The following is a 111,153-nucleotide window of genomic DNA, read 5'->3' as shown; positions in this document are numbered from 1 at the left end:
GGTCAGTGGTCACACACTTTATAGCCTCTGTAGGCGGAGATCATTGCGCACACAGAGTCCCTGATGTATCCCTCCATTCCCCCCACAAACCCTGTGTGCCACCCTCCCATCACCTTCTATTTCAGGGACTTCCTGTAAGGCCCCCAATTCCCTCCTTGCAGGGGTTGTGTGTGTACCCCCCTCCCCCATATCAGGGTCCTTTAGTCTTCTACTACCACCAGGGGTTGTTTGTGACCCTGCTCCCCATAGCTGTGTGTGCCCCTATTACTCCCCCCTCCTAGGGTCCCCCTGAGAGGGGCTCTGTGTGCACCCCCTTCTCATCACCTCACCAGAATCCTCCATCTCCCTCCTCCACCCACTCCCATGTCCCCCATTCTCCCCCCATGCCAGGTGCTCTGTCTGCCCCCCTAACCCCCATTCCCACCTGGATTAGCACAGACTTACCAGAGCACCCCCCTCACCGCATCAAGCAGCACAGCCGCCACTCCAACTTCGTGGGTCCTCCGCTGCTCCATGCTCCAGCTGGGCCTCTGACAGCTCTACCCCTTCCAGGGTACCCACCCACCAGACCACAAGCATAAAGAAACCAACTCTTCCCTTTCCTCCAGGATACCTGACCACCAATAGTCTCCCTAGGCCCAGCCATCATGAGCACCCACCCTACACCTGCTCATCCCGCCTGCCTCTTAGCAACAGAGCTGTGCTCGCCTCTCCTCTTTAATACCTCCCTGGTGTTGCAGAGCAGGTTGATTGCATCTCCAGTACCCCATTAACTCTCTCCTGCCTCAGGTGGGGTTTGCATGCCACATCTTTCCTCCATGCTAGGGGGTTCTGTGCACCCCCTCTCCCCATACCAAGGTCCACCATTCTCCCTTCCTCTTTGTTAGGGGCTTGTGTGCGTGCCCCCATTCCCAACTCCCCTCTTCTCCCCCCTGCTCCCATTCTTCTTCTTTCTGTCTGGGAGATAAGTCGTTCACGGTGTCAACATGGTCAGTTCGATTGGGAAGAAGGGCAGAGATAAAATGGAGGTGTTGTAATGCTGGAAGGCATTAACACACGGCCACTCAGCCAGTGGTTCTTGAGCTGCAAGTGGCTCTGTGCAGCACATGATATTAAAACACTGTGATTTAATTATTAACCAATCAGGGATGTTTTAACTATGGTATTAACCAATTGTAGTTGATAAAATCCTTCAGCTTTGCCCCCCTCCCAGGGGCCATGGGGCTTGGGCTTTGGCACCCCTGCCTGGGGCAGCAGAGCTAGGGCAGGCTCAGGTTTCGGTCCCCACTCTTGGGGTCATGTAATTTTTTTTGTAGTCAGGAGGGGGTTGTGATGCCATGAAGTCTGAGAACCCCTGTGATAGATGGTCTCTTACACACCCAACACCTCACACTCAACCATAGTCGGGTTACTCCCAGTCCCAAAGAACCAGTCACTCACCCTAGGTCAAGATCACCCTAGATCTCTCACCTAAGAGAATACTTGTAGCCAATCCTATCATTGTGACATTGCACCCCCTATTCTTGACCGAGATATTATGATATGATTATGACAATCATAATGTATTTTATGCAAGATACATCATGTAAGGTGTCTTTGGAAAGGTTCTGATTTACTGAATATGATTAACCTATTTGTATGCATGTGTCATTTTTGTATCTGAAGTTGGGAATATTGATTGTATCTGTATTTCATGTAGTTATTCCTGGTAAATGCCCACTAGGCAAAAGGCTCTCAGTCTAAATCAGTGGTTTTCAAACTTTTTTTCTGGCAACCTAGTTGAAGAAAATTGTTGATCCCCATGATGCAATGGAGCTGTGGATGAGGTGTTTGGAGGGGCTCAGGACTGGGGCAGAGGTGTGGATGTGAGGGCTGTGGGGTTGGGCTTGGAATGAGGGGTTCAGGGTGTGGGAGGGAGCTCTGGGCTAGGGCAGGGCGGTGAGGTGCAGAAGGGAGTCAGGGCTCTGGGCTGGGGGTGCAGGCTCTGGGCTGGGGCCAGGGATGAGGGGTTTTGGGTGAAGGGGCTTCAGGTTTGGGGGTGGGGCTCAGGGCTGGGGATTGGGGTGCAGGCTTACCTCAGGCAGCTCCCAGTCAGCAGCACAGCCGGGGTGCTAAGGCAGCTTCCTGCCTCTCCTGGCACCGCGGACTGCACAGCACCCCGAAAGCAGCCAGCAGCAGGTCCAGCTCCTAGTTAGAGGCATGCAAGCAGCTCTGCAACGGTTTTGCCTGCAGGCACCATCCCCACCCCAGCTCCCATTGGCCGGGAACCGGAGTGCACAGTCAGTACTCAGGGCGAGGGCAGCGCATGGAGCCCTGTGGCCCCCCTGCCTAGGAGCCGGACCTGCTGCTAGCCGCTTCCAGGGCACAGCATGGTTTCAGAAGAAGGTAGGGACCAGCCTGCCTTAGCCGGGCAGCACCACCAACAGGACAAAAGGGTTCCTGCCCTATGCAAAAGCTATTTAAGGCTGGGGAGTGACATCGTTGTGGTTCTTCATTGATTCCCCACCCAAAGAGACTCTTGGAAACACCTGAGGAACAAGGATTGAATTGGGGGGAAGTGTTGGACCCAGGCTAGAGGGATTTTTAGCTTGTGAATGAAACATCTGGGGTTTCTAAGCTGCAAGCCAGCGCAGCTTGTGCCTTAAGAATCTGCAGACTGCTTGCATCATCGTCATTTAGGGTGAGAATTTGCCATTTGTCTCTGACCTATGTAGTATATTAAGCTTAGTTTGTGTGTTTTGCTTATTTGCTAGGTAATCTGCTTTGATCTGATTGCTATTCCTTATAATCACTTAAAAGTTATCTTTTGTAATTAATAAACTTATTTTTGCTTTATCTAAAACTGGTGTGTGGGAGTCATAACTTGGGGCAGAAAGCTGTGGCATTTCTCTCTCCACATTGAGGGAGAGGGTGAATTTCAGGAGCTTACACTGTCCAGTTTTTTGTGCAGTGCAAGATGGTATAATTTTGGGTTTCCACTCGGGGGGAGCGGGGGGTGCCTTAGGAACAGGGTAGTGCCTTAGCTGTGCCTTCCTATGCAGGAGCTTGTTAAAGAACCTGTGTGTATGTAACTACAGCTGGGTGTGTCCCTACCTGTGTGTGTGCTGGAGTCTGGGAGGGGGCTTGGCAGCAGTACTGTGAGTGGAAACCCAGGCTGGTAGGTCGGGGGCGGGGGGGTTCAGTGGTACCCCAGTTCCAGGCAGGACCCCAGGGGGAACCTGTCACAAAGTGCACCCTAGATCTCTCACCTAAGAGAACACTTGTAGCCAATCCTATCATAAACTAACTAAAGATGTATTAACTAGGAAAAAGAAATGAGTTATTTACAAGGCTAAAGCAGGTAAACACACACACACACACACACTAACTAGTTTTGTGTTCCAAAAGGTGTCAGAAAACTGCTGTAATATGCAGGCTCTATAGATCCTTTAGCCAGGGGTGTGCACAAGGGGTGGGGCAGGCCTTGTCCCCCCAGTAATCTGCAGAGGCCCAGAGCTCCTTCATTCCTGGGGCCACGGCAGGGGCACAGAACATACCTCTCCAAAAGTTGTCACATTTCAATTCCTGTGTTCACCCCTGGGGCAAACACAAGCTAAACAGCCAGGGATCCCTTGCTTATGCTTTGACTGAAGTGCTGCCCTCTCCGGGAAGTCCAAGCAGCATATGGATACAGTTCCTTCTTTCCAGGGATTTTTATTCAAACTGATGGGACGAGGCCTTGTGCACATCTCCTGTTCATAGCTGTTAATTGCTTCTCCACCAGCACAAAGTCTGTCTTTTGATGTTTCACAATGGATCATTTGGTTTCAATGGGCCTTCTTGTGTGTAGGACCTAACACCTTCTGAAAGCAAGCCAGTAACTGAAATAGGGAAGAAGCATTAAATAGTTCCAGAGATTTACAACGCAGACACTTAATATAACCGTATAACATGGGGTACTGATGTTAAGCAAGATTAACATGTGCAGAACCCTACAAGAACTTCAAACATTAAACATATTCTTATAACGCTAATATCTATTTTACCAATACCAACACAGAGGTTAGCCAGACTGGTTTCCAGCTATGCATGTGAGGGTTAGGGACCTTGGCATGAGCTGACATCTGGTCTGTCAATGTCACAAAAACAATGAGAGAAGTAACAAAGCAAGCTTTTAAATGAAAGCTCCTTCCATGTGAGATGTTTTTAATCTGTTGAGTTATGCTTTCATCCATACATCTGTGACCATTTTAAAGTCAGCATGGGTGGGGAGGAGGAAAATCCCAACAGTACCATAAACTCTCCTATGTAGAAGAGAATCAGAAGCATGAAGAATGGGAGGAGGCACCTCAACAAATTGTATCTGCAATCTGTTTGGTTGACACAAGTCCAGCAAGCAAAATCCAGTTGCAATCCAGTACCCAGCCTCCCCTCTGCAATTGTGCCAGCAGCAGGTCGACTTTGGTTAGGAGGGAAATTTCTATCCAGACACTGAAGTTAAATGGAGAAAAAATAAACAAGAGATGTGCACCTCTGCTTTACATTGAAGACAATTAAAACAAAACAGGAAGCTCCTCAACACCATCAGTTGTAATGATCTTTATAGAGCCAACTGTGACAGGTTCCCCTGGGGTGGCACCTGGAACTGGGGTACCACTGAGCCCCCCGACCCATCAGCCTGGGCTCCCTATGCACTGTACTGCTGTGACTAGCCTGCCAAGCCCCCCCACCCCTCCCCTGGACTCCAGCACACATACAAGTAGGGACACACCCAGCTGCAATTACATACACACAGGTTCCTTAACCAGCCCCTGCCTGGGATGGCACAGCTAAGGCACCTCCCAGTTCCTAAGGCATGCACCCCCCTCTGGAGTGTAAACCCAAAATCATACCACCTTGCACTGCACAGAGATCTGTACAGCATAAGCTTATGCAATTTGCCACCTCCCTCAGTGTGGAGAAGGCTATGCAACAGCTTTCTGGCCCAAGTTATGACTCCCACACACTGGTTTTAGACAAAGCAAAAATAAGTTTACTAACTATAAAAGATTGCTATCCCTGATAATCACTTAAAAGCTAACAGATCAAAGCAGATTACCTAGCAAACAAACAAAATACACAAACTAAGTTTACTATACTAATGAGATTGGACACAAGTAGCAAATTCTCATCCTAAATGATGATGCAAGCAGTCTCCACTTGCTTAGAGCTTAAAAACCCCAGGTGTTCCTTTCACAGGCTAAAAATCCCTCTAGCCTGGGTCCAGCACTTCCCAGCAGTTCAGTCTTTGTTTTTCAGGTGTTTCCAGGAGTCTCTTTGGGTGGGGAGTCAGTGAAGAACCATGATTATGTCACTCCCCTGCCTTAAATAGCTTTTGCATAGGATGGGACCCCCTTTGTCTCCAAGCTTGGGTCCCATGCCAGCCGATGGAAAAGCACTGACATTCCAAGATGGAGTCCAGCACCAGATGACTTGATCACATGTTCCTGTAGAGTCACATGGGCAAGTCACATGCCCATGGCTGCTTCGCTTAGTCATAGCAGAGGCTATTACCCTTACTTTAGTTAGAATGTTTACAGGAAAGCCCATTAGATGTAGATGGGTGTCTTCCACAGTCCATCCATAGCCAAGTGTTCCCCTGATGGAACATCCAACTTGCATGGGCCGTTGCCAGCCGGTCATTTAGACTGAGAGCTTTTTGCCTAGTGGGTGTGGCCCAGGAATAACTGCATGAAATATATATACACAGTCAATATTCCTAACTTCAGATACAAAAATGATCCAAGCATACAAATAGGATCAACATATTCAGTAAATCATAACTTTTTCAATTATATCTCACATACCTTATCTTGCATGAAATACATCATGATTATGCCATACTCATAGGGTGACCAGACAGCAAGTATGAAAAATCGGAACGGGGGTGGGGGGTAATAGGAGCCTATATAAGAAAAAGACTTAAAAATCAGGACTGTCCCTATAAAATCAGGACATCTGGTCACCCTACATACTCATATCATAATATTACTATGAAGAATATGGGGTATAATGTCACACCAACTGAACTTCCAGAAATGTGGGATGCTTTGGGAAAGGTGTTGCATGGGAGCAGTCCTTTCACACCCCACAAAAAGAGGTCTCTTCTATGGACACAAGTCCATGACCGTCTCAGATCAGAACTTGCACACAGACTTTTGGGGCCTCAGCAGACCCGGTCCTTCCAACCCTACCCTAAAGATTGGGGCTGTTGGGTGAAAAACAAGATCCATTTCAATTTAGGCTTAAACAGTTTATTTTAGCCTTTATTTTGTATGGCTTAAGACCATGCTGTTGTCACCTGTGACAACAAAGGAATACATGCAAAAGCATGTCAGGCAAGAAAGATCATTGAACAAGTTAATTCTCCTGGGGACAGGGCAACTCTTCAAATCTCTGGTCTTCTCTACTCTCCTGTTGTCCATCACCTATATTTTAATCCCTTGTCCCATAATTTTGCACAGACTCAGTTTACCAAGTTACCTCATCTGTGCACCTATGTACTCTAAACCCCCTAATTAAAACATTCTCGTGCATAAATAGTGACAACTTAATACATTTTTTGCTTATCCTAAGAACAAGCGAATGGCCATACTGGATCAGACCAATGGTCTATTTAGCCCAGTATCCTGTCTTCCGTCAGTGGCTAGTGCCAGATGCTTCTGAGGGAATGAACAGAACAGGGCAGCTATTGAGTGATCCCCCTGCCATCCAGTCCCAGTTTCTGGCCTCCTACTAAAAATTACTTTTTCCTGTCTACTTCTGTCATCTATTCTTCATTGTCAGCCCCACTGGCTTCATCTAGTTTTTATTTTACAGGTCTGTTTTTGTGGCCTTTCGTTTCTTAAAGTGTCTTGTTGGGGGTTATGGGGAGGGGACCTGAAGTTAACAATTCCCTCACAACTCTCCGCTTCACCCTGCTATTTACATGTCCAAGGATTTTTACAGACAAGCCAGTTTCCAGTTTACATAGTCCTTTCTTGACCCACCATCCCTCATCCAGCACCAGGTCTGAAAGCCCAACCCTTATTCCATAAGATAATGTCACTCAGAGGGCAGCAATTGTGCTGTAGGAGCTTCAAGACTCACATGATCTTTAGTGCTTTATTCTATTAAGTGGGACATAGAAATCTGTGTGTCCATTAGGAAATCAGTGTCTGGGACTGATAAATGGAAATATCCCTAAAATCAGAGTGCCCAGGTGGTCTGTTTTTTTTAAACAGCATTGAAACACACCTCAGTGTTGATACATACTTTGCCTTCCCTGACCCAACAGATAAATTCATTTTTTACTTGCTGGGGCTGACAGAGATTGGCCAGGGCCTCATTTGATCTCCAAATAGTTTTTTGAAGTGGGATCATGTTGGTATAGTCAAGCTACAGTGAAAGTTTGGCTCTCTATTGAGGACTCATAAAAGTGCACAACAGCGTGTTTCATATTTTTCTATGATAATTAATACTCCTTAGGGATGAAGGCATTACACTCTGAGGCGCTGTGATAAAGAAATTAAACAGGACAGCTGGCTACCCCCCATGGGACTTTCCCAAGGTAGTGATTTTGGGCTAGAGTGGATCTACCCAAATGCACTGCCAGCCCTTCATCTTTAGTGATGAACTTTTATGTGTCTGCAACACATGCATAGAACTAGATGTCATGTAGTTTTCATAGGCAACTGTCCCAAACTTCTCAGGTTCCCATACTTGCAGTCCCCTGTCTCAGTGGGAGGCCCTCTCTCCACCCCACCATCTTCCATCATTATAACTAAAGCTGATGTCTCCTTTCTTGCCATCACCGGTGCCAACTAATGCTTGTCCATCCTTCTTTAACAACTTCAGAGGGGAAAAGGAAGAAATCAGCAAGTCCTGATCTGTGCTTTACAGAGGACGATAGTGTGTTATTTGTTCTCTTGGGCTCTGTATGTCAAGTTAGGACCCTATATAAAACTTCACTGGGATTAGCCTTCCGTTTATGTCAATGAATTTGGCATGGCTTTCTAGTGACGCCTCTGAGATCGGTTAGGTGTATTAAAGCTCCTTGGGCAGCTAATTTTGCATGGGCAAGGACTGGTTCTGCAAAGGAAGGACAGATCTCCGAGAAAGAAAAAAAAGCCAACCGACCACGAAGGGACTCGAACCCTCAATCTTCTGATCCGAAGTCAGACGCCTTATCCATTAGGCCACGCGGTCACCGTGCTTACATTCCTGGCACACAATAGGAAAGAGCATCCTTGTCACCTGGCTACTTCTCGGAAGGGGTTTTACTCATCACTGCAGACGCTCATACAGCGCGATAGGGCCGCGCCCGGCACACGCAGCTTGACCAGTCACCCACCCAGCGCCCAGCTTTGGCCAGGAGACCAAGGAAGATACTTTTGCCCTGGTGCAGCGTGGGAAGAGGGGAAAATACCCTCAGCACCGTGTGCCTGGTCTGCACGGGCATTCCGGGGGGATGGAGGGGGACAGCTGCCCTTTGTGGTCCCCCCAGTCCGACGCTGCTTTGCTCTTCCTGCCCCACGTGCCAAGAGCATCCTCTGCAGCCGCCATCGCTCCTGGAGAGGGACACAGACCAGCTGCGGGAGCCTAGCCTGCAGCCGCTGCCCCCGGCTCGCTCCCTGCTGCTCTTCGGGGATTTTCCCTTCCCTTCCCAGTCTGTGTCTCCTCCGCCCGGAACAGCAGGACACGTACTCGGGTGCATCCCACCTTCCCCTTGGCCCAGATCCCGCATCACCTCGTGTCCCTCCCTTCCCCGCACATCCCTGGGAGCCCTGGATGGATACCCAAGGCTGGCAGGAGTCCCAGGGCTCAGACCCGGCTGGCCCGTGTCCACGCTCTGCCCCCAGAGCCCAGGAGGTGAGCAGGCATCGGGGTCCCGCAATGGAGAGAGGAGCAGATACAAGTTGTTCCAGCAGCCCTGACCTGGTGTATAGTGGGGGTGCTGAGAGCCACTGAACCAAACTTGAACCCTGTATATCAGAGGTTCTCAAACTGTTGTCCCTGGACCACCAGTGGTCCATGAGCTCTATTCAGGTGGTCTGCGGACAGTTCCCTCTAAGGCGGTTGCACATGAGAGAATGAATGGCCACCCACCTAATTAGTGGAGCCCTGCAGATGTGGCTCCACTAATTAGGTGCCTGGACCCTGGAGAAGACGCACACATGAGGTGGGGGCCTTGGGGGAAATAAGGGGTAAGTGGGAGGGGGAAGTAGGGTGAGAAGAGGGGGTGGGGGGAATTTGGGACGTGCAGGGCTGTGGTGGCCAGAGAAAGAGTTGACTTTCCCCAGCTCCAGGGCTGCAGCTGCAGGGGAGAGACCCCCCCTCCTTCCCAGCCCCAGCTCGGGGAGAACCGTGGTGGGGAAGAGAGGGCACATCCATCGCATTAGAAAGGCAAGACTACTGATATTAAGATATGAGTTGTGTGCTTTTATTTGTAGAACAAAAAAACTTTATTTTTTTAATATAGTGCTTTTATCCAAAGTGCTTTACAATAGTTATCTAACAGTACAAACAACATTTGGAAAGATCATTAAGTGGTCTGCCGAGACCCTCAGCAATTTTCAAGTGGTCTGTGAAAAAAAAAGTTTGAGAACCTCTGCTGTATATGATGAAAACAACTTCAAGCCAGAGGGTGCAGCAGCACCCCTAGTTCCAGCACCTGTGCACGAGGCAACCAGAAGCTGTGAAAGCCAATCCACCCTTTTAGCCCCATGACTTAGAGTTTGTTCACTGCACAGCTGTTGGGGGGGTGCTGGGGCTGCTATTCAACACATGCACCCGCGGAAGTTTGATTCTGCTGGGTGGGCTTTTGCCAGCATCTCTGCTGGGTGAGGTTGCACCATCCTAGCCCCCTAAATTCATGCCTTGGTTGTTACTACACTGACTCCCAGAGGTGGGGGATGGAATCTTGCCCATGATGTTCCGGTTTATGGTGCTCCTGGGACTCTCTCTCCTTTCCAGCAGCGCTCAGTTTAACCATAGCCATGCATGGGCTGTTTGTCTAGTTTCATCTTTCTAAGGCACCCAGGCCATGGGGAGAGCAGAAAAGGCTGGTCCCAGCTCCCCTTGCTTTAGATCAGCCTCTACAGGGGAAGACGCTCCTGGCTGGGCACCTCCTCATCCTGATCCCAGCCCATGGAGGGCTGGCCATCCGGAGAGGGATCAAGCCGTGGAACCCCCGGTGACCTGTACCCCTCCTCTGCTGCAGCTGGGAGGAGTGAGGAAGTTCAGCCTCCAAGATCCAGCTGGGTCAGAGACTTGGGCATTCTGGGGGTGGGGGTCCCCCACTGGGGAGCTTTGCCAGACCTAAGAGAAGTAGGATTTGGCTCCATGGGTTACAAATACCGAGGATTTGGAGGAGTGGGGGCAGAATGCTACAGAGACTGCTCTAGAGCCTGGCTCCACTGTGGCACTTAAACCGCACACACTGTATATTTACATATATACACATATATCCAATTGAACCTCAGACATACAGGCATATGAGTCAGCTGTGTTTGCTAGATAATAAACTAGTGAAGGAGCAGCCGTGTTCAGCATGGAAGGATCTTCCACATCAAACAACAAACCAGAGAATGCAGAGACAGTCAGGGGGACCACGGCAGGCAAGGGAGAGCTTTGCAAAGTCTCGCTAACTACCAGTCTAGCCTCTCTCTCCACAACACCTAAGAGCTCCTCTTCCCACACCTTTTTACTTTTCGACGGGGTGTGTTTTATAAGAAGGATCTGGAGTCATGACCTTGGGGTTCCTAAGCTTTGCATAGCCTGCAAAGCACAGAAGTTGGGGATGCAGGGAATCTGAGGTCAGGAAGGTGGTGCTTGGAGCTGCACCATGTAAAGCAGATCTGGGCAGTTGTGACAGTGCCTTCTATGACATGCCTCCAACGGGCATAGGTTCCATTACCAGCTCTTCCCTCCGGTAACTCTCTGTTGCTTGGAAGCCAAAGAGATTTATAATGGGCTTCCCTAACCAGGACCCTTTGCAGGACCCTCGCCTGCCTCTGGGTGATTTACAGCCCATCCAGCCAACCAGCTCTCTTCCCTCCCACTCCTGGTTTGACAAGAGCTAGCTTCACCCCATTACATCTTCAGTACTTTCACACCCCAGACATTTTGAGGTGCCCCACTTTTCATAGGGCCTCCCCTTTGTTTCCCTTAGTCTCATTAGCATCACATTAGTATCTAGGTAAACATGTTCCCATGGTAACCTGTGGTAAAAGCAGAACTTTACAGTCAGGTGTCCCCTAGTGGTCCAGACTGGTACAGAGCAGCATATTTTCCTGACCATCACCTACTGGCACATTCTTTACCTAATCTGGTAACTTGACTGGCACAGGGTTAGTTTTAGGTCACCTACACATATCATGCCTCCTTAAGCCTGAGGCCTAGCATGGTTAAGCTAAACTCTTATAAGCCTTAGCCTGTAGGCCTTAAATATTACAGCCTTGCTTTACTTATATCCCCAATACACAGTCATCCAGTCCCACCGACAGAAATTCCAGGTCCCAGGGACCCGGGGGGAGGGGGGGATGCGGGACCCAGGGTGGAAGTGACTAATCCGTCACTTCTGGGACCACCCACACCAGCCCGTGGGACACCCCCCTCCCCCAAAGCATGGGGCCTGGAGCAATCTCAAATGCTTAGGTGTCCTGTGGCCCACCTGGGTGATTTAAAAGGGCCCTGGACTCCCGGCTACCACAGCAGTGGCCAGGGGCTTCTGGGTCCTTTTAAATCGCCCAGACCCCTGGGCAACTGCCCCATTTGCCCCCACCCCCATCAGCGGGCCTGTACTCATTACTCTTAACTATTTGTCAATCTCAAACTCCTATGATGCTATCCTACTTGTATCTCTAGCTATACCTACAACCTAAATCTCTTTCTCACACATTGATTACATATGGACTAACAGATGAGTTTGTCATGACAATAGATAACACAGTTAGATGATACGATGAACCAATTGGCTACATAATGCATCGGCCAAATCACCCCTAATGTAACTCCATGGACTTAAATGATTTTGGAGCTGAAACTGTATCCTGCTGTTGCCTCACCAGCTTCTGCCAAAGTCACCCGGGAGCGGGGGGGGGGGGGGTGTCAACCACAACACACATGTAAAAGTTAGAGGAGGGGGTTATTGAAGAAAAGTGACATAAAGGGAAGTGACGAACCCTCACTGGGAATTAGGGCTAGGAAGTTCTAGGGAATGATTTCTAGGTGCTGAAATTGTCTGCTCCCCGCACACAAGGTAAAAGAGCTAAGGGTGGGGTGAATGGGTGAAAGAACTGATGGTTTAGAAAATGGAGAATTTCTACCACAGGGTCACTCACTCCCCCTCTCCTGAGCAGCCTACATGTGAGGACAGGAATGCAGAGAGATAAAAGAGAATCTTAATTGGGCTGTGTAGCCCCAAATGCTGCTCTGTCAGACCAGTGAAAAGCCAGAGTGACTCGATTTCCAGCAAAAACACAGGCAGGTCAGTGGAGTTGCATCAGATTTAAACCTGATGCATAAACATGCACAAGATTTGGGCCTTAAAGGGTGAAAGCTTTTAGCATTACGCGTTGTGAGGCTGAATCCTTCCTTTTTATCTGCATAATTTTTTTGTGAGGATGGGGACTATGGGGTTAAAGCAAATTATTTCTACCATACATCAGATCTATTAACGGTAATTTGACAAGCTGATCCCAAGAGCCACCTGAGTGCATTGCACCATTATCACTGAATTCTTCATTAAAAAAAAAAGCCTTCAATTATATAAGCTTCCTCCCTACACTGATTAATATCAAAGCACCAGCTACACCTCAGCTGATAGCTACTGGCAACTAGCTGTAGCACCAGCTGTACCGTTTGCCTCCTTAGGAAAAGGGAAAAGATGCAGGAAGCATTCTTAGCTATTCTCACTTTGTCTATGGCAACAGGTAAGTTAAATTGTAGTAGGATCAGGGGAAAAACAACCGGATTACCCAGGATGAATTTATATTCTCATACATATAAGAGGAAGATTAAGATGGGCACTCTAGTCCTGCAAGTGTGAAAGGGGACAAAGATCTGGCAGTGGTTTCCTAGAAGCTACAGCCCAATGTCTTTTAATCCTCTGATGCAGTCCCATTCCATAGGCTGGGTGTGTGGTGCATGCTGAGATCCTGCCTGGTATTGCTCTGCAAAAATGAATTTGGACATAACCAGACTTTTATTTTATTTCCACAGGTGCTGTCCCAGAACAGCCCTGTAAGTACGATGACGTTATTCAGTATCTGAATATCTCTTCTGAAAAGCCACCCCCACTACATACTATATCCAAGAAAAATTGGAAAGAGCCATTGGAAGTGAAGATAAAATTTGCACTGATGTCCATTCTCTGTGGTAAGGAAACAAACCTTATTATTTTTTATAGTAGGAAATATTGTGGAGATTGAAAAGTTGAGGTAGCTGATGATTCTAAAGTGAGGAGTGACTCTTCTCTCACTCATACCAGTGCAAATCAGGAGTCACTCCACTATTACTGCCACTGATGTGAAAAGGTAGAACCTGCACCTTAGGTCTTCTTCTCCAGACTTTATGGCTCTGGTTTGAAAGTAGAATCCAGAGCAATGTATGGTTGGAGGTGCCAGGTGTAAAATAGTTTGTCACATCTGCACAAATGAAAAGGTTGTTTAAAATTATTTTAGTGCTCATAAAATGAGCTCTAAAAGATTAAAGTCCAGGGCAAGATTCATTTCTCTAGCAGCCTCCTATCCACTTTTTAATTGGCCTGTTAAGCTGCATTGTGTTGCCAAAGCACTGCAAAGTTGTCCAAGAATACTCAGGAATTTGGCCCTTGATTTGTATTCATCTGAACTTCTCTCTTTTTCTGTTTCTTCCCAAAAAAAAACTCTTAAAAGGGAAACATCTCTGCTTAGCCTGGGTATAGGGAACCCATGTTATTAGCCGGTGGTTACAGCAATGTGGAGTTGGGGGAGTGGGAGGAGAGAGTGAGGAGAGACTTTGTAATTCTTGTTTGGTTTTGCCTTTCTTATATATCAGGGATCAGATTCGGTAGATTCAATTTTCCTGAGCCGTGTTGCAATTTTTCTGCTGCTCTGGATCCTGTCCCAGCACAGATTTACATAGCCAGGTGTATTCTATCAGGCAACTGCTCTTTCCAAACATTGAACTTTACCCTTCCAACCTACGCCTGAGTTTGTAACCAGGGGCGGCTCTACAAATTTGGCCGCCCCAAGCAATCATGCCCGGGAGGCGCCCCCGAGCTGCGGGAGCAGCGGACCTCCCGCGGGCATGACTGCGGAGGGTCCGCTGGTCGCGCGGCTCAGCTGGACCTCCCGCAGCTGCGGACGGTTCGCTGGTCCGGCGGCTCTGGTTGAGCTGCCGCAGTCATGCCTGCGGGAGGTCCAGCCGAGCCGCGGGACCAGCGAACCGTCCGCAGTCATGCCTGCGGCAGGTCCGCTCGTCCCGAGGCTCCGATGGACCTCCCGCAGGCATGACAGGAAAGGGAAAGGGCCGCCCCAGGCGGGTGCTTGCCCCGCTGGGCTCTAGAGCCGCCCCTGTTTGTAACACCAAGAAAAGTACGTTATTGGTCTGCCCTGATTTTCTCATATCTCGGACACCCATCACGCCATCATTGTAAGAAAAACGCTGAATAACCTCTGTTTTTGTACCTATCTTAGTTAATGAAATCATGATAATCACTTTCCCATTTTGTTTCTCTAGACTGAAAAGCTTCAAACTGTCACTGTCTGTTTCTTTGTGGATATGGTAGGAGCCTTTCTCTGTAAAATCAAAGCTATTTTGTTTGTGCTGAGAGTCCAGAAATTGTTTCCATTCTGTGATTTTTTTTTTCCTCTAGGAGTGGGAAAATGTCTTTGTGACTTGGAATCCTCAGGATTTCTGTAACATTTCCAAGCTTAAACTGCCAGTGGATACATTTTGGTCCCCGTATAACATCATTTACGAACAGTAAGACTCTCCCTGGCTGATTTCAACTTGCTTCCGTAAGAGGGATAATTACAAGGGACATGACTGGTGCCACTGAGATCAATGGGCCTAACTCATCTGAGTGAGGATTACTCACATAAGCAAAGGATTTGCAGGACGAATTGCAGGGGGGAGAGGGAGGGGCGGAGGGTAGAACAAACAAACAAACTGATCTCATGACAATAAGAAAATATTCATTAAATAAAACTGTGGTTTTTTTAGCCCCTGAGTGAGGGGGCACTAGTACAGCATGTGCAGGCTATGACAGCATGTGCAGGCTATGACAGACAGGGAAGCCAATCAAAAGGAGACAGACTCCAACTGCATATCTTAGTGGCTCCTGTCACTGTTTATTCTGGAGGTCCAGGAGATGCCCGCTGTACTATGATATTTGGTATTGTCCCTAAATGATTAAATATTATTTGTTAAGAAGCAGCGGTGTGCTCAGCACTGCACAAGACACAAATAAGACATAGGGCCTGATTCTGCTTTCACTTATATGGTGGAAATTCAGCTGAAGTCAATAGTTAGAGGGTGGAAGCAGAGTGAGATCAGAATTAGGCAAGTGGGTCATATGTCCTTGAATGTCTTTCCCGTCTCATCTAGCCTGCTAATGGGGTGCACTACAAGTCTTGGTGTAGATGGGGATTATCAGCCCTTCTCTGCACCCCAGACTCTCTCTGCTTGCGTTCTCTCTTCCCGTCTCTCCTATCTCCTCCCACAGCCTTTTTGTCCTCCCCTGTTTGTTTTAAATCTCTCATCCCTGGGTACTCGCTGTCACTCACCCTCTCTCTTCTGCATCCTGTTGTATGTAGTAAGGTTCACTGACCATTCAAAGTCAGACTAACAGTGAGATTGCAAAAAAATATTGTCTTCGATCTGCAACAAGTGTTTTGTCATTTTACTTTTCTTTGTTTTGGAACATTGGTTCCTTCAGTGTGGATGAAGAGAAATCCCTCAACAGGCCCTATCTGTCCATCACCCACAACGGCATCATTACCATAAGCCAAGAGCACCGTGTCACCATAGCATGCAGCTTGAAGATGCACAAGTTTCCATTTGACACCCAGACATGCAGCATAAGCCTCTTCTCAGACATAGTACACGGTATGTCTATTCTTATTCACTTTTACTACAACCAGACAGGATTTGCTGGTGCTGGCTACTGTCCACAACAAGACAATGGACTAGATGGAAAAGAGGTCTGATCGGCAATTGAATTTTTATGTTTACTACTCAACAGTGTCCATTGTGTTAAAAAAATTACAATGCACGAGGAAAACTGGGCTATAGCATGATCTCCCACTATGGAGTCTCCTATATGTTTATCTCTGGAAGAATCCAGATTCTGCCTCTGCAAAGCCTTTACTCCCAGGAGTTGTCAGCTTGGTCAAATGACTAGTCCCACTGACTGCAATAGGGATTAGTTGAGTTTGCAAGGTCTAGTCCTTGAAATGTGCATGAGTCTCTAGATTAAAAATAGAACTCCAAGGGCTGAAGTTGAGAGGACTACTCACATGACTGAGAAAGGGCTGCAGGATGGGATCCAGGCTTAGAGATTTGAGTTCCAGGGTAGAGATCTAGGGTCTGGACTGCCGCATGCTTTCTTATTTTATCCCCATGGTAGGCGCAGTAATGGAGAGGCAAGACTTACTTTCAAGCATTATCTTTTATTGTTTGCATAGCACAGATGTCCATTTAGCTACAACTATTCCAATAATTCAGTTTCAATTGAAAATCAATTGGTTTCGTTAAACTAAAGGTAACCAATGTTCATGACATTCCTGGAGTTTAAAGCCAGGAGGGATCATTAGATCATCTAGTCTGACCTTCTGTGTCTCACAGGCCATTAAATGTCACCCAGTTACCACTGAATTGAGTCCAATAACGTGTGTTTGGCTAAAGCAGCTCTTCCAGAAAGTCAGCCAGTCTCAATTTGAAGAGGAAACTCTTTGCTAGGAATGCAAGTAGTAAACAGACCCAGTTCACATCCAGGAGTGAAAAATTTCAGGGAAGGGGGCTAGCCATCTCGGTATCGAGACAGATATTTTTCTCAAGAAAATGCTCCATTTGCACAGTTGCCACCATAGTAAGTCTGTGAAGAAGAGGCCCAGATAACAGCTACTCCCAAGTATTTATGGAAGCACAGGAAAGAGACAGCCACTGCCAACTGCTCCTCTAAGTGCTTCATCTAAAGCTCACTTGAGTCAGTGGAAAGACTCCCACTGACTTCATTAGGATTTGGATCAAGGCCATAAGATGGGAGACAGAATTCAACCAGGTATCCAAGACCAATAGAGTTATGAAACTCCTGCTGTCAGCAGACATCTGTTCCCATTTAAGCAGTGACCTGTGGGCTGGATTCTGATCTCATAGTGTTATAACTCTATTGATTCTAGTCATTCCTGGTTTACCCTGGAGTAAGAATCAAGCTCCAAGTACACAACTAGTTCTGTTTTGGGCAAGAGATGTAATTTTCCCACCAAGGGTGGGTGGGTGGGGGATCTTAACCTTCTCTTCCCTCCTTCTGAATACACACCTGAACTGTGGCAGCAGATTTGAACTCTCTGAGAAAGGAACAACCTTTAAACCACCGCGTCTTCACTTTCTTTCCTCAAACAGCAACAGACATTATGTTCCTGCCCAATCAGACAACAGAAGAGGTGAATAAAAACAGCAAAGTTTATCAGTTGACCGACGGAGAATGGAAGTTCACAAACAAACATTATACCAGACAGTCTAGAGAACAATGAGGAATCCTCTAATGGGATCACCTATGAGGTATTGCATCATCAGTGTATTTCGCACACTGTATATTTCATTCATTGATTTATTATTAACACCACCACCCCTCCGCCGAACATCAGCGCTCAGCTACAAACTAAAAACACAACCCAAGCAAAATCTAATCATCATTAAAGAACTAACTCCCACAATTACAAATACACATTCCCCACCAGGCAAAGCACTTTATAAGTATAGGTATTTTAAGAAAAGGTCCAGGGAGATATATATTATTCACTTATGCCCAAGAGTTAATATTCCTACCTCAGCAAGTTTGTGGGAGTCTAAAATCTCAAAACAGAATGATCTGCTAAAAATCAAAGTGACATACCTCTAAACGGAGGTCTCAGAATGTGGCACCTCTGCCTGACCCCTACAGTGTAGATCTGTAGAGCTAAATCAAGAAAGAGCACAAGTGCTCTGTTCTGCAAGGAGTTCATGGGGAAAATAGGCAACTCCCATGTCTAAATGGGAGAACTACAGCAGTCTCACAAATCCAGCAGCACATGTGCCCAAGACAACTCATGGTACCAGTTCCACTGCCGCATTCCTAGCATCTCGCTTCTAACAATGCAGGAGACAAGGACAAAAAGAGGGTGGAACCAAAGCAGCCTACTGTGCAAGCCAGATCATGCTTCAGCAAAATGAGCTTTAACAGTACAGCTCTCATAGGAGCATAGTGGGTCAGACACTGATGCTGGCAAGTCGCTGGATTCCTTTATAGTTGGTAACAAAATAAATTCTTCATGATGGAGCCAGATCCTCCGTAGGTACCAATTGCTATAGCTCCATTGACATCACTGGAGCTGCACTGATTTATACCAGCTGAGGCTGTGGGCTAAGGCGGTTATATCTTCCTTTGAGGTATCTAGTATAGCCCACTCCGAGGCAGCTTTCTGCACTAGATGGAACGTTTTGTCCGCTCCAGTTTGAATGGGTGTGTTCGGGGAGTAGAAGGAAAAAAAACAACCAGAGAGGTAAGGGCATATGTATTCAACAGGCACGTGTGCACGAATATACACACTGAGAATACCAGTAGGAAAATAGCAAGAGTGCATAGAAGAACGTAGGGCTCAACCCAAAATGAGGGCAAAGAGGGCCAGATGAAGTGTCTGGAAGTAGGTGGTAGAATGAGATGGGCAGGTAAGAAAGAGAGTTAGCAGGACAGGTGGAAGAAGGGTCAGACTACGAGAGTAGGGGAACTTGGGGTTAGAGGGTAGAGATCAAGCAGGAAATGAAGGTAAACAAGCAAGGAAAGAAAGCTGGGGTCAGGATGAGGGTGAGTGTTTATGGCTGGCACTTGAAGCTTGGGATGCCCTAAAGCATAGGAAGCCCACTGGGGCCTGTTCCCTCCTTTGAGTTGATAGCTTGGACTCCAACCACAGTTGGAGGAAGAGTCTGTCTCGTCCCATCAAGACCAGCACTAACCCACGCCATTCTGTTATTTCATGTTTGCCCTGTTCCCTCCAGATCTCCATGAAGAGACGACCCATTTTATACGTTTTGAACCTTATCTTCCCATCATGTGCTCTCTACTTATTGGATGTGACTATTTTGTTCAGCAGCAGCTCTTATGAGGACAAGATCAGCTTCCAGCTGTCACTCATCATTGGAGAGTCTGTGTTAGCTCTGATTCTTAAGGACATTATTCCCACTTCTTCTGATGACCCACCTGTAATAGGTACTTGTCTTTATTGAGTAAAACTCACTGTATATTAGACATGCACTGGATGTAAGGAAGAGAGCAGAGTACAAACGTGTCACCTATTCAAAGATAGTAAGAAGAGGAACACTAGTCACTGCAGTAGAGCTGTAATGCTAGAAGTCCCTATTCAGAGCAGTTTCTGGACTTGGGGCACTATATTTCTTCTATTAAGCAGAAGCCCACAGTAGATAGAATTATGGATCTAAAGGAAGTAAGGCAGAGAGTTTATCAATCACATGCTCTTTGTCTTCTTTTGCAGTGATGTTTTTCATAGGTATCTTTGTCCTAATGATTATGGGTGTATTGGAGACCTACCTATTAGTGCAGCTGAAGAAGAAACCCCTACACCCTATACTCAAGGCTACGAAACTGCTGAGATGCCGCAGGCAAGCTAGAACAGCATCCGGAAACCTCCTAAGCAAGCAGGGTTGGTGTTTGGTTACCTACATTTGAATACTCTGTATCTAGTAACAGGGTTCTGTCAGTAGGGAGCCCCTTATCTCTGGAAATCCATCATGCTAGCAGGCTTAGAACCCAAGTCCATTGTGGTTCAGGCCACATTTGATCATAAATTCACACACAGTTAAGACACCTACCCCTCAACATCATTATGGTCATATATTATAGAAATCAAATATATACAGGCAACATATGTATACAAAAGAGCTGCACCTTTGTTATTTATGTAGGCTCAGCTGTAAACCCAGCCCCACGCAGAGTCCAACAACTCTGGCCAGCCCCACAAGCCCATTTAGCGAGAACAGTCCCTGAGATTTTCTGATAGTTTTTATTAAAACTTCATACATTTTTCTACCAAGCAAATAAAGTCAAGTTTAGCATCATGCAGGCCTCTGCTCTTGTCCACAATTTCCCCTAGTGTATATTTACATTTGGCTGCTGTTCTGCCCATTGTAGAAGTTTCGCTGACTGAGACGGCCAGGGGACAAGAGGAGAGGAGGGATTCAAGCCCACTTGGAAAGGGAAATACAGAACTCCCCATGCTTAAGGAAAGAATCAATGCAGAAGGGCAGCAAAGTGGGACCCAGGCAGAGCTACAGGAGTGCGAGTCAGCTCTGCTAGTTCTGGAGAAGGTGCTTTTCTGCAGTCATTTGCTTTTATCACTACTGTTTAGCATCATCATTATTGTACAATGGAGCAGTTAAATGTGGGCCAATTGCCTTTTCTAATACTTGCTTGCCTCAACCTCCTCCCTAACAAGGTTTTCCTGCTTCTTATGCTTGAATTAAGCTGTGCACTGCATGTCTGAATAACAGTGCAAGCTCTGCAGGGCAGGAGCCTTGTTCTTGCATGTGCTTTGTAAAGCAATGTGTACGCCTAGGGCATCCCATCAGCAAATAAGTTACCTGAATAAAATACATTCATGGAGCTAGTGTTCCAGCTGACAGGGAATTACTGGAGTAGGTATAAGTCATCTGAGCTGTACCTCTCAAAAGTGCTGAACTACACATGGAGATCTGGGGGGAACAAAGCAAACATGAAATAGCACAATGGATTAGATTAGTGCTGGTCTTGATGGGATGAGACAGGCTCCTCCAACTGTGATTGGAGTCCAGGCTACCACTATCAACTCAAAGGAGGGAACAGGCCAGGGTGGGCTCCCTACCCTCAACTACAGCCCAGGATTCAAGTTTATAGGAGAATAATCAGCTCCAGAGGAAAAGGTATATTTACCATAGCACAAATCCCAACCAGTTAGTGCCAGTCACAGGACAAGCCACATCCCTCCCTCTACAGTCAGGATGTCCCTCTCCTACCCCCTGCTGAGGCAGCATGGCATAATTGCACACCTACATAATAGTTGCCAAGGCACAAGCGCAACTGGCACATTCAAGCTGTGGGGGAAAAAAACTGCTGTAGGCTTTGCCAGGTTTGTAACCAGATCCAATGAGCGTATCATGGGCAGGCTACAGAGAGATGCTTGCACGTGTAATACAGAAAAGGGCTGAAAGTTAAACTGGGCTGATCATTTGTGTGGCTGGACTGTTATCTCAGTCACCCAAACCACCTTGGGTTTAACCCAGGGGTAGGCAACCTATGGCAGGCGCGCTGAAGCCGGCACACAAGCTGATTTTCAGTGGCACTCACACTGCCTGGGTCCTGGCCACCAGTCCGGGGGGCTCTGCATTTTAATTTAATTTTAAATGAAGCTTCTTAAACATTTTTAAAACCTTATTTACTTTACATACAACAATAGTTTAATTATATATTATAGACTTATAGAAAGAGACCTTCTAAAAACGTTAACATGTATTACTGGCACCGAAACCTTAAATCAGAGTGAATAAATGAAGACTCGGCACAGCACTTCTGAAAGGTTGCCGACCCCTGGGTTAACCTGAACAGCAAGAACAGGGAGAGTATTCTACAAACACTAATCTTGGCATCCTGCTTGGAAGACTCAATCCTGTCCTTCAGGGACTATCCCCACCCTGTAAAGTGCAGAGCCTCCAAAACCAATTGCCTGCTTATTTCAGGGCATTTGTCACCCACTTTAAAAAAAAACAAAAAAACCTCCTAGTGGATTTAATCTTTTGGTTTTGAAACCAAGACGAGACACACTGCTGAAGCCCTGTACAATTACTTTATTTAAAAGATTCTAGAGAATTTGACAGTTACCAGAAACTGCTTTCAGACAGATTTACAGGTCTTCAGTGGGTTTGTGTGGCCAATATGGATACTTCTCCTTGTCCAGTTTCGTTTCAGGAAAGACCTTAATCAAGTCCTCAAATGTCATCTGATCAAATGGAATCATGGTTCTGAACTTCTCAAGCTTGAAGTGGGTGGAGAGACAAGAAAATGTTAAAGTCAGTTGTAAGCAAGAATTCAAACTAAACTAGATGTATAAATAGAAATTAAAACAAGGTTTCATACCAAGCTGCCTTAAACATGAAATTCACAGGGTAGACCCCATCAACCCTACCTGTTTCTCATACTGGACAATACGGGATTTAGAGGCCTGCACATATTCAGCAGCACTCTCAGCCTGCAAGAGAACAAAGGATTTGGTGAGCACATGAATCCTAGATTGTTTCCTGCAGTGAAGCTGTGACTCTCATCCTATTTCACTTTAGCCATGGAAAAGGAGTCACCATTCTCATCTTAAATCTTTCTTAAAGAAATACTGACCTTAAGATAGCATCTGCTTTAAATAAAACAGGTACAAGCTCTTGGGGCTGACAAATTCACTGGCTAAAGACATCAATAATGACCTGAGTAGAACCCCTGGAGTTTATGTTACACCCACCCTCCTCTTTCACACAGAGGAGGAACCCATAGAATAGAAGTCCCGCTATGCAATGCTCCATCTTGACCCCTGCAGTCTCCAAGAACGCCAACTCCACATTAAAAAGGAGTCAGGCCTATTTTATGCAACTTCGGTGCATCCTTTGGGCTGCTGACAAGATGCCAATATGCTCCTCAGTTGATCAGAGTTTGGCTGCCTTTGTCTTATACTAATTTCAAGTTTATTACACCAGAAGAACAAGCAGAACTGCAATCCAGTCCCAGACTCTAAATCCCCAAGTGTGGTCCTGTGTAGGTAGAGAGAACCTATTCTTGCTCAAAAGCTGCCTACATGCACAAACCCAGACTTGCAGCTCCTGTACCTCAGCACAATTACCCACCAGCAGACTTCAAATGGGAATTCTTCTATACCTCTACAAAGATCAAAGAGAAACCACGTGGCAGGGAAGAGTTTTTAAATACTTACAGCTTCCTGTTCCTGGGCATTTATCTTGTCTGTTTGTGTGTCCACAGGCTCAGGAATCTTTAGTGCACTGTACTGTACATTCAAAAAATAAATTCTAAATGTGTTGCCTCTCAATTCTGTTGAAGCTGTGCATGCTCCCAGAGTGAATATTTCCCCAATAGCCAGACTAGTGCTCTTTGGCAGTTGGGAATCAGCAGAGAATAGGGAAGCTCTCACTATATACTCTTTCCTCAGGCCACTTCTACACCTACAGCTGGGAAAACCTGTGCAGGCTGTAAGAGAAAAAGCGTGAGCTTTATGCCACTGGAGGATCCCCCTCCACTAAAATGACCCTTCCTACAGTTAGCTATGCCAGCTTTTGGGCTGCTTTGTGCTAGCAGTGTGATGTAAAGCAGCTGCATACCACAGCATAGGACCTGAGCCAATACCTTCTAATAATCTCTCCTAGCAGCCTGCTAGAGGAAAAGTTCACAGTTCTGTGTTTTGTGCATCAGATATGAGCAGCCGCTTGGATTTCAAAACAGCAGCAACATCTAATTGAGGATGAGAATCTCACCTTTTCAAACTCATCCACCATGCCAGCCTTAGCAACTGCAGTCTTCTAATAAACCCAATCAATAGCCAGAGGCTTTTCTAGCAAGGAGGTCAACCTGTACAGGTGGAGCAGAACAGCTACTTTTAGTTGCCAATATTTTCAGTCTCTTTGCTAATGCAGAAATGGCAATAAAGCAGCCACACAAAATTCTACATGCCTACATTTGCCTTTTTTGGAGTGCGGGGTTGGGGGAGCGGTGGATGGGCAAGTACAATACTCTCAGTTTTTTCACCATGAACACTGGTAGGAGCAGGCAAGGAGAGTTTGTGAATGGGATGGTTTGTTTTCATTACAGTTTTGCAAGGCTGACAAAGGGTTTTAAAAAAAGAAAGATAAACACTAAACCACTTCAAGCCAGGGGGTGCAGCAGCACCCCTAGTTCCAGCGCCTGTGCACCAGGCAACCAGAGGCTCTGAAAGCCAATCTGCCCTTTTAGCCACATGGCTCAGGGTTTGTTCTCCACACAGCTGTTGGGGGTGGGGTCGCTATTCAACACATGCACCCTGGGAGATTTGATTCTGATGAGTGGGTTTTTGCCAGCATCTCTGCTGGGTGAAGGGAACAAAGGTGGATAAACTGCTGCCAGCACTGAGAGACCATGTAACTTTCTTACCAGGAAGATCATTTGTTAACTTCATACAACTTTCAGGCTAGGTGACGTTATTACAGCAAGTGATTGACTATTCGGCTGGCTGACAGTGCTGAAAAGATAAAATGGGGTGGGGGGGTTCAAAACAATCTGAAAGTCATGAAAAATTTCAGTGAATCAAAAAAGTTGATTTCAGATCAAACAAAACATGTTTAACCCAGAACATTTTGTTCCCAAGCGTTTTCAAAGGGATCCATTCACAAGACGGCCATCCTTAGTTCTTAGGGGGCTTACGTGCGATACAGAAGCCCAGGGGTCACTTTCCCTCTGCCAGAGTGCAGCGGCAAGGCTGTCCAATAAGCAGCAAGACCCACTTTGGACAAACTTAAAGACAAAAAAGCCCCAATTTGTTTTGTATAAATCAATCCCAACAACAAGCAATACCTTCCAGCGGGGGACTACGGGGTTAAAGCAAATTATTTCTACCGCAGTATTGGTCCCATAACATCAGATCCATTAACAGTAATTTCATGAGCTAATCCCAAGAGCCAGCTGAGTGCACCATTATCACTGAATTCTTCATAAAAAAAAGCCTTCAATTATATAAGCTTTCTCCCTACACTGATTAATATCAAAGCACCAGCTACACCTCAGCTGATAGCCACTGGCAACTAGCTGTAACATCAGCTGTACCGTTTGCCTCCTTAGGAAAAGGGGAATGACGTGGGAAGCATTCTTAGCTATTCTCACTTTGTCTATGGCAACAGGTAAGTTAAATTGTAGTAGGATCAGGGGAAAAACAACCGGATTACCCATGAGGAATTTATACCCTCATACATGAGGACGGGCACCCTGGTCCTGCCAGTGTGAAAGGGGACAAAGATCTGACAGTGGTTTTCTAGAAGCTACAGCCCAATGTCTTTTAATCCTCTGATGCAGTCCCATTCCATAGGCTGGGTGTGGTGCATGCTGAGATCCTGCCTGGTATTGCTCTGCTAAAATGAATTTGGACATAACCAGACATTCATTTTATTTCCACAGGTGCTGCCCCAGAACAGCCCTGTAAATATGATAACGTTATTCAGTATCTGAATATCTCCTCTGAAAAGCCACCCGCACTACGTACAATACCCAAGGAAAATTGGGACGAGCCATTGAAAGTGGAGATACAATTTATACTGATGTCCATCCTCTCAGTGGTAAGGAAACAAACCTCTTTATGATTTTTTATAGTTGGAAATATTGTGGAGATTGAAAAGTTGAGGCAGCTGATGATTCTAAAGTGAGTGAGTGACTCTTCTCGCACTCATACCAGCGCAAATCAGGAGTCACTCCACTATTACTGCCACTGATGTGAATGGGTAGAACCTGCACCTTAGGTCTTCTCCAGACTTTATGGCTCTGGTTTGAAAGTAGAATCCAGAGCAATGTATGGTTGGAGGTGCCAGGTGTAAAATAGTTTGTCACATCTGCACAAATGAGAGGATTGTTTAAAATTGCTTTAGTGCTCATCACATGTTGAACAGGTGTCACAATAAAATAAACTCTAAAAGATGAAAGTCCAGGGCAAGATTCATTTCTCTAGCAGCCTCCTATCCACTTTTTAATTGGCCTGTTAAGCTGCATTGTGTTGCCAAAGCACTGCAAAGTTGTCCAAGAATACTCAGGAATTTGGCCCTTGATTTGTATTCATCTGAATTTCTCTCTTTTTCTGTTTCCTCCAAAAAAAAGCCTCTTACAAGGGAAACACCTCTGCTTAGCCTGGGTAAAGGGGACCAACGATATTAGATAGTGTTACAGCACAGTGGAGTTGGGGGGAGAGTGAGGAGACACTTGGTCATTCTTGTTTGGTTTTGCCCTCCTTATACATCAGGAATCAGATTCTGTAGACTCGATTTTCCTGAGCCATGTTGCAATTTTTCTCCCATTCTGCTGCTCTGGATCCTGTCCCAGCACAGATTTACATAGCCAGGTGGATTCTATCAGGCAACTCTGTTTTCTAAACATTGCTAAACTGATATTCTATGACTCTGTGAACCTTACCCTTCCATTCTACTCATCAGTTTGTATGACCAAGAAAAGTATGTTATTGGCCTGACCTGATTTTCTCATATGTCTGACACCCATCACGCCATCATTGTAATAAAAACGCTGAACAGCCTCAAAGTTCTGTACCTATCTTAGTAAATGAAACCATGATAATCACTTTCCCATTTTGTTTCTCTAGACTGAAAAGTTACAAACTGTCACTGTCTATTTCTTAGTGGGCATGGTAAGAGCTTTTCTCAATAAAATCAAAGCTATTGCCTGTGTGCTGTGAGTCCAGAAATTGTTTCCATTCTGTGATTTTTCTTGCCTCTAGAAGTGGAAAGATGTCTTTGTGACTTGGAATCCTCAGGATTTCTGTAACATTTCCAAACTTGGTCTGCCAGTGGATACATTTTGGTCCCCATATATCGGCATTTATGAACAGTAAGACTCTCCTTGGCTGATTTCAACTTACTTCTGAAAGAGGAACAATTACAAGGGACATGATGGGAGCCACTGAAATCAATGGGACTAACTCCTCTGAGTGGGGATTACTCCATAAGCAAAGATTTTGCAGGATGAATTGGGGGAGGGGGACGGAATAGCTAAGAATCAATTAACTGATCTCATGACAATAAGAAAACATTCATTAAATGAAATGAGTTTTTTCAGTCCCTGAGTGAGGGGGCACAAGTAGAGCATGTGCAGGCTATGGGAAAACTATCTGACAGGCAGGGAAGCCAATCAAAAGGAGACAGACTCCAACAGTATATCTTAGAACAGGGGTCGGCAACCTTTCAGAAGTGGTGTTCCAAGTCTTCATTTATTCACTCTGATTTAAGGTTCCATGTGCCAGTAATACATTTTAACGTTTTTAGAAGGTCTCTCTCTATAAATCTATATTATATAACTAAACTATTGTATGTAAAGTAAATAAGGTTTTTAAAATGTTTTAGAAGCTTCATTTAAAATTAAAATAAAATGCAGATTTTATCAGGTTAGTGTGATCCTTGCCCTTGCTGAGTTTTACAATGTCCCCAAGCCGGCAGCAGGCTGAGTGGGGCCAGTGGCTGGGACCCCAGCTGGCAGGGGGATGGCAGATGGAAGCCCAGGCCGGCACCAGAGTGCCACTGAAAATCAACTTGTGTGTCACCTTTGGCACATGTGCCATAGGTTGCTGACCCCTGTCTTAGAAGTTCCTGTCACTCTTTATTCTGGAGGTCCAGGAGATGCCCGCTGTACCGTGATATTTGGTATTGTCCCTCAATGGTTATTTATTCATGATTATTTGTTAAGTAGCAACAGCATGCTCAGCACTGCACAAGACACAGATAAAGACATAAGGCCTGATTCTGCTCTCACTTACATGGTGGAAATCAAGAATAATTCAGCTGAAGTCAATAGTTAGAGGGTGGAAGCAGTGCGGGATCAGAATTAGGCCAACAGTCCCTGGTCCAATGGGGCAAGTGGTTCATATGTCCTTGAATGTCTCTCCTGTCTCATCTAGCATGCGAATGGGGTGCATTACAAGTCTTGGTGTAGATGGGGATTATCAGCCCTTCTCTGTGCCCCAGACTCTCTCTGCTTGTGTTCTCTCCTCCCGTCTCTCCTATCTCCTCCCACAGCCTTTTTGTCCTCCCGTTTGTTTTAAATCTCTCATCCCTGGTTATTCGCTGTCACTCACCCTCTCTCTTCTGTTTCCTGTTCTATTAAGTAGGGTTTACTGACCATTCAAAGTCAGACTAACAGTGAGTTTGCAAATAAAATATTGTCTTTGATCTGCAACAAGTATTTTGTCATTTTACTTTTCATTGTTGTTGAATCATTGATTCCTTCAGAGTGGATGAAGAGAAATCGCTCAACAGGCCCCTTCTGTCCATCACTCACAATGGCATCATTAGCACAACCCAACAGCACCAGGTCACCATAACATGCAACTTGAAGATGCACAAGTTTCCATTTGACACCCAGACGTGCAACATAAGCCTCTTCTCATTTAGTCATCCAGGTATGTCCATTCTTATTCACGTTTACTACAACTAGTCTGGATTGGCTGGTCCTGGCCAATGTCCCCAACTAGTCAATGGACTAGATGGATCAGAGGTCTGATCTGCCATTGAATTTTTATGTTCACTACTCAACAGTGTCCATTGTGTTAAAAAAATTACAATGCAAGAGGAAAACTGGGCTATGGCATGATCTCCCACTATGGAGTCTCCTATATCTCTGAAAGAATCCAGGATCTGCCTCTGCAAAGCCTTTACTCCCAGGAGTGGTAGCATAGTCAAATGATTAGTCCCCCTGACTACAATAGGGATTACTTGAGTTTGCAAGATCTAGTCCTCAAAATGTGCCTGAGGGTCTAGATTAAAAATAGAACTCCAAGGGCTGAAGTTGAGAGGACTACTCACATGACTGAGAAAGGGCATCAGGATGGGATCCAGGCTTAGAGATTTGAGTTCCTCACTAGATCTAGTTTTCAACTGCTGCATGCTCTTATTTTATCCCCATGGTAGTCGCAGAAACAGAGAAGCAAGACTTATTTTGAAGTATTATCTTCTATTGTTTGCATAGTACAGGTTTCCATTTAGCTACAATTCTAATAATTCAGTTTCAACGAAGCCAATTGCTTTTCAAGTGACCTAAAGGTAGCAAATGTTTCATGTCATTCCTAGAGTTTAAAGGCAGAAGGGATCATTAGATCATCTAGTCTGACCTTCTGTTTATCACATGCCATTAAATGCCACCCAGTTACCCGTGAATTGAGCCCAATAACTTGTGTTTGGCTAAAGCAGCTCTTCCAGAAAGTCAGGCAGTCTCAATTTGAAGAGGAAACTCTTTGCTAGGAATGCCAGTATTAAACAGGCCCAGTTCACATCTGGGAGTGAAACACTTCAGGGAAGGGGTCTAGTCATCTTGGTATCAAGACCTTGATATTTTTCCCAAGAAAATGCTCCATTTGCACAATTGCCACCATAGTGAGTCTGTGAAGAAGAGGCCCAGATAGTAGCTACTCTCAGGTTTTTATGGAAGCACAGGAAAGAGACAGCCACTGCCAACTGCTCCTCTATATGCTTGTCTGCACTGGCAATTAACAGCACAGCAACTTTCTCGCTCAGGGGTGTGAACCCCCCCGAGCGCAGCAAGTTTCAGAACTGTAAAACGCCAGTGTAGCCAGTACACCAGCGCTGGGAGCTACGCCCCTCATTCAGGTGGTTTTTCTGGAGCGCTGGGAGAGCTCTCTCCCAGGGCTGCACCACAACCACACAAGGCACGTTAAAGCACTGCCATGGCAGTGCTGCCACAGCAGCACTTTAGCATTACCAGTGATGACTAATCTAACTGCTTGAGCTTAAAGCTCACTGGAATCAGCGAAAGACTCCCACTGACTTCAATAGGATTTGGATCAAGGCCATAAGATGGGAGACAGAATTCAACCAAGTATCCAAGACCAATGGAGTTAATTCCTACTGTCAGCAGACATCTGTTCCCATTTAAGCCGTGACCTCTGGGGTGTATTCTGATCTCATACTGGTATAACTCCATTGATTTCAATGAAGTCATTCCCAGTTTACCCTGGAGTAAGAATCAAGCTCCAAGTACACAACTAGTTCTGTTTTGGGCAAGAGATGTAATTTTCCCACCAAGGGTGGGTGGGTGGGGGATCTTAACCTTCTCTTCCCTCCGTCTGAATACACACCCGGACTGTGGCAGTAGATTTGAACTCCCTGGACTGAGAAAGGAACCACCTTTAAACCACTGTGTCTTCACTTTCTTTCCTCAAACAGTAAGAGACCTCAAACTCCAGTCCAATCAGACAACAGAAGAGGTGAATAAAAACAGCAAACTTTATCACTTGACCGATGGAGAATGGAAGTTCACAAACATAAACATTATACCACACACACTAGAGGATGAGGAGGAAATCTTTACTGCGGTCAGCTATGAGGTATTGCATCATCAGTGTATTTCACACACTGTATATTGCATTCATTGCTTTATCATAAAGACACCCTTCAGAACATCAGGGCTCAGCTACAAAAACTAAAAATACAACCCAAGGAAAATCTAGTCACCTTTAAAGGACTAACCCCCACAATTACAATTACACATTCCCCAGCAGACAAAGCACTTTATAAAGTATAGGTATTTTAAGAAAAGGTCCAGCAAGATATGTATTATTCGCTTACATCCATAGGCGGCAGGTTTGTATAATTTTTGGTGGGGCCCAAAATGGTGGTGCCCCCCCGCTCCCGCCCTGTAAGCCGATATAAAATGAAGCTACAACGCGTCAGTGCCACAAGATTACAAGGGTCAATTAAAAGTGGAAAGTCAGAAGCAGCACTTGCCTACTTCAATATACAGTATTATATTTTGTTGCATCTGTTGTGATGAAGTGGGAATGTTCTTAATATTTTCTCTGAATACTGTGTGGGTGCCTCAGTTTCCCCTGCAAGATGCCAACTGAAGGTGTTGGGGACAAAGAGATCAGGTGGCCTCCTTGTCCAGAAGAGACACAGAGGCCAGAGGAGGGAGTGTCAGTTTGGAGCTGGCTGGGGAAATTGGGAGAGACCCAGAACTTGGTTCTGGGCTCCCCACCCCAAGATGGACCTGACAGAGGGGTTCTGTTTTCTGTACCAACAAGCTCTGTTTAAACTGTGTTCCCGTCATCTAATAAACCTTCTGTTTTACTGTCTGGCTGAGAGTCACATCTGACTGCAGAGTTGGGGTGCAGCGACCTCTGGTTGCCCCAGGACCAGCCTGGGCAGACTCACTTTGGAAAGTGCATGACGTGGAAGGGCATGCTGAATGCTCCGAGGTCAGACCCAGGAAGGTGTAAGCTTCTTGCCCTGGAGACAGTCTGCTCAGAGAGGAGGCTCCCCCAGAGTCCTGACTGGCTTTGTATGGAGATGTTCCAAAGCATCACAGCATTCCCTTCCACACCGTGCACTTCCCAGAAGTCCGCACAGGCACTGACACTCCTCCTCCGGCCTTTGTCTCTTTTCCAGGCATTAGGAGGCCACCTGATCTCTCTGTTCTCCAACACCTTCAGTTGGCACCTTGCAGGGGAAACTGATTTGGGAGAAATGAAGTAAAAGCTGCCCAAACCGAGCTTGAGCACTCCTGAATTTTGAGGTGTTCAAATCTGGAAGGCAGGTGCTGGGGGTGGGAGAGGGCTGTGGGCTCCATGGGGAGCATGGCAGCAACTGTCTGGAGCTGCTTGGCGCCAGATCCGCTGGTCTGAGTGGCACAGTTAGCTGTTGGGGGGTGGCGAAGCGGTCGGGAGTTCCGGGGGGCAGTCAAGGGACAAGGAGCAGGGGGAGTTGGATGGGGCAGAGGTTCGAAGGGGCAGTCAGGGGACAGGCAGCAATTGGATAGGCATGGGAGTCTAAGAGGTTTATCAGGGGACAGGTAGGGGGTGCGGTCCTGGGGGGGGGAAGTTGGGTGGGGTCTCAGGAGGGGGCAGTTGGGGACAAGGAGAAGGGAGGCTTAGATAGGGGCTGAGGTCCCAAGGGGCAGTTAGGGGCAGGGGTCTCGGGAGGGGGTAATTGGGGAACAAGGACCAGTGGGGCTTAGATAGGGGGTGGAGGTTCTGGGGGGCAGTTGGGGCAGAGGTCTGGGGAGGGGGCAATCAGCGGACAGAGGCTGGGATTCAAAGGGCTCTGGGCTGCTGGCAGCCGCGGGGATCCCAGAGCCCTTTAAATCCCAGCCCCGGCTGGGAGTCAGAGGACTCTGGGCTGCCTGCAACCGCAGGGAGCCCAGAGCCTTTTAAATCCCAGCCGGGGCCGGGAATCAGAGGGCTCTGGGCTGCCCGCTGCGGCGGGGAGCCCAGAACCCTTTAAATCTCAGCCGCTGCTGGGATTTAAAGGGCTCTGGGCTGCCTGCAACCGCGGGGAGCCCGCAGCCCTTAAAAACTCAGCCGCGGCAGGGATTTAAAGGGCTCTGGGCTGCCTGCAAACGCGGGGAGCCCAGAGCCTTTTAAATCCCAGCCGCAGCCGGGAATCAGAGGGCTCTGGGCTTCCCGCTGCGGCGGGGAGCCCAGAGCCCTTTAAATCCCAGCCGCGGCCGGGAATCAGAGGGCTCTGGGCTGTCTGCTGCGGCAGGCAGCCCAGAGCCTTTAAATCCCAGCCGCGCCGGGAATCAGAGGGCTCTGGGCTGCCTGCAACCGCGGGAGCCCAGAGCCTTTTAAATCTCAGCCGCTGCTGGGATTTAAAGGGCTCTGGGCTGCCTGCAACCGCGGGAGCCCAGAGCCTTTAAATCCGAGCCGCGCCGGGAATCAGAGGGCTCTGGGCTCCCGCTGCAGCAGGCAGCCCAGAGCCCTCTGATTCCCGGCCGGCTGGGATTTAAAGGGCTCTGGGCTGCCTGCAACCGCGGGGAGCGCAGAGCCAATTAACTCCCAGCCGCGGCTGGGAGTTAAAGGGCTCTGGGCTGCCTGCAACCGCGGGAGCCCAGAGTTTTAAATCCCAGCCGCGGCTGGGATTTAAAGGCTCTGCGCTCCCGCGGTTGCAGGCAGCCCAGAGCCCTTTAAATCCCAGCCGCGGCCGGGAATCAGAGGGCTCTGGGCTGTCTGCTGCGGCGGGCAGCCCAGAGCCTTTTAAATCCCAGCCGCCGCCGGGAATCAGAGGGCTCTGGGCTGCGTGCTGCAGCGGGCAGCCCAGAGCCTTTTAAATCCCAGCCGCCGCCGGGAATCAGAGGGCTCTGGGCTGCCTGCAACCGCGGGGAGCCCAGAGCCTTTTAAATCTCAGCCGCTGCTGGGATTTAAAGGGCTCTGGGCTGCCTGCAACCGCGGGGAGCCCAGAGCCTTTTAAATCCGAGCCGCGGCCGGGAATCAGAGGGCTCTGGGCTCCCCGCTGCAGCAGGCAGCCCAGAGCCCTCTGATTCCCGGCCGCGGCTGGGATTTAAAGGGCTCTGGGCAGCCCTGGCGGCGGCGGCGGCAGCGGCAGGGGGGCGCTCCAAGCAGGGGAGAAAAAACATTGGTGGGGCAGAGCCCCTGCTTGGGATTTATTCATGGGGCTAAAGCCCCAGAGCCCCATATAAGTCGGCGCCTATGCTTACATCCAAGAGTTAGTATTGCTACCTTAGCAACTTTGTGGGAGTCTAAAATCGCAAAACAGAATGATCTGATAAAAAAAGGAAGTTACATACCTCTAAATGGAAGTTTCGGAATGTGTCACCTCTACAGTGTCTGCCTGACCTCTACAATGTAGATCTGTAGAGCTGAATCAAGAAAGAGCACGATCTACTGCTAATACTAAGTGCTGTGTTCTGCAAAGAGTTCATGGGGGATATTAGAAGCTCCCGTATCTAAATGGGAGAATTACAGCAGTTTCACAAATCCAGCAGCACATGTGCCCAAGACAACTCATGGTACCAGTTCCACTGCCACATTCCTAGCATCTCGCTACTAACAATGCAGGAGACAAGGGCAAAAAGAGGGTGGAACCAAAGCAGCCTACTGTGCAAGCCAGATCATGCTTTAGCAAAATGAGCTTTAACAGTACAGCTCTCATAGGAGCATAGGGGGTCAGACACTAATGCTGGCAAGTCGCTGGATTCCTTCATAGCTGGTAACAAAATAAATTCTTCATGATGGAGCCAGATCCTCTGTAGGTACCAATTGCTATAGCTCCATTGACATCACTGGAGCTGCATTGATTTATACCAGCTGAGGATGTGGGCTAAGGTGGCTATATCTTCCTTTGCGGTATCTAGTATAGCCCACTCTGAACCAGCTTTCTGCACTAGATGGAACGTTTTGTCCTCTCCAGTTTGAATGGGTGTGTTCAGGGGAGTAGAAGGGGAAAAAAAAACAAAAACAGAGAGGAAAGGGCATATGTATTCAACAGGCACGTGTGCATGAATATTCATACAGAGAATACCAGTCGGAAAATAGCAAGAGTGCGTAGAACATCATAGGGCTCAACCCAAAATGAGGGCAAAGGGGGCCAGATGAAGTGTCTGGAAGTAGGTGGTAGAAAGAGAAGGCAGGTAAGAAAGAATTAGCAGGACAGGTGGAAGAGGTGTCATATTACGTGAATAGGGGAACTTGGGGTTGGAGGGTAGGGAGCGAGCAGGAAATGAAGGTAAGAAAACAAGGCAAGAAAGCTGGGGTCAGGATGAGGGCGAGTGTTTATGGCTGGCACTTGAAGCTTGGGATGCCCTAAAGCATAGGAAGGCTACTGGGGCCTGTTCCATCCTTTGAGTTGATAGCTTGAACTCCAACCATACTTGGAGGAAGAGTCTGTCTCATCCCATCGAGACCAGCACTAACCCAGGCCATTCTGTTATATCATGTTTGCCTTGTTCCCTCCAGATCTCCATGAAGAGACGACCCATTTTATACGTTTTGAACCTTATCTTCCCATCATGTGCTCTCTACTTATTGGATATGACTATTTTGTTCAGCAGCAGCTCTTATGAGAACAAGATCAGCTTCCAGCTGTCACTCATCATTGGAGAGTCTGTGTTAGCTCTGATTCTTAAGGACATTATTCCCACTTCTTCCGATGACCCACCCATAATAGGTACTTGTCTTTATTGAGTAAAACTCACTTTATATTAGACATGCATTGGATGTAAGGAAGAGAGCAGAATACAAACATGCCACTTATTGAGAGTAAGAAGAGGAACACTAGCCACTGCACAAGAGCTGTAATTCTAGAAGTCCCTATTCAGAGCAGTTTCTGGACTTGGGGCACTACATTTCTTCTATTAAGCAGAAGCCCACAGTAGATAGAATTATGGATCTAAAGGAAGTAAGGCAGAGAGTTTATCAATCACATCCTCTTCGTCTTCTTTTGCAGTGATGTTTTTCATAGGTATATTTGTCCTAATGATTATGGGTGTATTGGAGACCTGCCTATTAGTGCAGCTGAAGAAGAAACCCCTACACCCTATACTCAAGGCTATCAAACTGCTGAGATGCCGCAAGCAAGCTAGAACAACATCTGGAAGCCTCCTAAGCAAACAGGGTTGGTGTTTGGTTACCTATATTTGAATACTCTGTATCCAGTAGCAAGGTTCTTTCAGTAGGGAGCCCCTTATTTCTCAACATCATCATGGTGCATATATTATAAGAATCAAATATATATAGGCAACATATGTATTCAAAAGAGCTGCACCTTTGTTATTTATGTAGGCTCAGCTATAAACCCAGCCCCACGCAGAGTCCACCAACTCTGGCCAACCCCATGAACTCATTGAGCCAGAACAGTGCCTGAGATTTTCTGATGGAAAAATGTATGAAGTTTTAATAAAAACTTTCAAGCAAATAAAGTCAAGTTTAGCATCATGCACACCTCTGCTCTTGTCCACAATTTCTCCTAGTGAATATTTACATTTGGCTGCTGTTCTCCCCATTGTAGGAGATTCGCTGATTGAGACGGCCAGGGGACAAGAGGAGAGAAGGGATTCAAACCCACTTGGAAAAGGAAATACAGAACTACCCATGCTTACAGGAAGAATGAATGCAGAGGGGCAGCACACTGGGACCCAGACAGAGCTACAGGAGTGCAAGTCAGCTCTGCTAGTTCTGGATAAGGTGCTTTTCTGCAGTCATTTGCTTTTATCACTACTGTTTAGCATCATCATTATTGTACAATGGAGCAGTTAAATGTGGGCCAATTGCCTTTTCTAATACTTGCTTGCCTCAACCTCCTCCCTAACAAGGTTTTCCTGCTTCTTATGCTTGAATTAAGCTGTGCACTGCATGTCTGAACAATAATGCAAACTCTGCAGGGTAAGAGCCTTGTTCTTGCATGTGCTTTGTAAAGCAATGTGTACACCTAGGGCATCCCATCAGCAAATAAGTTACCTGAATAAAATACATTCATGGAGCTAGTGTTCCAGCTGACAGAGAATTACTGGAGTAGGTATAAGTCATCTGAGCTGTAGCTCTCAAAAGTGCTGAACGACACATGGAGATCTGGGGGGAACAAAGCAAACATGAAATAGCACAAATGGATTAGATTAGTGCTGGTCTTGATGGGATGAGGCTGGCTCCTTCAACTGTGATTGGAGTCCAGGCTACCACTATCAACTCAAAGGAGGGAACAGGCCAGGCTGGGCTCCCTACCCTCAACTACAGCCCAGGATGCAAGTTTAAAGGAGAATAATCAGCTCCAGAGGAGAAGGTATATTTACCGTAGTACAAATCCCAACCAGTTAGTGCTGGTCACAGCACATGCTGTCTTACATAACCATACCATATATCTGATTTTTGCAGACCACTGGAAGTGTTTGCCTTATTAGTATTGCACATTACTAATGGAGCAGGGGCGGCTCTAGACATTTCTCCGCCCCAAGCCCAGCGGCATGCCACGGGGGGTGCTCTGCCGGTCACCGGGAGGGTGGCAGACAGCTCCGGTGGACCTCCCGTAGCTCAATCTGTAGCTCACAAAAGCTCATGCTGAAATAAATTTGTTAGTCTCTAAGGTGCCACGAGTACTCCTGTTCTTTTTGCAGATACAGACTAACACGGCTGCTACTCTGAAACCAAAGAAAATGTAAAAGTCAGTTGTAAGCAAGAATTCAATTTAAAGCAGATGTCCAATTAGAAATTAAAACAAGGCTGCATGCCAAACTGCCTTAAACATGAAATTCACAGGGTAGAACCCATCAAACCTACCTGTTTCTCAAATTGGACAATTGGGGATTTAGAGGCCTGCACATATTCAGCAGCACTCAGCCTGCAAGAGAACAAAGGATTTGGTGAGCACATGAATCCTAGATTGTTGCCGGCAGTGAAGCTGTGACTCTCATCCTATTTCACTTTAGCCATGGAAAAGGAGTCACCATTCTCATCTTACCTCTTCCTTAAAGAGGCACGGACCTTAAAATAGCATCTGCTTTAAATAAAACAGGTACAAGCTCTTGATGTCTTTAGCCAGAGAATTTGTCAGCCTCAATGACCTGAGTAGAACCCCTGGAGTTTATGTTACACCCACCCTCCTCTTTCACACAGAGGAGGAACCCATAGAATAGAAGTCCCACTATGCAATGCTCCATCTTGACCCCTGCAGTCTCCAAGAACGCCAACTCCACATTACAAAGAAGTCAGCCCTATTGTATGCAACTTAGGTGCATCCTTTGGGCTTCTGCCTTTGTCTTACACTAATTTCAAGTTTATTACACCAGAAGAACAAGCAGAACTGCAATCCAGTCCCAGACTCTAAATCCCCAAGTGTGGTCCTGTATAGGTAGAGAGAACTATTCTTGCTCAAAAGCTGCCTATATGCACAAACCCAGACTTGCAGCTCCTGCACCTCAGCACAATTACCCACCAGCAGACTCGAAGTCAGAATTATTCTATACTTCTACAAAGATCAAAGAGAAACCATGTGGCAGGGAAGGGTTTTTAAATACTTACAGCTTCCTGTTCCTGGGCATTTATCTTGTCTGTTTGTGTGTCCACAGGCTCAGGAATCTTTAGTGCACTGTACTGTACATTCAAAAAATAAATTCTAAATGTGTTGCCTCTCAATTCTGTTGAAGCTGTGCATGCTCCCAGAGTGAATATTTCCCCAATAGCCAGACTAGTGCTCTTTGGCAGTTGGGAATCAGCAGAGAATAGGGAAGCTCTCACTATATACTCTTTCCTCAGGCCACTTCTACACCTACAGCTGGGAAAACCTGTGCAGGCTGTAAGAGAAAAAGCGTGAGCTTTATGCCACTGGAGGATCCCCCTCCACTAAAATGACCCCTCCTATGGTTAGCTATGCCAGCTTTTGGGCTGCTTTGTGCTAGCAGTGTGATGTAAAGCAGCTGCATACCACAGCATAGGACCTGAGCCAATACCTCCTAATAATCTCTCCTAGTAGCCTGCTAGAGGAAAAGTTCACAATTCTGTGTTTTGTAAATCAGATATGAGCAGCCTCCACTTGGATTTCAAAACAGCAGCAACATGTAATTGAGGACGAGACTCTTACCTTCCTTTCAAACTCATCCACCATGCCAGCCTTAGCAACTGCAGTCTTGTAATAAACCCAATCAATAGCCGGGGATGGGGGCTTCTCTGGCAAGGAGGTCAACCTGTACAGGTGGAGCAGAACAGCTGATAGAACAACCCCCAGTAATTTCAGAGAGCTCCCAGTTCCAGTTGTTATGGGATAAGAGGGAAGGTCCTTTCATGGATTGAGAGCTGTTTAAAAGACAGGGAACAAAGGGTAGGAATAAATGGTAAATTCTGAGAATGGAGAGGGGTAACTAGTGGTGTTCCCAAAGGGTGAGTCCTATGACCAATCCTATTCAACTTATTTATAAATGATCTGGAGAAAGGGATAAGAAGTGAGGTGGCAAAATTTGCAGATGATACTAAACTGCTCAAGATAATTAAGACCAAAGCAGATTGTGAAGAATTTCAAAAAGATCTCACAAAACTAAGTGACTGGGCAACAAAATGGCAAATGAAATTTAATGTGGATATATGTAAAATAATGCACATTGGAAAAAATAATCCCAACTATACATACACCATGATGGGGGCTAATTTAGCTACAATTAATCAGGAAAAAGATCTTGGAGTCGTCGTGGATAGTTCTTTAAAGACGTCCACGCAGTGTGCAGCGGCGGTCAAAAAAACAAACAGGATGTTAGGAATCATTAAAAAAGGGATAGAGAATAAGACAGAGAACATCCTACTGCCCTTGTATAAATCCATGGTATGCCCACATCTTGAATACTGCGAACAGATGTGTGGTCTCCTTATCTTGAAAAAGATATACTGGCACTAGCAAAGGTTCAGAGAAGGGCAACTAAAATGATCCGGGGGTTGGAACGAGTCCCATATGAGAAGAGATTAAAGAGGCTAGGACTTTTCAGCTTGGAAAGGAGGAAACTAAGGGGGGATATGATAGAGGTATATAAAATCATGAGTGATGTGGAGAATGTAAATAAGGAAAAGTTATTTACTTGTTCCCATAATATAAGAACTAGGGGCCACCAAATAAAAGGAAGTTCTTCTTCACACAGCGCACAGTCAACTTGTGGAACTCCTTGCCTGAGGAGGTTGTGAAGGCTAGGACTATAACAGGGTTTAAAAGAGAACTAGATAAATTCATGGAGGTTAAGTCCATCAATGGCTATTAGCCAGGATGGGTAAGGAATGGTGTCCCTAACCTCTGTCAGAGGGTGGAGATGGATGGCAGGAGAGATATCATTACCTCTTAGGTTCACTCCCTCCTCTGGGGCACCTGGTATTGGCCATTGTCAGTAGACAGGATACAGGGCTAGATGGATCTTTGGTCTGACTCAGTATGGACATTCTTATGTTCACACAGGGCAACACTGCAGTACCCATTCCCCCCCACATCATTAGGCCCCAGGGTAGCAAGTATGCTACTTATAGTTGACAGTATTTCCAGTCTCCTTGTTAATGCGGAAATGGCAATAAAGCAGCCACACAAAATTCTACATGCCTACATTTGCCTTTCTTGGAGTGCGGGGTTAGGGGAGCGGTGGATGGGCAAGTACAATACTCTCAGTTTTTTCATCATGAACGCTGGTAGGAGCAGGCAAGGAGAGTTTGTGAATGGGATGGTTTGTTTTCATTACAGTTTTGCAAGGCTGACAAAAGGTTTAAAAAAAAAAAGAAAGATGATAAACATGGAAACACTTCAAGCCAGGGGGTGCAGCAGCACCCCTAGTTCCAGCGCCTGTGCACCAAGCAACCAGAGGCTCTGAAAGCCAATCTGCCGCCCTTTTAGCCACATGGCTCAGGGTTTGTTCTCCACAGCTGTTGGGGGTGGGGGTGTCGCTATTCAACACATGCACCCCGGGAGATTTGATTCTGCTGAGTGGGCTTTTGCCAGCATCTCAGCTGGGTGAAGTTGCACAATCCTAGCCCAGCAAATTTACGCCTTGATTGTTACCACACTGACTCCCGGGTGGGGAATGCAGTAGGGGTGGAATTTAGCCCACGATGTTCTGGTTTATGGTGCTCCTGGGACTCACCCGCCTTTCCAGCAGCGCTCAGTTTAACCACAGCCATGCATGGGCTGTTTGGCTAGTTTCATCTTTCCAAGACACCCAGGCCATGGGGGAGAGCAGAAAAGGCTGGTCCCAACTCCCCCTGCTTTAGATCAGCCTCTACAGGGGAAGACACCCCTGGCTGGACACCAAGATTCATCCCAACACCGGCCCATGAAGGGCTGGCCAGACTGTGCAGAGAGGGGCTGAGCTGGGGAGGGGAACCCTCTCCCCAGCTGACCTGTACCCCTCCTCTGCTGCAGCTGGGCTGAGTGAGGACATTCAGCCTTCATGATCTAGCTGGGACAGGGAGCTGGACATTCTGGGGGTGGAGTCTCCGCCCTTGGGGAGCTTTGCCAGGCTCTAACAGGAGCAGGATTTGGCTCCATGGGTTACAAATCAGAGGATTGGGGGGAGGGGGAATGATACAGAGGATGTCCGAGAGCCTGACTCCACCGTGGCACTTACACCCCACACACTGTATATTTACATATATACACACATAGTCAGTTGAATCTCAGACATACAAGCATATGAGCCAGCTGTGTTTGCTAGATAAGAAACAAGTGAAGGAGCAGCCGTGTTCAGCATGGAAGGATCTTCCACATCAAACAACAAACCAGAGAATGCAGAGACAGTCAGGGGGACCATGGCAGGCAAGGGAGAGCTTTGCAAAGTCTCACTAACTACCAGTCTAGCCTCTCTCCCCACAACACCTAAGAGCTCCTCTTTCCACATCTTTTTAGTTTTCAACAGGGTGTGTTTTATAAGAGGGATCTGGAGTCATGAGCCTCTGGGGTTCCTAAGCTTTGCATAGCCTGCAAAGCACAGAAGTTGGGGGTGCAGAGAATCTGAAGTCAGGAAGATTGAGCTTTAGAGCTGCACCGTGTAAAGCAGGGCTGGGCAGTTGTGAAGGCGCCAAGCGTATGGAACCTAAACAGTGCAGAAAGCGGTGAAGAATGGACATCAGGATACAGCCGGCACTTTAAGCAGAGGGAACTAAGGTGGATAAACTGCTGCCAGCACTGAGAGACCATGTAACTTTCTTACCAGGAAGGTAGTTTGTTAACTTCGTACAACTTTCGGGATAGATGGCACTTTTACAGCAAGTGATTGACTATTCGGCTGGCTGGCAGTGCTGAAAAGATAAAATGGGGGGGGAGGTTCAAAACAATCTGAAAGTCATGAAGAAATTTCAGTGAATCAAAAAAGTTGATTTCAGATCAAACAAAACATGTTTAACCCAGAACATTTTGTTCCCAAGCATTTTCAAAGGACTCCATTCACAAGACGGCCATCCTCAGTTCTTAGGGAGCTTACGTGAGATATGGAAGTCCAGGGGTCACTTCCCCTCTGCCAGAGTGCAGCGGCAAGGCTGTCCAATAAGCAGCAAGACCCACTTTGGACAAACAAAGACAAAAAAGCCCCGATTTGTTTTGTGTAAATAAATCCCAACAACAAGCAAAACCTTCCGTGGGGGGACTATGGGGTTAAAGCAAATTATTTCTACCACAGTATTGGTCCCATAACATCAGATCCATTAACGGTAATTTCACGAGCTAATCCCAAGAGCCAGCTGAGTGCTTTGCACCATTATCACTAAATTCTTCATTAAAAAAAAAGACTTCAATTATATAAGCTTCCTCCCTACACTGATTAATATCAAAGCACCAGCTATACCTCAGCTGATAGGCACTGGCAACTAGCGGTAGCATCAGCTGTACCGTTTGCCTCCTTAGGAAAAGGGGAATGATGTGGGAAGCATTCTTAGCTATTCTCACTTTGACTTTGGCAACAAGTAAGTTAAATTGTAGTAGGATCAGGGGAAAACCAACCGGATTACCCATGAGGAATTTATATTCTCATACATGGATGAGGAAGATTAAGACAGGCACCCTACTCCTGCCAGTGTGAAAGGGGTCAAAGATCTGACAGTGATTTCCTAGAAGTTACAGCCCAATGCCTTTTATCCTCTGATGTATTCATATTCGATAGGCTGGCTGTGCGATGTATGCTGAGATCCTGCCTGGTATTGTTCTGATAAAATGAATTTAGATTTAACCAGACTTTCATTTTATTTCCACAGGTGCTGCCCCAGAACAGCTCTGTATGTACGATGACGTTATTCAGTATCTGAATATCTCCTCTGAAAAGCCACCCCCACTATGTACAATACCCAAGAAAAATTGGAAAGACCCATTGAAAGTGGAGATAGAATTTATACTGATGTCCATCCTCTCAGTGGTAAGGAAACAAACCTCTATTAGTTTTTATAGTTGGAAATATTGTGGAGATTGAAAAGTTGAGGCAGTTGATGATTCTAATGTGAGTGAGTGACTCTTCTCTCACTCATACCAGCACAAATCAGGAGTCACTCCACTATTACTGCCACTGATGTGAAAGGGTAGAACCCGCACCTTAGGTCTTCTCCAGACTTTATGGCTCTGGTTTGAAAGCAGAATCCAGAGCAATGTATGTTTGGAGGCACCAGTTGTAAAATAGTTTGTCACAACTGCATAAATGAGAGGGATGTTTAAAATTGCTTTAGTGCTCATCACATGTTGAACAGGTGTCACATTAAAATGAGCTCTAAAAGATCAAAGTCCAGGGCAAGATTCATTTCTCTAGCAGCCTCCTATCCACTTTTTAATTGGCCTGTTAAGCTGCATTGTGTTGCCAAAGCACTGCAAAGTTGTCCAAGAATATTCAGGAATTTGGCCCTTGATTTGCGTTTCATCTAAACTTCTCTCTTTTTCTGTTTCCTCCCAAAAAAAAAAAACCCTTTTAAAAGGGAAATACCTCTGCTTAGCCCGGGTATAGGGAACCCATGTTATTAGCCGGTGGTTACAGCAATGTGGAGTTGGGGGAGTGGGAGGGGAGAGTGAGGAGAGACTTGGTAATTCTTGTTTGGTTTTGCCCTCCTTATATATCAGGGAACAGATTCTGTAGACTCAATTTCCCTGAGCCATGTTGCAATATTTCTCCTGCTCTGGATCCTGTCCCAGCACAGATTTACATAGCCAGGTGTATTCTATCAGGCAACTATTTTTTCCAAACATTGAACTTTACCCTTCCAACCTACGCCTCAGTTTGTAAGACCAAGAAAAGTACGGTATTGGTCTGCCCTGATTTTCTCATATCTCAGACACCCATCACATCATCATTGTAAGAAAAACGCTGAACAGCCTCTAAGTTCTATACCTATCTTAGTAAATGAAATCATGATAATCACTTTCAAAATTTTGTTTCTCTAGACTGAAAAGCTTCAAACTGTCACTGTCTATTTCTTAGTGACCATGGTAAGAGCTTATTTATGTAAAATCAAAGCTATTGCCTGTGTGCTGTGAGTCCAAAAACTGTTTCCATTCTGTGATTTTTCTTTCCTCTAGAAGTGGGAAAATGTCTTTGCAACCTGGAATCCTCAGGATTTCTGTAACATTTCCGAATTCCTTCTGCCAGTGGATACATTTTGGTCCCCATATCTCATAATTTTTGAACAGTAAGACTCTCCTTGGCTAACTTCAACTTGCTTCTGTAAGAGGGATAATTACAAGGGACATGATTGATGCCACTGAAATCAATGGGACTAACTCATCTGAGTGAGGATTACTCACATAAGCAAAGGTTTTGCAGGACTAATTGTGGGGGAGGTGCCGGAATAGCTAAGAACCAATTAACTGATCTCATGACAATTAGAAAACATTCATTAAATAAAATGGGGTTTTTTAGCCCGAGTGAGGGGGCACTAGTAGAGCATGTGCAGGCTATGGGAAATCTGACAGACAGGGAAGCCAATCAAAAGGAGACAGACTCCAACAGCATATCTTAGTGGCTCCTGTCACTGTTTATTCTGGAGGTCCAGGAGGTGCCCGCTGTACTATCATATTTGGTATTGTCCCTAAAAGATTAAATATTATTTGTTAAGAAGCAGCGGTGTGCTCAGCACTGCACAAGACACAAATAAAGACATAGGGCCTGATTCTCCCCTTATTTACATGGTGGAAATCAGGAGTAATCCAGCTGAAGTCAATAGTTAGCGGGTGGAAGCAGTGCGAGATCAGAATTAGGCCAACAGTCCCTGGTCCAATGGGGCAAGTTCATATGTCCTTGAATGTCTTTCCTGTCTCATCTAGCATGCGAATGGGGTGCATTACAAGTCTTGGTGTAGATGGGGGTTATCAGCCCTTCTCTGCGCCCCAGACTCTCTCTGCTTGTGTTCTCTCCTCCCGTCTCTCCTATCTCCTCCCACAGCCTTTTTGTCCTCCCCTGTTTGTTTTAAATCTCTCATCCCTGGGTACTCGCTGTCACTCACCCTCTCTCTTCTGCATCCTGTTGTATGTAGTAAGGTTCACTGACCATTCAAAGTCAGACTAACAGTGAGTTTGCAAATAAAATATTGTCTTCGATCTGCAACAAGCGTTTTGTCATTTTACTTTTTATTGTTGTTGTTCAGAGTGGATGAAGAGAAATCGCTCAACAGGCCCTTTCTGTCCATCACTCACAACGGCATCGTTAGCACAACCCAACAGCACCATGTCACCGTAGCGTGCAACTTGGAGATGCACAAGTTTCCATTTGACACCCAGACGTGCAGAATAAGCCTCTTCTCAATTAATCATCAAGGTATGTCCATTCTTATTCACTTTTACTACAACTAGACTGGATTTGCTGGTGCTGGCCACTGTCCTCAACAAGACAATGAACTAGTTGGTTCAAAGGTTTGATCTGCCATTGAATTTTTATGTTCATTACTCAGTGTCCATTGTGTTAAAAATAATTATAACGCAAGAGGGAAACTGGGCTATGGCATGATCTCCCCCTATGGAGTCTCCTATATGTATAGCCCTGAAAGAATCCAGGATCTGCCTCTGCAAAGCCTTTACTCCCAGGAATGGTCAGCTTACTCAAATGACTAGTCCCACTGACTGTAATAAGGATTACTTGAGTTTGCAAGGTCTAATCCTTAAAATGTGCATGATGGTCTAGATTCAAAATAGAACGCCAAGGGCTGAAGTTGAGAGAAGGGGCGGCTCCAGGCCCCAGCACGCCAAGTGCATGCTTGGGGCGGCATGCCACGGGAGGCACTCCGCCGGTCGCCGGGAGGGCGGCAGGTGGCTCTGGTGGACCTCCCGCAGACGTCCCTGTGGGAGGTCCACCGGAGCCGCGGGACCGGCGACCGGCAGAGCGCCCCCCGCGGCGTGCCACCGTGCTTGGGGCGGCGAAATGCCTAGAGCCGCCCCTGGTTGAGAGGACTACTCATGACTGAGAAAGGACTGCAGGTTGGGACCCAGACCTAGAGATTTGAGTTCCAGGGTAGAGATCTAGGGTCTGGACTGCTGCATGCTCTTATTTTATCCCCATGGTAGGCGCAGTAATGGAGAGGCAAGACTTACTTTCAAGCATGATCTTTTATTGTTTGCATAGAACGAGTGTCCATTTAGCTACAACTGTTCTAATAATTTAGTTTCTCTTGAAAAGTAATTGGCTTCGTTAAACCAAAGGTAGCAAATGTTTCATGACATTCCTACAGTTTAAAGGCAGAAGGGACCATTAGATCATCTAGTCTGACCTTCTGTGTCTCACAGGCCATTAAATATCACCCAGTTAATTGATCCCAATTATTTGTGTTTGGCTAAAGCAGCACTTCCAGAAAGTCAGCCAGTCTCGATTTGAAGAGGAAACTTTTTGCTAGGAATGCCAGTATTAAACAGGCCCAGTTCACATCCAGGAGTGAAACATTTCAGGGAAGGGGGCTAGCCATCTCGGTATCGAGACCTAGATATTTTTCTCAAGAAAATGCTCCATTTGCACAATTGCCACCTTAAGGATCATCCTTCTGTAGCTAAAGGAATGTGCTTGCAGTAGTGAGTCTGTGCAGAAGAGGGCCAGATAGTAGCTACTTCCAAGTATTTATGGAAGCACAGGAAAGAGACAGCCACTGCCAACTGCTCCTCTAAGTGCTTCATCTAAAGCTCACTGGAGCCAGTGGAAAGACTCCCACTGATTCATTAGGATTTGGATCAAGGCCATAAGGTGGGAGACAGAATCCAACGAAGTTTCCAAGACCAATGGAGTTATGAAACTCCTGCTGTCAGCAGATATCTGATCCCATTTAAGCAGTGACCTGTGGGCCGGATTCTGATCTCATACTGGTATAACTCCATTGATTTCAATGACGTTATTCCCACTTTACCCTGGAGTAAAACTCAAGCTCCAAGTACACAACAAGTTCTGTGTTGGGCAAGAGATGTAATTTTCCCACCAAGGGTGGGTGGGGGATCTTAACCTCCTCTTCCCTCCTTCTGAATACACACCTGGACTGTGGTAGCAGATTTGAACTCCCTGCACTTAGAAAGGAAACGCCTTTAAACCACTCCGTCTTTCTTTCCTCAAACAGACATTATACTCTGGTCCAATCAGACAACAGATGAGGTGACTAAAACAAGCCAACTTATTCACCTGACCAGTGGAGAATGGAAGTTCACAAACATAAACATTACTAAATATGAAGAGTATCCTGCATTCAAGTATGAGGTATTGCATCAGTGTATTTCACACACTATATATTGTATTCATTGATTTATTATAAGCACGTCCTTCAGAACATCAGGGCTCAGCTACAAACTAAAAACACAACCCAAGCAAAATCTAGTCATCTTTAAAGGACTAACTCCCACAATTACAAATGCACATTCCCCACCAGGCAAAGTGCTTTATAAAATCATAGGTATTTTAACAAAAGATCCAGGGAGATATATATTATTCACTTATGGCAGTGGTTCTCAAACTTTTTTACTGGTGACCTCTTTCACATACGTGCCTCTGACTGCGACCCTCCTTATAAATATAGAAAAAACTGTTTTTAATTTAACACCATTATAAATGCTGGAGGCAAAGCAAGGTTCGGGGTGGAGGTTGACAGCTCGCAACCCCCCCCTCTGAGGGGTCCTGACCCAAGTTTGAGAACCCCTGACTTATGCCCAAGAGTTAATATTCCTACCTCAGCAAGTTTGTGGGAGTCTAAAAATCTCAAAACAGAATGATCTGATAAAAATCAAAATGATATACCTGTAAACAGAGCTCTCAGAATGTGGCACCTCTGCACCCTCTGCCTGACCCCTACAGTGTAGATCTGTAGAGCTAAATCAAGAAAGGGCACGATCTGCTGCTCATGCCAAGTGCTCTGTTCTGCAAGGAAATTCATGGGGGAAACAGGCAACTCCCATGTCTAAATGGGAGACCTACAGCAGTCTCACAAATCCAGCAGCACATGTGCCCAAGACAACTCATGGTACCTTTTCCACTGCCACATTCCTAGCATCTCTCACCTAACAATGCAGGAGACAAGGCCAAATATAGGGTGGAACTAAAGCAGTCTACTGTGAAAGCCAGATCATGCTTCAGCAAAATGAGCTTTGACAGTACAGCTCTCATAGGAGCATAGGGGGTCAGACACTAATGCTGGCAAGTCGCTGGATTCCTTCATAGCTGGTAACAAAATACATTCTTCATGATATAGCACTACACGGTTATGGGTCCAGATCCTCAGTAGGTACAAATTGCTATAGCTCCATTGACATCACTGGAGCTGCACTGCTTTATTCCAGCAGAGGATGTGGCCTAAGGCAGTTATATCTTCCTTTGAGACACCTGGTATAGGCCACTCTGAGACCGCTTACTGCACTAGATGGACCTTTTTGTCCGCTCCAGTTTCAATGTGTGTGTTTAGGGGAGTAGAAGAAAAAAAAATATCAGACAGGTGAAGGCATATGTATATTCTACAAGCACATGTGCATGAATATTCATGGAGAATACCAGTAGGAAAATAGCAAGAGTGCACAGAAGAACATAGTGCTCGACTCAAAATGAGGGCAAAGGGGGTTAGGTAAAGTGGCGGGAAGTAGGTGGTAGAAAGATGGGCAGGTAAGGTGGAGTTAGCAGGACAGGTGGAAGAAGGGTCAGACTATGAGAGGAGGGGAAGTTGGGGTTAGAAGGTAGGAAGAAAGTAGGAAATGAAGGTAAGGAAGCAAGGAAAGTAAGCTGGGGACAGGATGAGGGTGAGTTTTTAAGGCTGCACTACAGTGTAGGAAGCCACTGGGCCCTGTTCCCTCCTTTGAGTTGATGGCTTGGACGCCAACCACAGTTGGAGGAAGAGTCTGTCTCGTCCCATCGGGACCAGCACTAACCCAGGCCATTCTGTTATTTCATGTTTGCCCTGTTCCCTCCAGATCTCCATGAAGAGACGACCCATTTTATACGTTTTGAACCTTATCTTCCCATCATGTGCTCTCTACTTATTGGATATGACTATTTTGTTCAGCAGCAGCTCTTATGAGAACAAGATCAGCTTCCAGCTGACACTCCTCATTGGAGAGTCTGTGTTAGCTCTGATTCTTAAGGACATTATTCCCACTTCTTCCGATGACCCACCCGTAATAGGTACTTGTCTTTATTCAGTAAAAGTCACTTTATATTAGACATGCACTGGATGTAAGGAAGAGAGCAGAGTACAAACGTGTCGCCTATTCAAAGATAGTAAGAAGAGGAACACTAGTCACTTCAGTAGAGCTGTAATGCTAGAAGTCCCTATTCAGAGCAGTTTCTGGACTTGGGGCACTATATTCTTCTATTATATATATATTATATATATATATATATTTATATATTTCTTCTATTAAGCAGAAGCTCACACTAGATAGAATTATGGATCTAGGGGAAGTAAGGCAGAGAGTTTATCAATCACATGCTCTTTGTCTTCTTTTGCAGTGATGTTTTTCGTAGGTATCCTTGTCCTAATGATTATGGGTATATTGGAGACCTGCCTATTAGTGCAGCTGAAGAAGAAACCCCTACACCCTATACTCAAGGCTACAAAACTGCTGAGATGCCGCAAGCAAACTAGAACAACATCCGGAAACCTCCTATGCAAGCAAGGTTGGTGTTTGGTTACCTACATTTGAATACTCTGCATCTAGTAACAATGTTCTGTCAGTAGGGAGCCCCTTATCTCTGGAAATCAATCATGCTAGCAGGCTTGCATGAATCCATTGTGAATCCATTGTGTTTCAGGCCACATTTAATCATAAAGTCACACACAGTTAAGACACCTACCTCTCAACATCATCATGGTGCATATATTATAAGAATCAAATATATACAGGCAACATATGTATACAAAAGAGCTGCACCTTTGTTATTTATGTAGGCTCAGCTATAAACCCAGCCCCACACAGAGTCCACCAATTCTGGCCAACCCCATGAACTCATTGAGCCAGAACAGTGCCTGAGATTTTCTGACGTATGAAGTTATAATAAAATCAAGCAAATAAAGTCAAGTTTAGCATCATGCAGGCCTCTGCTCTTGTCCACAATTTCCCCTAGTGTATATTTACATTTGGCTGCTGTTCTGCCCATTGTAGGAGATTCACTGACTGAGATGGCCAGGGGACAAGAGGAGAGCAGGGATTCAAGCGCACTTGGAAAGGGAAATACAGAACTCCCCATGCTTACGGAAAGAATCAATGCAGAAGGGCAGCAAATTGGTACCCAGGCAGAGCTACAGGAGTGCGAGTCAACTCTGCTTGTTCTGGAGAAGGTGCTTTTCTGCAGTCATTTGCTTTTATCACTACTGTTTAGCATCATCATTATTGTACAATGGAGCAGTTAAATGTGGGCCAATTGCCTTTTCTAATACTTGCTTGCCTGAACCTCCTCCCTAACAAGGTTTTCCTGCTTCTTATGCTTGAATTAAGCTGTGCACTGCATGTCTGAACAATAATGCAAACTCTGCAGGGTAAGAGCCTTGTTCTTGCATGTGCTTTGTAAAGCAATGTGTACACCTAGGGCATCCCATCAGCAAATAAGTTACCTGAATAAAATACATTCATGGAGCTAGTGTTCCAGCTGACAGAGAATTACTGGAGTAGGTATAAGTCATCTGAGCTGTAGCTCTCAAAAGTGCTGAACGACACGTGGAGATCTGGGGGGAACAAAGCAAACATGAAATAGCACAATGGACTAGATTAGTGCTGGTTGACGGGATGAGACAGGCTCCTCCAACTGTGATTGGAGTCCAAGCTACCACTATCAACTCAAAGGAGGAAACAGGCCAGGGTGGGCTCCCTACCCTCAACTACAGCCCAGGATTCAAGTTTAAAGGAGAATAATCAGCTGCAGAGGAGAAGGTATATTTACCATAGCAAAAACCCCAACCAGTTAGTGCTGGTCACAGGACATGCTGTCTTACATAAACATACCATATATCTGATTTTTGCAGACCACTGGAAGTGTTTGCCTTATTAGTACTGCACATTACTAATGGGAGACCTGGACCACCCAGAAATAACACACACAAAGATCATCACGGCTTTGCCTGAAGGTGAAACCTACCTAATAGAATCTTACAATCCTCTCAGAAGGTGCCTGTGGTGAGGCTGCTCTCCTATTCATTTTACCTTCAGCCCCCAATGCTACACACAAGCTTTAGATCAAGAGCAGCATATCTGCCTATTCTTTGATAGGTTCATGTAATCAGTCCATAATATTCATCTGGCCATGTAATGGCAAAGCCCTCCCACATCCCTGCCTCTACAACCAGGATGGCCCTCTCCTAACCCCTACTGAGGCAGTATGGGATAATTGCACAGCTACATAATAGGTGCGAGGCACAAATACAGCTGGCACACTGAGGCTGGGAGGTGGGCGGGGAATCTTGGTTCTGAACTTCTCAAGCTTGAAGTGGATGGAGAAACAAGAAAATGTTAAAAGTCAGTTGTAAGCAAGAATTCAACTTAAACTAGATTTACAATTAGAAATGAAAACAAGGTTACATTGCAAGCTGCCTTAAGCATGAAATTCACAGGGTAGAAACCATCAAACCTACCTGTTTCTCATACCGGACAATAAGGGATTTAGAGGCCTGCACATATTCAGCAGCACTCTTAGCCTGCAAGAGAACAAAGGATTTGGTGAGCACATTAATCCTAGATTGTTGCCGGCAGTGAAGCTGTGACTCACATCCTATTTCACTTTAGCCATGGAAAAGGAGTCACCATTCTCATCTTACCTCTTCCTTAAAGAGACACTTACCTTTAAATAGCATCTGCTTTAAATAAAACAGGTACAAGCTCTTGATGTCTTTAGCCAGAGAATTTGTCAGCCTCAATGACCTGAGTAGAACCCCTGGCGTTTATGTTACACCCACCCTCCTCTTTCACACAGAGGAGGAGTCCATAGAATAGAAGTCCCACTATGCAATGCTCCATCTTGACCCCTGCAGGCTCCAAGAACGCCAACTCCACATTAAAAAGGAGTCAGGCCTATTGTATGCAAATTAGGTGCATCCTTTGGGCTGCTGACAAGATGCCAGTATGCTGCTCAGTTGATCAGAGTTCGGTTGCCTTTATCTTATACTAATTTCAAGTTTATTACACCAGAAGAGCAAGTAGAACTGCAATCCAGTCCCAGACTCTAAATCCCCAAGTGTGGTCCTGTATAGGTAGAGAGAACCTATTCTTGCTCAAAAGCTGCCTACATGCACAAACCCAGACTTGCAGCCCCTGCACCTCAGCACAATTACCCACCAGCAAACTCCAAATGGGAATTCTTCTATACCTCTACAAAGATCAAAGAGAAACCATGTGGCAGGGAAGAGTTTTTAAATACTTACAGCTTCCTGTTCCTGGGCATTTATCTTGTTTGTTTGTGTGTCCACAGGCTTAGGAACCTTTAGTGCGTTGTACTGTAAATTTAGGACCAGCTCTAGGCACCAGCAAAGCAAGTACGTGCTTGGGGTGGCACAATTCCAGGGGCGTCTTAAGGAATAAGGAAGCTCTAGAGTCACTTCTACACCAACAGCCGGAAAAAACCTGTGCAGGCTGTAAGAGAAAAAGCGTGAGCTTTATGCCACTGGAGGATCACTCCCCACTAAAATGACCCTTCCTATGGTTAGCTATGCCAGCTTTTGGACTGCTTTGTGCTAGCAGTGTGATGCAAAAGGACCTGGGCCAAAACCTCCTAATAATCTCTCCTAGCAGCCTGCTATAGAAAAAGTTCACAGTTCTGTGTCTTGTGCATCAGATACGAGCAGCCTCCACTTGGGTTTCAAAACAGCAGCAACATCTAATTGAGGACAAGAATCTCACCTTCTTTTCAAACTCATCCACCATGCCAGCCTTAGCAACGGCAGTTTTGTAATAAACCCAATCAATAGCTGGGGGCTTCTCTGGCAAGGAGGTCAACCTGTACAGGTGGAGCAGAACAGCTGATAGAACAACCCCCAGTAATTTCAGAGAGCTCCCAGTTCCACACAGGGCAACTCTACAGTATCCATTGCCCCGCCCATCATCAGGTCCCAGGGTAGCAACTATGCTAATTTTAGTTGCCAATATTTTCAGTCTCCTCATTAATGCGGAAATGGCAATAAAGCAGCCACACAAAATTCTATAAAGTCTACTTTTGCCTTTTTTTGGGCGGGGGGGGGGGTCTGGGTGTGTGGATGGGCAAGTACAATACTCTCAGTTTTTTCACCATGAACACTGGTAGGAGCAGGCAAGGAGAGTTTGAGAATGGGATGGTTTGTTTTCATTATAGTTTTGCAAGGCTGACAAAGGGTTTAAAAAAGAGAAAGATAATAAACATTCATTGAAACCACTTCAAGTTCCAGCACCTGTGCACCAGGCAACCAGAGGCTCTGAAAGCCAATCTGCCCTTTTAGCCACATGGCTCAGGGTTTGTTCTCCACACAGCTGTTGGGGGGGGGGGGCGGTTGCTATTCAACACATGCACCCCAGGAGATTTGATTCTGCTGGGTGGGATTGTGCCAGCATCTCTGTTGGGTGAAGTTGCACCATCCCAGCCCAGCGAATTCATGCCTTGGTTGTTACCACACTGACTCCCAGGTGGGGGATGAGGAATGCAGTAGGGGTGGAATTTGGCCCATGATGTTCTGGTTTATGGTGCTCCTGGGACTCACCCTCCTTTCCAGCAGCGCTCAGTTTAACCTCTAACCTGGAAGCAGCGTGGGCCAAGGGACATACTGGCTGCCGCTTCCAGCAGCTCCCATTGGCCCGGAGCAGCGATCCACAGCCAGTGGGAGCCGCGATCGGCCGGACCTGCGGACAGGGCAGGTAAACACACGGACCCGGCCCGCCAGAGGCTTTCCCTAAAGAAGCGGCGACCCATGTTTGAGAAACCCTGACTACCGGCACATTCTTTACATAATCTTGTAATTTGACTAGTACAGGGTTAGTCCTAGGTCACCTACATATATCATGCCTCCTTAAGCCTGAGGCCTAGTATGGTTAAGCTAAACTCTTTCAAGCCTTAGCCTGTAGGCCTTGCATTGCTTATTTACCCAATACACACTCATCACTCCTAACGACTTGTCAATCTCACACTCCTATGATGCAATCCTGCTTGTATCTCTATCTATTGTGACAAAAGTTCCTCCTCTACCTTGGTGGGTCCCGTGCTTATTGGCAGATTTTCTCACCTCAGAGATTCACCATGTGGGTCAGGGAACAGCCCAGAGACCTTCCCCTCTGGTGGAATCCACAGTCCAGGTCAATTCCTCCTGTGTCTGATCAGGAGTTCGGAGGTTGGGGGGAACCCAGGCCCGCCCTCTACTCCGGGTTCCAGCCCAGGGCCCTGTGGACAGTAGCTGTCTAGAGTGCCTCCTGGAACAGCTGTACGATAGCTACAACTCCCTGGGATACTTCCCCATGGCCTCCTCCCAACACCGTTTTTATCCTCACCATAGGACCTTTCTCCTGGTTTCTGATAATGCTTGTACTCCTCAGTCCTCCAGCAATATGCCTTCTCACTCTCAGCTCCTAGTGCCTCTTGCTCCCAGCTCCGCGCATGCACTCCACAAACTGAAGTGAGGTTCTGCTTAAACTCAGGTGCCCTGATTAGCCAGCCTGTCCTAATTGGTTCCAGCAAGTTCCTGCTTGTTCTGGAACTGCCCCTGTTACCTTACCCAGGAAAAAGGGATCTACTTCATCTGGGACTAATATATCTGCCTTCTAACACTTTCCTGTAGCCATCTGGCCTGACCCTGTCACACTATACATATAACTGAAATCTATGTCTCATATATTGATTACATATGGTCTAACAGAGGAGTTTGCCATGACAATAGATAACCAGTTAAATGATACAATGAACCAGTTAGCTACATAATGCATCAGCCAAATCACCCCTAATGCAACTCCATGGACTTAAACGCTTTCGGAGATGAAACTGTATCCTGCTGTTGTCTCTCCAGCTCCTGCCAAAGTCTCCCAGGGGTCAAACACAGTAGACATGTAGAAGTTAGAGGGATTTTTTAATTGAAGAAAGTGACAAAGGGAAGTGACAAACCCCCACTGGGAATTAGGGCTAGGAAGTTCTAGGGAATGATGTCTAGGTGCTGAAATTGTCTGCTCCCTGCACACAAGGTAAAAGAGCTAAGGGTGGGGTGAATGGGTGAAAGAACTGATGGTTTAGAAAATGGAGAATTTCTACCACAGGGTCACTCACTCCCCCTCTCCTGAGCAGCCTACATGTGAGGACAGGAATGCAGAGAGATAAAAGAGAATCCTAATTGGGCTGTGTAGCCCCAAATGCTGCTCTGTCAGACCAGTGAAAAGCCAGAGTGACTCAATTTCCAGCAAAAACACAGGCAGGTCAGTGGAGTTGGATCAGATTTAAACCTGACACATAAAAATGCACAAGATTTGGCCCTTAAAGGGCTAAAGCTTTTAGCATTACACTTTGTGAGGTTGAATCCTTCCTTTTTTCTCTGCATAAGGTTTTTTTGTTTTGTTTTGCGCACGGGGGCGATGGGATTAGTGGTGAAAGCCAAAAGGAAGCCACTGGCATGAAGACTGAAGTTCTCAACACCAAGACAAAAACCAAACTTGGGTTTTGGAACATATGTACATTGTATGAAACAGGGAAGCTAGTTCAGGTCACAGCGAGATGAGACTCTACAGCTTACACATCCTGGGTGTCAGCAATAGCAGATTGACGGGATCAGGAAGATTAACAACAGCCTCAGGAGAAACTTTACTGTATTCTGGATGGGATGATGTACAACACCATGTTGCCATCCGTTTGAAGAAGGGAATGGAGCAGTCCCTGCTTGAGTGGAAGTCCATCAGCAGCAGACTTATGAAAGCCAAACTGAAAGGGAAACACAATGATATCGCCCTGAATAAGTGCTATGCTCTGACAAATGACAGTGATGAAGAAGCAAGGGACAAATTCTATATTACATTACAGGCGGAGTTCAAGAGAGTACCGTGCCACAACCTAACTATCGTCACGGGAGACCTGAATGCCAAGGTTGATAAGGACAACACAAACAACAACAGAGCAATGGGAAGACATGGGTGTGGCACCATGAACGAAAACGAAGAGGGGCTTGTTGATTTCTGCAATGTGAATGACCTAATCATCGGCAGAACCCTATTTCAACATCATGAAATTCACAAGCTGACATGGTGTTCCCTAAATGGCAGTGATAAGAATCAGATTGACCATATGATGATCAGTGGCAAATGGGAATGCTCACTGACAGATGTGAAAGTGAAAAGGGGAGACGTTGGCAGTGACCACCACCTTGTGCCAGACTCCATCAAGCTAAAACTGAGACGTGTGGGTCGACATAGACCAGGGATCGGCAACCTTTGGCACGTGGCCCGCCAGAGTAAGCACCCTGGTGGGCCAGGCCAGTTTGTTTACCTGCCGCCTCCGTGGGTTCGGCCAATCACAGCTCCCACTGGCTGCGGTTCGCTGCTCCAGGCCAATGGGGGCTGCAGGAAGCTGTGTGGGCCGAGGGATGTGCTGGCCGCCGCTTTTTCAGTGATACCTTACATGACCCCTCTTGCATAAAACATATCTTAGTTATGCCATATTCATGTCACAACAATATTTCTATGAAGAATATGGGCTGTAACATCATAAGATCAACAAGAACTGGGACAAAGTAACAACAGTCTATAAACAGAGCTGTGAAGCCTGTCTAGGCTACAGGCAGAAGAGAAGAAAGGAGTGGATTACACCCAGCACATGGAATGCCATAGTAACCAGATGAGCCCTGAAGAAAAAGGGTTTTGACACAAAATCCCAGAAGCTAAAGGACAAATACACGAGCAGTATAGCAAGGTACACTGGGAGGTCAAAAGGGCTTGTGAAGGCAGATAAAGGACATTATATTGATAATTTGGCAACACAAGCAGAGGATGCAGCTGTTCATGGTGAACAAGGAACAGTCTACAAAATGATGCAGCTTATCAGTGGTAAATGACAGAGACCAACAAACACTCTCATCAGGGACAAACAAGGCCACCTACTGACAACAGAAAAAGAACAAGAAATGCGCTAGACAGAGCATTTCAGAGACTTGCTGAACAAGGAGCCACCTAAAGAGGAAACAAACATCCGTGAGGCAGAAGAAGTTCTTGATATCAGCACAGACACCCAAACTAAGGAAGAGATCATTCAAGCCATCAAATCCTTAAACAATGGGAAAGTTCCTGGCAAGGATAACTTGAATGCAGAATTACTCAAGGTAAATCCTGAGTTAGCAGCATCTATCCTGGCCCCTCTATTTACATCAAAAAGGGGGGAAAGAGCCAGATGAGTGGACCAATGGGGTTATAGTGAAGATACCAAAGAAAGGAACTCTCAATGATTGTAATAACTCGCTTGGTATCACACTCTTATCTGTGCCAAGCAAGGTATTGCATAAGATCATAGTCCAGTGTCTATCAGAGGCAATTGATGATATTCTCAGAAAAGAGCAAGCCGGTTTTCGGAAAGGGTGTGGATGCACAGACCAGATCTTCACTCTATGAAACATAAGAGAACAATGCTTAGAATGGCAATGGCAACTTTACATAAACTTCGTAGACTTTCAGAAGGCTTTTGATATCATTCACAGGACCAGCCCATGGTGCATTCTGTGGGCATATGGAATCCCTCTCCATATAATCAACATAATCAAAAGCTTCTATTCCAACTTTACATGCAGTGTTGATCACAGTTTTGAAGTCAAAACAGGAATACATCAGGGGTGTATCATGTCTGCAATCCTCTCCAACACTGCCATCGACTGGGTAATGCAGCGTACAACAGAAGATATGCCAAGAGGCATTAAATGGACACCCTTCTCATCCCTTGAAGACCTGGACTTTGCAGATGATCTCACTCTCCTATCACATACCCAACACCATATACAAGAAAAAACAACTCTACTCAACATATTCAGCCAGCAAATTGGACTGAAAATCAACTGTAATAAGACAGATATCATGACCTTTAATATTGCCTCACCATCAGCAGTACAGATAGAGGATCATATTCTCACCAAGGTAGAAATATTCACATACTTGGGCAGCACCATCAGCCAGGACAGTGGAACAAACCAGGACATCCGGAACAAAATCAGTAAAGCCAGGAACACCTTCAGGAGCTTAAATGCAGTCTGGAAATCATCAAAACACAACACCAAAACCAAACTCAAGATTTATCAGAGCTGCGTACTTTCAACACTACTTTATAGTGCAGAATGCCGAGAATGAGAACGCGTGACATATGCAAACTGGCTTCATTTCATACAACCTGCCTCAGAAAAATCCTCTCTATCTTTTGGCCCAGAACAATCTCAAACTAAAACCTATTGACACAGTGCAGTCAAGAGGATCTGAGCACCATCATTACCAGGAGGCATTGGAGATGGATCGGACATGTGCTTCGAATGGAAACTATTTCCATCACCAGAATAGCATTAAGATGGACACCTGAAGGAAAGTGAAAACAAGGCTGCCTGAAAACAACATGGCAAAGAGCTGTGGCAGTTGAGCTGAAAAACCTGGGGCTCAATTGTGGAATTATTGAAAGACTTCCCAGAAACGGATAGGAGTGGAGGAGCTTCGTCGCTGCCCTAACAGCCAGAGGCATAATGGGAACATGATGTGGTGATGATGAAGATGGGGTTAAAGTAAATTATTCCTACCATAGCATTGGCCCCATAACATCAATTTATTAACAATAATTTGACGAGCTGATCCCAAGAGCCAGTTGAGTGCATTGTGCCATTATCACGGAATTTTTCATTAAAAAAAAACAAAACCAAGGCTTCAATTACATAAGCTTCCTCCCTACACTGATTAATATCAAATCACCAGCTGCATATCAGCTGATAGCCACTGGCAACTAGCTGTAGCATTAGCTGTACCATTTGCTTCATTAGGAAAAGGGGAATGATGTGGGACACATTCTTAGCTATTCTCACTTTGTCTTTGGCAACAGGTAAGTTAAATTGTAGTAGAACCAGGGGAAAACCAACTGGACTACCCATGAGTAATATATATTCTCATACATGGATGAGGAAGATTAAGATGGGCACCCTAGTCCTGCCAGTGCGAAAGGGGACAAAGATCTGACAGTGGTTTCCTTAAAGTTACAGCCCAATGCCTTTTATTCTCTGATGCACTCCCATCCTACAGGCTGGCTGTGTGGTGTATGCTAAGATCCTGCCTGGTATTGCTCTGATAAAATGAATTTGGATGTAACCAGACTTCCATTTTATTTCCACAGGTGCTGCCCCAGAACAGCTCTGTAAGTACGATGACATTCTTCAGTACCTAAATATCTTCTCTGAAAAGGCACCCCAACGACATACAATACCCAAGGAAAATTGGAAAGAGCCGTTGAAAGTGGAGATAGAATTTATACTGATTTCCATCCTCCTGGTGGTAAGAAAACAAACCTCTATTATTCTGTATAGTAGGAAATATTGTGTAAATTGACAAGTTGAGGCAGCTGATGATCCTAGAGTAAATGAGGGATCCTTCTCTCACTCATACTAGCGCAAATTGAGAGTAACCCCAGTTACTGTCACTGATGTGAGAGAGTAGAACCCGAACATTCGGTCTTCTACTGACCTTCTCCATGGCTGTGGTTTGCAAGTAGATTCCAGAGCAATGTTTGTTGGAGGTGCCAGGTGTAAAATAGTTTGTCACATCCGCACGAATCAGAGAGTTGTTTAAAATCATTTTAGTGATCACATATTGAACAAGTGTCACATTAAAATGAGCTCTCGTCCCGTCTCTCCTATCTCCTCCCACAGCCTTTTTGTCCTCTTGTTTGTTTTAAAGTCCAGGGCAAAATTCATTTCTATAGCAGCCTCCTATCAACTTTTTAATTAGCCTGTTAAGCTACCCTGTGCTGCCAAGGCACTGCAAAATTGTCCAAGAATATTCAGGAATTTAGCCCTTAATTTGGATGTCATCAGAACTTCTTTCTTTTTGTTTCCTGCACACACACCACACACACAAAAAAGCGCCTCTTACAAGGGAAACACCACCCTCTGCTTAGCCTGGGTGAAGGAAACCCACATTATTATCTGGTGTTACAGCAAAATGGAGTTGTGGGAGCGGGGAGAGCGAGTAGAGATTTGTGCAGTTCTTGTTTGGTTTTTCCCTTCTTATATATCAGGGACCTGTTTGCCAGAAGCTGGGAATGAGCGGCAGGGGATGGATCACTTGATAATTACCTGTTCTGTTCATTCCCTCTGAGGCACCTGGCCCTGGCCCCTGTCAGAAAACAGGATACTGGACTAGATGGACCTTTGGTCTGACGCAGTAGGGCCATTCTTATGATCAGATTCTGTAGACTCTATTTCCCTGAGCCATGTTGCAAATCTTCTCCCATTCTACTGCTCTGGATCCTCTCCTAGCACAGATTTACATAGGCAGGTGTATTCTATCAGGCAACTATTTTTTCCAAACATTGAATCTTACAACTGGAGAGTAGAATGGGAGGGTAGGACTAAGAACAGTAAGTTATTGCCGTGACCTGATTTTCTCATATCTCTGACACTCATCACACCTTCATTGTAAGAAAAACAGTGAACAGCCTCCAAGCGCCGTACCTACCTTAGTTAATGAAATCATGATAATCACTTTCCCATTTTGTTTCTCTAGACTGAAAAGCTACAAACTGTCACTGTCTATTTCTTAGTGACCATGGTAAGAGCTATTTTCTGTAAAATCAAAGCTATTTCCTGTGTGCTGTGAGTCCAGAAATTGTTTCCATTCTATGATTTTCTTTCCTCTAGAAGTGGAAAAATGTCTTTGTGACTTGGAATCCTCAGGATTTCTGTAACATTTCCAAACTCGTTCTGCCAGTGGATACATTTTGGTCCCCATATATCGTCATTTATGAACAGTAAGACTCTCCTTGGCTAATTTCAACTTGATTAATTAATTTTTTTTATTTTTATTTAATTAAAATTAAGAGGGATAATTACAACGGACATGATTGGTGTCACTGAGATCAATGGGACTGACTCAATAAGTGAGGATTACTCACATAAGGAAAGGTTTTGCAGGATGAATTGTGTGGGAGAAGAGGGAGTACGAAATAGCTAAGAATCAATTACCTGATCTCATGCTACAGTAGGAAAATATTCATTAAATAAAACTGTGGGGTTTTTTAGTCCCTGAGTGAGGGGGCACTAGTAGAGCATGTGCAGGCTATGGGAAAACTATCTGAGAAACAAGGAAGCCAATCAAAAGGAGCCAGACTCCAACAATGTATCTTAGTGGCTCCTGTCACTGTTTATTCTGGAAGTCCAGGAGATGCCCGCTGTACCGTGATATTTGGTATTGTCCCTAAATGGTTAATTATTAAGGATTATTTGTTAAGCCGCAAAAGCGTGCTCAGCACTGCACAAGACACAAATAAAAACATAGTTCCTGATTCTGCTCTCACTTACATGGCGGAAATCAGGAGTAATTCAGTTAGAGGGTAGAAGCAGAGTGAGATCAGATTAAGGCCAACAGTCCCTGGTCCAATGGGTCATATGTCCTTGAATGTCTTTCCTGTCTCATCTAGCATGCGAATGGGGTGCGCTACAAGTCTTGGTGTAGATGGGGGTTATCAGCCCTTCTCTGCGCCCCAGACTCTCTCTGCTTGCGTTCTCTCTTCCCGTCTCTCCTATCTCCTCCCACAGCCTTTTTGTCCTCCCCTGTTTGTTTTAAATCTCTCATCCCTGGTTACTCGCTGTCACTCACCCTCTCTCTTCTGTTTCCTGTTGTATGTAGTAAGGTTCACTGACCATTCAAAGTCAGACTAACAGTGAGATTGCAAAAAAATATTGTCTTAGATCTGCAACAAGCGTTTTGTCATTTTATTTTTCATTGTTGTTGAATCATTGGTTCCTTCAGAGTGGATGAAGAGAAATCCCTCAGCAGGCCCCTTCTGTCCATTACTCACAACGGCATGGTTAGCACAACCCAACAGCACCAGGTCACCATAACATGCAGCTTGGAGATGCACCAATTTCCATTTGACACCCAGACGTGCAACATGAGCATAGCCTCAGTTATGTATTCAGGTATGTCCATTCTTATTCACTTTTACTACAACTAGACTGGATTGGCTGGTGCTGGCCATTGTCCCCAACTAGTCAATGGACTAGACAGATCACAGGTCTGATCTACTATTGACATTTTTATGTTCACTACTCAATAGTGTCCATTGCGCTAAAAAAAAATTTATGGCACAAGGGAAAAACTGGGCCATAGCATGATCCCCGACTATGGAGTCTCCTATATGTATATCTCTGGAAAAATCCAGGATCTGCCTTTGCAAAGCCTTTACTCCCAGGAGTGGTCAGCTTAGCCAAATGACTAGTCCCACTGACTGCAATAGGGATTACTTGTATAAGAGTTTGCAAGGTCTAGAGTCCTTAAAATGTGCATGAGGGTCTAGATTCAAAATAAAACTCCAAGGGCTGAAGTTGAGAGGACATGACTGAGAAAGGGCTGCAGGATGGGATCCAGACTTAGAGATTTGAGTTCCAGGCTAGAGATCTAGGGTCTGGACTGCTGCATGCTCTCTTATTTTATCCCCATGGTAGTTGCAGAAATGGAGAGGCAAGACTTACTTTCAAGCATGATCTTTTATTGTTTGCATAGCACAGATGTCCATTTAGCTACAACTATTCCAATAATTCAGTTTCACTTGAAAAAATAACTGGCTTCGTTAAACTAAAGGTAGCAAATGTTTCATGACATTCCTAGAGTTTAAAGGCAGAAGGGACCATTAGATCATCTAGTCTGACCTTCTGTTTATCACAGGCCATTAAATGCCACCCAGTTACCCGTGAATTGAGCCCAATAACTTGTGCTTGGCTAAAGCAGCTCTTCCAGAAAGTCAGCCAGCCACGATTTGAAGAGGAAACTCTTTGCTAGGAATGCAAGTAGTAAAGTCACCCAGTTCACATCCGGAAGTGAAACATTGCAGGAAAGGGGGCTAGCCATCTCGGTATCAAGACCTAGATATTTTTCCTAAGAAAATGCTCCATTTGCACAATTGCCACCTTAAGGATCATCCTTCTGTAGCTAAAGGAATGTGCTTGCAGTAGTGAGTCTGTGCAGAAGAGGGCCAGATAGTAGCTACTTCCAAGTATTTATGGAAGCACAGGAAAGAGACAGCCACTGCCAACTGCTCCTCTAAGTGCTTGATCTAAAGCTCACTGGAGCCAGTGGAAAGACTGCCACTGACTTCAACAGGATTTGGATCAAGGTCATAAGATGGGAGACAGAATTCAACCAGGTATCCAAGACCAATGGAGTTATGAAACTCCTACTGTCAGCAGACATTTGTTCCCATTTAAGCAGTGACCTTTGCGCCAGTTCTGTTTTGGGCAAGAGATGTAATTTTTCCACCAGGGCGGGGGATCTTAATCTTCTTTTCCCTCCTTCTGAATACACACTTGGACTATGGTGGCTGATCTGAACTCCCTGAACTGAGAAAGGAACCACCTTTTAACCATTCTGTCTTCACTTTCTTTCCTCAAATAGCAACAGACATTATATTCCTCTCCAATCAGACAACAGAAGAGGCAAACAAACAAAGCCAACTTTATCACCTGACCAATGGAGAATGGAAGTTCATGAACATAAACATCATACAATACACAGAGTTACTAGAGGAAGAAGAGTTTTTTGTGATCACCTATGAGGTATTGCATCATCAGCGTATTTCATACACTGTATATTTCATTCATTGATTTATCATAAACGTGCCCTTCAGAACATCAGGGCTAAGCTACAAAAACTAAGAACACAACCCAAGCAAAATCTAGTCATCTTTCAAGGACTAACCCCCACAATTACAAATACACATTCCCCAGCAGGCAAAGCACTTTATAAAGTATAGGTATTTTAAGAAAAGGTTCAGCGAGATATATATTATTCACTTACATCCAAGAGTTAGTATTGCTACCTTAGCAACTCTGTGGGAGTTTAAAATCTCAAAAAAGAATGATCTGATAAAAAAGAAAGTTACATACCTCTAAATGGAAGTCTTGGAATGCGGCACCTCTGCAGCATCTGCCTGACCTCTACAATGTAGATCTGTAGAGCTAAATCAAGAAAGGGCACGATCTGCTGCTCATGCCAAGTGCTCTGTTCTGCAAGGAAATTCATGGGGGAAACAGGCAACTCACATGTCTAAATGGGAGAATTACAGCAGTCTCACAAATCCCAGCAGCACATGTGCCCGAGACAACTCGTGGTACCAGTTCCACTGCCACATTCCGAGCATCTTGTTTCTAACAATGCAAGAGGCAAGACCAAAAAGAGGGTGGAACCAAAGCAGTCTACTGTGCAAGCCAGATCATGCTTCAGCAAAATGAGCTTTGACAGTACAGCTCTCATAGGAGCATATGAGATCAGACACGAATGGTAGCATGTCACTGGATTCCTTCATAGCTGGTAACAAAAACAGTTTCATGATATAGCACTGCACAGTTATGGGTCCAGATCCTAAGTAGGTACAAATTGCTATAGCCCCACTGACATCACTGGAGCTACACTGATTTATACCAGCTGAGGATGGTTTTCATCTTCCTTTGAGGCATCTAGTATATGCCACTCTGAGACAGCTTACTGCACTAGATGGACCTTTTTGTCTGCTCCCATTTCAATGTGTGTGTTTAGGGGAGTAGAAGGAAAAAAAACCCAGACCGGTGAGGGCATATGTATTCAATGGGCACTTGTGCATGAATATTCATACAGAGAGTACCAGTAGGAAAATAGCAAGAGTATGTAGAAGACCTTAGGGCTCCACCCAAAATGAGGGCAAAGAGGGTTAGGTGAAGTGGCGGGAAGTAGGTGGTAGAAAGAGATGGGCAGGTAAGGAAGAGTTAGCAGGATAGGTGGAAGAAGGGTCAGACTATGAGAGGATGGGAAGTTGGGATTAGCAAGCAGGAAATGACGGTAAGCAAGCAAGGAAAGAAAGCCGGGAACAGGATGAGGGTGAATGTTTAAGGCTGGCACTTGACGTTTGGACTGCACTAGAGGGTAGGAAGCCCACTGGTGCCTGTTCCCGCCTTTGAGTTGAAAATGGTTGCCTGGATTCCAACCACAGTTGGAGAGTTAAGCTGTCATGGGATAGGAGAGAAGGTCCTCTCATGGATTGGTAACTGATTAAAAGATAGGAAACAAAGGTTAGGAATAAATATTGCCTCTATATAAATCCATAGTACACCCACATCTTGAATACTGCATGAAGATGTGGTCACCCCATCTCAAAATATATATATATATTGGAATGGGGAAAAGTTCAGAGGAAGACCACAAAAATGATTAGCGATATGGAATGGCTTCCATATGGGGAGAGATCAATAAGACTGAGACTTTTCAGCTTGGAAAAGAGATAACTAAGGGGAGATATGATAGAGGTCTATAAAACCATGACTGGTGTGGAGAAAGTCAATAAGGAAGTGTTCTTTACTCCTTCCCATAACACAAGAACTAGGGATTACCCAATGAAATGAATAGACAGCAGGTTTAAAACAAGCAAGAGGAAGTATTTTTTCACACAACACACAGTCAATCTGTGGAACTCCTTGCCAGAGGATGTTGTGATGGCCAAGACAATAATACAGTTTAAAAAAAGCTAGATAAGTTAGAAATATAGAATATTAGGTTTGGAAGGGACCTCAGGTCATCTAGTCCAACCCCCTGCTCAAAGCAGGACCAATCCCCAGACAGATTTTTACCCCAGTTCCCTAAATGGCCCCCTCAAGGATTAAATTCTCAATCCTGGGTTTAGCAGACCAATGCACAAATCACTGAGCTATCCCTTCCCCCCTGGAGAATAGGTCCGTCAATGGCTAATAGCCAGAATGGGCAGGGATGGTGTCCCTAACCTCCAGACGCTGAGACAGGGGATGGATCGTTTGATGATTACCTGTTCTGTTCATTCCCTCCAGGGCACCTGGCATTGGCCACTGTCAGAAGACAGGATTCTGGGCTAGATGGACCTTTGGTCTGACCCACTATGGCCGTTCTTATCTTCACAGTTGGAGGCATGAGTCTTATCCCATCAAGACCAACATTAATCCAGGCCATTCTGTTATTTCATGTTTGTCTTGTTCCCTCCAGATCTCCATGAAGAGACGACCCATCTTATACGTTTTGAACCTTATCTTCCCAACATGTGCTCTTTACTTATTGGATATGGCTATTTTGTTCAGCAGCAGCTCTTATGGGGACAAGATCAGCTTCCAGCTGTCACTCATCATTGGAGAGTCTGTGTTAGCTGTGATTCTTAAGGACATCCTTCCCACTTCTTCCGATGACCCACCCATAATAGGTACTTGTCTTTATTGAGTAAAAGTCACTGTATATTAGATATGCACTGGATGTAAGGAAGAGAGCAGAGTACAAACATGTCACCTGTTCAAAGATAGTAAGAAGAGGAACACTAGTCACTGTGGTTGAGCTGTAATTCTAGAAGTCCCTGTTCAGAGCAGTTTCTGAACTTGGGGCACTATATTTCTTCTATTAAGCAGAAGCCCACAGTAGATAGAATTATGGATCTAGAAGTAAGGCAGAGAGTTTATGAAGCACATACTGTTCGTCTCCTTTTGCAGTGATGTTTTTCATAGGTGTCTTTGTCCTAATGATTATGGGTGTATTGGAGACCTGCCTATTAATGCAGCTGAAGAAGAAACCCCTACACCCTTTACTCAAGGCTACGAAACTGCTGAGATGCCGCAAGCAAGCTAGAACATCCGGAAGCCTCCTACACAAGCAGGGTTGGTGTTTGGTTACCTATATTTGATACTCCATAACCAGTAGCAGGGTTCTGTCAGTGGGGAACCAATCATACTATCAGGCTTAGAACCCAAGTCCATTGTGTTTCAGGCCACATTTGATCATAAAGTCACACACAGTTTAGACACCTACCTCTCAACGTCATGATGATGCATATATTATAAGAATCAAATATATATAGGCAACATATGTATACAAAAGAGCTGCACCTTTGTTATTTAAGTAGGATCAGCTGTAAACTCAGCAGCCCCACCCAAAGTCCACCAACTCTGGCCAGCTCCATAAGTCCCTTGAGCCAGAACAGTACCTGAGATTTTCTGATAGAAAAATGTGAAGTTTTAATAAAAAACTATCAAGCAAATAAAGTCAAGTTTAGCATCATGCAGCCCTCTGCTCTTGTCCACAATTTCCCCTAGTGTATATTTACATTTGGCTGCTGTTCTGCCCATTGTAGGAGATTCGCTGACTGAGACGGCCAGGGGACAAGAGGAGAGAAGGGATTCAAACCCACTTGGAAAGGGAAATACAGAACTCCCCATGCTTCCAGGAAGAATGAATGCAGAGGGGCAGCGAATTGGGACCCAGGCAGAGCTACAGGAGTGCAAGTCAGCTCTGCTAGTTCTGGAGAAGGTGCTTTTCTGCAGTCATTTGCTTTTATCACTGCTGTTTAGCATCATCATCACTGTACAATGGAGCAGTTAAATATGGGCCAGTTGCCTTTTCTAATACTTGCTTGCCTCAACCTCCTCCCTAACAAGGTTTTCCTGCATCTTATGCTTGAATTAAGTCATGTACTGCATGCATGTCTGAATAACAGTGCAAGCTCTGCAGGGCAGGAGCTTTGTTCTTGCATGTGCTTTGTAAAGCAATGTGTACGCCTAGGGCATCCCATCAGCAAATAAGTTACCTGAATAAAATACATTCATGGAGCTAGTGTTCCAGCTGACAGGAAATTATTGGAGTATGTATAAGTCATCTTAGCTGTACCTCTCAAAAGTGCTGAACTACACATGGAGATCTTGGGGGGGGGGGGGGGACAAAGCAAACATAAAATAGCACAATGGACTAGATTAGTGCTGGTTGACGGGATGAGACTGGCTCCTCCAACTGTGATTGGAGTCCAGGCTACCACTAACCAGGTCCAATGAGCATATCATGGACAGGCTACTGAGAGATGCTTGCGCTTATAATACAGAAAAAGGCTGAAAGTTAAATTGGGATGGACATTTATGTGGCTGGACTGTTATCTCAGTTACCCGAACAACCTTGGGTTTAACCTGAACAGCAAGAACAGGGAGAATATTCTACAAACACTAAACCTTGGCTATCCTGCTTGGAAGACTCAATCCTGTCCTCCTTCAGGAACTATCCCCATCCTGTAAAGAGTGCAGAGCTTCCAATACCAATTGCCTGCTTATTTCACAGCATTCACCACCCACTTTAAAAAAAAAACAAACCTCCTAGTGGATTTAATCTTTTAGTTTTGAGATCAAGACAAGACACTTTTCTGAAGCCCTGTACAATTACTTTATTTAAAAGATTCTAGAGAATTTGACAAGTCACCAGAAACTGCTTTCAGACAGATTTACAGGTCTTCAATGGGTTTGTGTGGCCAATATGGATACTTCTCCTTGTCCAGTTTGGTTTCAGGGAAGACCTCACTCAAGTCCTCAAACGTCATCTGATCAAATGGAATCATGGTTCTGAACTTCTCAAGCTTGAAGTGGGAGGAGAGACAAGAAAATGTTGAAGTCAGTTGTAAGCAAGAATTCAAACTAAACTAGATGTACAAATAGAAATTAAAACAAGGTTTTGTACCAAGCTGCCTTAAACATGAAATTCACAGGGTAGACCCCATCAACCCTACCTGTTTCTCATACTGGACAATACGGGATTTAGAGGCCTGCACATATTCAGCAGCACTCTTAGCCTGCAAGAGAACAAAGGATTTGGTGAGCACATGAATCCTAGATTGTTTCCTGTAGTGAAGCTATGACTCTCATCCTATTTCACTTTAGAGGGAGTCACTATTCTCATCTTACCTCTTCATTAAAGAGGCACTGACCTTAAAATAGCATCTGCTTTAAATAAAAACAGGTAAAGTAATTTCAAGCCCTATTCCTACCCCTGAGTCTCCTTACAACTTTTGTGGGTTTACAATAACTGTTTTCTAATACAAGTTCTCTCTCCCCTGTTGCTATGTGAGATACAAAAGGGAAATTGATTAAGTGCGTAGTCAGTTTAATCATTTCCCCAAAGTGCTTTCAAAAGCAGAAAAGAAACTGAATAGATGGTTTTTTTACTACAACAGAAAGAAGTTAGTTATCTTAGGTGTTACTTGTAACACCTACTAAGTGATTTTGCCCCCAAAGCCTGGAAAGATGGAGAGAGGTTTGAAGTTACCATTCCCTGCTGCACTGATCAGTTAGGAAGTGGATTCAACTCTTTTTTTGAAGGGAGCGTCTGAAGTCAGGTAAACTCCCTAAGCCATAGGCTTCAGCCTCTGCGGCTAAGTGTTACAAAAATGTCATGTAAGCCGCTTTGTTCAAACTTGTTTGGAACAGCGGATTTACAAGACTTTAGTGATCTAGAAGTTTTTAGGCAGACACATTCTGTAACAGGAAGCCACAAGGAGCTCTTGAGGCTGATAAATTCTCTGGCTAAAGACAACATCAATGACCTGAGCACAACCCATGGAGTTTGTTACACCCACCCTCCTCTTTCACACAGAGGAGGAACCCATAGAATAGAAGTCCCACTATGCAATGCTCCATCTTGACCCCTGCAGTCTCCAAGAACGCCAACTCCACATTAAAAAGGAGTCAGGCCTATTTTATGCAAATTAGGTGCATCCTCTGGCCTGCTGACAAGATGCCAATATGCTCCTCAGTTGATCAGAGTTCGGTTGCCTTTGTTTTACACTAATTTCAAGTTTATTACACCAGAAGAACAAGCAGAACTGCAATCCAGTCCCGGACTCTAAATCCCCAAGTGTGGTCCTGTATAGGTAGAGAGAACTATTCTTGCTCAAAAGCTGCCTACATGCACAAACCCAGACTTGCACCTCCTGCACTTCAGCACAATTACCCACCAGCAGACTCCAAGGCCTGGTCTACACTGGGGAGGGGGGGGTTCGAAATAAGGTACGCTATTTGCGTAGCTGAACTCGAAGTACCTTAGTTCGAAGTACTTACCCGTCCCCATGGCACGGGATCGAAGTCCGTGCTCCCCCGTCGACTCCGCCACCGCCGTTTGTGGTGGTGGAGTTCCGGAGTCGACGGGAGCGCGTTCACCAACTCCGAGAAGTCGATTGCTACCTGCCGACCCGGGCGGGTAGTATGGACGTACCCCAAGTCAGAATTATTCTATACCTCTACAAAGATCAAAGAGAAACCATGTGGCAGGGAAGAGTTTTTAAATACTTACAGCTTCCTGTTCCTGGGCATTTATCTTGTTTGTTTGTGTGTCCACAGGCTCAGGAACCTTTAGTGCATTGTACTGTAAATTCAAAAAAATACATTCTAAATGCGTTGTCTCACAATTCCATTAAAAGCCCTGCATGCTCCTAGAGCAAATATTTCCCCAATAGGCAGACTAGTGCTCTTTGTTCTCCCCAAAGACACTCTCGGACCCTTCCAAGTGAACCGGCTTCCTGCAGTAGGTCACCAATCAACTCAACTTGATGCCAGCTTCACAAATAGCATTGGTTGGCTCTCATATGTACACAACATGCTCAGCACTACACTGTCACCAGGATGTTTGTAGTCTTGTACAGAGCCAAAAGATGCTGTATGGAAGCATTAACAACAATCTAATGCCAAAGGGTTACTATCTTGTCCCACAAAGCAAGTCAAGTTATACAGATGAAAAAGAAGCTCCTGAATTCCTCCAAAGGTCAGTGGGTCCTTATGGACTGAGCACAGGGCCAGGAGCCAAGAACTGCTACATTCTAATTCCAGCTCGGACACCAACCCCCTTTGTGATCCTGGGCAAATCACTGGTTATTTGCCAAATGCCCATTTATATGAAAAACAAAAACAAAGGGGTTAACATCCACTTCATGGGATTAGTCTTATTACCACATCACTTTGGGCTGTTAACAGTGCTTTTTACTTCCTGCCCTTCGGTGGCAAAGGTTGAAGGGATGCTTGAACAGTCTCTCCCCAGAGAGCACAGAGTTATTTCTTAAGCCATCACACCTCATTCAATAGTTTATTTGCAAAATTTTACTCCAGTAGGGTTCTGGGCTACAGCCAAGGAGAACACAGCACAGCTCAGAATGTGATAGAGGCGTACAAAAGTGGCCTTTTCACTCCTGATACTAGACCAGCTGCATGCAGGCAAGTATCAGAGCGTGCATCACGCTGCTCTAAATTATGCAGACTACTAAAAGTCTCAAGAGGCTAATATGACAGTTGGGAATCAGCAGAGAATAGGAAAGCTCTAACCATATACTCTTATCCTCAGGCCATACACCTACAGCCAGGAAAACCTATGCAGCCTGTAAAGGAAAAAGCATTAGCTTTATGCCACTGGAGGATCCCCCTCCACTAAAATGACTTTCTGTTTTTAGTTATGCCAGCTTTTGGGCCGCTTTGTGCTAGCAGTGTGATGCAAAGCAGTTGCACACCACAGCACAGGATCTGGGCCAATACCTCCTAATAATCTCACCTAGCAGCCTGCTAGAGGAAAAGTTCACAGTTCTGTGTCTTGTGCATCAGATATGAGCAGCCTCCACTTGGATTTAAAAAACTGCAGCAACATCTAATTGAGGACGAGAATCTCACCTTCTTTTCAAACTCGTCCACCATGCCAGCCTTAGCAACTGCAGACTTGTAATAAACCCAATCAATAGCAGGGGGCTTCTCAGGCAAGGAGGTCAACCTGTACAGGTGGAGCAGAACAGCTGATAGAACAACCCCCAGTAATTTCAGAGAGCTCCCAGTTCCGCACCAGGCAACTCTGCAGTATCCATTGCCCCGCCCACCATCAGGCCCCAGGGTAGCAACTACACTAATTTTAGTTGCCAATATTTTCCACTTGTAATTAAGACAGAAATGGCAATAAAGCAGCCGCACAAAATTCTACATACCTACTTTTTTTTTTTTTTTGGGTGATGGACAAGTTCTCTCATTTGTTTCCATCATGAACACTGGTAGGAGCCAGCAAGGAGAGTTTGTGAATGGGACGGGTAGTTTTCATTACAGTTTTGCAAGGCTGACAAAGGGTTGTTTTTTTTTTTTAAATAATAGATAAATAACCAATGGTATTTTAGTTGTATCTACACTAGAGAACCTGTGCTGGCACAGTCCCCAGTGTAGACACAATGTACACAAGGTTTTTGTCCAGTGCAGGAACACCACCTCCGCCAGCAATGCTGACAAAAGGCATCTTCTGCCAGCATAGCTGTATCTACACTGTCAGCCTAAGTATATCACTAGAGGGTGTATATTTTTCACACACCTGACCGACATAGCAATGCAGGTATAAATTTTAAGTGAAGTCCAAATCTTAGCTGCATGTGTAACCTCTCTCAGGACTCCCTCTAACGTTATAGCTACTGTACCACCATGGAGAAGATCAAGAAAGAGCAGAATTTGGCTGTTAAAGTCTGCTTTTTTTTTTTTTAAATTGTGAAGAATTAAGACTTACTTTAACATCCTTATGGCAGGCACACAGTTATGAGAATGGCACTTCAAACTATTTTACATTGGTTTACACATGGACTGCCAGTGCTGAATTGCTAATGCCACCATCTTCTTGCCAGAGCAACCTTTTCACACTGAAATATACTCACTTGGCTGAAAGGGTATCGCTGCGTGTTTTCAGGGCATTAAACATAGCTCTCTGATTGGGAGGCACTCTCTCTGCAAATGCCATCCAGTCAATCGCTTTCAGAGCAGCTCTGCGACCTGCCATTTTTGTGTTCTAGAAAAATAAAACAGCAGAGAAACTTAAATTTGAAGAGGGATATAGAAGAACAGGCAAGTTTATTATCATCAATGTAAAAGTCTGGGCATTTCATGAACTGAAACATCACTTCAGCTCTCTCTTTGCTGCTATTTCACTCATTCTATTGATTCCCACCAAGAGGAATGCTCATAACAACACTTCACATTTCTTACGTTGCTGAGAAGAGAGAAACACTTTACAAGCAATAATTGAGCACCACAATACTTCGCTTAGCTAGATGAGATATATAGAGCTCATTTCAACAGGACTCAAATGCATTCATCCCTGGGGTGGAACATGGCAGCACACAGCAACACTATCAAACTGTTTAAGACAAAGTCAAGGCTACTCCACCCAGTTACTGCAATTATAATCTAAATAACTAAATAATTGGAGATATACCAATCTCCTAGAACTGGAAGGGACCTTGAAAGGTCATCAAGTCCAGCCCCCTGCCTTCACTAGCAGGACCAATTTTTGCCCCAGATCCCTAAGTGGCCTCCTCAAGGATTGAACTCACAACCACCCTGGGTTTAGCAGGCCAATGCTCATACCACTGAGCTATCCCTCCCCCCAAATGTCCATGACCAATATGTAGTTACTTAGCCACAGCCAGGCTCCGGATATCACCCTGCTCTTGCTATGGGAACTTTGATTGTCATCACTACATTGATTTAACAGAATTATCATATAGCTCAAGGGCTGAAAGGGGCCATGACAGACCAGTCCAGCCCCCTCTTACCTGAAAGGCGGCACCACAAAGCCACCACTCACGCCAAGCGGGGACATCATCGGAGGTTTGACTCGGGGGAGAAAGTGCTCCTCAACTCACCCCCGCCCCTCCAGGCACGAGTCCCCCATAACCCGGGGCAGCTCGGGGGAGGTGACGGGATCCGAGCGCCGGCTGCGAGGAGGATACACCCCCGCCCCCCCGCTAGCGGACTGTAGGGACCCCGCGCGCCTCACCGCCCCCCTACCCCAGACACACAGCGCCGCCCGCCCGCGCCGGGGTCTCCGTCCCAAACCACCCGGGTTGGTCTCACCTTCAGCGACCGCCGCCACCACCCTCCTGCTCAGCACCCTCCGGAAACCCGGTCCCACGCCAACCAATCATAGCCCGGTACCCCCGGAAGGACTCAATCGCACTCTCCTCCCACCCCTGAGACAACCCGGAAGTGATTCTCAACGGCTCTTTAAACACCAGTACAATGTCAAAAAATCTTCCCCTCCCTTTTACTCTTCATTTCAAAGCCAGCCTCCAAAATTCCGAGTTTTCCAGGGGCATGTCCCCTACTCACTTCCGGTTGCTCCGGAAGTAATATTCCGCTCTTCCTCAGGGGTTGCCTATTATATTGAATTCCTGTGTTTTTCTTTACTGTCTTGCGCCTGGGGATTCCCCCCTTAACACAGACTAGCCGTTAAGTTGTGTGGGTCGCGTGAGGAATTTGGTGTGACTGGGAGGTCGCTGGTGACCCGGAAGTTAAGTCCGGCTCTTCCTGGGAGGAGCAGGAGGAGGGGGACAGTTGTGAGGGAAGCGATGGCTGCCGGGCGCCGGACCCAGCTCTCCCCCCAGCGCTGAGCGAGGGTGGCCGCCCCACGAAGTGACGGTCCACGATGGCGGAGCTGATGGCGGCGGTGGATGGGCCGCCCCGGGGCCGTACGCCCAGCCCGGTGCTGGGGGGCATCCCGGTTCCTCCCGGGCCGCCGAGCCCCCGTCTGGCCGGGCCTGCCTGTTCCGGAGGGGGGCTGTCCCCGCGTAGCTCCGAGCCGCCCGTCCCGGACAGGCCTGGCTCCGGTTCCAAGTGGGTCCGGCTCAATGTGGGCGGCACATACTTCGTGAGCACCCGGCAGACCCTGTGTCGGGAGCCCAAGTCCTTCCTGTGCCGCCTCTGCTGCCAGGACGGGCCCGAGCTGGGCTCGGACAAGGTGAGGGGCTGCGCGGGGCGGGCAACGGGCGCTATAGAAACCCCCAATGCCGTGCAAACTCCTATGGAGACCACAGTCCCGATCGCACCCTCACGGAAACTTCATCCCTTCCCCCCGAACCGACTAACCTGCCCCCCGCTAGAGATACAAAAAGGTCAGTCCCCCCCCCCCCTTCCGCCAGGTAATAGCAGGACTGCAGTGTCCACATACATACAAAACCCACTTAACCTATGTGAGTCATAACCACCATCCCAAAATAGCGGGGGGCAGCGTGTCCCTTCAGCCTCTAACACCCCCTCCATTCACAGCAGGCTCCTCTTGCGCACACACCAATCTAGGCTTTGTGCTACTTCTGCTGGTAGGAGGGGACCTAGTTCTGATCAGACAACTTGAGGGGGTTGAAGCTGGGGGCATTCATTCCCCCAGCATAAACACCAACCGTACCCCTCTCATCCAGATCATCTGCTGTGAGCATAAATCTTTTCTCTGTTACATAAGAACGACCGTACGGGGTCAGACCAAAGGTCCATCTAGCCCAGTATCTGTCTGCTGACAGTGGCCAATGCCAGGTGCCCCAGAGGGAGTGAACCTATCAGGCAATGATCAAGTGATCTCTCTCCTGCCATCCATCTCCATCTTCTGACAAACAGAGGCTAGGGACACCATTCCTTACCCATCCTGGCTAATAGCCATTTATGGACTTCACCACCATGAATTTATCCAGTTCTCTTTTAAATGCTGTTATGGTCCTAGCCTTCACAACCTCCTCAGGTAAGGAGTTCCATAAGTTGACTGTGTGCTGCGTGAAGAAGAACTTCCTTTTATTTGTTTTAAACCTGCTGCCTATTAATTTCATTTGGTGACCCCTAGTTCTTGTATTATGGGAATAAGTAAATCACTTTTCCTTATCCACTTTCTCCACATCACTCATGATTTTATATACCTCTATCATATCCCCCCTTAGTCTCCTCTTTTCCAAGCTGAAGAGTACTAGCCTCTTTAATCTTTCCTCATATGAGACCCTCTCCAAACCCCTAATCATTTTAGTTGCCCTTTTCTAGTGCCAGTATATCTTTTTTGAGGTGAGGAGACCACATCTGTACACAGTATTCGAGATGTGGGCGTACCATGGATTTATATGAGGGCAATAATATAGTCTCAGTCTTAAGCTCTATCCCCTTTTTAACGATTTCTAACATCCTGTTTGCTTTTTTGACCGCCACTGCACATCTGCTGTCATAAACGGAGCTAGACATAGACACAACCTATTACCCACCCCCATACTCTTCCACTACAGCTCTACCCACATCACAAAACACTAACTACCAGCTTTTTGTTTCCCACACCCACGTGTACTCAGCACGGATATGTATCACATGCCCCCACATCCTTTAGGCTGCACCTAAACAATGACTTATGAGGACTAATGAGTTTGGGGAAGTCCTCATCAACTATAAAACACTTGTCTGTTCTCTAGATTTAAGTATTTGGTAACTTTTCTCAGCCTAGGAATATATTTGTCATTTCTCTTGTTCTTTATATTCTTATTAAAGCAAGTCACAGACCTACTAAGTATATTAGTATAGGCTATTTACTTTGATCTGTGGCTTTGAGAACTCAGATTTCAACCTCCTACCCATACTGGGAATTTCACAAATAAATCAATATGTTGGTAACTGCAATCTTTTTCTATAATATTCTTTATATACGTATCACAAAACACAACAGAGAGATTAGATACATAATTAAACACTCCTTCCTCCCAACTATAAGATTAATCAGGAGTTAAAATTCCTGCCTGTCAAATAATTTGTTTATTAAGATATTTATAATAGCTCCCATTACCTTAGTATCTCAGTACAGAGTAAGAAGGGGCTTGGGGGGGGGGGGGGGGAACTGTCTTTATTCTGCTGTAAATGAGACTGCCCCAATCTGAGTAGCACCAAATTTACTTAATGAACAAAATAAGCTGAATCATTCTATGGTGTTTAAAAACAGCACTTTGACCTACTTGTAACGATCATGAATGCTTGCTGCATCAAAGTGTATTTCTAAAAGGTCTGTGTTGTTCTGTGTCAACACATTAAACTTGGTTCATAGAATATCAGGGTTGGAAGGGACCTCAGGAGGCCATCTAGTCCAACCCCCTGCTCAAAGCAGGACCAATCCCCAACTAAATCATATGTGGGAAAGAAATATGTTTTCTTACACCTGTTAATTGTTGATAAATTTACAATTTTGTGCACTGTGAAAGGCCCTACATAGATCTAACTTGTTATTGCAATGTTGATTTTAAAAAGTAGAAAAATAAGGAGCTGCTCTAAGTGTCTGATGCATAGTTTGGAAATCAATGTGTTGTCTAGAGGAGATGCAAACCATTAATAATTTGCAGTGAGGCCTGGGTTGTGTGTGTCTTATTTTTCTTAAATTTCCTCAGAAGCATTATTCTGTTTTCTGATTGAACAAGTCACAAACAAAAAGCAGACTGACCTAAAAAGACTGCAGTTTTTGTTGGAGCAATAATGTTTGTCCCTGTTGTCACAGTGCTGAGTGAGTGCTAAGGTGACCTACATTTTTATTTATTTTGATTTATAGGAAAAAGCACTTGTCCCTTTAAGGTGCCTAGGTTTCAGGTCTGCCTGCATGGATCCAGTTATAGGATTTGGGGCTTAGTTCATAAACAGTCAAAAATATTTTTAAAATTTCAGTATCAATAAATATTAGAACCACCAAGACAGTTACCTTATTGTAACCCTCCTCTCAACCCTACTAATTGTTTATTGCTTCTGTTATCACATTATGTCTAAATATTGGGCCCACTCTGGCAAATACTCATAAGAGTAGGCCCCATTGACTCCCTTGAGATAGAGTTCACAAGATTATGTTCTAAAGTTGTAATATATTCAGGTCACGGACTACCTTATTTGTCTGTAAAGTACTGTAGAAATAATATTTATTTCTAAACCTCATCAGTAGCTTTTGGTGCTTTAGGAGCAGATATTTGTGCCAGTAGTCGCATTTAAGAGATGAACTGGTACATACAGACATGCTGAATCCAGCATGGTATATAAAGATAGAGATTTGAAATAAAGATTAACAAGGATTGTATCTATGGAAACGTGATTTAGAGAGAGAAATGAGTAAAATGTGAAATCTGTATCTTGAGTGATAAGCTGAGATTTGGACTACGTGCAAGGAAGTTTTGTTCTAAAGATGCATTTTATGGAACAAGAGCCATTTCAGAGTAGTTAAATTTTAGAGCTGATGCTAATTTGCATAGTCGAGATTGGCCTTAGTGTAATTTTCAGATAAATAAAAAGGAGTTTAGGAGTTAGCATAAGGTTTTGAGATTGGCATTTACATATAAACAGAAGGTTTTTAAACAAAATTTGGAGTTGCCTCTTCTTTTTACATGAAAGAAAGATCATCCTGATCACAGGAATTGGGCTATTTCATGCTATTACTCCCACACACCGAGAAGTTTCTGGTTCACTTTAACAATCCCTTTAACAGGTACTCATGCTGGATCAGAAGTTGCAAAAAGAAAATTAGTGTAAACAGGCTCACTTGCCATACATTCCCCAACCCAAACACTACTCAACATTGCAAACATGGGCCTGTCTAAGCTACAGAAATTTTGCAAAGTTTTCTCATCATTGCTAACACCAATACAGTTTCAAGGGGGTTAGTAATTTTAGAGTCCCCGTGAAGTGGGGCATCTAGCTTGACTCCCATGTGTGTTTCACAGGATGAGACAGGGGCATATCTCATCGACAGGGATCCCACTTATTTTGGTCCGATCCTGAACTACCTCCGACATGGAAAACTCATAATAAACAAGGAGCTGGCAGAAGAAGGTAAGGAAAATTTATTGCAGAGCCAACAGCTGTAAATGCCCCATTGGCACGGTTTGATTTGCCAGTCATTACTTAAAGCTAGACTGGGTGTGGAGGCTTCCTAATGCATTAACATGGTGCCTTGTGTGTAAGCTCCATTTTGCAATAATACTGTGTTTTCTTTTAGATTCCCACAAAGGACGCTTATGAATAACATGAAGCAGATATATACTGGAAGCACTGACCTCTAGATCATAGTGCAGGCTATCCTTGCTATGCTCAACTCATTGGCTTTGAACAGCAAATTGTAGTTTTTGAGAGAGGAGAGAGAGAACATGATCTTTCCTGTTCTCTTTTCAAAAACTGCAGTCCTGTATCTCCAGAGTCATAAATGGCTTTTTTGTAATATGAGATAATGAAACAGATTGATCTGAGATGGCTAAACCTATTTTGCCAAAATCCTCCAATAAAAGAGCAGTATTTCCCTATTACAGCCTGGTGGGTTTCTATAATCCTAGAGAAGGGGGAGTATGCTTCTGTTAGATGATGTATGCTTTCACATAAGGAGGCTATGACCATCTGAGTAGAGGATTTTCTTCCAGACTCAGGTCAATACCACCATCCATTCTGCACCCATTTATTGTACCACATACAGGCTAGATTGCAAATATAAAGTTAACTACAAATTGATACCATGCACTTTTGATAAAATTGTGCTTATTCTGTTTTCAGTTGACTAACCGAATTTCTTCCTCTGCTTTTGGATTTTTGTAGGGGTACTGGAAGAAGCTGAGTTTTACAATATTGCATCCCTGGTGCGTTTGGTGAAGGAGCGGATACGGGACAATGAGAACAGAACCTCTCAAGTAATGCATGTTAAAACTTAAGTAGAAAAACTCAGTCATCAGGATTCAGTCATTAATAAAAATGTGACAGAGGGACAGTGCGCTGCAGGGTGAGACACAGGACAGCACGACATATGATTGAGAGCGCGCATCCTTCATGGCTACTGGCACGGGCTCTCAAATCTACTCCCTGATATTTGCAAGTAGAGGTCAGGAGCAGTTGAATAGAAGGGGGCTGGAAATGGGGTCAGTTGAAACAAGGTGTGAAAATGAGGACTCAAGGCAATAGATGGGACTTTGAGGTCCAAAAAGCAGATTAGCTAGCTGACCTACTAAAAGATCTTATGAGTACATGGGCCATGCATCCCATTTAGAGAATGGGAGTTGCTTTAATATGTTTTATTAAATTTGCAATTAATAAAAGTGCAGTGATACTATTTTGGCAGAAAACTTTAGGTTGCATAAACAGTTTGGGTGAGTGCCCAGTGTAGTCTATTTCCCTTTCCTTGGTGTGGGACGTTACCAGAATTGTGGATCGCTCTTTCCCTAAAGTCAACCCTAAGAAAGGGAACTTGGGTGATTTTCTCTCCCATTATATTTACAAAATGAGATCTACGGATATGCTTTTCTTGTCCTTCCCAGACAATTTTAATATTTCCATCAAATATAAGCCTTCTCAGACCAGCATCTTCTCTCAGTATTTCTTTATTGCAATTCTTTTTGCTGCTGCTGAACTGTTTTTAATTTGTAGAATCAATACTAGACGAGTAAAATTTTCAAAACACACCTGGAAGACTTGGGCTCCTGTCATTTACATGCTTTTGATAGTGTCACCTCAAAATCCTCACGACCCTCAGCAAGAAAAAAGAAAAACAAAAACCTATATAATGTAGACTAGTTTGGGAAAGTCTATGCAACTCAGTCTTCCTCTTCTATTATAATCCTCAAGGCACAAAATAGATTAGGTTTCCCTACAAGAAGACACTAAAGCCTCAGCTGTATTTCTTTGTCTGAAAGCAAACACCGCTAAGCCAACTCCCTCTCCTGATTTTAAAATTCCTGATTTGTTTTTTTTTTCCCCTTGGTGCTTTAGGGACCCGTAAAACATGTGTACAGAGTCCTGCAGTGCCAAGAGGAAGAGCTCACACAGATGGTGTCCACTATGTCTGATGGATGGAAATTTGAACAGGTACTGTTGCCAATGATTGCCATTCCTATAGCCAAAGAAAGGGATCCCCCTGTGGGAACAGCATATGGAATGAGTTTAGATTCTGTTTAACTACCCCTCTCACGACTCCTTCCTGCTGGCGGCGGGGAATCTGTATCCAGAATCAGTCCGCCTTATATGGAATAACTGGCAGGGGAACAACAGTAGCTTACTGAACCCATAACCAGAAATAATGTTCCCTTGAGATCTTTTGAATCCTTGTCGGACTCTTGAGAAATTCTTCTCTCCTCCCACATTTTCCTGGCCCTACTGTGGAGCTTTTATCCAAGGAGAATGAATGGGATCCAGGAGAAGTGAAAACTACTTTCTTCAGAGCCCAGCAGCACAACCCCTTCACAGAGAAGTGTTGTGACATGAGAAATACCTTGCCCTGCAAATGCAAAACATGCTGCATTTACAACACAAGTTCGCTGGCCATGTTTCAAGGGAGTTGCCGAGGGCATAAATCAGCCCCAACTTTGGTATCAGAAATCACAAACTGTTCTCTTGTGTGGATATACAAAGAACTTAAGCCATCATGATAGTTCCTGAACTGTAGCAGAGAGAGATCTGCAATATCTGTTAGCAATGAAATATGACGACACCAAATGGCTCATAGGACTAATAGGACAGAGCCTTCACTTCTAGATCTATTCAAATCCAGCCCAGTTTAGTAGTGACCAAAAGCTGTGACTGTCTGCTAGCTGTGCAGTCACCAATGTGAAATCAATGTGATGGTTCAGTGTCCATTTTCCAACGGACAAGTGTCCATATCATATTTGGCACCATTTACTCTTTGTTAGCAGTCTTAACACAGACACCAAGGATTGACCAGGATGAGGAATTCAATTCCCCTGTTATCCCGACAGGTTCTCTCTATGGCTATATCTATGCTATGAGCTAGGGCTGCAATTTCTCGGCTCATGTATGCGTACTCCACTAGCTCAGAGAGTTAGTGCGAGTATAAATAGCAGTGTAGCTGAGGGAGGGCAGATAGCCGCTAAATATCTTTCCTAATTAACATGGATTCTGTGTATCCACAGTGACTTGTGGTCTGAAGTGCAGCTGTTTATGTTCATTATAGTTTAGACAGTCAAGTGGTAAAATACAAAAGGAAAACACAGTCCATTGACATCCTAAAACCAAGTCTTTTGTCCTCAGTAGTGAATCAATGCAACCGTTAAAGCTAATTCATTGTACAAGCCATTTCCATTATTATAGCTTGGCTAATCCTCCTTCAGACCCACAGAACAATGGATATGATTATTATACTCGGGGAACAGGGAGCTGCATCTATCCCTTGTTATAAGTGTGAGGTTCTCTTTTTAAAATCCTTTGGGCAGAACTAGTGTATCCATTCAGATACACACAAGATTCATACTGTTTTTCTTCAGGATGTAAAATCCAAGGCTAGTCTGAAGAGCAGGGCTGAGAAATACAAATTACTGCTATGCTGTTTACTCCAGGTTGTCACTTTAATGTAATAATTATAAAAGAATTGTGCTAGTTTGCCAGGTGTCCTTTAGTTGTTGGAATATGCTGCCCTACCTTTGTGACAAAGAAATAGCCTGTCCAGTGTTTCTGCATCAAAAAGTCAGAAGCTGTATTCCTAGAATTCTGTTAAACAGGTGCATCATCTAGACTGAGTGACTCCTTCTATAGAGCCCACGTTGCCTAGCATATCCAGTCTCTGAAGTATTTGGCTAAGGTTTTACATTTTGTATTGCAAAATGTGATCAATATTTTCAGTGTTTTCATTAATTGGAAAATGCATCACAGCTTTCCATGTTACCCTTTCAGTCAATTTTCCCTGAGTTCAGCCACCACCAGGGGGCTCTGTAGCACTGCCAGTCATGGACCAGGAATATGCGTACTATTTGACAGGAAATCTTATAACACAAGTTAATACCCCAGAGATTTTTGTCCTGTTGAAATTTTAATTCTGACTGGGTTCAACCAGCCACACACAAGGCAATAACAAGGACAGAGCAAAGTCCATTGGCTATTGTGGCATTAATCCTTACATCCTCTTGGTTATTTTCCTGTTCTTCAGCTAATCAGCATTGGATCTTCCTATAACTATGGGAATGAAGACCAGGCAGAATTCCTCTGTGTCGTCTCAAGGGAGCTCAATAACTCTACCAATGGCATTGTCATCGAACCTAGTGAGAAGGCAAAGGTGAGAAGCCTGGTTAAGAGTTGTCTTTAAATGTCCCTGTACACAGGAAAAAAAATTCCTCTGTGCTCTAACGATGCCATGAGGTTGATGATAGTAATTCCTTGCACATGCTTATTCTCTTCCACTCTTCCCTCCGACCTCATCCTCCAGTGAGATTTGCAGTTTTACTAGATGACATTACAGCAAATCTATCCAGATCCAAAGCTCTTCGTACATTTCACATTGAGCCATAGATATATGGGGAAAAAGAGATGAACCTTTTCTAAAAAAAAAGTGTAAAAAGGAGGGAAGAAAGGGTTAGCACAACTAGGAAGATTGAAGCAGATCACATTTCCAGCTGACAGCCATTGCAGGGAGTGAAGGTGGTTGGTTGTTTTCCTTTGATCAACCTTTGATCAGGATCTGAAAAATATGAAACTATCCTTCTGAATTTCCTGCGTGCAACTGACCTGTCTCTAGAAGAGGCTTTACCATCTCTTATCTCCAGTTTCTCTAAAGGGTCTGAGGGAGGCTCATAGGTTTTAGTGGTCTTGAGTACAGACCTTGGAACTAGGGACTCCACTCCTAGCTCTGCCATACACACTCTGTGGCCTTGGGCAGGTCATTTAAAATCTGTGCCTTCATTTTCCCAGCTGTAAAATGGTTATAATGCTTACCTCACAGAGGTGACTAGGATTAGCGTCTTAACATTTGTGAAGTACAATATATACTTTTTTAAAATCCTTCTACAGTTCATGCTGTTGAATCTGAGTGGGTGAAGTATCTGGGTAGAAAAATGGAAAGAATTGCATTATGGACCAAGACTATGCATCTTTAAACATGCACAGATCACAGCCTCAAACAATAAAAGATGTTGTCAAGATGCAGCAGAATGTTATGCCTTGCGGTGACCAAAAGCCAAGTGTTTTTTAGCACAGGCCTGTCTTTTCCAAGGAAATCAGTCACTCATAAGAGTTACGTAAAAACCAGCGGCCACTTCTGGTGATTCTTTGTACATTCCCCTCCTCCATCATTTTTCCTTCCCCTACTGACACAAATAGCATTTTTTCGAAACATGAGAACTAATATCCAAATTTGTCCAAGTTCAGCCTTTATTATACCGGTCCTTCTCTTTTCAGATTCTTCAGGAGCGAGGATCCAGGATGTGATCCACGTATCTGGTTCTGTTATACTCCGAGATGTCAAAAGGGCAGTCTAGCTGGGCAGAGCGTTTCTTCGCAGTTCAGCCTTGCTCTTGTACAGTAACCGAGCTAATGCAAAGCAAAGCTGAGCCTGTCCTGCCAACAGAGAATAATTCTGGTCAAAACCAAAGGCTTCCCCCTAATCCCAGGAAACCAAGGAAAGAAGAGACTCTTCCAGTCGGATAGTCCCTTTTTCAAATGTTTGTTTTTGTTTTCTTGGCCGGCGCTGTATTGAATTTTTCCAACACTGGCTGGGCCGGATTCCCAGTCAGAGCCTTTGGGAGGGTTGCTCAGGTCCATGAGCCCGTGTAGTCAGCCCAACCTCCAGTGGGATGGAGTAGGTGAAAGAGGATTTGTATTAGAGCTGTGCCATTTTGTGTGCCCAGGTTTATCAAGTAGAGAGACCCTGCAGCGTTCCTCCCCCCCAGTTGGCCCCACACAAATCAGATGAAGAGGGTTTAGAAGTGAGACAAAAACAAGAACTGTCTTTTTTTATACTGAAACTTTTTTCATTCTTGCTTTGTATTTGGTACTTGTCAGGTTCCTGAGAGCTGAGTTAGATACAAAATAATCCTAGTGGGGAGAGCAGTTGTGTTTCTGTCTAATGTGGGCCTTGGGAGGGGTCTACTGCTGGCACTATTATATATGGGCTCTTGGCATCTCCCAAAGCCCATTGCTCTTCGTGCATTTTTTAAAATCTACATTGGCCCATGCTAGTGACAGAGTAAATGGTTCTGTCCTTTATTCTCTCCAGGTTGGATGAAAGTGGTGACAGGGATCCTGTCCCACTTCCCCTCCAGTCCCTTGCCACAGCTTTATCTTAGCCTGGCATGATGTTATTTGATTTACCCAGGTTAGGGACTTGTTGCTGCCACGTTCAGCTTTGCCTTGTCTGTCTCCAGCAGCATGGACTCCCATGATCTCCTGCTGTCGTCTCCCAGCAGGAGGAGTTAGGGGAGGCTTTATTTTGTACTGTAGCAAGCAGGTAGGTTTGTTTTAAATCCATCGGATAGTTTGGGGAGGAGAGCCCCTATTTACATATGGCAATTCCACATCTGCAGCCTGCTCATTACCCCGCCTTCAGTAGGTCAGCCTGAAGTACCAAGGGGCATTGCAGAGACTTTGGGGGGCTTGGTGAAAGTTGCCAAAGTGTTGTAATGTTTCTTGTCCAAAGTGACGTGTCTACTTTTGTGACTTTTTTTGGAATGCCTTGAATGGACGTGCAAATGTTCGTTTGTGCCTCTCTCTTTAATTCTAGTCTTAGCCAAACTGGACTCACTGGTCCCTTCAAAGCAGTGACATGTCCCTACTATCTGGTAAATGGAATTTCGTAGGAGTTTGCTGCATGTTTTTCCCTTTGTCCTGGCTTTGTCCTTTGTAGCCCAGTGCTCTGGTACCTGGGCTTTTGAGTCGAGTCCCAAACTGCCGTTGAACCAAAGTTCCAGGTACACTGGAATTCACTGGCATTGGCAAGGCCATAGTGAACGGTCCTGGAGTAGGCCATGAGCACAGAATTCCTTGTTTGGATTGATGAGTGTGGGATTCTCCCTGAAGGAATTGGGCTCACTGTGATCTTGTCAGTGTTTTGTGCATAGGAAAGTTCCCCATCCTGTCTCCTTGTTGACTTGGGGCAGAGGGCTGTGACCAGTGGTTTCTGTGGGTATGGATGACCTTTTCAGTGAACAAGGTGCAGTAAAGAAATTCAGAGGGATACCCCACACACACACACACTCTCCAGTCCAGCTTTTCCCTACGCTGCTGTCAGCATACCTCCTCCAGTGGGGTCTTCACCGCTTTCTCAGGAAGGAAGGTTGATTATCTGTAGTAGCTAGTCTTGGTAACAGACTGTGCCAAATGTCCGAACTCACATTGTGTCAGTTTTGGGCTGCTGAAATTCAGTTGGTGTGGCACCATACTCAATAATCCAGCTTTCCTAGTCCCCCAATCTTCCCTGTCTGTCATGTGATGAAACGGTGTGGGTGTGATTGGACTGGATGCCTTGGCGGGGCCCAAACAACACTGTGATGTGTACATATAGCTCTTATCTATGGGTATCTTGGAGCCCCAGCCACTGTCAGTTTGTGGTCACAACTGAGAAATAAAAAAATGCATATGCAGTTTAGCAGCATAAAAGCCACATATCACACTAGCCTTCACACCACCATCTATCTTTTCCCCCCAGGGAGAAGGGGAAGTTGGGAATTAGTCAAGAAAGATCAGACTAACAATAACAGGAGTCAGAGTAGCAGCCGTGTTAGTCTGTATCCGCAAAAAGACCAGGAGTACTAGTCTAAGGTGCCACAAGTACTCCTGTTCTAATAACAGGAGTCACTTTGCTGCCCTGTCAGACGCAGTCAATACAAGCCTAACTGACTTGCTTTTCAAGCTGGCGGGCACAAAGCCGTGCTAGGTTTGCTTAGAGGGCAATGTTTTAATCCAGTACAATTTCAGTTGACAGAATGATACCTCATTGCTTTTTTTGGGTCATCAAAAACACCCTGCCTCATGAAGCCCAGTTGAGGAGTGCCTGCTGTCAGAATCGGTTTGAAAAATACTACCGCCCTACCTTCTCCACACCAGAGGGAACGGCTCCAGTAAAACAAACCAGAAGAAGAACCTGGTAGTTACGACAGGCCGAGACCAGTTCAGTGTGTCCTGTATAAATCGCAATGGATTGAACATTTCTGCCAGATACCTGGGGAACAGACTATAAAAGTTAAATCCTATTCTCTCCCTAACTTCCCCTCCAGTGAGAATTGTTAGAGCTTGTCAGTGGATTTAATGCCCCACTGGAACCTAATTGCCTTTTCTTCTTCTTAAAATCCAATAGAATAAGTGATCTAGAAAATGATTCCTGTCATTTGCATCCTCACTGGATCTCAAATTCTTTGGTGATAAGAAGGGACTGTTGTAGTCTTCTGGAAGGCTATGGACTCCTGTAGGTACAAAGACTTGCAATCCATCAAGAGCAGGATGCTTTCCCAGATCACCTAGCTGGGAGTTTCTCCTCTTTACTGTCTGTGATAGGTCACCTTTAGCCCTGTGAAAGTCTGAAGAACTGGTCTCGCTTGGTCTCCACATTCCATACTAGTTGCATCACTGCACTGCTGGAGACGGCTTTTCCTTCCATTTCCTTTAGCTTGGTCGCAGCTATCTCCTCAAACTAAAACGGGGGGAGGGGTGTCCCATCAAATCAGTCCTGTTGACCCTAGAGGGCAGTATATTTTGGGGAGTGGGAGTGGGGAAGCAGTGGGAGGAGGTCTGATAGATAGCTGTGGGGTTTTGTATCTCTTGGGAAGGTTCACTTTAAAGCATTAGAACTGGGAACTGATAGCAAGTTTTATCTAAATTTCCCAGTGGCCTAAATTGTTCCATTATGGGGAGACTGGAATTAACCTCTGAAAGTGTCTTTGTTTCTGCACATTTTTAAATCAATCTTCTCAGGGGTGACTGAGTGGTCCGAGGGGAAGTGCGGGGGGGGTTAGCCACAGGGGTGGGGGCACAGCTCCTCAGACCTCTGCAACTTGGCCATGGGCTCCTCACCCTCAGGTTTTGCCTGCAAACCCAGAGGTTTTGTACAGTTTGTCACATGTCAGTGCCCTTTGCTACTGTTTCTCTTTGTTTATTAAATGTGTTTGAATAATGATTCAGATGCTGTGATTAATTTTTTTCAATAAAGATTCTGAAATGGGTTGGAAGTTTGAACTAATGTCCTGTGTCCTGCTGCTTTGTTTGTATTGACTTTTCAACTGGGCTGTCGTCTTTTCATATAACTTTTTGAACACCTGTTTTACTTCACTGCCTAACACTCACTTGGGAGGAAGGATGCTTTGATGTAAACTCAGTACACAGCTGTAAAGATTACCGGCGAGTCTCATCTTACGCGGGGGTTCCGTTCCGTGGTTAACGCATAAAGTGAAAACCGCGTATAGTCAAAATTACATTGAGTTGAATGGCAGGCAGAATTGCCCGCACTACAGGTACAGTATTAAAATTATTTCTCTCTTTTTTTTGGTTTTTGCCAACTGCATAAAGCTGAAATCGTGCATGTTAAATGCGCGTAAGATGCAACAGACCTGTACAAGGTAAAAAGCATTTGTCCATTGACAAAAACCTCAAACACCACCACGTCTTAGACTTCTGTACATCACGAAGCACAAAAGACAGAAAACCCTCCCTTCTCCCCTCCCTCCCCCCCCATGAAGTGATGATCTGCAAGTGTCCATTTGGAAAGACATTGTACGGCAGTGTTTAACAGTAAAAATGGTCTTCATTATTTCCTAAAGGTATTTTAAATAATTACATTATCCCAATCATAATGCACCCAGCATTTTCCTTATTTGTCTCTTAAGCAGGATTGATGGATTAGCAGAGATTCAATTTGTTTCCTTTTTACAGGGATTAATTTTCAGAAAGGCTTGGAACACAGAGGCACCAACAGATGGACAATTGGATGGGGGAGAGAGCAGGGAAAGAACTAAATAAGTTTTAAAAAATTCAGTCTGCCTGTAATAAGCCTGAAAGCCGGTGCATGTTTGTGTCTCAGGTTTCCAAGCAGTGGTTTGAGCATTGGCCTGCTAAACCCAGGGTTGAGAGTTCAATCCCTGAGGGGGCCACTAAGGGATCTGGGGCAAAAATCAGTACTTGGTCCTGCTAGTGAAGGCAGGGGGCTGGACTCAATGACCTTGCAGGGTCCCTTCCAGTTCTAGGAGATTGGTATATCTCCATATATTAAAAGAAATGTCTAAATTTTGGAGCCAAGCCGTTGATGCCTCCTGCATCTGTTCCTGATGCTGCTCTGGCTCCCTGCTTAGCACGAATACCTCTGCTCTGGTGACAGTCTACCTCCAAGAGCAAGGTCACTATCCCTTTTGCCTTTCATGGCTTTTGCTTCAGGAGATCAGCATGTGGGAGTTCAGGGCATCTTAAAACTTCTGTCTATTGTGATCCTTGTGCTGGGATCTCAAAGTACTAAATTGTAAAATAAGCCTCCCATTAGTACCAAGATGGAGAAGTGATTTGCTCAAGATCACGCAGGAAATCAGCAAAGCTGGGAAAATAAACTAGGAACAAGGAACTGCTAGGCTCCTGCTCTAACCACAAAACTATATTCCTTCTTAAGGTCCGTTTCTGAGCATGTGTGTAATCTGCCACCAACTCTGTTCCTGCAGTTGGCAAAGCCTTGACCACAGTAGGGACTCTCCCAGAGTTTGCCTCCACTGGCACACATTTGGAGCCTTAGTGGGAGGATGATTGCTGGAGTTTTGAACACTTACCTAACTGTCTAATCACCGTAACATTACCTGCATCTATCAGGTCATCTATGTTGGGGTTCTGGTTATGAAGAGCTCTTTAAACTAGACATCTTAATTATTTAGATTATGGTCCAGGAGCTGTTGGCGAACAACTCAAAAGCTTTTCCCAAGCCCCTGACCTGTCTCGGAAGGTGACAGAGCACAGCTAGCAATAGTTTCAGGTTCAAAATGCCAACTGCTTTGGCAGAATAGGAAGTCGGGTTGTGTTAGGGTGACCAGACAGCAAATGTGAAAAAGTGGGATGGGGTACGGGGTAATAGGAGCCTATATAAGAAAAAGACCCAAAAATCAGGACTGTCTATAAAAATCAGAACATCTGGTCACCCTAGGTTGTGTTTGCATGTACATTCATTGTATGTAGTGTTGCTGTGTCAGTCCCAGGATGAGAGAGACAAGGTGAGGGAAGTAATATTTTTCACTGGACCAACTTCTGTTGGTGAGAGACACAAGCTTTTGAGCTACCTGCAGAAGAGCTCTGTGTATGCTCAAAAGCGTGTCTCTCTCACCAACAGAAGTTGGCCCAATGAAAGATGTTACCTCACCCACCTTGTCTCTGTACATTCATTCACAACAGAGCAAGTCCTCTAAGCAGTAATTCAAAACAGGAAGTCCATTTATAACCACCTCAGTTGCTCAGCTTTTATTCTCTTAACCTGCACCTATGAAACTGTCCAAGCTTTTACAGATTCTGACTTGTGTGAGTACAGTATCAAAAAACTAGTTCAGAATCTTTGTCAGCCAGGTAGATGGTTTTCCACAACTAACAGTTTAATACTCCTGCATCAGACCGAAAATACATGGTCACTAGGCAGGTTGCTGTGGAGACCACAACTCAGTAGAATCTGAGGACGCAATCTGTCCCTTGTAATATTAACTATTCTCAAACTTGAGCTATTCCAAATATTTCTCTCTCTGTTTTCAAGTAATTTCTTTGCTTTCCCCCAGCAGCCATATTACAAGATCTATTGTGAGCTACTTTTAACCACGAGTTCAAAGTGAACCCATGTGAAAAAAAAAACTGCTCTTATTACTACACACATACAGCTCTTACAATTTCTGCATGGGCATAGGCTACAAAGTTCAGCTCTGAAGTTTCCTAACATTCAGGAGTGTTCGGATCCAGTGCAGTAGGGGAGGTAGAATACAAGAGCGGCCATACTGAGTCAGACCAAAGGTCCATCTAACCCAGTATCCTGTCTTCAGACAGTGGCCAATGCCAGGTGCCCCAGAGGGAATGAACAGAACAGATAATCATCAGGTGATCCATCCCATCACCCATTCCCAGCTTCTGGCAAACAGAGGCTAGGGACACCATCCCTGCCCATCCTGGCTAATAGCCATTTATGTACCTATCCTCCAAGAATATATCTAGTTCTTTTTTGAACCCTGGAGGAGGGAGTATAGTTGGGTTGCAGGTTTGCAAGATAGCTGGCCTCCAGTTACAGTCTGGAGCTTTGCCCAAGAGCTTTTAACCAGCAGAACTCATCAGAAAGGAACACTGCCACATTTCTGTGCCTGCTGCCAGTCTAGTGTGTCCACTCCCTGTGCAGCTCCTCTGAGGTTCATTCTAGCTCCCTTCTTCTAAGGAAACAGCAGAGTACAATTCAGCCTCTCCAGTGGATCACACTGTGAGATGGCATCATAATTGGAATGTTCAGTGTTTGGTTTATGATGTCATGCAGAAGACTTAGCTGTCCCATGAAGGGCTGCCTACTGGAAGGGAGTCCTCAGAGGGAGCTGCTAAAGGGCCAGGGAGAACAAAAACCAACCAGTGACTTGGCATTGAAAGCAGCGCCAGGCTCTGAGTGGCAACTGTCAGGGAATATCCTTTGGTACTGCCATGTAACTACTTCTTCATTGGCATAGGGAGGCATGAGTGACTTCATATCCAAATAGATCAGGTGAGTATGGGGCATTTGACAGAGTCTGGCTTTGCAATAGAATGATCACTGACCAGAATTGGTAGGCCCATAAAATCCATTCACTTTGTAAGTCTTTGGATTGGTCACCACCTACCACCCACTGGAATATTCTACAGGGAATTAACAAGATTTAATGTATTTAAAAATATGGTAATAACATGATGAACTATCATCTTCTACAGGTGTTTTTGCAATGTAAAGAGAATGGCCCAAATTCAGCCATGCCATAAGCCAGTCACTGAAGATTGCAATGGGAGATGAGCTCATTTAGTCCAAAATTCAATTTGTCCTGAAAAATAGTTCTTCCCTAAGAGTCTTTCAGCCCAATGAATCTGAGTATCTCAGCTGAATGAGGAGGGTTGTCCCTTGCCCTCTCCAAGGTAGCCTGGTTGTGGTTCTTCAAGCTTTCCAAAAGGACATATGGTCTCTGCACCTGCTCAACTGTGCTAGAGAACAGTCCACACCTGGGTTGGGGTCCTGCATTTCCTCATGTTCCCCTTGCTCTGATCCCTTGTGTCTTTTTGGTGGGCTGCCAATATCTCAAAAAGATATGTAGTGGTCAACCTCTATGTGGTGCTACTGGGAAAAACTCCAGCTATGACTGTTCACGCTGCTCGTAGTGTCTCTGGTCCTGTTATTGTGACCATCCTTCTCCTAGCTAAGAAGGATTCAACATTAGGCGTTCTTGTACTATTCCCTCACTATTATCACACAGCCATAGAGTATGCTGTCCCCACAGGCCCTCCTAGCTAGGAAGCGAGCAAAGACCCATGCAGGCAGATTGATCTGCAGAAAGGAACTGCTCAGGCAGAAGTGTGTCTGCCTAGATACAGAGCAATACATCTATGGACAGAGTAGGACATGGGACCTAGGACTCCTGACTTTTATTCCCAGCTCATATGCCTACACTGCAATAAAAAAATTCATGACACTAAGTTTCAGAGCCCAGGTCAGCTGATGCAGGCTCACAGGGTTCAGGTTATAAAGTAATATGTTGACTTTCAGGTTTGGGTTGGAGCCTGGGCTCTGAGACCCTCCCCCCTTACATGGTCTCAAAGCCCGGGCTGCAGCCCAAACATCTACACTGCTATTTTACAGCCCCCCCAGCCTGAGCCCTGCGAGCCTGTGTTAGCTGTCCCAGGCCAGCTGCAGTGTAGACGTACTCTCAGTGACTATGAGAAAGTCACTCGACTGTTCTGTGCCTCAGTGTCCACATCTGTAAGCTGGAGACAATGATAAATATTTTATTTAGTGATTGTGAAACCTAATTAATGTCTGGGAAGTGCATGAAGACCTTTAAATGAAAGGGACTAGAGAAAGGCCACATGGTTTAAAACACAAACACACACACACACACACACACACACACGTGTGGGGGTGCAAGATAACTGAAATGAAAGGGCTCTTTAACCTAGCAGATAAAGGAGCAACGAGATCCAGCATCTGGAAGCTGCAGCTACACACATTTGCACTGGAAATAAGGTGCATATTTTTAACAAGGGTAATGAACTTTTGGAACAACTTACCTACAGGGGTGCTGGAACAATTTGTATAGCGGGGGTGCTGAGAGCCATTGAACCAAACTGTAAATCCCAGTATATGATGGAAACCACTTCCAGCCAAGGGGCGTGGCAGAACCCCCAGCACCTGTTACCTATGGATGTTATGGATTCTCCATCAATTGAGGTCTGCCAGTCTGGATTGGATGGCTTCTCACTGATATGCCTGAGTTCCACCAGAAGTTCTGATCTCCTGCATCATCCAGGCCACGCTAGAGAATCAGAATGGTCCCTTCTTGCCTTAAAAATCTATTAATGATCTCTCACATGAGAATATCTAGCTTAATAAAAGTGTTACAAATCTATTAATCACTTTCCACAGAGTGTCTTGAAGATGAGTACAATGAGTAAACCTGTGTCTGTTCCATGTTTCCCAGAGCCCAAGATACCAGCATCTGTGAGGCAGCATCCCAGCTGAGGCTTCTGTCACCATGAGCAACACAAATTTTTTTTTCCTTGAGGACAACATTGTGTGCCCGATCTGCCTGGAGGTGTTCACAGACCCAGTCACCACCGCCTGTGGGCACAACTTCTGCATGGACTGCTTGCAGGATTACTGGGACCACCAAGCTGTGATTGGGGAGTGTCCCTACTGTCCACAGTGCCGAGAACCCTTCAGCTCACGGCCTCGACTCCGCAAAAATATAAGCCTTGGGGAAATAGCAGAAAAGTTCACCCGGGAGGAGGCTCAGGCGACAGCCAAGCTTCCCCTGGCGGGTCCAAATGACATCCCTTGTGATCTCTGCTCCTCTAGGAAAGTGAAGTCCATCAAGTCCTGCCTGCAGTGCATGGCCTCCTTGTGCGAAAACCATACCCAGTTGCACTACGAAGACAAAACTTTCAGGAACCACCAGCTGCTGGAACCCATGGGTGACCTGAAATCCAGACTATGCCAGAAGCACCACAAGCTGCAGGAGCTGTACTGTAGGACGGAGGGTGGGTTAGTTTGCTACACTTGCATCCGAGAGGAGCACAAGAACCATGATGCAATCCCACTACAGGAGGAGAGAGCCAGGAAAGTGGTAAGTATGGACGTATGGATTTAATAAGGACGAGGAGTGGGGCCCTCTCAAAAAGCAGATATCTAGGTCTAAAATAAAGACCTGCCTACACTGCATAAAAAGCATGGCAAGGAACCATTCTTTGGAACCTCTTGTGCTTGCAACACCTGTGCAAAGACTTGCACTCACACAAACCAGTCATCCCAGGCCTCTGGTAATAACAACTAGTTACAACACCTGTGTCAGATCTTTAGCAGACATCTGGCTGAACCAGTATGAATGGGAAGCTGTCCTGGTTCAGAAAGTTCTAACACCAGCCTACAGTGCATTACTTCACTTTTGAAATTTACCCAGAAGCCCTTGTTTTCAGTCACAGTGCTGTGCATTATGGGATAGGTATTTCAGAAATCCCCTAGAATGCACTGGTACAACCACTGTTGTAAGGTGCCCTGTGTGCACAACGCATCACCATGCAGATGTGTAACCATCGCAAGGACAACCAACCCTGCAATAGTTTCTTCACTCACATCCTGACACAACACCCTCTGGAATCCATGGGATGACTATGGGTGCAATCAGCTATCAACGGTGCTATGATGATTTTCCACATCAAAGGGTCTGGTCCATTGATTTCAATGAGAATTAGATCAAACTGTTAGTGGAGAAACACCTTCTGTATAGTCAATTCCCAGTCTCCTTCCAGGGCAAACAATTCCAGGGACATTAAAGTAGGTGGCTATTTTGAGAGAACAAGTAAATTTGTACCCGACTCCAGAGCAGCTTGTCTAAAATACCTGCAACAGGTTGCTGAGTGCATCTATCCCATGATTTAAAATAATCTGGGATGCAGAATAGGAGACCTAAAATATTCCCTAGGAAAAACTGATCTAATCAATCCATGCCTCTGTCTACCAGGGAGCATGTATGCCCGGCCACACCACCCACCGGATGTGGGGAAAATGCTTTTTTTCCCCCAGCCTTATTGAAGGTGAGGAAATGCATCTTACTAAATTGGAACAAGGCCACTCCACCTCCACTTGACCTCCCAGATCTTTATCCTCTGAACAAATGAAGACCTCTGAGACAAATTGAACTTGATGAGAGGTGGAAACCTTTCCCTAAACTCTTTGGGGGAGAGCCCTAAAGACAGGCCAGTGTGCAAGTGGACATAAGAAGTGTCGAGCAGGAAAGCATTGAATGGAATTTTGCATTCTTGGTGGCAATGTAACACTGACAGACCCTAGTCATTGGCAGGAGGGATCAAACCTGGGACCTCTGGAGCTAAATGCATGAGCCTCTTGCATCAGCTAAAAGCCACATGGCTGTTAGCTAAGGCTGTAGAGCAAACTCATTAATCTCTAAGTGGTCTTGGTACCACTTGATGGGACAGAGCACCACACCCAGGAGGTGAGTGGGTTACAATGGGAGATAATCCCATTGGGTTCTCCAACAGCCGTGTCACTTCCTGATTAGTCTGGAGTAGAGAACGGGGAAAAGGGAGGGGACGGGGATTGGAAGGAATAAATCTTTTCCATACTTCAGAAAACTATAAAGAGGGAAAATAATCATAAAATGGCTCCTGGTTAAGATTCAGTAGCCTGGTATAAACATGTTAAATAGGATTTTCAGAAGCACCCACTGATGGCCTCTCTCTTTGCTCCCATTGAAGTCTATGGTAAAATTTCCATTGAGTTCAGTCAGAGCAGAGTTAGGCCATCACAGAGAGCTTTGGAAAAGATCTCACAGACATGTCCTTTCTTTGCAACAGCGTGTGCTTAAAGCTCTCCCATATGCCTGTTGTCATGTGCCCATTTCTTTTACACGTCTATTGCTTCCTGCCTGCTGTATCCATGTCTTCAATGCCAAGTTTTAATTTAAAATAAAAATAACATTAACTAAAATGGCCTGAGACATGATTCACGTTTAGGAACACAAAGGAATTTTCAAAGGCACTGAAAGTCAATGGGCATCGGGCATCTACATGCCCTTGAACAACTCCCCAAAAGATCCTGTCTCCAGCAGTGGCCACACCTGATGCATCAGAGGAAGGCAAAACATAGAGGGATGGAAGCTGTAGAACGCCTTCCTGGCCTCAGAAAGGAGTTCAGCTGACATGCTGAAGCATGAGATTTGAGCACGCTTACCTTGCCATGGAACAAAAGCAACCACTCACATCAGATTCCTGACAGCCATAGCCGCCTCTGCGGAGATCTGATGGTGCTGGAGGGAAGGGGTAATAGAACTGGTGCCCATGGAGCCCTGTTACGGGCACCAGGAAGAGCCCATAGAATAGATAAGAGAGCTTTTGCTCAGCCATAAACATGTGGCAGAAACAGATTGTAACTCAGGATATTCTGCCTTTGCTCTTTTCTATTGTATTGTGGGCCAAGATCTGCAGCTAGTGTAAATTAGCACAGCTCCACTGACATCAGTGAAGCTCTGCTGACTTGCAGCAGACGAGGAGCTGGTCCTGAGCGCTTAGCAATAAATAGCCTAGAATCCCCCGAGATGCAGGTATTCCTCTGTCAGGACTATTTCTAGTTGTTTAGAAGTCAATCAGTGCGGAAACAGACAGAACGAAACTACTGAAGCCAAAGCAGGGCCATTTGTTGATCTGCTCCTTTGGATAAAGTTAATTTGCAGTGGATCTGTCATTTATAATAGCGTCCAAGGAGAGGCTTGGCTAATGCACCAGTTGGAACATTGGGTTTTTGAGAGTCTGCGTTTCATCAGGTTTGTAATCAGCAGGGAGTTGAGCCGAGAAATTGCCAGATGCTTTTCTGCAGTCATGCTCCCCAGGGCTGTGAGCTTGTTAGAGCTCAGACTAAGAAGGGTGAGGCCTGGGCACTATGTTCTTGAAGGCAGGGAACATCTCTTACTGAAGAGCACCTTTCGAATTCAAGGCCCTATAGGGGGGTGTAGAGGTCTGCGCAGAAGGAGCTTTTTGCAGGACGAGGCCATGTTCTGTAAAGCACTCTGTGAATTTATGGTACATTTATTATACTATTACTATTAATCACACTTGGATGGGAGACCACCCAGGAAATCCAGGCTGCCACCAGAGGCTGTGAAGCTGGCATTCCTTCAAAGTTACTACTGAACCACCTCAGGAATGTGTGTGGGTGTAGGACTATGATGTTGAAAGTGCCGCCGCTCTGTTGAGATGTAAATTCAAGGATCCCTTGTGGTCATGAAAGGCCTCATTTCAAAAGAGTTAGGGACATTACCCCTGTGTCCTGGCTAGGTTTTTTCTTTGACCACTTACATTCATCCAATCTAAATACCCTTTCCAGTTTCAAGTGGACATGGTAATTTTCACTTTCCGACCTGACCTGTTGTGCAGTGTTAGCTGTGCACTGTTAAACGCTACCCCATTCCACTCCAAAAGGCACTTAAGTGATTCTTCAAGTTGGCCAGAAAATGGGCTTCCCCAGGAAATTTCAACTTTTCAGTGAAAAAAATCAAAATCCAAAATATTTCAAGTTGGAAATGCTGCTGCAATGCATCATGGGAGTTGTAGTCTGGTTACTTCATGTCCGTATTCTCTTCTATGGGCCAGGCTCCCCAAGCAGACTAAATTTCCCTTAATGCACCACAGTCTCCCCAATGTTAAAGAGGAGGCAGTGCATCATGGGAGTCCCAAGCCCCAAGGTGCATAATGGCAGCATGAGGCACCTAAACAACCTCTCCCTTGAGGCACTGCTGTGACATATCTGAACCAAAATATTTCAGTTTTCAAGCACTGATTTTTTTTAATTGAAAAAACATTTTTTCCATGGAAAGCTGGCATTTTTTTTTAGTAAAAAACCCAGTTTGATGGAAGATTTTTGACCAGCCCTACTGATTCCTGCTTCTAAAATGCTTTGAAATGGAAGCACTATGTACATGGAAAATATGTATTAATAGATTTATGCTGCTTTACATTAGTTGAGGGTCTGGCCCATTGGCTGGATATTTTTGTTAGTGATTAGCAGATAACTCACTCACAATAGGGATATGTAAATTATCTTCTTCAGGTTTCCGATTGAACACTCCCTTGATTAATGGGGGTAGCTGACAACTCGGAACTATTGTTACAGGCTGTCTCAGGTTCAGGACAACACTGCATCAGGTTACCAAGTCTTCCCAACCATCGGAACTTGATTTTTTTTAAGTGAAAGCCGAGATTCGGGAGCACAATTCTTCAGTGAGCAGTGGCTTCTGCAGAGAATTTTGCATTTGTGTCGTCATGGAATGCTACATGTAGGGTGATGCTATATTTACAGTGAATGTAAATATGTTCATTCTTCCTTTCCCAGGTGGAGGCCAAGAGAGTACAAGCCAATGTGGAAAACCAGATCCTGATGATGGCATCAGACAGTCACAAACACAAAGGGAGGGTGATCTATCTCACGGTAAAACACGCTGCTTCCACTCTGAATACATTAGACTCAACATGAACCAAATTATTTCTCAACATCAAACTGTCAAAGGGTCTTTAATAGGATGGATCTTGAAACAAGAGCCACTGTATCACATGAGACCAAAGATGGGGGAAGGGGTTCTTTACCCTCAGATGTACCTAGTATTAGAGTCTCTCCCTGTAACTGATCAAGCAAAGAGACCCTCAACTCAATGGCATTTGTGTACATTACAGAAAATACTGAAAGATTTTCCAAGGTTACTCCTTTTTATTATTGTTCATTTGTATCACCGTAGCCCCAATGGTGGCCCACAATCCACTGTGCTAGGGGCTCTACAAACACAACCAAAAGACAGTCCCTGTCCCAAGGAGCTTACAAGGCAGGATCCCAAAGGGGGTCAGATTCTGATCCCCTAACATGCTGAGGAGGCAGTGGGAGCGATCCCCTTGCAGAGGGAGCTACTACTCAGCTTGAGCTAAGGGCAGCAGAATCTGCCCCAAGGTACTTTAACTATTCTTGTAGGGCAGAGGCATTTTCCTCTCATCCTATTTACTGAGCCAATCGCCCAGAACCTGCTTGGAGAGAGTAAGGGAGGCACTTTTTGGGAGCGCATCAGCACTTCAGGTCTTGAATCCATGTGAGTCACAAAGATCAATGACTGCAGTGTGTGTGTGTGTGTGTGTGTGTGTGTGCGCGTGTGTGTCCTTCCCACCCAGAAAGTGGTCAAGAACTCAAGAGACGAGGTGAACCAAAGCTTTGCGGAGATTATAAAGGAGATCAAACGAATGCAGGTGAAGGTGCTGGAGTTTTTCGACAAGGAGGAGAGAGCAGCCCTGGTCCAGCTGGGGAATTCCATTCAGCAAAAGCAAGGGAAGCTTGCTGACCTCAACAAGCAGAACCTCTGGCTGACAGACCTCCTTGACAATGCAAGTGACCAACAGTTCCTGCAGGTAGAGTTCACCCCTCCACCCTGTGACCACAGTAAACTGCACCCATCAGTATGGCCCGGTTGTCCTTGCGTAAGAGGTCTGCCCCATGCTTAGCATCCACATCATCAACCACTGCTCCCTGCAGTTTACTTTATGCCTGTAGCTGAAGTAGAGTAGTGGTGAATTTCCTATACCCACTTTTGGTGAGTAGAGGCTATGGCTGGAGTAGCTGAGAAGGGCCTCACAGGCCGCTTTTCTGGATCGTTCCTTACAGCACCTTCTGCTGGGAGAGGCTGGGGTGTGATTCCCAGCTTGAGGATACCTGCACGTGGTAGCTTGAAGAGAACTGGCAAGCTAATAAAGTCCCACCACCCCGAGCACCTGCCGAGGGTCTCAGATGGGCATGTACGCAGAAAGCCCATCCCTGCAACTCATGCTGCCCCAACAATGAGAGCTAGCACAAGTATGTCCCTGAGCGGAGAATCACACCCCCACCTCCAGGTGCAGACATACCCTCAGATTAGAGTAGCGGTGAACACCCTGTAGCCATTCTACTGCACCGATTTTTATTGATCATTTTCACTTTATCACCCAAGCAAACAGAACCATGTGGAGGAGTAACATAAGGGGAAATATTATGGTATGCAACTGTTATTCATCACAAACTAACATTAGTTACAGTATCATCTCTGCCCTCAGATTGATGTGAAGGGGTAAAATAAACTTCAAATGCAGAAGATCGTCTATTTGCATTTGCTTGATTTTAGCTAAAGGCTGACAAATTATTATACTTAGAGGCTTTAAATCAAGACTGGATAGCTTTCTAGAAGAGATGTTGTTGTTCAAACAGAAGGTAGGGGCATTAGGCAGAAATTACTGGGCGAGGTTCTATAGCCTGTGTTATGCGAGAGGTCAGACTAGATACCAGAGATGCCCCTTCTGACCTTAATCTGTGAATCTATTATTAGTTGTATTAGAGGAGCACCTAGAAGCCCTAACCAAGATGGGAGTCATCGGACACCACCTAGCACCCCAGACACATAGAACGTGACAGCCCCGGCCACAGAAAACTTCCAGTCCAAATAGTCAAGGAGTTATCCCCATTTTACAGATGGGAAACTAAGGCACGGAGAGTGTAAATGACTTGCCCAAGTTCACACACAATCTGTGGTACAGCAGAGATTGAACCCAAAACTCTGGAGTCCAAGGATGCAAAATATTGAATTCATTACTAAACGTGTTTAAGATTGGCAGGTTCTGGTCTGGCCAAGAGAAAGACAGGTAACCAATACAAATCATCAGTCAGACAACACCAGGTTTTTGCAGAGCAACTGGGATGAAGGTAGGAACAAGAGAAACACACTAAACATATTTTACTGCAGCCTTTATATGGAAATCAACAGATGGGAATCTGCTAATTCAAACATTTATGAGGAACATTGTGCACCAAAAAGCAAAGCCATGTCATGCTGGGTAAACCAACATCTGCCTGGTTCTTAATTTAATAGGGTACAAAGTAGGGGCAGTTTTTTCCCATAATTCCATTTGAAGGTTTGGAACCCTCCTACAATCAAAGCAACACGACCGCGAATGGATGAATTCCAAAGAGCCAGCCCCGTGGCTAGTGTAAATCAACATCACCCCCCACTGAAGCTAACAGAGCCAGGCCAAATTTCCCAAATCGAAAGAGGCTTAAAACTCACTTTGTTTTTAAGAAAACCTCTTTAGCTTTAGAAATAAATTGGACAGCGAGATAGTAACAGATTGGAACATCACAGTAGCCCACATTGAGCTGTTAATGTTCTCTCTTACATGTGCTACTAATCCTTGCTTTAAGCACAACTGTTTGTTTTTTCTGGTCTGCACGCTTATGTTCTGAGGCAGCAGGGAACTTTTCTTAACACCAAAAACAAGTCAATGTTTCAGTGAAATCCAAGAGGATTTACTTGGATAACAAAAACTCCAGCAAAATGGAGGAAAGGATCTTGTCTGGCAGTTCGAGTGGCTGTAATTCTGTGATTTCATGCAAACAAGTCCTTCAGAAAGGGGCAATTCCACCCCGTGCCACGGCCTGTGCACTACTTAAACTCTATTTTGAGGGCATAAGGGGAACTTAAGTGGTGCATAGGCTGCAGAGTAGGGTCTATGCACTGAGGTGAATGTCACCCAGCCCAGGGTCTCGGAACAATGTGTATCATGGGGGTACTGAGAGCTATTGAACCAAACTGTACACCCTGTATATGATGGAAACCACTTCAAGCCAGGGGGTCCTCTTGACATGTACCCTGTCATACATACACCCTGGATCCTTCCTGAGAGCTGATTGGTGAGAGAGCTGAGTTAGAAAAATTCATTATGGGCCAGATTCCAGTACGCTTACCCCAGTTTAGGGTGTCCTTACTCTCCAAGAAGTCCCTTTCACTCTGTGGAGTCCAGGGAAGGAAGGGGATCAGGATCTCGCCCTGGGGCCTGGTTTCAATGAATGCTGAGGAGGTTTAAAAAGTTTCTGCCCTACTAGGAATTCCCAAAGCTCAAGAAGTTGGGAGCCTGCACCGAACCCGTCATCAGTCTGAAGTGCGAGGAGAGCTCAAGTTTTGTCAGCCTTAAACAGACTCTGGGTGACCTGAAGGCTCAGCTAGCAATGGTTGGCCTCTGCTTCATCAATAAAATCCTCACAAAAGGTGAGTGAGCTTCTTCCATTGAGATCTGAATGTTTTTCCCCCAAAGGGGGGGATTTTCTGTGCAATGTATCCCCAGGTTCCAGTTCCTTTGGACGGCTAGGAAAGCATCCTGCTTACTGATCTCCCAGCACACAGCCCTGGCCGTGGCATAAACATTTTTAGTGGCTGAAATGGGGAATACCCCGGCCTCACCAGGTTTTTCAATGGGGAATTCTGTTTTGCCATTGACTAAAGATCAGGATGGACATGGTCAGGACTCCAAAATATCCCCTGCCTCTCCAGTCTAGGGTGGTCACCATTTCCTCCCTTGAACTCCTCCTTCTCCTCCTCTCAAGAATGGCTGTGGACTTGTACCTGGCTGGTCTAGACAATAGGTGGGTTGGCTCCCTTGATGCTGCTTTGCAAAGCATTCAGAGATAGCACCTATGCATCTAGCACCACCAGCCCTCTATTGGGAGCCCAAATAGAGGCTCTTTATGGAGCAACAGACTGGAAGATACATCTGATCAATAGTCTCTTGAATTGCTTAGCTACCTAGTCACCCTCTGGCTTTGAGCAACTTTGTCCCCCATAATTTCATGTATCCAGTTTCAGGGGTACTAACCTCCAACTTCCATCACAGGGTTTTATTGAGGAGACTCCAAGCCTGTGAAGTCTCATCTCTGAGCTCTTGTTCCTACACGGAGTCCTATTGTCTCCCTGAGCTCACTTTCCCATTTAGTGTTCATGCTTTTGCCTGCAGAATGTGCTATCAGCCACCAGTGTCTTCCCTTTAACTTCTAGATTGAGGCACTAGAAAGGGGGCTGGAGTCCAGGATGGGGGCTCCCCCCTTTAGCTCCAGTCAGAATGGACTGTCCCTCCAGTTCAGTCACCAAGGACCAAATCCTTGACTGCTGTAAGTCAGAAGAGCTCCATTCATTTCAATAGGTCTATGACAATTTCCACCACTACCTCTACATACCATCCTCCAGTGGCTATCAGCTAACCTGGGGGTAGCTGGTGTTTTCTCCGGCCTGGCCAGCCCTAGCTTTATTGATGCTTTGCAGGTATTCACTTCTATTTATACACCTCTACCCCATTATAACGCCACATGATATAACACGAATTCGGATATAACGTGGTAAAGCAGCGCTCCGGGGGGTGGGGCTGCGCACTCTGGTGGATCAAAGCAAGTTCGATATAATGCAGTTTCACCTATAACACGATAAGATTTTTTTGGCTCCCGAGGACAGCGTTATATCGAGGTAGAGGTGTACTTTACTGTTTCTAGTTCCCTTACCTGAAATATGCAAACAGAAAATAACAACTGCCCTGCAACTTTAGAGGCTTCTTAATGCTTTACTTCTGTAGCTCCCACCTGGGCTGCAGGTAATACCCTGAACGTCAGTGTGGGCTGCAGCTAGCCAGCCTCTCTTCAGTCACATGCTGGCTTCCACCAGGCTTATTTACCACTTGCAGGGGGACTCCACCACACTCCCAATCTCAGCCCTTCCCCAAAAATGTGTACACCTCTACCCCAATATAACGTGACCTGATAGAACAGGAATTCAGATATAACGCGGTAAAGCAGTGCTCGGCGGTGGGGGGGGGGGGCACTGCACGCTCCAGCAGATCAAAGCAAGTTCGATACAACGCAGTTTCACCTATAATGCGGTAAGATTTTTTGGCTCCCAAGGACAGTGTTATATCGGGGTAGAGGTGTATATTGTTCTGCACTGTCCAGTCCTCTCCTGGGCAGTTCAGATAACCAAGGTTGGTTGTCCCTGTAAGGGACTAATACACAACAACTTGCTCCTTTCAAATGGAGTTACCCACACGGGATTAATTTTGATTAAAGAACAAAAGCGTTTCTTTAACTACAGAGAAGTAGATTCTGAGTACAAGTAATAAGGCATTAAAGGCAAAAATGGTTACAAGAAACAGTTGGAACGCTTCCTAGTACTAAACAGACTAGAGGTGGTTCAAGGTGAAGTTCTTACCACGGGTTCCCAGTATCATTGCTGACCAAATTTCAGGTCAGGATCTGCCCCCAAAGTCCATAGGCTGTTTCTTTTGTATTCTTAGGTTGAAAAGAGACGGATAGGGAGAGAACTTGGGGTGTTTTTGCCCCTCACTTTTAGAGTTCAGTCACCCTTTGAAATGCATTTCCCTGAGTGTGACCCCTAGATAAAGTTCTTTCCAGCTGAGCAAGGAGACATGGAGTTTGGGGGGAGGAATATGGGGGGAGGTTCATGCGGTTCCTTCTGTCCCCTCTGTTTGCTGAGATTCAGATTTTCTTTGTCGTCTTCCTTTTTCCTCTCACTGTCTGAGGGCTGTATACAGCAGACATGCAAACTGAGGTAAATACACATCTCCATGCTTAATACTCGTTTGACAGTTTTATCTAATCAGGGGTATGTGAGTTTGAACATGTGCTTTAACATTATACAGGGGGGATTTCATACCTTTATACACAACGTTGCTACATACATTTCACCATGAGGTTATCAAGCATTGAGTTATTAGTTTTCATATGACACCTCAAGGCATATTTTGTGCAAAGATTATTACAGTAGTAGGATATGAATACAGGGCTGCACCCAGTCAGGGTCACACACGATAGGGATGGATTAATTTCACAAGGCTTCAGTTTGAATACACATCCAAAGTCAAGTATCAGAGGGGTAGCCATGTTAGTCTGGATCTGTAAAGCAGCAAAGAATCCTGTGGCACCTTATAGACTAACAGACGTTTTGCAGCATGAGCTTTCGTGGGTGAATACCCACTTCGTCGGATGCAAGTAGTGGAAATTTCCAGGGGCAGGTATATATATGCAAGCAAGAAGCAAGCTAGAGATAACGAGGTTAGTTCAATCAGGGAGGATGAGGCCCTCTTCTAGCAGTAGAGGTGTGAAATCCAAAGTCAGGTACTTTGTCCAAGCTCCTATTGCTAGAAATCTCAGGAGAACAGACTTCTGACCAGGCTGGGAAATACTGTAACAGCTTCTCTTGTGGTATTTCAGGGTTTCTGGGTCCAGCTCTGGTCAGGAACACACACATGCAGAGAGGTGTGAAAATGGGCCAGTTATCTTAACTGAACATTCTCCAACCTGTAGAACACTTCACTTGGGGAGAGGGATAAAGGTCCCAAGTGAAAGGTGGTGGCTTTTTGCGCCCACCCCACGCATCTGATCCAAAGCTCACACATCACCCTGCACTTCCCAAGCACCATAAACCCCCTGCTATCTCTTTCATCTTACAGGAATAACAATGCAACTCTATCAGGTGATACCAGCAGATATGGACAGGAAGAGCCTCCTGAAATGTAGGTATTGGTACCATGTTTGACCTCCCCCCCCCCCAGCCTTTTTCCGGCTTCTGGGGAGGGTGTATTGTAACTGCTCGAGTTGAGAGTGTCCTCAGCTGAAGGAACTCAGCGAGCTGAAGTTGCTACAGTTTGACACAAGACTGGGCAGACCAGCCAAAGATGCAGCAAAACGTTTACTGCGAGAACAACGCGAGTTGTGCGGAGCAGACATGGGTCACTTTGGCTAGTGCAGCAAAACTCTAGACACAACAGTCAGCTGTCAGGCAACAGACGAGTGGCCACGTGTCATGTGATCTCCATAGGTAGTTATTTATAAAGGGCAAACACCGTGCTGGCGCTGTACAAACAGTCTCTGCCCAAAAAAGCTTGTAATCGAAGGGCCTGAACCTGGCACTGCTGGAAATGGGAGTTTTGCTGTTGTTTGAACAAGGGCAGGATTGGCCTTTAATGGAGAGAACACTTCCCATCGAAAAGGAAGCATTGTTAAGTGGGAAGAGAATGGGAGTCAGGAGGTCGGGGGTTTGTTCCCAGCTCTGACACTGACTCTTTGGGGTGACCCTGGGTAAGCCCTGGTGTCAGCGTCACCCATTTGGACCATGGCAATTACCTACTTCACAGGGAGGTTTTCAGGCTTCTCTAGTAAACATTTGTAAAGTGCTTGGGGCTCTTCAGATGAAAGGCGCTATAGAAGTGCCAAGTAATATTAAAGTGACACTTTGGATAGATAGTAGGGGGGTGGGCTATGTGTGTATATGAATGTAATGGTCCCTCGCTCTCCCACGCGGAGGGAGGCCACTCGGGCTGGTCCTGTCTGGCCAGGCCCAGAGTCCGCAGGACAGCCAAGAGCCCGCAATAGGCCTGGGCCGTCAGACTTTAGCCTGGGTTTGGGTGGCTCAAGCTGTCAGCCCTTAAACCGTCTATCAGGGCTGGCTTTGGGCTGGAGGGAGGCCACTCAGCCTCACTACAACGAACGTCATAGACATGGGGCTTTTGATACGGGTGAAAGGCATGGTGTGCCATTCAGTCTAACGAGAACAGAGGATCTCTAACCACTTACTTGAACACAGTACCATGCCTGGTGCCTGCTTCCACACAGTTCCTAGGGGAAATTCACTGGCAAACCAGCAATAAAGTACCCCGCAAACTAGGGTGACCAGACATCCCGATATTAATTGTTTGTCCCACATCCCAACCGATGTATGGTCGGGATGCCATTTGTCCCAATATTTTGCACTCCGGCAGCACTTGGGCTTTTTTTTTTTTTTTTTTGCTTCAGTGGCAGCGATATTTTGTTCTTGTCATCTGGTCACCCTACCGCAAACACCCTCTATGTAGGGAGCTTAACTAGCAGGCACATGGCCAGAATATGTGTCTCTCTGCAGCCACACCCTACCTGCAGAACCTCCAGGACACCAGGTGGCGCTGGGGTGTTTCTAAGCCCAGCTATGCTATGGGGGTGCAATAGTCCATAGAGCAGGGGTGGCCAACCTGCGGCTCTGGAGCCACATGCGGCTCCTTGTATAGGCACCGACTCTGGGGCTGGGGCTACAGGCACCAACTTTTCAGTGTGCTGGGGGGGTGCTCACTGCTCAACCCCTGGCTCTGCCCCAGGCCCTGCCCCCACTCCACCCCTTCCCACCCCCTCCTCTGAGCCTGCCGTGCCCTCGCTCCTCCCCCTCACACACACCCCCCAGATCCTCCTGCACACCAGGAAACAGCTGATTCTTGAAACTTAAGTGCCAATGCATTCTGAGATAAAACTGAACTCAAAATAGACTAGGAGCTGACTGGAAAAAAAAGTGAAATTGACAACTATCTATCCTGAGAGACATGCAAAAAATAAAATGAGTATAGTAACAGGTGAGTTAGATTTTTAAAATCATTTCAATTGTAATAATCTAAAGTTTGTATAATATAAAGCAGGGTTTAAAAAAACAAAAAAAACCCTAAGTGTTCCTTTAATCATTAGTGTATTTTTGATGGGAGATCATGTTGTTAACAATATGGGCCTGCTTTTGAAATATTATCTCTAATTTTGCAGGCATAATTGTCTGTTTCTATGGTTTTGGTTTTTTTTCCAACTGCAACTAATTGCAGGCACAAGTGATAAGATTTAGTAGCCTAAGTACTTGATTTGCGGGCACAATAAAGTAACTGGATCTAGTCTGTCATTTGCAATTGCAATTAATTGTTGGTCTAAACTGTGCTTGCAGGATTACAGGCTGGGTTCAGGGTCATATTAAAAAAAAAAGTGGCCCTTTGTATTCAGACTAGAACAAAAGGGTCTCTTAAACTGTCTTACAGCCAGCTAGCTGTGCCTAGGCCTTGGCTACACAGGCGCTTTACAGCGCTGCAACTTTCTTGCTCAGGGGTATGAAAAAACACCCCCCTGAGCGCAGCAAGTTACAGTGCTGCAAAGTGCCAGTATAAACAGTGCCCCAGCGCCAGGAGCGCGGCTCCCAGCACTGTAAGCTAATCCCCACGGGGAGGTGGAGTACCTGCAGCGCTGGGAGAGCTCTCTCCCAGCGCTGGCGCCACGACCACGCTCGCACTTCAAAGTGCTGCCGCAGGAGCGCTCCCGCAGCAGCACTTTGGAGTTTCCAGTGTAGCCAAGCCCCTAGTTTTAAGAATACCTGAGAAAGTACTTTAAAAAAAAAAACAACACAAAACTAATTTCTACTTAGTACTAGGATTTTGTGGTCTATATCTGCCCTGAATTGGATCTACCATGTCTTAATAGAAAGGAGTTAAAAGGAAGTGATATAAGTAATCATAGTATTGGTTACAAATTTAAAGTTAGCTATTGCGCAAAAGAGAATTTAAGAGTAAAGTTAGTTTTGAGACCAATTATTTTTCCTATACAAACCCTAAAGTGAAGGAAAATATTTTAAGTTTCTTAATTATCAAAAGGGTTTTGTTTGAATTAAAGTTTTCTCCTGCAACCCAAACCCTGCAGCACTAAACTGGAGAGTGAAACTGACTAGAACTATTTTCATTGGCTGAATTAGATGCAAAAAGTTAGCCCACAGCATAAATAATGAAAAGTTCTGGGTGAGCGTTGTCTTTGGAGGGGGAAAAAAAAATTGATCCCGATTTTGCATCTGGCTTCAGAAGAAGGACTGGGCCCTATATGCATAACTTCTTGATTAGAGAGACAAGGTAGGGGAGGTCTTATCTTATAGGACGGGGTGGCCAACCTGTGGCTCCGGAGCCATATGCGGCTCCTTGTATAAGCACCGACTCCGGGGCTGGAGCTACAGGCGCCAACTTTCCAATGTGCTGGGGGGTGCTCACTGCTCAACCCCTGGCTCTGCCACAGGCCCTGCCCCCACTCCACCCCCTCCCCTCAGCCTGCTGTGCCCTCACCCCTCCCCCTCTCCCTCTGAGCCTCCTGCATACTACAAAACAGCTGATTGGGAGGTGCAAGGAGGGATGGGGAGGCGCTGATCAGCAGAACTGCCGGTGGGCAGGAGGCGCTAGGAGCGGGGCAGAGCTGATGGGGGGCTGCTGACTTATTACTGTGGCTCTTTGGCAATGTACATTCATAAATTCTGGTTCCTTCTCAGGCTCAGGTTGGCCACCCGTTATAGGACTTTTAAATTATTTTGTTATGGGAGAGATGACAGCTATAGTTAAAGCTGCTGTATCCATTCTACACTCCTATTTTTATAGTAGTTCAGAATTTCTTGAAACTCTCTCCTTTCAGGTTAAATTAATTAAAAAAAGATTGTTTTGGCTTCAAGATCCATTTTGTTGAAAAAAAAATCAGATTGGCTTGTTGGAGTACCAATAGGGTGGGGAAAATATCCTTATTAAAAATAATCTTGCAGGTTTTTGAAGCAACTCTACAGCCAAAATAACTCAGGATAGAAACTGAGCTTTGCTATGTCAACAGTCCTCAATGAGAAGAGTCCAAGTGCTTCAGTGAAAACTGGGCTGATTTTGACTGCGGGGGTTTTGTAGGGGGGAAATGTACTGTGCATTTGAGTCAGGACATCTTACAGAAGGGGGTTAGCTAGGCTAATGATGGACATGACCATATCCCCATTGACTTGAATGGGAGCAGGATCAGACCCCGAAAGGCTGCAAGCCCCATGTACGGCTCGGGCGGCTAAGCTAACAGAGCAGTGAACAGCACGCTGAAGGTGTGGAAATCTCAGGGAGAGCTGCCACTCACCTTTTAATGGTCACAGGAGGGAGCCCTGCTGCAATTCACTCTAGGAAGGAGAAGGGTTGTCATCTCCCATACACCAGTTAAGTTGCACAGTAGAGAGGCTTCCCCTTAAATTACCTGGGACAGGGTGTTCCTAGAGGTGTCTAGCCAAATAACTTCATATTATGGAATTTACACTTGTTATAACCAGTTCATAGGCCAACAGAGCGTCAAATGTTCTGGAGAGAAAAGTGGTTTTGTTTTATTGGGGGGCTTCTCGTCCCTTCTCGTCTCCCCGTCACTTTTTTTTTTTATTTTAATAAAAGCCAAGGAGACAATTAAGGCTGCACAGTTAAATATTTGGAAGATAAGTCTAGCCTGTCCTCTAGCCTGCCCTAAGGTTGTAGATGCAACTTTGACTCCTCTCCCTGGCACATGTCCCACATGTACATGATCATATGCTATTTCTCAGCTACAATATTACACCGTGTGGTTTAACTTTAACTTTAAATATACATGACATTTTCTTGCACAAAAAGCACACATTTACCTACACGGCATATTCCATTTTAAGAGCACAACACAGAAGAGTAATGAAAAATGTTCATAGTATTATTTGTATGATCACAGTACCTAGGAGCTCTAGTCATGGACCAGGTCCCCATGGTGCTACCCACTGTATGAACCAAACAAAAAGAACAGCCCTACCTCTTTGGAGCTTATAATCTAAGCATAAAGTAAGAGAAGAGGTGGATACAGACAGGGGAGCACAAGGAAATGAGACAATACACTATGACTTACGTAGACCACTTGAATTTGCAGCTAAGGCTCTGATCTGGAGCTCCATATGGTACCTGCTCTTTCAGGCTACTTTTGTGCCAGAAGAAAAGCCTGTAGCGGTCTCAAGCAGTAGCAGAATGTTTTTAAATACGGACAGGATGCTCAGTGCTTTCTAGGACTCAAGCAGCAGCCCTTGTGTGTCTCTCTCTCATTCACACCAGGGAAAAGTCAGACTGAAGTCAGACTAACACTGGTGTAACGCCAGTGTAGGTGAGAAGAAATCAGCCACATGGTCCTTCCCCAAGTATCTTGCACTAAAAAAAAAAAAAATCCAATACATGCCCACTACATGACCACCACTTCTCTTACTACTAGTGGCAAATCCTCTCTGTGGAGAGAGGAAACAGCCCCTTGCCACCTTCATGGTAGGAATAGCTAATGTCAGTCCCTTCATCATAGTGTTCCCTGCCCTTCTGGTCTGGGAATGGAACTAGACTGAGCAGGACACCGTTTGATGCCTCCCTTCACACGCCCATCAGGAGTGGATTCACTTTGGCCCTATCTCCTTTTGCCTCCTGTGAAACAGACTACTGCAATCTGAACTTCGATCCCAGCACCGCCAGCGAGGAGCTCTTGCTGTTCAAGGAGACCCACTCCGTGCTGAACATGGGCATCCTGATGGAGTCTTTCTTCGGGTCCTGCCAGGGATTCAACCACTGGCCACAGGTCTTGTGTGCCCGCAGCCTGTGTGAGGGCTGCCATTACTGGGAAGTCGAGGTCTCAGACTCATGGATCTGCTTGGGAGCAACCTACAGTTACATGCACAAGACTGGGAAGAGCTGTATCTTTTACCTGATTGGCCGGAACAATACCTCCTGGTGCCTGGAGTGGGACTCCTTGAAGTTTTCTGTCTGGCACAACAACATCCAAACCGTGGTGAAGGGCAGCTATTACAAGACCATCGGTGTCTTCCTGGACTATGCTGCTGGCTCCCTGACTTTCTATGGCGTCACCAACACCATGAACCTCATCTACCGTTTCCTGACCACGTTCACGGAGCCACTGTATCCTGCAGTCATGGTGAGCAGCGGCAGCTCCATTACCTTGAAGCAGCATCCGTTACCTTGAAGCAGTAAGAGCACATTTGCTCCCTGTAGCCCACAAGGGCTCTTTGTTGCTAATAAAATTCACTTCTACCTATGGCTGCAGAGCTAGGTTTTTTAATTGCTTGACTACAGATAAAAGCAGGTGATGCATAAATGGTGTTTACACTGGATATTCCCCTCGGAGAAATTTGTTCAGTTCTCAGGGTCATCTGGAGGTGGTAGGGGATTGTCATCCATCTGTTTACACCAGCCTTTCCTTTATGCACCATTTCTCCCTGGTGTTCCATTACCTTTGTAATTCTGAAGCGGCTGGGAACTCCTGGGTTTTATTACTTGTTCTGCCACTGACTCGCTGTGTGACATTGAG

General features: G+C 45.4%; 7 protein-coding genes, 1 non-coding gene and 1 pseudogene across 14 annotated transcripts; 6 read left to right on the top strand and 3 right to left on the bottom strand.

Annotated features, from left to right (window-relative positions):
- Positions 1 to 8,132: 8,132 nt before the first annotated feature.
- TRNAR-UCG lies at positions 8,133 to 8,205 on the bottom strand. Its single transcript has one exon. It is a non-coding gene; the product is annotated as a tRNA-Arg (tRNA).
- Positions 8,206 to 14,604: 6,399 nt separating this feature from the next.
- Positions 14,605 to 20,643, top strand: LOC120383132 (annotated as a pseudogene).
- Positions 20,644 to 22,126: 1,483 nt separating this feature from the next.
- Positions 22,127 to 37,856, bottom strand: LOC120383438 (ATP synthase subunit d, mitochondrial-like). 2 transcript variants are annotated; one of them, XM_039501589.1, is made up of 7 exons: positions 37,785 to 37,856; positions 37,044 to 37,104; positions 24,413 to 24,500; positions 23,761 to 23,854; positions 23,205 to 23,276; positions 22,416 to 22,478; positions 22,127 to 22,265 (listed from the first exon to the last, which is right to left on the bottom strand). In XM_039501589.1, the coding sequence occupies exons 4-7, from the start codon at positions 23,779 to 23,781 to the stop codon at positions 22,134 to 22,136; spliced, it is 288 nt and encodes a 95-aa protein (XP_039357523.1). In that variant the 5' UTR covers positions 23,782 to 23,854; positions 24,413 to 24,500; positions 37,044 to 37,104; positions 37,785 to 37,856; the 3' UTR covers positions 22,127 to 22,133. The 2 variants fall into 2 exon arrangements, 1 of the variants encoding a protein (XP_039357523.1); XR_005588476.1 differs by lacking the exon at positions 37,785 to 37,856 and adding an exon at positions 36,231 to 36,341 and having other exon boundaries at positions 22,204 to 22,265.
- Positions 25,107 to 36,068, top strand: LOC120383436 (5-hydroxytryptamine receptor 3A-like). Its single transcript, XM_039501587.1, has 9 exons — positions 25,107 to 25,155; positions 25,430 to 25,587; positions 26,616 to 26,660; positions 26,751 to 26,860; positions 28,255 to 28,424; positions 30,205 to 30,365; positions 34,731 to 34,941; positions 35,221 to 35,388; positions 35,782 to 36,068. Exons 1-9 carry the CDS (start codon positions 25,107 to 25,109, stop codon positions 36,027 to 36,029), a joined length of 1,320 nt encoding a protein of 439 aa, XP_039357521.1. The 3' UTR covers positions 36,030 to 36,068.
- A 4,274-nt stretch (positions 37,857 to 42,130) lies between the features above and the next one.
- On the top strand, positions 42,131 to 50,048 carry LOC120383437 (5-hydroxytryptamine receptor 3A-like). Its single transcript, XM_039501588.1, has 9 exons — positions 42,131 to 42,179; positions 42,468 to 42,625; positions 43,636 to 43,680; positions 43,771 to 43,880; positions 44,835 to 45,004; positions 46,779 to 46,915; positions 48,610 to 48,820; positions 49,148 to 49,315; positions 49,801 to 50,048. Exons 1-9 carry the CDS (start codon positions 42,131 to 42,133, stop codon positions 50,046 to 50,048), a joined length of 1,296 nt encoding a protein of 431 aa, XP_039357522.1.
- An 8,581-nt stretch (positions 50,049 to 58,629) lies between these two features.
- LOC120383435 (5-hydroxytryptamine receptor 3A-like) lies at positions 58,630 to 67,281 on the top strand. The gene is made up of 9 exons (XM_039501586.1): positions 58,630 to 58,678; positions 58,967 to 59,124; positions 60,355 to 60,399; positions 60,489 to 60,598; positions 61,600 to 61,769; positions 63,241 to 63,401; positions 65,830 to 66,040; positions 66,321 to 66,485; positions 66,959 to 67,281. The coding sequence occupies exons 1-9, from the start codon at positions 58,630 to 58,632 to the stop codon at positions 67,204 to 67,206; spliced, it is 1,317 nt and encodes a 438-aa protein (XP_039357520.1). The 3' UTR covers positions 67,207 to 67,281.
- A 726-nt stretch (positions 67,282 to 68,007) lies between these two features.
- On the bottom strand, positions 68,008 to 73,651 carry ATP5PD (ATP synthase peripheral stalk subunit d). Of its 2 annotated transcripts, none has more exons than XM_039501463.1 (6): positions 73,500 to 73,651; positions 72,302 to 72,432; positions 71,292 to 71,388; positions 69,931 to 70,002; positions 68,372 to 68,434; positions 68,008 to 68,221 (listed from the first exon to the last, which is right to left on the bottom strand). In XM_039501463.1, the coding sequence occupies exons 2-6, from the start codon at positions 72,421 to 72,423 to the stop codon at positions 68,090 to 68,092; spliced, it is 486 nt and encodes a 161-aa protein (XP_039357397.1). In that variant the 5' UTR covers positions 72,424 to 72,432; positions 73,500 to 73,651; the 3' UTR covers positions 68,008 to 68,089. The 2 variants fall into 2 exon arrangements, with proteins under 2 accessions (XP_039357397.1, XP_039357398.1); XM_039501464.1 differs by lacking the exon at positions 73,500 to 73,651 and adding an exon at positions 73,199 to 73,353.
- A 153-nt stretch (positions 73,652 to 73,804) lies between these two features.
- On the top strand, positions 73,805 to 87,322 carry KCTD2 (potassium channel tetramerization domain containing 2). The gene is made up of 6 exons (XM_039501459.1): positions 73,805 to 74,382; positions 78,131 to 78,239; positions 78,993 to 79,084; positions 80,157 to 80,252; positions 82,324 to 82,449; positions 83,568 to 87,322. Exons 1-6 carry the CDS (start codon positions 74,071 to 74,073, stop codon positions 83,595 to 83,597), a joined length of 765 nt encoding a protein of 254 aa, XP_039357393.1. The 5' UTR covers positions 73,805 to 74,070; the 3' UTR covers positions 83,598 to 87,322.
- A 3,315-nt stretch (positions 87,323 to 90,637) lies between these two features.
- LOC120383375 (E3 ubiquitin/ISG15 ligase TRIM25-like) lies at positions 90,638 to 110,883 on the top strand. 5 transcript variants are annotated; one of them, XM_039501454.1, is made up of 8 exons: positions 90,638 to 90,846; positions 92,286 to 92,349; positions 92,804 to 93,448; positions 97,726 to 97,821; positions 98,547 to 98,780; positions 101,278 to 101,440; positions 104,682 to 104,744; positions 110,267 to 110,883. In XM_039501454.1, exons 3-8 carry the CDS (start codon positions 92,858 to 92,860, stop codon positions 110,806 to 110,808), a joined length of 1,689 nt encoding a protein of 562 aa, XP_039357388.1. In that variant the 5' UTR covers positions 90,638 to 90,846; positions 92,286 to 92,349; positions 92,804 to 92,857; the 3' UTR covers positions 110,809 to 110,883. The 5 variants fall into 5 exon arrangements, with proteins under 5 accessions (XP_039357388.1, XP_039357387.1, XP_039357389.1 ...); XM_039501453.1 differs by having other exon boundaries at positions 92,283 to 92,349; XM_039501455.1 differs by lacking the exon at positions 92,286 to 92,349 and having other exon boundaries at positions 98,622 to 98,780.
- The last annotated feature ends 270 nt before the right edge of the window (positions 110,884 to 111,153 follow it).

Source organism: Mauremys reevesii, linkage group 15, assembly GCF_016161935.1.
Source record: "Mauremys reevesii isolate NIE-2019 linkage group 15, ASM1616193v1, whole genome shotgun sequence".
Taxonomy (NCBI): Eukaryota; Metazoa; Chordata; order Testudines; family Geoemydidae; genus Mauremys; species Mauremys reevesii.
The sequence above is the reverse complement of the archived record's forward strand: the minus strand, read 5'-3'. Positions and strand labels throughout refer to the sequence as shown.

What these genes read in the sequence shown, in the direction of transcription:
- LOC120383438 (XM_039501589.1), bottom strand. Translation starts at nt 23,781, where the DNA reads ATGGTGGATGAGTTTGAAAAG. An exon ending in ATGCCCAGGAACAGGAAGCT is followed by an intron (nt 22,479 to 23,204) that starts GTAAGTATTTAA and finishes GTTCTCTTGCAG; the next exon opens with GCTGAGAGTGCTGCTGAATA. An exon ending in TTGTCCAGTATGAGAAACAG is followed by an intron (nt 22,266 to 22,415) that starts GTAGGGTTGATG and finishes ACCCACTTCAAG; the next exon opens with CTTGAGAAGTTCAGAACCAT.
- LOC120383436 (XM_039501587.1), top strand. Translation starts at nt 25,107, where the DNA reads ATGACGTGGGAAGCATTCTTAGCTATTCTCACTTTGTCTATGGCAACA. An exon ending in CTTCTCATTTAGTCATCCAG is followed by an intron (nt 28,425 to 30,204) that starts GTATGTCCATTC and finishes TTCCTCAAACAG; the next exon opens with TAAGAGACCTCAAACTCCAG. An exon ending in TTACTGCGGTCAGCTATGAG is followed by an intron (nt 30,366 to 34,730) that starts GTATTGCATCAT and finishes TGTTCCCTCCAG; the next exon opens with ATCTCCATGAAGAGACGACC.
- LOC120383437 (XM_039501588.1), top strand. Translation starts at nt 42,131, where the DNA reads ATGATGTGGGAAGCATTCTTAGCTATTCTCACTTTGACTTTGGCAACA. An exon ending in CTTCTCAATTAATCATCAAG is followed by an intron (nt 45,005 to 46,778) that starts GTATGTCCATTC and finishes TTCCTCAAACAG; the next exon opens with ACATTATACTCTGGTCCAAT. An exon ending in CGATGACCCACCCGTAATAG is followed by an intron (nt 48,821 to 49,147) that starts GTACTTGTCTTT and finishes CTTCTTTTGCAG; the next exon opens with TGATGTTTTTCGTAGGTATC.
- LOC120383435 (XM_039501586.1), top strand. Translation starts at nt 58,630, where the DNA reads ATGATGTGGGACACATTCTTAGCTATTCTCACTTTGTCTTTGGCAACA. An exon ending in TGATTTCCATCCTCCTGGTG is followed by an intron (nt 59,125 to 60,354) that starts GTAAGAAAACAA and finishes TTGTTTCTCTAG; the next exon opens with ACTGAAAAGCTACAAACTGT. An exon ending in TCTATTTCTTAGTGACCATG is followed by an intron (nt 60,400 to 60,488) that starts GTAAGAGCTATT and finishes TCTTTCCTCTAG; the next exon opens with AAGTGGAAAAATGTCTTTGT.
- ATP5PD (XM_039501463.1), bottom strand. Translation starts at nt 72,423, where the DNA reads ATGGCAGGTCGCAGAGCTGCTCTGAAAGCGATTGACTGGATGGCATTT. An exon ending in TGGACGAGTTTGAAAAGAAG is followed by an intron (nt 70,003 to 71,291) that starts GTGAGATTCTCG and finishes TTGAATTTACAG; the next exon opens with TACAATGCACTAAAGGTTCC. An exon ending in TTGTCCAGTATGAGAAACAG is followed by an intron (nt 68,222 to 68,371) that starts GTAGGGTTGATG and finishes TCCCACTTCAAG; the next exon opens with CTTGAGAAGTTCAGAACCAT.
- KCTD2 (XM_039501459.1), top strand. Translation starts at nt 74,071, where the DNA reads ATGGCGGAGCTGATGGCGGCGGTGGATGGGCCGCCCCGGGGCCGTACG. An exon ending in CAAGGAGCTGGCAGAAGAAG is followed by an intron (nt 78,240 to 78,992) that starts GTAAGGAAAATT and finishes GGATTTTTGTAG; the next exon opens with GGGTACTGGAAGAAGCTGAG. An exon ending in AACCTAGTGAGAAGGCAAAG is followed by an intron (nt 82,450 to 83,567) that starts GTGAGAAGCCTG and finishes TTCTCTTTTCAG; the next exon opens with ATTCTTCAGGAGCGAGGATC.
- LOC120383375 (XM_039501452.1), top strand. Translation starts at nt 92,858, where the DNA reads ATGAGCAACACAAATTTTTTTTTCCTTGAGGACAACATTGTGTGCCCG. An exon ending in GGAGGGTGATCTATCTCACG is followed by an intron (nt 97,822 to 98,546) that starts GTAAAACACGCT and finishes CTTCCCACCCAG; the next exon opens with AAAGTGGTCAAGAACTCAAG. An exon ending in CAATAAAATCCTCACAAAAG is followed by an intron (nt 101,441 to 104,681) that starts GTGAGTGAGCTT and finishes TTCATCTTACAG; the next exon opens with GAATAACAATGCAACTCTAT.